We start from the raw sequence: 123,940 nt of genomic DNA on the forward strand, positions 1-123,940 counted from the left end.
AGATTAGTAGTCTGCCATGGTGGCGGCTGATTAGGGTGGGTGAGATGCTACTTGCTTTTGAGCGGTAATTAAATATTAGAAATGAACTTTTTTAAGAGAGAGAGAGAGAGAGATGTACTTTGTTGGCTCATATGAGTACCATTATACACCAGTGGGTACATATATATAATCGGATCGAGAAGAGTGAGTGGATGCAAAAATTCAAATACACATACATCCTGTATTGACCTCACTGCTAGAAATATATGCTCATTTGTATGGAGCAAATGGCATCGGTACTGCATACGTGCAAGTCACAAGCTAGTCACGTAAATTTTTCACGCGTAAATGCGTGTGTGCAGTCATGAGAATTCGAATACACAAAACTCGGCCTCATACATAGCTTCCTTACCATCCCATTTATGCATCACATGTGACTGCATGAGAGATGAATTTGTTTTAAAGTAACTTGTGCCGGGCCATTTAGTACCGGGCCAAGACAGCAGCCGGTACTAAAATGCGTCATTTAGTATTGACTGGTGTCTTAGCCCGATACTAAAAGGACTTAGAGAGCTTTCAAATTTGGACCGAGTACTAAAATAATTTCGAGACAACTTTATTACAGGACTAAAAGTTGTACTGACTGAATGGACAAAAGCTCATTTTTCTAGCAGTGCCTTCTTTCGCCATTACATTCTAGGTCTTGTGTTTATATGTGGCATCTGGTGCGGACCCACGTGTGCTAATCTTACATGTTGGTGTGTCAATCTTATATGTCGGATCACTTTATTCACTCACGCACTAGATCCGCCCATGATAGCCAACCAAATCCTTTTTTTTAAAAAAAAGGATCATTATATCCACTTTGTTTACTTGCCCTTCGTATATCTTATACGGCGCCGGCGCTCTACACAGAATTCCAATCGAGCAACTAAACACATGCTTGAATTAAAAGGATGGGACAGGGTTGAACACGGGTCACCTGCATGATGACGACGATGGACAGCAAGGGCACTGTCAGATTGGATGAGCATGGGAGGAGGACCAGCGTACGAGAATGCGAACATCTAGAAAGAGCTGAAGATGAGAAACGCGGATTGGATTGTTGAACTTCCCTCGAATAATTCCACATGAAGGGCACCTCCCATAATTCATAGACCATGTTTTTGTTGTGCTCGTGTACTACAACTACGTGCCATCTACAACACTGAACACGCTCTGGTGTGTCCCGTGTCCCGTCCCTGTCAGGAAATTACGAGGCCACTTGCATTTGCTTGCATATGCGCGCGCGCATGCTACTCCGCTGTGGCATTAATTGTCGTTAGTGCTGTTTCAAGATTCCCTACACGTGCCTATTCTTCAACTTTGTCTACTACTTCCTCCATACTCAAAATAATTGGCGTTTAGGACAGCGACACGGTCTATAAAACACAATTTTAACTTCTTATTTCTCTAAAAATATTTATCAAAAAATGATATATGTATACTTTCATAAAAATATTTTTCAAGACAAATCTATTCATATAATTTTTATATTTTCAAACTCAACAACTTGAGAGTTATTCATGATTTATATTCTCAAGGTTTGACCCAAACCTTGTCCAAAACTCAATTATTTTAGGTATGGAGGGAGTACTACTTTCTCCATCTCGAAATAAGTGCACAATCAATATTGTTCTGAGTCAAACTATTTTATTTTGTATATTGGTATATAATTTGTATAAATTTAAAATCATTTGACTTAGAACAAAACTAGAAGTGCACATGAGTCGTCTTTGAACTTTGCTTGCAAATTTTTCCGCAGGCATATTGCCTAAGTGGGCTTTGTCAAATCCAAAACGTATCCATTGCTGGCTTATCCGTGCTTATCCATGGCCCATGGGATAAATGCACGTGATGATTATTATTTTTTTCTAAAACATAACACAGACACAAACGTTCACAAATATGCATGCACGTACACACACCTCTATAAAGATACTCTATCAAAATATGCATGCAATCCAACTCATATAAACACCTCCGATAGACCGAGCATAAATCATGAGATTGATAAAATCACCATATACACCTCGTTGTTAACGAATATGCCACATACTACTAAAAAATAGAAGTAATAATCAAATCCTAGAATAAATCTAGAAATGTGTCAAGTCGAAAACTCAAATTCTAATGGATTGGTTTCACCATAAGAAACTTTATCATGTCAGCTACACTAAATTTGGTTGCATATATATTCTTCTATCTGAAAGTGTATGTGTGGAATATATTTACTCTCTCTCTCTCTCTCCTTTACCCGCAAAAAAAATAATGTGTATATTCTTACGCACTGCTGGATTTGCACTATAGGATTCAAGGCAGATTATTTGTCAGATTTCCATCGCATAAGAAACTCAGTGTGAAACCTAGAGTACGAATCGGTATCCACACTACCAATTATCTTTTGTTCAATAACTGAATTAGCTTTTCAAAATGTGCCAACTCAGACCCCCTACTTAAACATATGCCCTTGAGAGCAGTTGTTTTCGGGAGAGAGCAGAATTTCTTTTTACTCCGAAAAAACAATGACTATCGGCTGAGGTGTAAACCACAGTCCACAACTCATAGTGCGGACAGTATCGGTCGTTTTAAAATGGGACAGGGATAATATTCTTAAAACTGATCGACAGTCAATAATGCATCGCCTTATTGGATGGCAGCTGAGATGTGCCATGCCCACTAGCAGGTCAGGTCATGGTTGCGGCAGTACGTCACCCTCATCGCCAAAACAAAAATTGGAGGATAACACTAGCAACCCAGATGGAAGCATGGAGCTTTCCTCCGCAGATCTCTCTCCGTGGATGGGCTGGGCACTCTTCTGTAACTTATGGGAGCTAGTTAAGAATTACGATCTCAAGCCTGTTAAGTTTAAATTTGAGGTATAAATTCAACATTTCAAAAAAACTAGGTCCCACTACTACAAAACAGGCCTTTGTTCCTGGCCATTTGTCCCGGCAGCCTTTGGCCCCGGGACAATAGGTGGCTTTTGTCCTGGGTCCAACGGCTAGCCGGGCCAGCGGGGGGACGGGGCCTTTTGTCCCGGTTTGAGACACCAACCGGAACAAAATGAGAGCCTTTTGTCCCGGTTGGTGGTTCCAACCGGGACAAAAGGCCCGCGTAGCCTTTTGTCCCGGTTGGAACCACCAACCGGGACAAAAGTCCCCCCTTTTGTCCCGGTTGGTGCCTCCAACCGGGACAAAAGGCCTTGCGCCCCTTATCCCCTTCCCTCTCCCCCCGCCCGAGCCATTCAGCTCACTTGTTTTCTTGCTGTTCTTGGCTCGGGATAGAGGAGTTCTTGCTCATTTCTTCACCACATTTGTGAAGATCTTTGATTCCCCGTCCATCCAACTGCTCTAAAGGTTTGGGGCTTGTTTTTCTCTTCTTCCTTGGCTTGTATAGCTCATTTCATACTTTAGAAATAGAGAAAATGTGTAGCTAGCTCATTTCTTGGACATTTAGCTAGCTAGATTGCATATGTAGGTGTAATTTTCTTTTAGATTTAGATGAGTATATGGATAGTAGAAATTTTTAGAATGAGTGTAGATACTTCATGTGATGTACTTGTATATATGACCATATTGTGGATAGTTGATTTTTTTATTCATGAATGAATTAATGAAATGAGTATATTATAGAATTTTTTGTATTATGAATGGATTATTTTGACACTCTAGTGATGTATTTAATCAGGCTCACATTGAAACCATCTAGAAGCTAAAAAAATCTTTTTTTCGAAACAAGTATACGTCGTTAATCTCCATCCAACGGTGATGGCACTACCTTTCAGGGATACACGATGCGCTATAAGGACGTCGCAAATCGGTTGGTCGCATCACCAGCACTTCCGATTGATAAGAAGACAACATTTGACGCAGTCAGCATGCCCGTTGTTGTACTGAGAGCATATCAACGAGCATGTTGCCTGTGCCAAGTGATGTGCCTATTAATCGTAAATGTTGGTGCTGCGACTAGCCGATTGGTGACATCCTTGTACTGCACCGTGTCCCCCCAAAAGGCAGTGTCATCACCGCAGGGTTGAGGTTACTGACATATACATTTTCAGAAATAAAGGTTTATTTTTCTTCTAGAGGGTTTCTGGATATTGAAAAGAGTGTACTCCTGGAACTGAAGGGTGTCAAAGTAATTAGAAGTTATAGAGATTTCTTTCAATTAATTAGAGATTTCTTGAGGATTAATGATACATTTCGTCTTTTTTATATAATTTCATTGTTATTTGTAAGAGTTATTAATCTGATCATTGTAATTGTAATAGTAAATAATTTTTGCATTGTAATGGTAAGAATTTATAATTATGTGGAAAATAAAGGTATTTTTCAGTAAAATATGGCTTCAGCAGCTGGAGAGAGTGGCGCCGGTGGGGGTGATCGTTGTCCTTCTGGAGAGAAGGGCACAACTCGAGTAGGTCGTCGGTCCAAAAAACCTAGTGCTTTTCATAGGGCAGCGCTCCGTTATTTGGAAAAAGAATATAGAGAATGCATGGCAAGGGGCGAGGAACCTCCGTTTGATCTTGAGGATTTATTGCGGCGTTACGGTTCGTCACCACCAAACTCGGAAGTTTCAGCTCCGCCATCTTCTTCTGCGCCAGCAAGAAATCCGTTAGAACATTCTGCGTTCCAACGCAAGGACGGTTGAAAACCTATGTGTTGTTGACCGAATTTTTAAATTTCATGTATAGTACTCCTTTGTTAAGTTCTGTAATGAATTAAGTACTCCTTTTAATTAATCAAGATGTATGATGGATATTGCATATCTTGTAATTATTCATGTTATGTTACATTTAGTTTAATTTAGGTTTGATATATTTTATTTATTCGATACGTGTAAAGAATTCAAATCGATTTATTTAAAATGCAGATGGACCGGCAATGGATGTACAATGCTGACCGACATTCGAAAGAATTCATTGATGGCCTGCATTATTTTTTGTCTGTGGCTGAGGCAAACAAGCAGAATGGTTTTATGTGATGCCCGTGTGTTCATTGCAACAATAACAAGGATTACTCATCTTCAAGAACCATACACAGTCACATTTTTGCAAATGGTTTCATGAAAAAGTATGTTTGTTGGACGAAGCACGGAGAACAGGGGGTTACCATGGAAGACAATGAAGAAGAAGATTTTGACGACCACTTTCCCGGGAATGCTGGAATCGGTGCATTCGATGACGATATTCCCATGGAAGAGCCCGAAGTAGATGTAGCAGAAAATGATCCCAGCGACGATCTGGGGCAAGCATTGCACAATGTGCAGGCAGACTGTGAGAGTGAAACGGAGAGGTTGAAGTTCCAGAAGATGTTAGAGAACCACCATAAGTTGTTGTACCCAGATTGTGAAAATGGATTTAAGAAGCTTGGCAACACCCTGGAGTTGCTGCAATGGAAGGCGACAAATGGTGTATCCGACAAGGGATTTGGTGAATTACTCAAACTTGTTAAAAAAATGCTTCCTAAGGACAATGAATTGCCTGCCACAACGTATGAAGCCAAACAACTTGTTTGCCCTTTGGGACTGGAAGTGCAAAAGATACATGCATGCTCCAACGACTGCATCCTCTACCGAGGCGAGTACGAGAATTTGGATGCATGTCCCGTATGCAGTGCATTGCGTTACAAGATTAGAAAAGATGATTCTGGAGATGTCGAGGGGAGCCTCCCCGGAAGAGAGTTCCTGCGAAGGTCATGTGGTATTTGCCTATAATACCACGTTTGAAACGTCTGTTTAGAAATAAAGATAATGCTAAGTTGATGCGATGGCACAAAGAGGAACGCAAGAAAGACTCGATGTTGAGACACCTCGCTGATGGGTCGCAGTGGAGAAAAATAGATAGAACGTACCCTAAATTTGATTTGGATGCGAGAAACATAAGGTTCGGTTTGAGTACGGATGGCATGAATCCTTTTGGTGAGATGAGCAGTGGTCATAGCACTTGGCCTGTGACTCTTTGTCTGTACAATCTTCCACCATGGCTCTGCATGAAACGAAAGTTCATCATGATGCTAGTGCTTATCCCGGGTCCAAAGCAGCCCAGAAATGACATTGATGTGTACCTAAGACCATTGGTCGAAGAACTCTTATTGCTCTGGGGCGATGAAGGTGTACGGATGTGGGATGAATACAAACAGGAAAACTTCAACCTACGAGCATTGCTGTTCGTAACGATCAATGACTGGCCTGCTCTTAGTAACTTGTCAGGACATTCGAACAAGGGATACAAAGCATGCACACACTGTTTAGATGATACCGATAATATATGGTTGACTCACTGTAAGAAGGTTGTATACATGGGTCATCGTCGGTTTCTTCCCATCAGGCATGCGGTACGAAAGAAGGGCAAGCATTTCAAAGGCCAAGCGGACCACCGAACAAAATCGATGCACCGTAGTGGTAAAGACGTCTTCAACATGGTAAAAGATCTAGAAGTTGTTTTTGGAAAGGGATCTGGTAGCCAACCTGTTCCGAACGAAAACGGAATGGCGCCCATGTGGAAGAAGAAATCTATATTTTGGGAGCTACCATATTGGGAAGTCTTAGATGTTCGTCATGCAATTGATGTGATGCACCTCACGAAGAATTTTTGCGTCAACCTGATAGCATTCTTGGGAGTGTACGGAAAGACAAAAGATACAGTAGAAGCACGTCAAGAATTGCAACGTATGGAAGAACGAGATGCCTTACATCCACAACAGCGAGATAATGGACGACAATACTTAAGTCCTGCCAGCTATACTCTTAGCAAGGAAGAGAAAGAAACCATGTTTGACTGCTTGAGCAGTATAAAGGTTCCATCTGGATACTCATCCAATATAAAAGGAATCTTAAATTTGGCAGAGAAGAAATTTACAAATCTCAAGTCCCATGACTGCCATGTGCTTATGACCGAACTTCTTCCGGTTGTGCTGTGGGGGATTCTGCCTGATAACGTCCGGTTCACCATCGTGAAGATATGTGCCTTCCTGAACACAGTTTCTCAGAAGATAATTGACCCGGAGAATTTGATAAAGCTGCAAAATGATGTGGTGCAATGTCTTGTTGGCTTTGAGCTGATATTTCCACCATCTTTCTTCAACATCATGACACATCTTCTAGTGCACCTTGTCAAAGAGATTGATATTCTCGGACCAGTATTTCTACACAACATGTTCCCATTCGAAAGGTTCATGGGGGTACTCAAGAAATGTGTTCGTAATAGAGCTCGTCCAGAAGGAAGCATCGCCAGTGCCTACGGAACTGAGGAGGTCATTGACTTTTGTGTTGACTTTATTGATGACCTTAAACCGATTGGAGTCCCTGAATCGCGATATGAGGGGAGACTAACTAGAAAGGGTACATTAGGAAAGAAATCTTATGTCTGCACAGATGATTTCTCATTCAAGAAAGCGCATTATACGGTTCTTCAACAATCATCCTTGGTTGACCCATATATCGAGGAACACAAGAAAATTCTGCTCTCCAATTTCCCGGAAAAGTCTGAGGCATGGATTACACGTGAGCACATGAACACTTTCTGCAGCTGGTTGCGGAAGCATCTAATGCATAACATGGATATAAGTGAACAACTGTTCTTATTGGCTAGGGGACCATCTTGGAATATCTTAACATACCAAGGGTACGAGATAAATGGAAACACATTTTATACGATAGCCCAAGATAAAAAGAGTACCAATCAAAACAGCGGTGTTCGTATGGATGCCACGGACAATAATGGAAAAAAAGACACATATTACGGCTACATTGAAGAGATATGGGAGCTGGATTACGGTCCCAATTTCAAGGTGCCTCTATTTCGTTGCCAATGGGTTAAGCTATCTGGAGGAGGGGTAACAAAAGATGAGTATGGGATGACAATAGTTGATCTCAACAATCTTGGGTATAGAGACGAGCCATTTGTCCTAGCCCAGGATGTCGCTCAGGTTTTCTACATTAAGGACATGTCCAGCAAGCCAAAGAAGGGGATCAACAAGCAAAAGGATGAGCCTAAGCAACACATAGTTCTATCAGGAAAGAGAAACATCGTTGGAGTGGAGGACAAGACAGACTTTTCAGAAGAATATAATAATTTTGTTGCCATTCCACCTTTCGAAGTAAATGCTGATCCATGCATCCTGCTAGCCAATGATGATGCTCCATACTTGCGCCGTGATCATAATCAAGGGACATTTGTGAAGAGAAAGTCTGTTACCGCTAATCCTTCATGTACTTGAATCATTTTATATTATTGTATAAAAACATAATCGCAATTCGAATACTTTTATTATATATGTACTGTACAATTATACTTTATGTGTTATTTATATTATTTTATATATTTTTCACTTAATTACTAGACTCAATTATAATTTTCATTCAATAATGGATTACTCAACTAATTTTATTTATTTCATGAAATTACATTCACATTAACACACTATACTCTCTCACTAACACACACAATCTCACTAACACACACTATCTCTCAAACTCACACACTACTCATTAATATCATGAAATTGCTTAATTTTATCTAAAATTCACTTTTTAAACGTTAATATCGTGATAGAATCCACTTTCTATCGAAAAGCAACAGTTTGAAAAAAAAATTCACCTAATATATTTTTGCATGGTCAAAATAACAAATATGATTTCAAAAAAGTTAGATATTTCATTGACCCAATCACTTGAATGAAAATTAATTATTTTTGTTGCGTGTATCAAGTTTATATAGAGATAAGAAATTTTGTTCCATAATTTTTGGAATCATTATTTTATTAACTGAATTAACAAATGAAAGCCAATTTTAAAAGAGAAGTAAAAAGAAACAAAAACAAACATAACATTAGGCGGGAACGAGGGAAAACGGGCCCCTTTTGTCCCGGGTGGCAGATCCACCCGGGACTAAAGGTGGGCCGCGGGCTGGGAATTTTCCCGGCCCGCCCAAAAACCCCTTTTGTCCCGGGTGAAGCCACAACCCGGGACAAAAGGACCTTTTGTCCCGGGTGGTGGCTTCACCCGGGACAAAAGGAGGGGCCTTTTGTCCCGGGTGAATCCACCACCCGGGACAAAAGGACCTTTTGTCCCGGGTCGTGGCTTCACCCGGGACAAAAGGCCCCCCCCATATATTTCCTTCCTCCTTCGCCCTTCTCCTAACACTTGGTTTCTCATCTGCGCCCGTCCTGCTCCCCCCACCGCGCGAGCCGAGCACCGCCGCCATCGACGTCGCCGCCGCCCAGAGCCCCGACCTCACGCCGCCGCCGCCGCCGTCCTGCTCCCCCCACCGCGCGAGCCGAGCACCGCCGCCATCGACGTCGCCGCCGCCCAGAGCCCCGACCTCACGCCGCCGCCCAGAGCCACCGCCGCCGCCGTAACGCCCTCGCCACCATCCCCTGCTCGCCGTCGACCCGCCGCTACAGGTAGAGCTCGATCTCGTCCCCTCCAACACAGAGCACTAACAGAATTGACGTAAATTGACGTAAATTGCTGACTTCGATTTACTAGAAAGAAAATTGCTGACTTCGATTTACTAGAAAGAAAACTCTTGGCAAGTAAGTAACATGGATCCATAAATTTTCTATAACATTTACTAATAAAAAAACTTTTAGTTTCGTGCTACTTAGACCTAAGTCCATAAAATCAACCACAACAAAAGAACCTGATGAAATCGGCACAATTCAAAGAAAGTAGCAAATTATATGGTTAATTTAGCATTGTACAGGATCAATGAAGGTCTAGAAAATTACGAGAATTGTGTACTAAGAAGCATGGTAAACTAGTATAAGAGCGATCAATCATTCAACAATACATTTGTTATACCTAAAAGGTAAAAGTAATGCAGCAGCCTGGTACATAAACTACTAAAGCTGTCTGTACCTAAAAATAGATGGAATCATACTGGAGAAAGGCCGAATCCCACTGCATTTGACACCGAGGTTTCATCTCCTAAAAGATCGTCCTACTACGAGAGTCCCCTCAACACCTTCTCCATTCCATTGAACCCCAGAACCTCTCGCTATGTTGGGAAGCTCCTGCCTCTGTATATATAGTTCCCCAATGTTCTTTAATTTTTAGTTTTCAGAGTGTGTCGAGTGTTTGCAGCACTGAGATCAACATCGTCGACCAATTATGGCTCATTTTCAGTAGCTAGGAAGCTACACTCATGTAACTTTGGGACATGCTCATAATTTGAAATCATAATTTAGAGTTCATGTTATTTAGAGTGAAATCATAATTTGTTGTTAAGAGTGAAATCATAATTTGTTGTGTAAATAAAGGTATATTTACAAATTTTTAAATGTATGAATGTATGTATGTATGTATGTGTAAAGTGAGTTTAAATTTCTTTTAAATATTTCATGTATATTTCTTGAATTACTTAGTGAAATATTTCTCGACCTCATCCATCGATCGGTACTTAGTGAAATTATCGATAGAATATTTCAAGTTCATTTCTTGAATTACTTAGAGAATATTACTCGACCTCGTCCATCGATCGGTACTTAGTCAAATGCTCGCAAATATGTGGATTATTTAGATAATTTTTTAAGGGTTTTATTTGTATTCATATTTTAGTTACGATGGACCCGCGACACACAGACGCGGAAGACGAACAGTTCTTGTTGAATATGATTGACGAAGGTCAAGGAGATGTCGCTGAACAAGCTGATGATGGCAGCAATACCGACATATATTTGAATATGTCCGGTGATGGAATTGAGGCACCATCTATTTAGGATGACGCTGCTGCTGAACAAAGTGCTAATGTACATATCACAACTATAATTATTTGTAGTGACAATCATATTTTCATCTGAATCTATATGAATACTATGAATGTTTTTTTATAGCCGTCTGGATCATCGTCGCAGCAGAAAAAGACGAAGCGAGGCCCAACAAAAAAACTGGAAGGGCGGTTCATTATAACGGAAGTTGGTCCAGATGGCGAACCGATCGCTCCAGAAGTTGCCGCCAAAAAATTCATAAGACAATCCGGATGTATTGTCAGGGACCACATCCCGATCAGCTTCAAGCTCTGGAAAGCTTCCAATCCAAGCGAGGAACGGGATGCGGTACCCGAAAGAGAAAAAGAATGGTGCTGGCGGGAGCTTAAGAAAAACTTCACGGTTCCAGCTGAATCCGAAGAGATATGCAAGCACTGGACCCTTAGTAAGATGGCCGAACAGCTGCGATCATTCAAGAAAATTTTGACGAAGAAATATATCAAGACCGGGACCACACCCGTATTTACCGGCGAGCTCGAAAAGCTCAGGGGTCACTGGGATGCATTTGTAGAATACAAGTCTTCAGAGCTTGGGCTTCAGAAGGTGCAGAAGGCCAAAGACAACGCCTCGAAGAAAGTGTACCATCACACTCTAGGCCAAGGAGGCTACAAGCTTGCAGTACCCAAATGGGAGAAGATGGAGCAGGATCTGCTTGACAGAGGCATCCAACCTGCGACCATGAACTGGCCTGAAAGGTCAAGGACCTGGTTTTATGGTCACGGGGGAAGCTTGGACCCATTGACTGGTGACTGCGTCTATGGGCCAAACATCCAGCGAGCAGCCCAGAGACTACAGGAGGCCATACAAGCAGCGGCCGAGGGAACATTCAAGCCGGATAGAGAGAGGGACGAGCTGACTTACGCCCTTGGGAATCCAGAGCATCCGGGCCGCACAAGAGGCAAAGGCGTGGTTCCGTGGAAGTATGGGTTCAGGGATTACATTGAGTCATATAGAAGCCGGCAAAGAAGAAAGAATGATGAGCGGGAGCACTTGCGAAGGCTAGAGGAACGGCTCATGTCACACGATCAAAGACTGGAGGAAGAGGTTCAACGCCAAGTGGCCGTAGCAATGAGCCAGCAACAGCAAGCGCAAACGTTGCCTCCAGAGCCTAGTGTCGCAGCCGATCACCTGTCTCAGCGGAAAAGCAGCTGCGCTTCCACAGACGTCGCCGCCGCCGAGCCCACGGGGATCCAGGCCACAGTTGAAGCGTCGGCCCCGCAGCGATTTCCAGTGGATGAGATCACCCACCGGACACCTTGTGACCTGCAGACTGCCGTTAAGAACTTAATGTTCACTGTTGCATACGGTACCGCCATGCCAACCGAACCAGGCGACGTGTACCACGGGCAGCAAATTCCGCCTAGATACACAAGAGTTGGCGTGGAGCAGGTGTGCCAGGGTTGGGAGACGCTCGAGCTTGATATTCCTGGAGGCGATGGGGAGAGGACACTAGCAGAAGCCATTCATGGCTACATCCTATGGGATAAGCGCTACATTGTCCTAAAGTCGGATGATCAAACACCAAGACCGGCATCTCAGCATGCCTCTCCAAGACCGGCATCTCCGCAAAACTCCCCAAGGGCAGCATAGTCTCGGCAAGGTTCACCAGCACATTCTCCATCACCATCATCTCATGCGCCGATGAACACTCAAGCGTCACCGTCGCCTCCATGGTCACCCCCTCCGCCGCCGGCAAAGAAGCAGAAACGGCCGCCGGCAAAGAAGGTAGCTGCACCGGCTAAGGAGCCTCCAAAGAAGAAGGAAAAGAAGAAGAAAACCAAGGAGGCTCCTATTAAACCCTGGGACATGAGCCTTGAAGAATGCGATCGGATAACTCAAGAAAGAGTTAAAGAGCACTTCAAGCCGAAGCCGAAGCCGGAGCCCGAGAAAGTGATAAATCCGATAGATTTGAAATTTTTTAAGGGAATATGCGAAGCAAATAAGAGAAAATTCATTCCGAGAGACCCCCCTTCAGACTACGAACGCACAATTATCAAAACTACTGAGAAAAAGAAGAGACAATCAAAGTCGTCGTCGTCCGACGTTCCACAGCTCGGAGCCCAAAAGAAACAATCAATAGAGCCTCTCGTAGTGGGACAAACGACGCAAGAACAAGACTTTGTTACATTTTTGAAAGAATCAAACCTGACGGCCACTAAGATTGCAGGGGGAGAAGATATTCCAAAGGCCGATGTGGTCGTCAAATGGACGTTTGAGATCGGCAAAACTCTTGTACCCCCCGAAGTAGTGTCTGTGCTTCCAACGCAAATGTATAAGCTGCACCAGCACTACATGTGTGCGATGGCCGATTGCATCTTCATGCAGGGCGCAAAGATTAAAGATGACGATTTCTTACGGGGGGAGACCATTCTATGGATAAACTGGGAAGAAATTTACCAACTATTCCATCAGGAGGCCCTCGACATCTCTATGGTCGCCTTGTGGGTTCTGTAAGTATTTTACTCTCCTTACGTATTGTTTTGCATGATCTCAACATTCCGATCTCTTGATTTATTCGGTATCATGTAGAATGGAGATACATACTTGCAGAAGAAAGGGATACTCTCACCTCGGCTTCATCGACCCAATTACTTGTAATTGGAGGCTTCTACGCAACAATACCGATGAGATATTCCAAATGTTGTTCAAGTACATAAGCGTTTATCACAACAAGTAAATGATATTGTTTCCTTACAACTTTGCGTGAGTGATTCCTTCCGTCTAACTCTTTCTATTCTGTAATCGAATTGTTTAAACCTTAACTACCAAGAACTGCCTCCGTATAATCTTGCAGTGAACACTGGGTCCTAATTGTCATAATTCCCGAGAAGAGCCTACTCGTGGTTATGGACTCATTGAGGAGACCTCCAGAACAATACGAAAATCTTCTTAACATGATGAAAAAGTAAATCTACCACTACTCCGTCGGTAACCGATAATTTGAATCACTTTGTTACTTGACTATAATTGTTCTAATCATGTACAGGGTTTGGAAAGAATTCGCTAAAAATCATCCAGGCAAATTTGACAAGGAATTGAAGATCAAGACAGATTTTCCGGTACGCACTTGGATGATTCATTGCACGATTCATTAGTTTTATTATATATTCATGTAAATACCTGATAATTTCTTCTCTCTTAAAGTGTATGAGGCAGAAACCAGGCACTGTATTGTGCGCATACTATGTATGCGAGAACATCCATGGTCTGGTAGGTCCTCCAAAGGGCTGGACAGATTGGGAGGAGGAAGTAAGTAAAAAATTTGTTAATATTTGAACTCGTATTTTAATTAGTCGAAATTAATTATCCCCTTTTTCCATAGGTCGGAGAGATGCGCGATAAACTCATACCGGAGGAAAAGATTATGGCGATTCAAGAACAATTCTCCGGATTTATTGTTGAGCAAGTCCTCGATCCAAAAGGCGAATTCTACTACGATGGAATATCTAATATTGACAATCACAGCAAATATGACAATATACGCGTATATATGTAATTAAGAACGAATATAACTATGTAAATATATATGTGTGTCTATGTATTAAATTTCTATTTATGAGTATGTATGTATGTATGTATTAAATTTCCAAAAGGCGAATTCTACTATGTAATTAAGAACGAATATACCTATGCAAATATGATGGAGTATGTATGTATTATATATATAAGCACTCCAATAATATATATGTGTATATATATATTTATATAATATTGGTCCTAGACATTTTCATATGTAAAGGAATTCACATGTATAGATATGTGTATACATATATATATATATAAGTGAATTAATTTATATATGAAAACTATCTAGGAAAAATATTATATAAGTAACTATATATATATGTATATATTAGTGGAGATCATACACACTGAATTCCAATACATAAGTTTAATTGAAATGCAAAAGTATAATTGAAATAGAAAAAGAATTGAGAAAAGAAAAACATGAAAAAAAAGAGACATTTTGTCCCGGTTGGTAACACCAACCGGGACAAAAGGGTGCGCCAGCCACGTGGGCGCTGGCTGCACCTTTTGTCCCGGTTGGTGTTACCAACCGGGACAAAAGGTCCTCTTCTGTCCCGGTTGCCAGACCCGGGACAAAAGGGCACCCCCTTTTGTCCCGGACTGGCGTTCCCGGTTGGGAAACCGGGACAACAGCGGTTTCCCAACCGGGACAAATCAACGTTTTTGTAGTAGTCCACCATTTCTTTAAAAAATAGATCAATATTAAAAAAAATAGTAGATTCAACATTTTTCAAAAACACATATCAATATTTTGAAAAATACTACTTTCAACATTTTTCGCCCTATTTCAACCTCTAAAGAGAATGGGTTCAACATTTATCAACATCTAAATTAATATTTTCTAGAAAATAGTTTGTTCATTGTTTCTTCTTCTCCGGTGACGGTGGTTGTTCTTCTTCTTCTCGGTGACAGCGACGGAAATAATACAAGTCGTACGTGCTACTGGCTGTTGATGATGCATTGCAGAAGAGATGAAACGGCCCAGCGCGCATGCAAAAGGCTAGAAAGCCCAGCTGGCCCAGCAGGAGCTTGACGTGCATGCGGGCTGGAGCGTGTGTGGGTGTGGCCTTTATGCATGTTACGAAGGAATTAGAAATTAGTGATTAATTCTGTAATTAAATAATTAGATTAATGACATCATTATGATGTCACTAGAAAGTTACCATTCACGAAGAGGTCATCCCAAAGGGACATGTCCCTTGGGCCCTTGTCTTTTGGTCTTGTATATAAGCAACAATCAATCAATGGAAATATGCATCCATTCACTCTACAACATGTTATCAGTCACTTTGCCGACCACTGAGCGCAAGAACGCTAGACGCGGTCGAACTCGCCGAGTTCCAGAGGCCGAACGGGCTCTCGCTTCCTGGGCCACGACGCACTGCAAACAAGAACTCGCCGAGAACACAGCAACAATGTGAAAACAAGGACTCGGAGTTCTTCAACAGAAGAGAAAGAAGACGAAGCCAAAGGCCTCACGAATCGTTGAACTCGACGAGAATCTTACAACGAGAACGAGGCGTATTCAACGAGTAAGAATTAAACCTAGTAAATTACGTTTCTTTGAATTGGGCACTAGATTTCTTGCCTTTCCGCTTGGTGACTGCCGAGAATGGATGCCTCGCCATCCGACTCCTCGACATTGACGAGGAACCCCTGCTCGACTGCCGGCCTCGCGCACCAAGCGGCCCATGCATGGCCGCCATCGGTGGCGGCGCCCACCCTCTACCACCATCAGTGGCGGCGTCCTCGGCACCGCCCATCCCCACAACGGCGGCGCGGCGACAACACCAACAGCGGCACTCTCGGTGCCCCCTCCCCGGCCTTCGACTTCTCCGTCCCGCACTGGAGCCATCGACGGCGGCGGGGAACGGCCGCCCCGAACTCCTTCCGGAGCACCCACTGTAAGGGCGGCGCACGGCATATGGCGGCGCTCGCCAGCTGCGGCGCACGCTGGCGGCGACCGACCCGCGCGGCGCTGGCTCTTCGCAAGGGGCCGGCGGCGGCGCTAGGGCCTGGAGATGGCGACGGCCCTCCATGGCTGCCGAACGGATGCGGCGCTGGCGGTGTCAAACGGCGCACAGAGGGCGGGCGGCGGCCCCCAACAGGGGTAGCGGCGGCCCCAGGGCGAAGGGGCAACAGCGGCGCCCGACGGCGGCATCCAGGGGCGGCGGCGGCGCCCAAGAGGCGGCAGCGGTGCCCCACCAGAGATCCGACGGCGGCGGTTCATGGGGCAGGAGCGAGTCCCTAACCTCAACCCCGTGCCCTCCTTTTTCTGGGGCCAAACCGGGCCATTTTTAGGACTCGATGGCCAGCAGGCCAAGTTAGGCCGGCCAAACAGCCTCCACTCCGTTGAAAACATTCAAAAAGGCCACAGGCACTAGTTGGTCCTGATTCAACTAGTTAGTCATGGATCTGATTGGTAGAGTTTTTACTCCTACATGGTTTGTTTCTAAGACCATAAATTTATTCATGTCTAAATATACATAGTTTGTCAATTTATTATTTAGCAATTAATTTTAAATTGCAACAAAACTGGATTCTCTTAATTAATTAATAGTTAATTAAGGTTGGATAAATTTAGGCTCATGTGAGCCTAAATCCGAAAAGGCCAAAATGGCAATCGAACCATTTTTGCTAGGAGGGCTAACACAGGAAGTGGTTTTTTTTCTTTGATCATGCGTGATTTTGCATAAATTATGCCACTACCCAACTATAGTACTTCGTGCTTTGTTGTTGCTTGGATATTGTCATTATAATATATATTGTGGTTTGATTATATTATATTACAATGCCATCTTGATTCTATTATATTTATGGAATATGTGGTGCACCCAATTCCCCATTGCACCACATACATATTACATTTGTGACTCCAATAACTATTTCTGGCTATGTTGGTGCACCCAAACCCCCTATTTTGCACCAACATATATGTTACATTTGTAATTTTATAATGGAATTGGGGTATTTTGGTGCACCTAAAACACATTTTTGCACCACATACAAGTTAAACTGCTAGTAACTTAGTTGCAATTTAACTAAGACATGAATATCATTAAAGATTATTCATCTTTAATGGACTAAAAATTTGCAATATACATATCTTGATTATTTTGATTAATTAACACAAGGTAATGGAGACTATGGCATAGGCTGCGTTTAATTTCTTGTGAATTATCCTGCCTTGAGACCGTGTCATAGCAGTGATCTAATCACCTGTTACTGAGAGGTCTACATCTTGTTTCTCTGAAACTTGATGATTACCTACGATATGTTTTTAATCAAAATAAAGATTTTGGATTGTTCTTTGTCATCATATTGTTTTATTTTACACAAGGTAGTAGAGTACTAAGCAAAGGCTGCGTTTAATTCCTTGTGAATTATTCTGCCCAGAGACCATGCTTAGGCAGCAATTTACATTGCCTACTATAAAGATCTACTTTATGTTTATGACATAGAGATTATTTATCTTGTGTATCAACAAAACCTATGATGATTCGTTGTATTGTATACACATTTATATGGTTACCTACAATGATCCAAAACTATGATAAGATATACAATTATAAAATATTGCATTTGATATTACAACATCACTATAGTGATTTGAGTTTACCTTAGGTGTAAATTCATTAAATCAATGGTTTGTCACATGTTTTGGATATTGACTTCAGAGGAGTCTATTGAACTCGCTCTTGATGGCATCAATATCCTACATAGACAATGGACATTAATATTAATTTTATCCCATAAACTAATAAAAGAGTTGAATGACCCTTGATTGGGGTTGTTTATTATAGAGAACAGAAAATGTGCCTTACTATTGTATTGTTAAGGCACTACATCCATAAAAATTATCGATAAGAATATCTTATGGAAGGGACAATTTATCTATATTAAACATCAATAAGGGATAAAATAGGAGCTAGGACATAAGATTTGAAAGGTTTTCAATCTTAAATTTTAAGCTCTCTAGGAATTTGATTGTTTTTGACAGATCTTCTAAGATCGCATAACAAAGACTCCCATTTCTATCATAAGAGAACATAAATTCATTGACAACAAGATCATCGAACATAATTCGAATGACTAGTTTTGAGATTTGAGAATAATCTCATGGTCCATTGATATTATTTAGTCCATCAAAATATGTTGTAACATTTGTTGTCAATGCGTAACTACTGTGAGTATCATATTGATGAATTTGATACTCGACAATACTTATGGATTTTTCTATATATTAGACAAAATTTTCATTGAATTCTTGCCATATATAGATTGTACGGGAATCACTCCAATTTGGAATGATATGTGTCTAGTGGATAATTTGCACCACAGACTTTATAATTACGGAAGCAAAATATTCCTGGTTCTTATGACAAGAAGAGAGAATAATTTTGGCTATCGCTGATGCGATGCAATGATAGTTTGGTCGACTCTTCTCCACTATCATTCTTCCTAAGGATATGAGTAAACAATTGATGACATTTAATTATGTCCTAATTCAACTCATATTTTACAAAAGTATAGAGATATCCACATGTGTTTTTTTAGGAAAACACAAAAAACAACTTTGGATATGACATATAAGTAATGAGATGGATCTTATTTTTGTTGTATTATGCATACAACCATCCCGTACAACATGTTGCGTATCCAAATTTTTCACACGGTTGATCTATTCAATTTGAAATGATCAACTTGGGCATCCAAAGGGATGCGTGAGAAATTAATGGCAATTCATTTGGTCCTGACTTTCCTAAAGTGTGGATACGATAAGTACCATAGGGAAGCAGATTTTAAGACCCTCTTATCTTAAAATCAAGTTGACTTTATTAGATTCCTTGATCATATTCAAAAAATATGTATGGGTCCGATACAAAGATTGTATGGACAAATTAGGCATTTCATGGTTGTATAGATACATCTATGAGATGATCTAGAGTGTGTAAAATTTACACACTCAACCATGCATTTGGTAGATAATAGCTCTTGTTATGAGCATTATCCTGAACATTACTAAACTTTTATACCTTTAATGATGATTGCTTGGTATCACAAGGGTTTAGTTACATATCCAAAAGCATAAATTTGAATCTATAAGTATAGCACTAAAGTCATAACAAGATCATCATTATTGGATTGTTATCATCAACTTCATATTGAAATCAGGTAGATTTACACACTACTGACTTATGATTAATTGTATATCTCCCATATCCATATATAGTACGTGGAAATACATGAAGATTTCCTATTTGCATAAAATTGAGTTACGTTGTATATGTACCTCTTACCACCACAGCATACATTGATGGGTTCACACATGAAATTGGGGATCATCTGAGATTTCAAATCTCTGTCGATTGTTCAGTATCTAGATCTCTTAGAGAGGATCTATTTACAACCTGTATGCTGGATTTTAGTATAAATGAGCTTTTCCAGGCATTAGGGGGAGATTAGAAGTACCATATATAATGTCCGGAAAACATTTGAATGCATAAAGCATTTCAAGCTCAGGATCACGTACTAAATTAACTAAACTTTGAGTTCAAAGATTTGCATAGTATTGCAAATAAACTGCCACATGCATTTACTAATCATTAATCTAATGCAAGTATGTGCCAGAAAGAGTAGTGGTACTAAGTAAAACCACTCAACTCTCAATTGTAAATAAGAGGGGGAGCAGTATGGCCATAAAGCAGGATTATTCATACTAGCAATAGAAGACTTTTCTTCTAAAGTAGTAAATGCAACTCAACTTTTGGTTGAAAGATACCTAGATGACATTTTATGTCTTGTGGATATTTATAATCCACAACCCAGCTCAGAGGTGCACCAAAATACTGATGCTGGGATATCGGAAAGCCCTGACTCTCGTTGAAGGAAGTCACGATGAGTCATTCTGGGTTCATTTTTGAGTTTTGATAACCGGAGAATTATATCATATAAAGACTACATGTATCGATACATACTTCTCTAAATAAATTATATACATTATCCCAAGTTATCTAGTTAATAAGACCATGGCAGAGTGCTTTGTCACTCTACTGGAACTTGTTGAGGAAAGTTATACATACAGAGATAGTTTTGCTCACCAAAAGAGAGGTGTTTTGGACAGTGAAGCCAACACCTAGTTGTACCTTTACTGTGGGTACAAAAGTGTTTTCATCCTAGAATGGATTGAGAACAATGAGGTGGTGAGATTAAAGCAAGACTAGTAGCACAAGGGGTTTACGCAAAGCCCGGAGCATTGATTTTCAATGCAGGTTATTTTCCATAGTAAATTATAAATTTTTTATACTAACTTTTGACTGGCAGTACAAAAGCATCAATCTTTGCAATTGATAGTTGATAGATATAGTGATTACATATGATCACTTGATTTGGTATATTGTGAAACTTCCGGGAAGGAGTTTACATATCCAATACTTACTTATATATAAAATCGCAACATATTCCGTGTATTGCTTAAGTCAATATATGACTCAAAGCGGTTAAGTTGATTTTGGTACAATCGACTTTATATGTATCCTTAAGTTAAACAGATACAAGATTAATTACACGTGGTGTTCATTTCGGAATTCTTGATTGGATTTCCTAATATTATATGATTGTCAATAGTCTTGACATCATTGATAATGGACACTTGAATAACACGTTGTAATCTAAAGACGAAGTTTAGAGATGGAAGACAACGGTCTAAACCAAAATTTTATTTTGTGTTTAGGATCCAAGTATCTTCTCCCAGGTTTTTTTGTAGTAAAGCTATCTATATCCATATCATATTGAATCATTTAATATGAAAGGGAATCCTATGGTAGTTCTACCTCATGACAGAGAAACATGAGGGGAGATTGTTTTATGCCATAATGGGTCATGTAGTTCATTATCTCTTGTGCTATTTATGCGCTAATACATATATTGCAAAAGTTTCCAGCCGGATATTGTCTTCGCAATAATTTGCTATCTAATAGCAGCACTATTCTACCTAAGGTTGGTAGATTGAAGTTAAGAATATCTTTGATATCTTAAAATAGCACATACGAACTTGGTATAATCCATTATCCGATTATGTGGATATTATGATTCTGGTTATCTATAAGATCCCCAAAATTCCAGATCATTGAAATAAGCTCTACATGAATATGGAAATATCATTATATAATAGTCTTTAAGTAGATATTTAATGGTCAATTCCATTAATCATTCTGACATTGTACTGTACAAGGCTACACATGGATATGCATAGCTTGGCATAATGATATATCACATACTAAAGTTATGTGGTATTGATTATATTGAATTAAATGTCATTATCTATAAAGGTAATGCAGCTTGTGTTGTTTAGATGGAGACAAGTTATACTTAATACAATATTTTGCATTAAGATGGTTCTGTTTCATAGGTCATATGGGCATATGAATATTTGCAAACTAAGTACTTGTGATAATCTCGAAGAGATATTCACAAGGTCTACTATAGTCCACATTTCATACGTGTAGAATACATTGGTATGAAAAGTTTGCAAGTTTCAGGAGAGAGTCTCTCGTCTCTCTGATTAATAACTTGTTGAAAGCATCATACTGCACTCTTTTCTTTGTATGAGTTTTTCCCTTTGGGTTTCTCATATAAAGTTTTTAATGAGGCAATATCAACACAAGGTCATGTCATATCATCCATTTTTCCCATGGGGTTTTTGGTGGATGATATTCGGACATAACATGCATTGTACTCTTTTCTTTATGTGAGTTTTCCATTTGAGGTTTCTCATATAAAGTTTTTGATGAGGCAATGCCAGCACAAAGATATATGCTATATCATCTATTTTCCCCCACAGGGGTTTTTGGAAGATGATATTTGAAGCATATTGACCATAGGGTCAAGGCGTTATTAGACTAAGACTTCTGGTTTATCTCAAGGGTCTACTAACATTGGTAATTGTATATTATGGTGTTTCTCCTTATTTTTCCCACTGGATTTTAAGGAGTTTTGCCTAGTATACTGGAAATATTTTGGTTTTTCCCACATGGTTTTCCAAAGATTCTCCTTGCATTTTTCCTGAACGGTTTTTGGGGGAGATATATTGTATTGCATCTCCTAATTTTTCCCATAGAGTTTCCAAGGAGTTATTCGATTGATACAAGACCACAAGAAGATCAAATTGATTACAAGACCACAAGAAGGACAAATTGATCAAGGGGGAGTGTTATGAAGGAATTAGGAATTAGTGATCAATTCTATAATTAAGTAATTAGATTAATGACATCATTATGATGTCACTAGCAAGTTACCATTCATGAAGGGGTCATCCCAAAGGGACATGTCCCTTAGGCCCTTGTCTTTTGGTTTTGTATATAAGCAACAATCAATCAATGGAAATACACATCCATTCACTCTACAACAATGCAGATGGCTGGGCTAGCCAGGAGCCTGAGACGTATATGTACATAAAAATTATGTAAATGTATATTAAAATTTTAACTATCGCTAATTTCAAACAAAAAAAAACAGCTCACAAACTGAGCTCCTAATTAGAAATCCATTTAATCGTTGAGTTCCTTATAACGAAATCTTAAAATAAAGCTAGAGCATATTAACTATATTTGAATATTATTATTTGCACAATTTCATTTTTGTTCTGGAGCATTTTATTTTATTCTTGCAACATCTTATCTTATTTTAAGAATTTTTATATTTCTAATAGAAAATTTGTGTTTCTTGTGGATAAGGTTTTCTAGGAACATTGTTCTAGAATATTTTTAATTTTTGAAGTTAGAACAATTGTCCCGACTTCACAATTAGATTGTTTCAACTAGAAAATTATCTGAGTATATTCGAGTGCAGTCTTATTTTAAAAATCTCTTATTATAAGAAATGCGGTGGTAACTTTAGAAATTTATTTGAAGACATGGTATGGGAACTAGTATGATTTCTGAAAAAATTTAGATACCACGCTTACTATTCTGCCTCGTTATTTGGGCTATGGACCCTATCCATACAGCAGGCGTGTAACGTGGGCCGCGTGGGCCGCGATCTCTGTACATACAGCAGGTAGTGGGCCAAGTCGTGAAACTAGCAGTGGACTGGACTGTTTAAGCACAAAGTAGTTCGTTGGATCTCTTTTGAAGAAAATCCGTATCTTCTAATGTTTGAGATCCGTGCGAATATTTTCTACCATCAGATTTTAGGCAAGAGAGCAAGAGCGAAGCATCCAGCCATCCAGCGCCCAGCGGGCAGCGGGCTCGAGAGTTGATACGTCGAAGAAGTTAGCTGAACACATGGCGCATGCTAGTAGGTGTAGGTATTTTTTGGATTCGGAAGTTCAAATGTATTTTTCTCATAAACGGTACACTCAATTTCGAATCCGTTTAAACCACTACATTCTTAAGAATTAATCAAACACAATGAGATCCAATATGAATATATTTTTATTAAATTTTAAAAGTCAACATTTGGAATTAACTAGTTCAACAATTTAGTATATTGTTTGAACATTTTCGTATAAAATGTTGAATTAGTTTATACTGAATGTTGAATTATATTACTGAAAAATGTTGATTAACCATTTCAAATTGTTGAATGGCACATATCTACACTACACACTTGATGAATTAATTGAAGTATTTGAATAAAATCGTCTAAAAGAGAAACAGAATAGAAAGGGGGAGAAAAAAAAGAAGGGGTAGGATGGTCTCTCTGTCCACTGAGCGTTTGACTTACCTACCTACGGTGCTGCTTGCCTGCAGAATTTTGCAGGACGCGGTGAGGCCGAAATGAATTATGGGCTGTGGGCTGTCTTGTGGGCTGCTGTTAAGCTAAAGATAACTTGCTTAACTACCCCCCCCCCCCCCCCGGCGATGAGCCAGTTTAATTCCAGCCCTGGTCCTGCTGCCTGGGTCAGGATTCCAACCACAACATGAAAACAGGCCTCAGTGGAAGGGAGCCGTCACCCCTCAAAAAAAAAGGTGATGGTTTTACAAATCATCACCTGAAGTACATAGATTTTTCCCCCAAATTATATTAGACCGACCCATTAATAGCAGAGATTGTCTGCTAAATAGAATAGAATCTTTTCATGCGTGCAGAAGAGACAAAAGTGCTGACATCACTCACATACATGCGGATCTGAAATTAAAAAAATTATAACTATTAAATAGGTATCTATATTAAATTTAGATTGCATCATTATCTTTCTTATGATAAGATCTTTAAAATAAGATCATATTTGCATATGTTTGCATGATATTTTTTGAAAAATATTTTTTAAACTAAATAATTAATTTTGAATCCTGGGAACAAATAATTTAACAACACGAACAAATAATTATTTTGATGAACAAAAAATTAAACATAATGAACAAATAATATAATGTACAGTGAAAAAAATATTAAACATCGCGAACATTTGTTGGTGTTGTTAAAATATTTGTTGACCTGGCGACAACTCTCTCTGGACGGTAGGGCAACCCCAGTGAAATCAGTAATCAACACACTCCCACTCCTCTTGCTCCAATTCCCTCTCTTCCTGCTAAAGCTCCAAATTATTTAGTATTAAAAAATTAGTTTTCAAAAATATTATGCAAATGTAGGCAAGTGTAGTCTTATTTTGGAGAGTTTGGCATGAAAAGGATAATGGTGCAATCAGAATTAAATTTGGGTGCAAAGTTTAAGATTTATAGTTTTTTTAGTATGAAATCTCCTTGTATTTGGATGATATCATTTGTTTTGTCTTCGCCTGCATGCATGCACGTGGGAAAGCACGAAAACAGTCGAAAAAAACACCACAAGTCTAAAATTTAGCCCAACAGTACATGCTCTCTTGAGGAGAATTAATCCCACTACTTTAGCGATGCTATCGCGCACAATGTATAGTCTTTCGGTTGGTGCAATGCCTCTCTACGGCGCCGCGTTACCACCAACCACCACCTTCTGTTGGTGGCTGCTGAACAGAGTCGAAACTGTCCTTATATTTTTTTATAAAAAAAACAGAGTTGCTACGGTATTTTGCCATTTGTTCTTCCGTTTAGTACTAAAATTTTCAGTCTAATCGATCCATGGACTTATTAGGTGTTCAATCACGCGAGCTGCCCTTTGCTTATTGAGACTATTATGCGAAGCAGAGTCGCTGCAGTTTCTCACAAGTCACAAAGATGAGTCTTCTTTCTTTACTGTTATGTTAACTAGCAAGATGGCGCACAAATAGCGCGGGTAGCTAGGTCTATGCTAATATTTGTTTCTACTCCAAAACAAATTTATACAAAAAAATCGTTTAGTTGTGTCGTTTTAATTGTTGTCCTAATATGCCAGATCAACGCATCGTCCATCTTATTCTTGTAGAATATGAATTATAAAAAAAGTTGGTACTTCACATATAAATATATTTTATTATTATTTTAAAAGTACTAAAAAAATTTAGACCTTTTCAATGAATATAGTTAACCTTTTAATTTTTGACTGGTGGCGTATTTTTTACCGTTCGAGGTGACAAACATCATTGGAATTTTCTGAAGAAAATTTAAGTGAGTGACTCAATGTATTGTACCGTATCATAGATCATTGGAATTAAATTTTGAAATTTGATTCCCAACCTTAATGGGATATAGAGGTTGCATCCCCTTTAGTTCTAATCACGCCATATCTCCTTTTCTTTTTTCTTTGATCTACATTCTACAATCTCCTATTGCTTCAGCTCCATCCATGCTCCATTTATCTAATAGCTGCTGCATCTTTTTTCAAGGGTCAACAAATTCGCTAATTCACTATTGTGCAAGCAATGCAAGTTGTAGCTTCTCCTTTGTGCTCATCCAATGTTCTCCTGATTTCTAGTCCCAAGAAGTCCTGTTTGCAACAATGTTCATGTTATCCCATCTCATCGACAGGCGCTTATATCAAATATCAATATCAATTTGCATTTTTGGCTAGCTTAACTTATTGCCTCGCCATCAACCCAGCCTATAGCGCCCAGGAACTGACCATGTCAATTGCCAACCCAGCCTATAGTGGTCAGGTCTAGATGCTATCTTAATGCCAAGTTGTACTTTTCGAGACGCGTTGCCCACCATATTAGTGAACACCGTTACCATTCACCTCCGTAGACATAGATTTGTTTATAACAAAAGAAATCAGAAGGTATATTGAACTTGTTTTGAACTCTAGTAGTTTATACCCTGATCACTCACCAATATGACAGCCATGCATCTTCAACAGGTCTATATAGAACAACGGAGTTTACACTGAACCAAGAAAGAAAGCAAATAGAAAATCAATTTGATGATGCTTAATGTTGAACAAAACACACAACCTCTCATAGTTAGCTGCCCTCACCTCATCTCCATCTTGGATCCTGTTGTTGCGAGCCTTGGACATGGAGTCGTGGCTCCACCATCCAATAAAGAATATAGATAAATTTTAGAATTTGATGAGTTTTTTCACCATAGGATCTCATCATGTCATACATGATGTCAGACACTGTGATCATCTCAATTTAAACTTCTCTGAAACTGATTGAGAATCTGATCAATGTAAATATATGGCAACCATGGTGTCTGCTAGATATGTTGATGTTGTGTGATGGACGACCAATGGGAGGATTCAACCTGCCGGCTTACGACCTTTGTTTCCTTTCTTCTGAGCTTCCCGGCTGGTTTAGCGGCATCATGCCACACAACTGTTAGCAATGCGATTAGCGCTTAGGTACCTGTGGTTGGGATCCATTTTCTTCAATCATTTCCGCACCTCATGCTAGTTGGAAAAAAACATGTTCTAATGGCCGCAAGTTGCCCCTATGCAACACTGACATCATCGAGGAGTTTACAGAGGTTCAAATGGAAGATTTCCATTAATGAGACCATTTTGGTAGAATATATTCCTATCACTGTTGGTTGCCCGTACGCAATATATTGTTAGTGAATCAGGATTTTCAATGGCATCATCAAGATAACCTCAGGATTCTCAAAACGGGTTCTAAGTTTGACATTCATCTTTTGTTCTCAATCCCGTCATTGTGCCATAATATGATTATCTTCCCTTGTTCCCACCCTGTGACGCTCCCCAGCACATGTATAGGAGGGGAGAGGAAGTGACCCCCGCATCACTTCCCGAGGGGTGGATCAGGAGGCGAACCATTGCCGCCACCCCCGGGCCTCCTTTCTTCCTTTATCCAGCCTCATCACTGTCAAAGCGTGTAGCTTGAAGCCGGTGCAGCCGCAAGGATGGTGTCGGCGGGACGGTTTCCACCTCCACCTCCATTGCTAGCAGGTAGCAGTGTCCGGGGCAGTCGGTCACCAACAAATTTTAGTCCCTAAGGGTAAATCCGGTGGGTGGCAAGGCGGATCCATGCCATTCAGGTACGTTCCTTCGCTGGTGGCCCCTCTTTTGTGGGGAATGTGCAGTGGGATAGGGAGTGGCGTGCAGGGGAAGCCAAGAACTTTGGGCATTGTGCGTCGATCATCAGGTGGGCAGGCAGCTTGCGGAGGTGCGGTGGCAGCAACAGCCACCAACAGTGGCTGCAAACGGTGTCGGTGGAGCGTGACACCACCAGAGCGTGGGCTCACACCTAGACCCATAGGCCAAACGCAGCTGCGCAGACCATATGCTGGGCCGTGTGGGCTACCGTCGGGCTGCAGCAGCCTGCCGTGGTGCTCGAGTCATTCGGTACCCTCAGTTCTGATAGTGGCATCACCATAGCTGTACGTGTGTGATTAGGGAAGGGAAACATCGCGTGATTAGGGAAGGGAAACATCGAGTCAGAGTCCATGTTAGATAGTAAAATTGAATAGTATTTTCTATAATTAGTACAAATGATGCAAAGTATTTTATATGGTCTCTTTATAGGATAATATAAACCGTTAGATCTTCATAAAATTCGACGGTGCAGATTCTTCTCTTTTTTTCATTAACGTGGGAATCTCTAGACCCTCTCGGCGAACGTGGTAGTTTCTTTTAACACTATTGTATTAAGATAATGGATGTATTAAGATAATGGATGTTAGTGGTGCAAATGACTATCTTCCGACTAAGGCGGCGGCGGCGGGGGGAGGAGGGGTGGGGGGCGTGCGGCAACAAGTGAGTCGAGCGTATGGGCAGGTTGTAACTTGTTTGCATCCATGGGCTGTAACTGGTTTGGGACCTTAAAAAAATAACTAAGCCGGCCCAATCCATTAGGCCCGTAGCCCCAAACCTATCCAGCCCAAGACACATGTGGAAACCACTGCGGCCAGCCTAGAAAAAACCCCACGTACAATCCAAATTATTTAATCCATTCCGGCCCAATCCATTAGCAGAGTGACACATAGTGCAAACAGAAAGACCTTTCAGTAAGGACACTGAGTTGCAAAATCAGCCTTAAACTTAACCTTGAAACCTTGCAATTACACAGGAAAATCAAGTATATAAGCTTATAAGATATAAGACTATGGGCTATAAACCGAACATTTCAGGGCACAAATGAACCGAATCCAAGCTTCCTTGCTTTTACCCCTTTTCATTTGCTTTCCAGCATTCTTTACTTTTTTTTGCTGTCAATTGCTCAAGGAGAAAGACAAAATAAATGTACAGCACATAGGATAGGGGTTGCACATAGCAAAATTGGCAGTAAAGGAAATTCGGTTCATTCTATATTAGACATTAGTTTGGACAACAACTGCAGTGACCTCAAAAACAAAATAGATACCCACACAATATTCAAATTGCCTTAGCATCATGCACATCTAGACAACAATGAACAGAGCAATGACTCTACGGTAATGTATGATTAATCAACATCCAAGTTGATTGTATAAACATCCAAAAAATATAGTAGAACAATGACTACAATGCATCAACATCTAGAAAATATAGTAGAACAATGATTGTATGATTGCAGCCAAAACAGGAGAACTGCTGCTCTCATGTATAAGTTGCAAACACTATTGCTTAGAATGTCATATCAGAAAAGACCCCAAATGTGCAGCGCATACCCTTCGTCCCTGACACCAAGATGTGCATACTAAGGATAGTTTTTTTATGCACTTATATAATGTGAAATGATAAGAACCCAAGATCTTTAACATGGTGATAAAACTAAACATCTTTGGTGCATGATTCAAGAAAACATGCAGATTGTCAGGCTAACATGTGAAGACACCATTAACAGTGTGCAGGTATGAGGAAAAATACAAAACCCAACTAGTCAGAATGTTTATGCCATGAAGTTTCACAGTCTATAGGAAGAAACGTCGATTCAAAAATACCAATATGAAAGGAATAGACTCCAACTTGGTTACTTATGAATGATGAAAGGAACACCAAGAACAGTCATAGAAATTTGTCTAAACAAGGAGAACAAAGATATTGTTCTTTATGACCATGATAAGTTTCTGATGCCAACCAACATAGATTTCCATTTTTTTACTTAATCTGCAATAATCTAATCTGCGATTTGTTTGCTAGACTTGCACTGAATGCAAAGCATGCAAGCATGAACCTGGTCCTAATGCGCGCATCCCGTGCAGATTACTGCAATGCAAAAATGAAATGCCTTGCAAGTTTCTGTCTAGACTAGACCTGCATCCGCTCTCACTCGCAGACCCAGAAGAGGGGAACAAGAATGACATGATCTAGGGGCTTTGCATTGACAGAGGGACAGTGACAAGAATCATAGGATATGAGAGAGGAGAGGAGCAATGGGATACTTACTGGTGAGAAGGAGCGGCCGGAATGGACAGCCACCACCGGGAGCCAAATCCGCCATTCCGCCTCCACCGAACTCACATCACCAGGTCGCCTCCGCCTGAACTCACGCAGCTAGAGCTAGGACTCGCGAGTCCCTCTGTGGCTCCATGAGGTCTGGATCGATTCCTGGTGGCTTGAGTTTCAGATCGATTCTAGACTGAGGATGGGGTAGAAAGACCTGGAATAACTCATTTTAATTCCGGACTCAGACTAAACGAACTAAAATTTTAGGTCAAATCTGATTTCAAACCAGGCCAAATTATTCCAGGTGGAATAGGCCGTGTTCCAGGTCATTCCGGGCCAAAACGAATTTGGCCTAAAGTAGCAGCACAATAGATCAACTACACCGTCAATTGGTGACGAAGACTACTCCTTCATGGCTCCTCAACACGTTTTGCATTTGTTGCAACCTGTGGGCTTCTGCGTGTCCTAGCTCTCTCTGGGGTTGATGTTGTTCCAGCACTTCCATGGAATCCGTGTGCTGCTGCCCTTCCTAATCATTCGCTGTAGTCCCTACCGAAGAAAAATGGCTGAACCTAGATGCTTACTCTTCCGCGCCACAAGGGGCCAGGGAAACTACGGCAACACAACTGAGAGGCAGCTTCCTCGCGAAACTAGCAAAGAAAAATCAAGGGCGCGGCGGCCGAGAGCAGCTGCTAGCCTCCTACAAATAGAGGCCATTGCTCTTCGTTGTGATCGTGCAGCCAACAAACAGCTTGTTTCCAATGACAGCGACGATGGCGATCGGAGCTCTGCTGGAGTCGCTCTACGTTCTCGGAGGCCTGTCTGTCCTGTGGCTCACCTGGCGGGCGCTGGAGTGGGCAGTGAATTACCAAACCGAATATAATGTAGTACTACTGAACCTACTACTAACGAAATTTTCTCAGTACTTTAACCTAGTATAACTACTACTGTAGAATAAATTACTAAACCTAAGGTGTAGAATAGGATTGGTAGTTTCTAATTTAACTTTGGCATTTATTAATTGTTTTCTAAATGTACATTTGTTTTAGATATTTTCTTCCTAGTGCCTATGAAAATGAAATTATTATTTTGCATATTTATTTATTACAAATGTGTTATTTATTAATTGTATTAAACTAGTCTGCCAACCCGTGCTCTCGCATGGGCTGGTTAGAGATATCTAATAATTATCTATCTCACGCTCTATGTAACTAATTAAATATTCTAATATAGTACTATAAAGATACATATTTATCATTATATAATTGTAATAAATGTGATAAGTTTAGTTACCAACAAATTTTTTTCATTTTGCATCACACCTCCATATATGTTTGATAATGTATTTAATTGAACACTTTGTTTGAGTTATGTGAACAACATGAAAATTGGAATTCATATGGTGAAACACACACATTATGGTTAGTATTTTTATATAAATAATACTTAATAATGATAGAAAAAGTAATTTAGAATTTTATATTGATGCGCTTTAAGATTTATTATAATAATATAATTTTGATTCAGATTTGGAGTTTATTTTAACTTTTTATTATGACATCATTGGATAATATATATGAAAATTTAGGGGGTTATTTGATATTATTTTATAATGGCATAAGTGAGTAATTTACATGAAGGTTAGGGGGTTACTTTAGATTATTTTTTATAACGTCAGAGGTGGGTAATTTAGATACATATTTAGGGAGTTACTTTAGTCTATTTTCATAATGGCAAAGGTAGATAATTTATTGGAAAAATATAACAGATCCAATGGCTATTATGATTAGAGTTGCCAAATTGATGGCTGAATGTTTCTAATTTTTGTGAGAATTTGAAGGGTTTTTTATTTTTATAGACTGTCCACCTAGGATTCTAGGTGACTTCACCTAAAGGCTTTAAAAGGAACCTCCAATTAATAATAGTAACATATGGACTATTTTGTCTTTTTTTTAAAAAGACTATTTTATTTAATAAAAAAATAGGCTGTGAGATCGTCACAAATCCATCCGATAGGCAATTTGGAAATACAGACTCAATGGTGAGCTGGGGCTTACTCAAAAGGATACATGGCATGGCATGTCGGCTGAGGTCCTTTGTCTGCTCTGAAGTTGAAACTTTAGGGAACCTGAGCATATGGGAAAATTTTGCGGACAGTTTTTCAAAAAAAAAAGAAAAATTGCGGACCAAATAGGGTAATTCTAGGAGATCATGACTGGCATAAGCACCTCGGAGCTACCTATAGGCTATATCTCTGTTTCTTCGAGCCGTTTCATTCCCCTTGTATGCTGATGCCGACATGAGCGCAGGCGTAAAGGGGTGATGGCAGAGCATGTCAGCAACCCAATCAGCGCGCCGTGAAGCTTCGGTTGCTCCATCAAAACGGAAACGTCCAACGGCTAGGCGCTGAGAAATTTCTCCTCCACCGCTTCCTATAAGTGTGCAGAGCTTCCTCCTACGGCGACCATCAGTAGTGGACCCACCCACCACCATCAGAGCCGGCGGCCATGGCGATCGGAGCAGCGCTGCAGCACTGGAGCTCGCTCTTCTTCCTCGTGCTGCCCCTGGCCCTGTGGTGGGCGTGGCGGGTCCTGCACTCCACCTGGATCGTCCCGCGGAGGCTCGGCCGGGCCCTGCAGTCCCAGGGCCTCCCCGGCACGGCGTACCGCTTCCCGTTCGGCGACCTGAAGCAGTTGGCGCGGCTGGCGGCGGCGGCCCGGGCCGAGCCCATGCCGCTGTCCCACGCCATCACGCCGCGCGTGCACCGCTTCTACCACGACCTCATCAGGGAGCACGGTAAGATCTCCGTGACCTGGCTCGGCCCGACGCCGAGGGTGATCGTGAACGACCCCACGCTGGTGCGGGAGGTCCTGGCCAACAGGTCCGGCCACTTCCGGAAGCGCAGGCACAACGGCCTCGTCCGGCGGCTGGCCAACGGGCTGGTGAGCCACGACGGCCACAAGTGGGCCGCGCACCGCAAGATCATCAACCCGGCCTTTCACCTCGAGAAACTCAAGGTCGATCGCAAAAAGTTTCCTGCAATCCTTCACACGAAAAGTTTGTGCGAGCTTGTTCTTCGTTTCAGATGTTGGTGGCGCCAGTTTTGTAGTAAATTGGGTGCTTGCATGGTTGCTCTGCAGAAAATGCTGCCGTCTTTTGCAGCATGCGCGAACGAGCTGGTGGCGCGGTGGGAGGGGTATGTGGGGTATGTGGAGTCTGACGGAGCCAAGGAGGTAGACGTCTGGCTGGAGTTCCAGAATCTCACCGGCGACGTGATCTCGCGCTCGGCCTTCGGCAGCAGTTTCAGCGAGGGGAGGAGGATCTTCCAGTTGCAGTCAGAGCAAGCTCAAAATCTGGTGAAGATGATGAACACTCTGTACCTCCCAGGTTTCAGGTAGGAACATCATGTCTATCTGACATTCTGACTGACGACGGCGCATCACGACACGTGCTGGTGGATGCAAATCACAGATCATTCGGTGCCGGCCTCTAATTTGTTCATCGATCATGTGGTAACACTAACACTCCTGCAGATTTCTGCCGACGCGACTCAACAGGAGGATAAAGGCAAACGCGCGCGAGGTGGAGGAGCTCCTGCGAGGCATCGTCGGCAAGCGGGAGAGGGCCACGAAAGAAGGCCGCGCCAGCAACGACGACCTGCTGGGCCTGCTGATGGAGTCCAACGTCGCGGAGACCAGGCAGGCCGGGAGCTCGAGGCCGATCATGACCATGGCGGACATCATCGGGGAGCTGAAGCTCTTCTACTTCGCCGGGATGGACACCACCGCCGTGCTGCTGACGTGGACGATGGTCGCCCTGAGCATGCACCCGGAGTGGCAGCACCGCGCGAGGGAGGAGGTCCTGCGCGTCTTCGGCGACAGCCAGCCGGACTTGGACGGCATACACCAGCTGAAAATCGTTAGCACTCGCCGCCGGCCACTGCTCACATGAATCTGAATCTTCACCGGAAATGGAAATCTGACACGATCGAATGAATCCCCCCCCCCCCGGGAAATGGAACTCTGACACTGTCGTTTCTGATGACCTGTTTATCTGCAGGTGACCATGATACTGTACGAGGTTCTCAGGCTGTACCCGCCGGTGGTGCAACTGGATCGGCAGGCGCACGAGGAGGTCGAGCTGGGCGGCGTCACGTACCCGCCCGGGGTGGTGCTCTCGCTGCCCATCGTGTTCATCCACCACGACAAGGGCGTGTGGGGGGAGGACGCCGACGAGTTCAGGCCGGGGAGGTTCACCGACGGCATCTCCAGGGCGTCCAAGGACTCGCCGGCGTTCTTCCCGTTCGGCTGGGGGCCGCGGGTCTGCGTCGGCCAGAACTTCGCGCTGGTCGAGGCCAAGATGGCGCTCTGCGCCATCCTGCAGCACTTCTCGTTCGGGCTCTCGCCGGCCTACACGCACGCGCCGTTCCCGGTCTCCACGCTGCAGCCAGAACATGGGGCACAGATCATGCTCAAGAAACTCTAGCGCATATTGTGAGACTAAGAGTTGTGTGTGTGGATGCGTCGTTTTTTTCCTTTTTTTATTTTACTACTCCCGCTGTCGATTGTTGGGCCGATTTCATCTAATACAGTGGCCTGTATCTCTTCGACATGTGTAAGGAAAAAGAAATCTACTCCTAAAAATTTATTTATGTATCAAGCTCCTATTAGTTCCTTTCGTCTTATGTGAATTCTCATGTGAGTTTTACCTAACTTGCATGAAAATATATAATTTCCTTGGGCGTTTGGTTATTTTCCTTTGCATTCTTTCAAAACTGATAAGGAAATATAAATTTTGTGTTCAAAATAAGAGGTGGGTATAGGAAATTACTGGTGTAAAAGGTAGATATATTTTCCTTCTATCAAAAAATGGATCTTCACCTCCTTTCGTCAAACCTTTTGGCCTGACAAGTGGGGCCTCCGTGAAGGGTACAGTGGGCATAATTCTTGGTAAAAAAAATTTTTAATTTTTATAGTGAAATAGAAAAAAAAGTATTGTTTATGCACTTGAAGTTAAAGTTAAAAAGTATATTTTCTTTTACTTTCTTTAAGAAAGCAGCATATTCTTTTTAACAAAGATTGCAATTTTTTTAGAAACACAGTACAGATGCAGATGTTCACAAACGCACGCATACTCACCCCCGTGAATATACAAACACAAACATAATCCTATGAGCACCTCCGAGAAACCAAGCCGGCAGATCCTTGAGATTTGACGAAGTCACTATTGGTAATCCGTCATGCCAATGACAGGCACATCGTCTACCACTGAAAGAATATCACCGATTAAATCCTGAAAAATATGAGCACCAATACTAAGTCGAAAACTCGAACTCTGGTGGGCAAGTTCCGCCAAAAAAATCTTACCAATTGAGCTAACACTCAGCTCGAAAAAAATTGCAACTTACAAGTATCTACGGAAAGCAAAACGTTTTTCTTTTCACTAGCCTTCGGTAAGGTTGACCAAGCGATTACAGCAAGCTCCATGGCCCGGCAACCCGTCATCACAGTAGAAAACCAAAAAGGCCACAAAACACAGCCGAAACCCCAGAGTGAGATCGCACGTGCGCGTCGCGCCGGCGCCGTTGCTTCCGTTCCCCCCGTCCTGTCGTCCGCGCGGACGGCAGACACGGCGGCGGCCGCACGCGCGTGGGTTCTGCCGGCCGGAAGCGGTAGAGGCTCTGCCCCGCGCCAGCCGCGCCACGCGCCGGCGAACCAGCGGATGCGGTAGGCCTGCTAGTGGGGCGGGTCAGATGGAGATTTTCGGGCCGGTTTTCGAATGGAGATCCGTTTGTGTATGTAGTAACGGGTTTAGAGGCCAACGGGTTGGGGTGGGGTGGGCTGCATTCACGGGTTGGGGGCGGGGTGGGGGTAGAAACAGATTGCCTGCTCCGCAAGAAGCCAATAAGGAAACACCGCCGCTTCCTCCGCTGGCCCGGCGGCGGCTTCAAGGCTCGCTTCCAGGCCGACTCGGGGATCCCCGGCTTCGTCGGCGCCATCTACACCACCCACATCCCATCATCGCACCCAAGGTCTCGGTCGCCGCCTACTTCAGCCCGCCGCCGTCGCCCTCGAGCGCACGGTAGGTGTTGACGACCATGCCGGCGCCGGGGGCGCGCCTGCGCTCCTGCCCCATCCGCTTGGCGAGAGCCACGAACTCCTTGGTCGCGCAGGCGTCGGGCGGGTGGAAGACGAGGCCGTGGTCCCGCAGAAGGGCGTGCCCGGGGTCCGCCCACCCGACGTTGTACGAGGCGGCGAGGCAGTGCACCCCCGAGCGCCTCGCCGTTGGGCAGCCGCGCGACCTCTCCCGCCGCGAACGCCGCCATGCGGTCGTGGAGGACTACGACGCGGCGGTGGGTCGCGGAGAGCTCCTCCAAGAGCGCGCCGAGCGGGGCCCGCACAGCGGCGCAGAAGGCCTCGAAGAGGGGCAGCATGTGTGCCGGGAATGGGGACGCGGGGTCGGGGGCAGGGGACTCATGCGCGGGGACCTCGAGCATGCGGAAGCGGACCATGGAGAGGAGGAGGGAGTCGGCGGCGCCGCCGCCCCAGCCGTGGAGGCGCGCGCGTGCCTCCCGGAGGTGCGGCTTCGGCGCGGCGAAGTGGATGGGGAGCCCCCGAGACGCGAGCAGCAGGGAGAGGTGCAGGAGCTGGTTCAGGTGGCCCTGCGCCGGGAACGGCACCGTCACATGGCCACGCCGGAGTCGGATTCCATCGCTGTGGTGCGGTTTCGCTTAGGGATCAGAGAGGACAGCGGCATATGTGGTTACATCGATCAGTTTGGTGAGGAAATTGCATAACCCACCATTGGTGGAGCGGTTTGATTAGTTAAATATTTGGGTTGGAGCGGGTTGGCAAAAAATAATTGTACTGCTGCGGGTAGAGGCGGGTATGTCCCCGTTAGCAGGCATGCGGCCGCAGGCAGGGAACAGAAGATCAAGCGCCGTCCCCTGGGCCACGTGTACCCCACCGACTCCATCAATTCCGTCGACCCACGCGTCTGCCTACCTCCAGCCACTGACCGCCCGATCCCACGTACGCTTGCCCAGCATGTCAGTGAGAGCAACCAGCGACGCGTATGACTAGCATGCCGACCTGATAAAGTATGACCAGGGGCTATAAATAAACGGGTGGACTCCGCCCGGCATGATGAGCTACCGCATCCTTACCGTCCACGTGTCCCGACTGGCCCCGAGCAACCTACATCCACTGGCTGCACCACCTAGCCAACGCAGCTGACGCCTGGGGTCATGCGTCCGCGTCCCCATATGTCAGTGACGCGCCAGGCTCGTCCAGCGTAACCGGAGGCGGAGGGGGGAATGGTGGCGGAGGGGCGAGAGCCGAAACCCACCCCTGAAATGCAAAACCTACGCGAAATCTCACCCGTATGAGTGGCGACGATGTGGGCCCGAGCACCGGTGGCCCACCTGTCCGTCGGCTCGGTTGTAGGGGGGTCAGGACCGGTGCTGGCGGACGCGGATCGGTCGCATAGATTATGTGGTGCGGGATTAGCGAGCGATCGAGCTGTCCCCTACCTGTGCGCTTCGCTTGCCTCTCCTCTCCTCTAGCGCGCTTGCGAGCTTTGCTTCCCCTCCTGCCGCCTCCCCCAACTCCTCCCTGTCTCTCCTCTGATTCTCCCTGCGCTCTGCGCGAGGAGAGGGGTGACGTGCCGCGCAAGGCTCCACAGCGGCGAGAGGTCCGCGGCGCGAGCTCGCTTCCGTGCCTGGGTACGTGTCTCTCCTCGCCTCGCCTCTCTCTCTCGCTTCGTCCGGTCGAAGGTTCCGTGAGCGTGAGTTGTTTGATTGGTGTTTGGAGTAGTATCGGTGCGCTTGCTTAGCCGTGTCGTGTGTGATTGAGCTGGAGAGGGCCGGAGGGCGGCTTCTTCTGGTGAATTTAGTGGGATTTCGCGTGGGGTTTTTTTTTCAGCGTGAAAGATGAGATTTCGGCGAGCTGCTGAGAGCGAGCGGGACTTTCTCTTCGGCGTGCGAATTTGACTCACCCAGATACAGTACGATCGTGTGAGTTCGGGCTCCGAGCTGAAAGTAGATGTGCGGTGAAGGTTGTTGGACTGGTCGTCTGCCGTCCCCCGCGCTTTTTTCTCCCCACCCGCGACCCGTGAGACGGTTTCCTGCTCGGTGATTTGCCGACGACGAGGGGTGAAGCGAGCGCCTCTTTTTTTGTGATGTGATGTGGGGAATTTTTACGGGGTTCGTTTGCTGCTTTGACGTGTGGTATATTTCGGCTCCGATTTCCTCTCTCTGTCCTTGCAAGCGGATGGCAGCAAGATTTTTGCTGGGTCCTGGAATAAAAGGCAGGGGTAAGGGGGAAAGAAAGGGTGGCCCTTTAGTCCTTGCAAGGAATTGCAGCGATAGAGTTGTCACTTACTACCGGGGGCTCCTAGAGCACCAGGGGGCTGTTTTCCTTTCGCGAATTCGTTTGCTATTTGCTCTCTAGGCATGCGAGATGTGACAACTGCTTTCAAGTTTCAAGTAGAGTATTATTTGTTAATTGCTAGTGTTTAAGTCAAGGAAGCATGACTTGCTTTGTCGGGACACAAATCCACAGTACTATTTTCTCCCTGTGTAAAATTGATTCGTCACTCGCCTTTTAAAACAGACTGATTGGTGATTAAGCATGTTCTGTCGACTAAATTAGACTGTAGATAATTTACCGTTTTCAATTTCCCCCCACTAATGTCTTTAGTGATATCAAATGTTTCAACAGTTGGCCTTTTCCTACTGGAACTGCAGTACTTTGAACATGCTTTTTGCAAATACTTGCATTAAGGATGAATAAAATGTTAAGCAACGACTGTTTAGGGACACAGGATCTTCATACATTTTGCAAGACCACTGAAACATCGGAACATTCACACACTCAAGAGATCAAACTCGATAAAACAGCGGTGGGGTCAACTCTAATAAGTCATCAAAATGGTAATGTCTGCACAGTTTCCAGTCTCATCTAGCCCACTAGATTCATTTAGATCTTTCATGCTGTCCATGAACTCTGCTTTTCCTGCTTGGAATATATGTAAGTCATGCTATAGGCTCCACCTGTGTATTCTGTAACTCTGCTAAGCTCTGGCCATATTATTGGAATTGACGCTGTTTATATTTTGACTAAGCAGTACTTTCTAACCTGAAAGGAACCATTCTCTTCATATCGTGCTACAGAAACAGCCTGATATCTATATGTGATCAATCACACTGTCTCTAACCCAAAAAAAAAAAACTGTTCTAAGCACACAGAAAAAAGTTTGTCTTCTTCAGGCAATAAATCAAGTTTTGGAGTTTCATCAGATTTTATGTAAATATATTTTAGATCTTGTTTGGATTGGGGAAATGAAATGTTAACTCAAAAGTTAATAACTGACTCAGCTGTAGCTTGTAAGGTAGAACTGGAAGCATATAGTTAGTGTGTTAAAATGAAGATACCTGCACAATATCTTGGGTAATCTAGTATAAGCTATTTACATTATTTAGTTGATTATGGCTTTAGTCTTGACTGCAACATTTCTATGCATTACAACATTTCCCCCCCTTTTTACAGTGTGCTGTACTGCTGAATTATCAGGGAAGAACACAGAAATCATGGAAATCGGCTTATTGCAGGATGAATCTGATGCAGCAACCACCAGTTTGCTACCACTGCCACTGTTGTCATGCGGCCCTCGATCTATGGTAACTAGCTTTTATTTTCCGTTTGTATAGTTCTAGAAGACATTAGCATATTGTGTTGAAGAATTTTAGCTCTCACCTTTTTCTTTTCTTTTTCCTTTTTTTCGTTTGTTTATTTGGGTTGTATTTCTGAGAAGCAAGTTATCTGAGTTCATACTTCATACTTTAATTTCACAAATAGAAAGAAGCATGAGATAAAAAGAACACAAATCAGCGTATGACATGACACCATTCGGAATTATTTTATCATCAGACAACTACAAAACACATTTCCATGTGCTTCATAGTTCATAAAGATTACTGATAATACCACTGTAGCTTCTGCTTGATCTTCAAGTAGCTTCCCTCAATTTCGAGTTTACCTCACTTAACTCCTTTTGCTATTTAATAAACTCTATTGTTTAAGCTTCAACTTCTTTTGAATTTCTTTTCCTAGTAGTAGCGATGTTGAATACATAGAAATTTGACAGTTTTGATTTGGATCTCCTGGTTCAATAAATTTTCTATTTGAAATCACAAAAGTATTAGGCTGAAGTTGGACAAAGCCAATTAAATGTGATGCAGTTTTTCCTAAATCATAATACCATGGACTGGGATTTGTTATGGGTATACTATCCAGTATTTCCGATTGTACATTATGAAACTATTCTCTATTACTGATATTGTTTTGTGCAACTCAACTACTCTATAATTAATAGGATAGCTCTAGTTCATAATCAGGATCTGATCTGTCCTAATGCAGATGTTGGTGCTCTCAATTCTTGAGCTCTGAGCTGCTTGGAAACAAAATAATAGTGTATCAGTCAAACAGAACTGTATGCTATGAAGTATGGAATATTAAAACAATTTTTTAAAAATTTTGCAGGTTCCAATATCAGTACCATCATCATCTGACCTTGAGAGTATCCTCTCGCCAGATCCAATCTTCAGTGATCTTCAGTTGAAAGAGATAAACTACAATGCTCCAGGTAACACCGCTTGGCCTCCCGACTATATCTGTATTAATTTGATTTCGGGTTTCGATTCATTTAAGATCCCTATTGGATATGTTGGCTTCATTGTGCTTTTGGTTTATACAATTATTTTCTGACTATATGACATTTGGTTGGTCCTGATCATTTCTTCTTTGTCTTCTCTTTTCTTTATTTGTCAATTGCAGCAATGGACGAAAGCACTGAGCTCCTTCACCTGATTCTTAGTGGCAATGATGAAGTATACAATAATACAGTGGACTTCCAAGTCTGGGATGCTCTGGACTTCTATGTCACAGAAAACTTTTCTACTTTCCAGTTTGATAGCTTAATGGGTTTTTCAAACGAAGTTAGTACTTCCTACAATGACTGTATGAACTTAGTTGACATGGTAGAGCGGCCTGTGGCTCTCTTGTCTCTAGATGACTCACCGGAGCCAAATAACACTAGCACTGAGGTTCCGGTAGATCACACTACACTGGACCCTGATGACACATCCTTGTACCTTCAGACGAAACCAACAGATTCAGAAACTGAAAGTAGTTCTGCCGCTGGGGATGTGGTTGAAACTGAATATCTTGATCAAAAGCTACTTTCTAGAGATCTGCCTGATTTAATGGATGTTGACTCGCCCAGTGGCTTAACAAAAACACCAGTGAGAACAAAACATGTGACTCTTGTGCTGGATTTGGATGGTGAGCAGTCACTCCACATCATGCAAACTTACCTTTGAGTGCATTTTTTTCCTTGTGGTTCGTTTTGATATCTGTTCTCTCTCCATTTATTTGGGACCTAGCTGATTTTAGTTTCGTTAATGTATTAATAATCAAGTGTTACTATTTGTACTGTATGCTTTTGTTGATGCCATGTCATCATTAGTTTTGGGTTAGTATTTTTTGTATACTATTTGCCTGTCATGATCAGAATTGTAAAATTCAGTTCTGGTATGGATATTGTTACTGCAATACTTTCTAAGACAATCTAACCCACTTTTCATATGCAGAGACTCTTGTACATTCAACATTGGATCACTGCGACAATGCTGATTTTACTCTAGAAGTTTTCTTTAATATGAAAAATCATACAGTCTATGTGAGAAAAAGGCCTTACTTGAAGATGTTTCTTGAGAAGGTTGCCCAGATGTTTGAGCTTGTCATTTTCACAGCTAGTCAGAGAATCTATGCTGAGCAGCTTATAGATAGACTTGATCCTGATGGGAAATATATTTCACGACGAATTTACCGTGAATCATGTTTATTCTCTGATGGTTGCTATACAAAGGACTTGACAATTCTAGGGGTTGACTTGGCAAAAGTTGCAATAATTGATAATACTCCACAGGTATCTTCCCTTCCAAGATATGAGGTTTATGCTTTAGCTGCGCTAGTAAAAATATTTGACTGTTGGTAATTTTTTATGCTGATATCTGGTAAATCAAGCAACACTCTCTTCTGAAATAGAGATAGCAGACTGAAGTTTCTCTCTTCATCAGCTTTTTCTGCTCTTATTCCTAAAGTATTTAGACGCAGCATACATTATTTATTTTTTGTTGGTTAATTGAAGCATTTCTTCTCCCAGGTTTTCCAGTTGCAAGTGGATAACGGCATACCAATCAAGAGCTGGTTTGATGACCCCTCAGATCAGGAATTGGTTGAGTTACTCCCGTTCCTAGAGAGCCTCGTGGATGCAGAGGATGTTAGGCCAATGATCTCAAAGACCTTCCACGACAAACTGGAGCAGAATTAGTTTTAGAGGCATACATATCAATCATTTTATCTGGTGATCGAACCTTAGGTTCGCTTCACTTGGGGCAGGCCATTCTTGGGAAATTAGGTATAGGATAATTCGCCATTTATGTTATATTAGCTGTTACGAATAGCAAGCATAAACTGCAGTTGTCGATGAAAGTGGCTTGTATATGTATGTTTCTTCTGTTACAGATCATTGTACAGAAAACGAACAATAGTGCTGAATAAGTGATCTGAGTGCAATTTTGGTTGTGAGAGTTTAGAAAGTGAGTTTGAGTTGGTTGTATTCCTTATCCCGCTTTTAAAGCAGAGTCCAATATTGTGATTTGTTATAGTGGTATACACTTTCTGGTGCGGGATTGGAATCAATTTGCCCGTATTGAAGAATTTTCATGGGTCTTCTTTCCGTCTGAAACTAGTTTCTTGATCTGAATTTCCTGCCTTCCAAACGGGGCACAAATTCGCCCAACAACTGGACTGTTTGGACTTTGGACCGACTTGTCCACATCCCAACACATCATGCCGTATGTCACTTGCATGACAATATGCAGCATGTCATCTATAACTCTTATAGAGATGCTTCCCACTACATCTCATTAATTACTATTTTTCTAGCATGTGGTGCAGCCACATCACTTTAATACTTTTGGACCAACTGATCTGTAATCCAACGATACAGTATCTCCCAACATATCTCCCTTCTTCCGATCCTTCCTAGCACACATCCGTCCACCTGGCCGGGCCTCCCGTGGACCTCCTGCCCACAAAGGCTCGCTGGTGGGCTGGCCAACGGCATCCCATCCAAGCGACCGAGCACTTTCCAAAACCATGTGCAGGAATAGGAGTCAAGTGGCAAAGTACAACTGTAGCTGCACACGTTGCGAATCTTTTTAACAACCGAACATTCAAACGATCTTCTCTCTCAAAACATGCATCTATTTTAGATTCCGATTGAACCTAGATATTATTTAGAATTAATACAATAAAATGAGATCCAATTTGAAAATATTTGTGTTATCTGTTCTTTTTTTAAAAAAAATCAAGAAACTGAATATATCATTTCAACATTGTGAATATATTGTTCCAACATTTTTGATATACTTTTTTCAACAATCCCATATAAAATGTTGAATTAGTTTATTTTAAATGTTAAATTAGATCTGAATAACATTGTGAATATATTGTTCCAACATTTTTTATATACTTTTTCAACAATCCCATACTTTTTCAATAAAATTGTACCCAATATATTGTTCCGCACCTATCTATTCAATAAAGTTGAGTACAATTTTTACAATAATTCAACTTTGTGTAAACAAATGAACCAAACTTAAACGCTTCCCCAACTTCATCCAATAATAGTAATTACATGTAACACAAAGCATCCTGTAGCAACGCACGGGGAATTCACCTAGTTAATGTTAAGTTTAGGTCTTCCAAACTTCCGCAGAATGAAAGAGGTTCTGAGTCGGTAGATCCGGATCTGGATTTTCACAGCAGCAGTCATTAGTCAAGCGGTTCCCGGATTTGATCTTTTAATCTCACGTGCGTACACCATCCAAAGATGTCACAGCCACAAACAAAATGCAAATTGTTACTCTTAACTGTTTTTTTATACTTCGGTCAACTCTTAATTGACTAAATTATAGCGATTCATAGCGAATTTAAGCCATAAATACTGCGCCGGGCTTTCAGCAGCAACAGCCAGTAGCCCCAGTTCCAGTCAACGGTCACCAGTCAGTCACCACGCTGTCGCACAGCCACAGCCACAAACATGGCGTGGCTCCTTTCTCGCGTCGCCGGCGCCGCTCTCCTCCTCGTTCTCGTCCTCGTCCTGACGGTGACCACGAGCACTAGCCCGGCGGCGGCTCAGAGTAAGAGGTTCCCGGCGAGGGCGCACCCAACGAGGTCGGGCTACCTCAACGTCACCTCCACCAACTCCCTCTACTTCGCCTTCTACGAGGCCACCGACCCGGTCACCACACCGCCGACCGCCGCGCCGCTGCTCGTATGGCTGCAGGGCGGGCCCGGGTGCTCCTCGCTCATCGGCAACTTCGCCGAGCTCGGCCCCTACCTCCTCAACTCCACGGGGCTCTCGCGCAACCGGAACCGCTGGAACCGCCGCTTCGGCGTCATCTTCGTCGACAACCCGCTCGGCTCCGGCTTCAGCACGCCCGCGTCCAAGGCGGACATCCCCAGGGACGAGCCCACCATCGCGGCGCACCTCCTCGCCGCCCTCCAGTCGTTCATGGCGCTCGACGGGGCCTTCCGCGCGCGCCCGCTGTTCCTCGCCGGCGAGAGCTACGCCGGCAAGTACATACCCGCGGCCGCCAAGCACATCCTCGACGCGAACGGCAGGCTCCCCGTGGGCCAGCGGGTGAACCTGCAGGGCATCGCCATCGGCAACGGCATGACCCACCCCATCGCGCAGGTGACCGTGCACGCCGAACAGGCCTACTTCGCCGGGCTGATCAACGCCAAGCAGAAGGCCACCGTCGAGGCGATGCAGGACCGGACGGTGAGCCTCGTGAGGGCCGGCAACTGGACGGGCGCCAGGGAGGAGAGGAACGGGATCATAAGCTTCCTCCAGAGGGTCACGGGCGTGGCGACGCCCTTCAACTACGCGCGCGAGCGGCCGTACCCGACGCGCCCGCTTGTCAACTTCCTCAACTCCGACGAGGCCAAGGCGGCGCTCGGCGCCCGGCGCGACGTGGCGTGGGCGCGGTGCAGCGAGGCCGTGTCCGAGGCGCTGGGCAAGGACATCATGAGGAGCGCGAAGCGCGACGTCGAGGCCGTCCTGGCGCGGAACGGCGCCGCGCGGGTGCTGCTGTTCCAGGGCGTGTTCGACCTGCACAGCGCGCCGGCGTCCGTGGAGGCGTGGGTGCGGGAGCTGGCGTGGCCGGGCCTGCCCGCGTTCCTGGACGCCGACCGCGCCGTGTGGCGGCTCGGGAGCGGCCGGCTCGCCGGGTACGTGCAGAGGTCGGGCGCCCTCGCGAACGTGGTCATCGTCGGCGCGGGTCACATGGCGGCCGGCGACAACCGGCCGGCCGCGCAGGCGATGATCGAGGGCTGGGTGCTGCAGACGGGGCCGTTCGCCGGAGCTGGTGGCGCGCGGTCGTCAACGTCCTGAACAATCTGCCGTAGAGCCAGTCCGACTCGGGCTCGGCAGTTGAATGGTGGTTGGTGCTATGCTACTGTTACTGTTACATCTTTGTCAGCTTGTGATGCAGCTTCATTTTGTTGGGTTCTGCTAACATGTCGCCAATAGTACCCTGAGTACATACTTATAAAAAATAGCAGTGTATATATTCTGTTGGCTGTTGCTGTACTGGTAGTACTTGTCTAGGTGAGGAGTTAAAACATTCTCACATTTGTTTTAAAAATTAGGGTGAAAAAGATTGGAAAGTTGCTTTTTTTTTGTCCGCCTGTTGTGCTAATCTTGACTGTCCGCCTGTTGTGCTAATCTTGACCAGAGGGCACGAATTTTCCTCCCCTGTTTTAAAGTTTTGACTTTGAAATAACAAAGTCAAAGCATGTAGATTGGCCACGAAAACAAAGCACTAGTAGATGTCAATTGTGCTAATCATAGCTTTTTTCACCATAACTATCAACATACGTGGGCAAGAAGTGGACAGTCAAACTTGAACCTCGGACAATCAGGGTTTACAAAACCGACCGGTCCGGCCAAATCGCCGACCTCCGGTAGCGGTTTACCGGACCGGTTTGACCGGAAACCGGTGGAATTCAAATCCAAATTCAAAAGCACATGTGTAACCGGTTCCGACCGGTATACCGACCGGTTTACCGGTCCGACCAGTTACCAGTGTTTTAACCGAAAAATTCGATGGTTTAAAAGTGGTTTCCCGGTTTGACCGGTTTACCGGTCGCCATATGCGGTGGGCCTTAATGGGCCGGCCCATTTTTTTCTTTTTCTTTTTTGATTTAACTTCGTATGCCCGCAAACTATACTAAATGGACGAATTTTTGAGAAAATTTGACACCATTAGATTCGTCGCACCTTGAAGTATTTTTAGGAAATTTTTTTATTTTTTTAATTTAAATTTTAAATTTGGACCGGTTTGGTACCGGACCAAACCGAAACCGGGCCGGACCGGTTTGACCGGTAACCGGTCAAACCGGACCGGTTCCCACCGGTTTGGTTAACCCTGTGGACAATGCGACAAAACCCAAAATAGCACTCTGCAAATTTTGAACCCTTACGAAATGAAAGAAGAGTAGACGTCAATTCTTCGAAATAGGAGGGAAACAAACAAGATGGCATCTGATGCAGTTGCTGAAGCAACCGTTGTGAAAGTCCATTACCTTATGTCCTTTACGTCGCTTGAAAGCAATACCGAGACTGAGCTGGGCTTTGCAGATGACGCTAGCTTTCATGGACAGCTCAACTGAAACAAACGAATGCTCTACTTTTACCTACCGATAATTAGGACAATATACCTAATATATTTGTTGTTAAAAGGTAACATATTCTTGCAGTTTGTTCAAGATCAATCTGCAAACCCTGATGGTTAAGGCAACCTGGTGATGAATAGCAATGCTACTAAACCAAGCAAATTTTCGCTATATCTATCTTTCTTAAGTCATTCTGATGTAGCACATTGATATATGAGAAACATCTCTATACAACATATAAAAACGTTAGTGTTCCTTTCTTTCCCTTCTTTTCTCCTCGCTCTAGAAAAGAAATTGGCGCCTAAATTGCCCAGATTACAAGCCGCTGGACTACCCCCCTCCACTTCTTCTGTGTGCACCCAAAGGGCACACTACTCAAGCCAGGCAGATACAAGTTGATGGCCTAAACAGAAATTTTGATACGCTTCGATGCCGCCGATGGTGTTTCCTGACCATACAGATCAGTCAACCTTGGATCGCTCTGCACTCTAAGCCTCATGGCACCCAGCCAAGGTTTGCTTGCCGCTTCATTCTCTGTTGTGCCACCATAGGCCAGCAGAGATCCATCAAGGCATGTAGGACTCGCCATGATTCAGCCACTAATACATCCTTGACATGCCGAACGGAAGAACGGAACAACGCCAACCTTTCTGTGAGCACTTGCTGCCACTCCAGCAGCAGTAGCAGCGATTCCATTGAGCGATCTCGAGTACAAGTTCGTATCTGCTGTTAGCCTATCAGAAGAGTCACTTTTCGTCCCTGCCGATGGATGGTGAAAAGGGGGTGCTCTCATGTCCAGAGCAACATCAGACACAGTTGTGCTGTAGGCCTGCTGATGCAGTGTGTACCTTTCAGCCTGCAACGGCTCAGAACAAGCCGGCTTGCCAGGTGTCTGATAATAACCGTATGTTTGTGGGATATGTTGTTGCGGAGGGTATCCTGAGTTCATTGCCAACCTTCGTGCGTCATATGGATCCTTGGTGTTACCATTCTCGTAAGGCATTACTGGACCAACAACCCTTCCTGGTCTCGCTACAAACATAAAGGGGCATTACAAGGTTAGACCGATACCAGCCAACTGTCTGTACGACATATTAACAAAAAGTTACCTGTTGGCACTCTTTGTGGAGCCTGTGAAGTTCTAGGAACATTACCAGAATATTTTTCTGTTTCCCGAAGATATTTGTAAGACTCATCAGATGAATGTTTTTCCCTAGATGTGCCGATACGAGGTTGTTCCTTGACGGGAATTGGAGCAGAGTGAACAATAGTAGACCTGTAAAAGAAAAACGGTGAACCATTCAAAAGAGAAAATAAGAAAGTGAACAAAAAGGGGTGAACCATTCAAGAAAGAAAAATAAGAAAGCGAACAGAAAATGATGAACCATTCAAAAAAGAAAAATAAGAAAGCAAACCAGGAAGGCAAGAAGAAAAGAACTATGAATGCGAGATTCACGCATGGTTATTCTCAATGCACACTAGTCAACCCCAACTTCAGTGCAAAGAATCATAGCACTGTACACCATTCTGCTGACAGTACATAAAGTTCAAGGTCAGTTGTTAAAATGAAACTGACTATCAGTATTAAACATTAGTAATTCGCCTTGAGTTTGGAGAAATCGGCTGTTCGACAACTCAATCTAGTTACTCACTCAGTAATGTGCTCAACATTTAGTACCACAGCATAGCAGCAACCATATCCATTTTGTCATTATAACTTCAGTAACTGAACTAAATGTGTTCTGGTTTCATGTCAAGCGTGACTGGTTCACTTTTGCTGCCAAAGCTATATCAAAACAACATTGTGATTAGGTAACTCAGGGTGTGGTAGATCAGCACATGTAGGTGTTTCAATGTGTGGTCTTTCTTTTCATATAAAATTTCAAAAACAGTCATTTCACCAGTTAGTATAGCCCAAAATGGAGCACCTGAAGATCCCATCATGAGTGTTCAAAGTATTTTCTCATTTTCCGCTAGTGCCATGTCAGTATGCAAGTAACACAATAAAGAGTACAGACTATAAAATTCAAAGGTTACCTAGGAAGAGAAGTATGTTTTCTTTCCATTGGAATCACGGGGCCACTTCCACTATTTTCTTCAAGATGAGCAAATTGCTTCCTGAATTGGTCGACAGCACTGCATAAACATGGACAGATGAGTAAGTTACACAGGTGGTACTGTGGTAGGAATTGATACAATCATTACAAAAATACATGAATGCAAAAGCACCATGTATATGTTCAACTGTACAAGTGGTACAACCTCGGATACAGAAAGGTTGTCCTCTCTGTGCCGTTGATGTAGTATTTGAGTAATTGTGGGTGATATTCCAATATCTCACGGAATATCAGCTCCCTTATGTCTTCTTTTGTCACTCTTCTACGCTCAAACTCAAACTCCATCTTTGTGATTGGTTGACAGGATGGTTCTCGCTCAACCTTGGCTAGCCCTTTAAAGTATGGATGAGCCAGTGCCTGAAAAAGGTCATAGAACTGTAACAGTTGACACACAACAAGGTGAAGACACCGGACTTAGTGATGAAAAGAGGATGACGAGAACTGTACATATAGAACAACTTAATTACCTGTTCTGCAGTTGGACGATCTTTTGGATCAAATGCTAAAAGCCTTTGCAAAAGATCCAATGCTAAAGGATCTGCATTGGGAAACTTCTGCGAGAATGGGATTGGATCTTTCTTTCTCATGCTGCTTAGATACTTCCTTGCTTTCTCATTCCGGACCTAGAAATAAAAGGAGCTAGTTATGTCAGACCAATGCCTTTTAATGATGCTCAAGAGAGAATCGCTACATAAGGTTCGCTAATTTAATATGCACCATACCCGAGAAATTGTATCCATGGATGGCGTGCCTAGAAGATCAGTCATAAGGTCTAGCTGGTGGACAACATTTTTACCAGGAAACAAAGGCTTTCCTGTTAACACCTCAGCAAAGATGCAACCAATGCTCCAAACGTCAATGGCTGTCGTATACTGCAATGTGAATAACTTGTTTGCATCAACATCAACAAAATTGGAAGAAAAGAAATGATGTTGTACATCTCAATGCATAGATCAATTATTGTGTTATCACAATCTGTATGACAGCTATTCTCATCAAGTCAATGAACCATAATCAAAATTGGCCTTTATTTATTTCAGGTTAATCTACAGTCAAAATTCAACATTGCCATGCACCACAAAGATTACCTTTGAGTAGAAGGATCCACAGAGCTCTGGAGCTCTGTACCATCTCGTTGCAACATAATCCTGCAGGCAAATGAACAGAGAAGCATCATTGGGACCAACTCCAGCTCCATTCAGTACACACAAAAAAAAAAGATAAACAAATCCGAGAGAGGAAAAATATTCAAAAGGACATACCGTCCAGAAGATCGTTGTTGGGGTATCATTAAATGCGACTCGTGCTAGTCCAAAATCACAAATTTTCAGTTTGCAGTTAGAATTTGCTAATATATTCTTTGGCTTCAAGTCCCGATGATAAACATTAGCTGCAGCAACATTGGCATACTATCAGCAAAGACTGTTGGCAGAAAAAGTAGCATCTGCTCAGATTACCGGTTATTCTTGAGATGCTTACAGCACAATGGAATACCTTCAATGAGCTGGTATGTAAAACAATTAGAAAATCTGATATCTATATTGAAGATGACATAAGTAACCACAGAGCGCCATATCAATCCATTTTTATATTATTTATATCCATACCCAAAGGAAAAAATTGTGCCTATGAATACCCCAATAGATGTAGCATCTACAACCTAAAATGGATTTTTAATTTTCTATGGAATCTAAAGTATCTCTAGCTTGCTAGATATACTAAGACAAAACCAGAAAGGATGGCACTAACGATCCACGTGACATTAGTTGATAATGCTACAATTTGTTCCTAAGCATTTCATTCAGTTACTGACTATAGAAAACTTTCCCTACTAAACTACATTATGAAGACAAGATCTTCGTAACATTGTTAGCTCGTGAGGTTCCAAAATCCTAATTATTCAACAAAATATATAAACATAATGAAGAAATAAAATATTTATATTTTTAGTAAATCTGACTTCTTGTTCCTACCAACACATGAATGTGAATATTTAAGGGTGCCATTTGAAGTTGCAAGCTAGTTGAATCAAGCATAGCACTATTTCAAAACAAGTTTCTAGCTATAAACTTAAAACTATTAGTCATCCTGTAAAATGTTATGTGGGAGATGACTGGATAATTGAACTATCAACTGTCTAATTCAGTTTACACCAACCATAACTGGAACAACGCTAAGCAAAAAAAATCTAATAAAAGGCAATAACTGAATGATATTTTGCTGCAAAGCGCGCAAATTAAAATAGATCTGAGTATAACAATCTCCCTACCTGTGTGAATGTATTTCAGAGCACGGAGCAATTGGTAGAGAAAGAACTGATAATGTTCCTTTGTCAAGTCATCATTAGCCTTGATAACTTGGTGAAGATCAGACTCCATAAGTTCGAAAACAACATAAATATCTTTGAAGTCCCTTCTTGATGGAGGCAACATAATATGTTTGATCTCAACAATGTCCGGATGTCTTAGGAGTCTCAGAAGCTTGATCTCGCGAAGAATCCGAGCAGCATCAGATATGTGCTCAAAGATGTCATGTATCTTCTTGATCGCTACTTTCTCTCCTGTGTGCACATCTATTGCGGAGCATACTACCCCGTAGCTTCCCTTACCAATGACTTCTTGAATCTTGTATCGACTCGCGTCCCCATACTCTGTGAAAAAATCAGCCTCCGCAGAACTCTGCAAAGTTCAAAATTGAATTACTAAAGTATGTACAATCAACCATTTCAGCTCCCCACAGCAAAGATGATTTAATGATCAATGGACCATCAGCTCCCTAATCATATGCAAATAATCAATGCCAAACCACAAATGCGGCTGAGCCCGAAAACTGGGAGCTACACAATTGGTTATTTGTAGACATCATTGCAGGTATCCAGATGCTTTTAATTGCCGAAATACAGAGGAGCAATCATTAGGAAGCTAGAACTAGCATCACCCAACGGAAGCAAAATTCAACTGTTTTGCAAACCAAGACTGCCTTTACAAGCAAGATCTTTAAGCACTCGTTGACAAAAACTGAAATCCTCGCACGCAAATCTTGTAAAGTCAAATGTTAGTGCACAGATCGGGGCAAACCCCACAAGAAAAAAGCAATAGCTTTGCCCACCGACAAGGGGGAAAAAAGCAAGGGCCCCAGTGTATTTGCCGGGTTGCAGTCAACTTTTGCATGTGAATTACGAGCTGTTGCAGCAAGAATGCACAAAATTTCACCTCATTTTCCGAAAATATTTGAGAACTCAACGAGGTGCGGTCGTGCGGATGCAGAAAACGCATTCCGAGTCTAGAAGCAAAAAGGCTCGTAAGAGGACATAATCATACAAAACATTCGAAGTAGTATGCAGGAGTAAAAAGATCGGTAGCACGGCTAGCGGTCAACAGAAACATGCCAAAAAAATTGACCTTTCTAGAGAATAAGCAGCAACGGTAATTCAAAATTTCGAGTTGACACGGCACCGGAATGAGGGAGGACATCGCTATATGTCTTCAAATCTTTTAGGAAAAATATCACACCCTGAGAAACAACAAAATCCTGGACCAAACAGAAGGGGGGGGATGACGAATTTTCGGCGGACGGAGACCCAAAGCAGGCAGCTGAATCCCCGAGTAAACGAGTTCAACCGCGGCGCGTTACTCAGCTGCGAAACGCTGGGAAACGGAGCGGGATCTCTCGATCCGGCACCCACCTTCTTGCGCTGATCGTGCTGCATCTCGCCGGGAGCCGGATCTCGCCGCGAAGCTCCTGCGTCAGGCCGCACCGGGAGGGCAGCTAGGAACGGAAGGTATCCCCAAACCGAGGGTCAGGCACGCGGCATTGACCGGCGCGGCGCCGCGCCGCGGGGTCCGGGTCCGGGTCGGCGCGCGCGCCGCTGGGCGGTTGGGCGGGCGGGATCGGCCAGAGCGGGGAGCCGGCGAAGGGGTGGCGCAAGGAACGGAACGCGGGGGAGACCCTAACCCTGGCGACGCCGGCGCGCAGGGCAGGGCTAGGGCTCCCTGCCTCCCTCCCTCTCCCCCTCTTCTCCTCTTCCTCCTCCTCGTGGGTCCGCGCGAGCGCTCCGGGGAGGGGGAATGAGAGAGAGAGAGAGAGAGAGAGAGAGGGGAGCTGGTGGAGAGAGAGAGAGAGGACGGGTGGGGGCTCTCTCCCGGCTCGTTTTGTTGCGATGAATCTAGGGGAGGGGCCGAGGGGGGTGGGTTCGGACGAGATTGCCCTTGGCCCCGGTTGGCCGCCCGTCGCGGGTCGCGTGGGTGCGGTGGGTTCCGGGGTTGGCCGCCGTCCGATCCGCATCGCGCGGCGGCCCTTCCCCGCGCTTGCGCCTGAACTCTGGTGGGCGGCCAGTAATGGCGGGGAAATGCGGGCTTTATTTTCTTATCCGCCTATTTCCGGCAGGTCAAATCTTTGTTTGCCCGCGCTCATTCATTTGCTCGCCTGATGACGACGATGATCAGCCCGGGTCGGCCGAATCCGAATCTGTCTGCTTCTGCCGCAGTTCTAATTCTGGTGGATTCTGGTAGTACTCCCGCACTAATGATGTCTTTTTTCTCCTTTTCCCCAAAAAAAAATACTCCAGCAACGATTGTACTCGTGTGCAAGGCCTGCCTCTGTTGGAAATTTACTCCTGTCCATCGGTGCCCGTCCGGATCGGATAAAGCCGGCACGATCCTCATGATCCAGCTATCCGTGCCCTTGATAAACGCGGGTTGCCGTTTTTGCCCGTTGCGCCGTCAGGATGCCGACACCTCTGACCGACTGGTCCCGTGCGGCTTCCTCGACAAGCGGTGGCAGCGAGCACGGGTTAAAAAAAGAGAAGCCTCCGGTCGCGAAAAAAAAAAGAGAAGCCTCGCCGCGCGCCGTGGGGTCTGGTCGGCGGCTGCCCGGGTCCGGGTCGGCTCCGGCGGCCGCTTTGGCCCGGTGCGGTGCCTGCCACGCCCCTTCCTGCCTGTGTTTGGTTAGGGGAATTTTGACGACTAATTAAAGGTATTAAATTAAGTCTAATTATAAAAGCACATCCACAACTATAGGTACTGTAGTAATTTTGTACCTAATAAGGCATTTGGCCGCATGATTTGACGATGATAGAGCATGGTTACTATAGCATTACTGTATCTAATCATATATTAATTAGGTTCATTAGATTCGACTAGCAAAGTTGCATTCATCTCTAAAAAAGTTTTGCAAATAGACTACATTTAATACTCTATGCATATAAAATTCCTTTTTCGCGAAATTTTTACTGTTACAACCAAACACGGCCTCTATACCGTTGGGAAATCCAAATTACTCCCTCCTTCCCCGTTTATAAGGCATGGTGGAACATGACACGGTCTTCTAAACAACACTTTGACCATTTATTTATCATATATTATATCACTTTTGATTATAAACTTATAATCATTGTAAAATATATTTGATTATGAATCCAATCATATGAAATTTGCATTATAAAAATAAAAATTTAATAGTCAAATTATTGGTCAAAGATGATAAGGTTTGAATCTTGATATACGTGTATGCCTTATAAACAGGGAAAGAGGGAGTAGCTATTTAAAACCAACTCTGCTTCTTTCTTTTTTTTGAAAGAAACTCTGCTTCTTTCTTTCTTCCTTCATATAGTAGGTCTCCCTCGTTTCAACGAAATTCTGGACCCTTTTTATCTCAGCTTTTGGAAGAAAAGAAGAATTAGCCGCCCCGTTTTTTTAGTTTGTGGTTCGTGCATGGTTTGCGTATCTGATCAACCCGCACACACCAAATAGCTTTCATTAAAGCGGCGTCTCCGATTGCGTTAGCCCATGACACCTGCATGCGTTTTTTTTTCTTTCCTTCCCAACATGTATATATAGGTTACGGCGCACTGGCTGGCTTTTGGGCGTGGGTGGTGCATTAGGTGGTGAGCATTAAGCTGGTAGTGGTGGAATTGAAATTTCAACTAATTAAAAAGTAATAAGCTGCGTCCGTCCTCAAGGCTCCAGCTCTTGGCCTGCTGACTTCTTGCAAAAAAAAAAAACACTCGCGCCACGACTCTGAGCATTGTGTTAATAGCATGATTGCTAGCTAGTAGTAAAGGACACACGCGAAACACATGGTTATTAGATAACTTGCCCTTGTTAGTTATGCCTCTACTTGGATTCTTTTTCTTTCAATTTAAGCAGGACTCCTCCTTTTCGTCTGCAAAAAAAATGCTATGCTACCTCGGTTTCGTGATGTTTATTATTACTATCCGCTTTGCATAACTAAGACTCAAGATTGTCAATAACATGTTGTAGTCCGGGCCAGAAACTGAAATCATCTTACAGCTGGGCTTGGGTGAGCTTGGAAGAAAGAAACAAGAAATCGCACGCGTATGCTAGCTAGCTATAGCGACCAGTGTGACTAGCGAGTCTGCTACAAACACGGAAAAGCACCTGCAACCGACCAACCATCCAAGGCAACAGGTGTAGGCATCCAAAACAACCAGGGCTGCACGTTGTGACCAGCAAGAAGAACCCTGTCACTGCTAAACTCTTCTCTTTACGCGCCACAAAAAGTGCTTTCGCGCTCGATTAGCAGCAGGAGTACGCTGACAGGACTGCTAAACTGCAGCTCTAGAAGCCCCTCCCGGACGGTCCTCTTCTTTCTTTATTTCTTTCCTTCTTTTTTTCTTTTTTTTTTTGAAAACCCGGACGTCCTTTTCCTCCCAAGGAGAAGATTTTTCCTGCAGACCTGTCCAGTGTCCACTCCACCTGTTAAGGCGACCTCCAACGGTCCCCCCTCCCCGTATCGGGGAGCTATAGGGGAAATTGTTTCCAATGGTTTCCCTATAACTCTCTTTATATATGGGGGAGTTCCAACTAGAACTCCCCCCACATATAGAGTGAGTTCCAACTCCACCTATATTCTAATCACACCATTTTATCACGATATTAATCTCGTTTGAGCCCGTAACATGATAATAATACGTATTATGACAATACAAATACCGTATGGTTTTTTTTAAAATTCAAAAACGATAAAAAAATAATTAGTTAATGAGTGATAGTATATAAGGGGAATAGACATGGGGGAATAGTTGGAGAGAACGAATTATAGAGGGAGGAATCTTTTGGAGGGAGGTAGTAAAATATAGTAAATAGTACGTTTGGGGGGAGTTAGATGGGGGAATGGTTGGAGATAGCCTAAAATACCAACCAAATTCTAGGGCCTTGTTTATTTATGATCGTTTCTATCTGATGAACAGTTCCACTTTTTGCTAACGTGGCACAACAATTGAGGCTCTCCGCACTCGTCGCTCTCTAAATTCACTCTCCAAAATGAATATTCCTGCCTAGTCATCGACATTCTCCTCTCTATATTCAGTTTCGCTGCGCTCGTTCACTCTCTATATCTCTATTCTATCCCAACTATCACATATTTTATTCAACCATCTCCACCTAACATCTCATTTTCTTTTCCTTTTTTTCTCTTTTATTCTCCCCTTCCCTGCTCCCCTGCCGCGCGGCGTTCCTCGCGGCCCCTGCTCCCCTGCCGCTAGCACCGAGGCCCGAAGAAACAAGCGGCATCGCGTTGGGGAGAAACCGTTGATTTCTTGCCCCATCCGGCCGGATCAGCTGCGCCGCCGCTGGGCCAGAGCAGCCTCCTCGGCCGTCTCCGCCTCCTTCGCGCCGTCCTTTGCCTCGCCCGTCTTCGCGCCGGCCGGCGCGGCCACCTCGTCGACGGCCACCACCTCGCCCCCGACGGCCACCTCACCTCCGCAGGGCGTCCCGGAGGGCCACTGCTCCTCGTCCCTCTCCGCCTCCTCCGCGCCGTCCTTTGCCTCGCCCGTATCTGCGTCGGCCGGCGCGGCCACCGCGTCGACGGCCACCACCTCGCCCCCGCCGGACGCGGCGACATCCCCGCCGGCCACGGCGAAGTTGAACTCCACTCGCTCCTCCTCCGCGTCGGATGTGGCGCTCTCGTCGCCGGGCACCGCGAACTCCAAGTCGAAGAAGGACGTGTTGTCCTCGACGTCCCCGGCGCTGCAAGCGCCACCTCCTCCGCCGCCGCCGGCTTCGCACGCCGACGCGGCTACGGTCGTGGCGGCCACGGGCGCGCGCTGGGCGCCGGCGACCACGCCGCCGCGCAGGTACTTGAGGAAGCTTTGCCTCCTTCCCCTGCGCGCGCCAGGCCTCCCGCGCGAGCCACGACGGCTGCTCCCTCCGCCGCCGCCCCTCCGCAGGCCATCCCGGAGGGCCGCTGCTCCTTCCCGGCGGCTGCGCGGGCGCATCTCGCGAGCTACGGCGGCTGCTCCCTCCGCTGCCGCCCCTCCACAGCCTGGAAAAATTTGCCACAGCTGATCTTATCTAGTTTCACTGCGTTCGGCAGGCTGCTCCATCTCCAGCCCAACATTATTTTCCTCTCACACCACTCCAGCCACCAGCTCCAGCTCCAGCCAGCCCAACAGTATTTTTCTCTCACACCATTCCAGCTCCAGCCTCCAGCTCCAGCCTGCCGAACATAGTGTTTGTGTACTGCATTTAAGTTATTCACTGTATAATGATTAGTATAGAAACCAATGCGTTGGGGAGGATGATTTCTATTGACATTAACTTCTCTTTTTTTCTCTTGGAAACTGATCCAAGAAACCGGGCGTTGGGACTGCCCTTAGATGCGAAAACCTTTGGATGTAAAGTACTGTAGCACTTTTGTTTAACCTTTGGATGTAAAGTACTGTAGCACTTTTGTTTGTATTTGTTAATTATTATTATCCCGTCATGGGTTAATTAGATTCAAAAGATTTGTCTCGCAAATTATAGACAAATCATGTAATTAGTTATTTTGTTTAGCTACATTTGATACTTCATGCATGTATTAAAAGATTTAATGTGATGGAAAATCTTGTAAAATTTTGAAATTTTGAATGCAACTAAACAGGACGTAGATACTACTGCTGCTGCAGTCCTGCAGGTCTGCAGCCATCGCCGTGTTTAGTTCCCAAATTCAAGGTTCTAAAATTTTTTATGGCACCTGCATGGAGATTTAAATCTAGACGAAATAAAAAACACATCGCACAGTTTGCCTATAAATCGCGAGACGAATCTAATGAACCTAATTAGACCGTAATTAGATGCAAAATTGCTACAGTAAACAACCTCTAATGACGGATTAATTATGCTCATTAAATTCGTCTCACGATTTACAGACGATTTCTGTAATTAATTTTGTGCTTAGTCTATGTTTAGTACTTTAAATGTAGAAAGATGGTCTTTCAAAAATTTTACGGGAGGCAACTAAACAGGGCCCATGTCTGTTTGCTATTCTGGCCGTGTTTAGATATTTTGCAAAAAAAATTGCGATGGAATCTTACTAATTTGAAGTACTAAATGAAGTCTATTTACAAAACTTTTTGCACAGATGGGTTGTAAATCGCGAGACGAATCTAATGATGCTAATTAATCTATGATTAATAAATATTTAGCGGATGGTTACTGTAGCATCACTGTTGCAAATCATGGATTAAGTAGGCTCATTAGATTCGTCTCGCGATTTACACCCCATCCATGTAAAAAGTTTTATAAATAGATTTCATTTAGTACTCCATGCATGTGTCGAAACATTCGATGTGATGTTTTTTTTTGCGTTTACTGGTTTATGGGGCGAGAACTGGCGTCATTTGTTTTGCTGCCGGCCCATTCGCGTCCCATCCCGGCTTGCTCCGCGCCCATCAGGTGTGTAGTCGGGATCCCAGTCGCTCGCTGTCCGGTATAACTTGCTGCACAACACACTTCGCCGCGGGTGAATACTGAATGCTACTACCAATTCGCCGGAGCCTCTGTCGCCTTGTTTAGATGCGAAAATTTTTGGTGTGACGTACTTTAGTATTTTCGTTTATATTTAGTAATTATTATCCCGTTATGGATTAATTATGCTCAAAAGATTCGTCTCGCAAATTATAAACAAATTGTGTAATTAATTATTTTATTTAGCTATATTTAATATTTCATACATGTGTTGAAATATTTGATGTGATGAAAAATATTATAAAATTTTGGAATTTTGAAAGCAACTAAACAAGCCTAAGCGCAGCAATTCCGTTCGGAGGTCGCCGTCGCAGCGAAACCCACCCCCTTTCTATGCGTCGCCGACGGCGATCCTTTGGCTTAATTCTTGTACGGCGCTGACCGCGCCGCACCGCGAGTGTCGGTGACGACGGCAGCGGGAGCCCTGGCAGCAGCAGCAGCTGGGAGGGCGCACGGGTCCGTCCTCTCGCTCCGCTCTCTCGTCGCGGTCGCCGGCGTCACCAAGCAGGCGCTTGCGGTCCCCATCCCCGCCCTGCGCTACGTGTCGCGCAGGCCGTGGCGAGGTGACTGTTGCTTGGGATAAAATCCGCGTGTGATCGGGATCGGATTCTGCTCCGACCGATCCCTTTCGTACGCAGGCAGGCAGGCGTCCTTCCTTCCACGCTCGCCGGCGTCTCCTCTTTCTTCTTCGTTTTCCTTGCGACGGCGGCGAAAGTGAAAGGCTGCACCTGCAGCCGGCCGGCGGAGGTTGCGTCGCATGACCAGCAGCGTGCATGACGGCGGATCATCACCCATCGAATCACCGTCCGGCTTCGGCTGTGATCCTGCTTTCAAGCGATGGCACCCACTGACCCACCGGGCCAGCGATCGACCAGGGTGCATGGGTGGGCGCGGATGCCTTGCTTGCCCGGCGATCCCTGCGGCTGCATGTGTGCACCGGCCCGTCCCGTGTGTGTAGCAGCCTTGCCCTTGCTGCTGCCTGAATACACACATGATCCTTTTTTCTCCATCGCATCCGGCTCAAGTGGTCCAAGCCCCTGCCTGCGGAACGTAGCACCTGTAAACTGGGGGCACAATCATAAGGGAACTGGATTCAATTTCAACAATATAATACGGATCTGTTCGATCCGATCTCGCGATGCATCATCCACCGACGAAAGGGTTCGTTATACACTAGTTGCTGCCTGCTAGCGCTCGATCGATTATCAAGTTCCCCGCAGCAGCCACACCGTACACCGCTTTGTAAAGAATCGTTGGAGTCGAGCGCTCGATCATTGACGCGTCGTGCGACATGCATACGCATTTTTGCAGCATTGGTTTGGTGGATTAGAAAGGCGCCAGTTGCCAAATTAAAGCTGTTATGATTGATGACGAGCGCACACATGATACTAGCTAGGTCCAATTCATATGTTGCAATGATATGAGATAAATTACTATTTCTATCTCTATCTCTTCTCTATTATTTTTCTAATGCAAACAATGTTTCCTTGGCCCGTAATCGAGGACTTGAATAAATCAGTCGGAATCCTAATCGGAACACAGACAAGCAATCAATGTCGCGCACAACCATAACACTGTATGAAAATGAAGTAGACGAACACAAAGTTAGTGGTACTAGAACATTTGGCGCGATGCGCGCCCTACCATTTAAACAATCAAATATGAGTAAATAGATAGTAACAAAATGAGCAATTAAGCATAAGATGCGCGCCCTACCATTTAAACAATCAAATATAAGTAAATAGATAGTAACAAAATGAGCAATTAAGCATAAGATGCGCGCCCTACCATTTAAACAATCAAATATAAATAAATAGATAGTAACAAAATGAGCAATTAAGCATAAGTAAACCAAAAAATGACGAATGGCATGCATGGCACTCTCTCTGTTTTTATTTACATATCATACGTCAAACTTAGACAAACTTAGACCAAACTTATATAAAAAATTCAAAATATTTATAATACCAAATTTATTTCATTAAATATATCATAAAATATATGTTAATAGTGCATATGTTGGATAGTATAGTTGTTGCTATATTTTTTCTATATATTTGATCAAAGTTAGTCAAATTTGACTTAGGACAAATCTAATATGATATGTAAATTAAAACGGAGGGAGTATTTGATAAATTCAACACAAGATCATGATCACATATAGTAATAAATACATAGTTAATATACTAATATTTAGGCAGTGTGGGTACACTATCCATCATAGTTGCCTATCCAGCATTGTAGTGTGTAAATAAGTAGTCAGGATGGTTTGTCTGGAGTACAATTTGAGTCATCTTACGAGGGATCATAACCACATGATACCAATCAGATCATAATATGCCATTCTTTCCTATCTTAATAGTCTCCAAGATCTTGCTGAACTCGAGCTTGTCCTCGTTCTTGACCACTACTACAAAAACGTTGATTTGTCCCGGTTGGGAAACCGCTGTTGTCCCGGTTTCCCAACCGGGAACGCCTGTCCGGGACAAAAGGGGGTGCCCTTTTGTCCCGGTTGTGGCAACCGGGACAAAAGAGGACCTTTTGTCCCGGTTGGTAACACCAACCGGGACAAAAGGTGCAGCCAGCGCCCACGTGGCTGGCGCACCCTTTTGTCCCGGTTGGTGTTACCAACCGGGACAAAAGGTCTCTTTTTTTTTTCATGTTTTTCTTTTCTCGATTCTTTTTCTATTTCAATTATACTTTTGCATTTCAATTAAACTTATGTATTGGAATTCAGTGTGTATGATCTCCACTAATATATACATATATATATAGTTACTTATATAATATTTGTCCTAGATAGTTTTCATATATAAATTAATTCACTTATATATATATGTATACACATATCTATACATGTGAATTCCTTTACATATGAAAATGTCTAGGACCAATATTATATAAATATATATATATACACATATATATTATTGGAGTGCTTATATATATAATACATACATACTCCATCATATTTGCATAGGTATATTCGTTCTTAATTACATAGTAGAATTTGCCTTTTGGAAATTTAATACATACATACATACTCATAAATAGAAATTTAATACATAGACACACATATATATTTACATAGTTATATTCGTTCTTAATTACATATATACGCGTATATTGTCATATTTACTGTGATTGTCAATATTAGATATTCCATCATAGTAGAATTCGCCTTTTGGATCGAGGACTTGCTCAACAATAAATCCGGAGAATTGTTCTTGAATCGCCATAACCTTTTCCTCCGGTATGAGTTTATCGCGCATCTCCCCGACCTATGGAAAAAGGGGATAATTAATTTCGACTAATTAAAATACGAGTTCAAATATTAACAAGTTTTTTTACTTACTTCCTCCTCCCAATCTGTCCAGCCCTTTGGAGGACCTACCAGACCATGGATGTTCTCGCATACATAGTATGCGCACAATACAGTGCCTGGTTTCTGCCTCATACACTTTAAGAGAGAAGAAATTATCAGGTATTTACATGAATATATAATAAAACTAATGAATCGTGCAACGAATCATCCAAGCGCGTACCGGAAAATCTGTCTTGATCTTCAATTCCTTGTCAAATTTGCCTGGATGATTTTTAGCGAATTCTTTCCAAACCCTGTGCATGATTAGAACAATTATAGTCAAGTAACAAAGTGATTCAAATTATCAGTCACCGACGGAGTAGTGGTAGATTTACTTTTTCATCATGTTAAGAAGATTTTCGTATTGTTCTGGAGGTCTCCTCAATGAGTCCATAACCACGAGTAGGCTCTTCTCGGGAATTATGACAATTAGGATCCAGTGTTCACTGCAAGATTATACGGAGGCAGTTCTTGGTAGTTAAGGTTTAAACAATTCGATTACAGAATAGAAAGAGTTAGACGGAAGGAATCACTCACGCAAAGTTGTAAGGAAACAATATCATTTGCTTGTTGTGATAAACGCTTATGTACTTGAACAACATTTGGAATATCTCATCGGTATTGTCGCGTAGAAGCCTCCAATTACAAGTAATTGGGTCGATGAAGCCGAGGTGAGAGTATCCCTTTCTTCTGCAAGTATGTATCTCCATTCTACATGATACCGAATAAATCAAGAGATCAGTATGTTGAGATCATGCAAAACAATACGTAAGGAGAGTAAAATACTTACAGAACCCACAAGGCGACCATAGAGATGTCGAGGGCCTCCTGATGGAATAGTTGGTAAATTTCTTCCCAGTTTATCCATAGAATGGCCTCCCCCCGTAAGAAATCATCATCTTTAATCTTTGCGCCCTGCATGAAGATGCAATCGGCCATCGCACGCATGTAGTGCTGGTGCAGCTTATACATTTGCGTTGGAAGCACAGACACTACTTCGGGGGGTACAAGAGTTTTGCCGATCTCAAACGTCCATTTGACGACCACATCGGCCTTTGGAATATCTTCTCCCCCTGCAATCTGAGCGGCCGTCAGGTTTGATTCTTTCAGAAATGTAACAAAGTCTTGTTCTTGCGTCGTCTGTCCCACTACGAGAGGCTCTATTGATTGTTTCTTTTGGGCTCCGAGCTGTGGAACGTCGGACGACGACGACTTTGATTGTCTCTTCTTTTTCTCAGTAGTTTTGATAATTGTGCGTTCGTAGTCTGAAGGGGGGTCTCTCGGAATGAATTTTCTCTTATTTGCTTCGCACATTCCCTTAAAAAATTTCAAATCTATCGGATTTATCACTTTCTCGGGCTCCGGCTTCGGCTTCGGCTTGAAGTGCTCTTTAACTCTTTCTTGAGTTATCCGATCGCATTCTTCAAGGCTCATGTCCCAGGGTTTAATAGGAGCCTCCTTGGTTTTCTTCTTCTTTTCCTTCTTCTTTGGAGGCTCCCTAGCCGGTGCAGCTACCTTCTTTGCCGGCGGCCGTTTCTGCTTCTTTGCCGGCGGCGGAGGGGGTGACCATGGAGGCGACGGTGACGCTTGAGTGTTCATCGGCGCATGAGATGATGGTGATGGAGAATGTGCCGGTGAACCTTGCCGAGACAGTGCTGCCCTTGGGGAGTTTTGCGGAGATGCCGGTCTTGGAGAGGCATGCTGAGATGCCGGTCTTGGTGTTTGATCATCCGACTTTAGGACAATGTAGCGCTTATCCCATAGGATGTAGCCATGAATGGCTTCTGCTAGTGTCCTCTCCCCATCGCCTCCAGGAATATCAAGCTCGAGCGTCTCCCAACCCTGGCACACCTGCTCCACGCCAACTCTTGTGTATCTAGGCGGAATTTGCTGCCCGTGGTACACGTCGCCTGGTTCGGTTGGCATGGCGGTACCGTACGCAACAGTGAACATTAAGTTCTTAACGGCAGTCTGCAGGTCACAAGGTGTCCGGTGGGTGATCTCATCCACTGGAAATCGCTGCGGGGCCGACGCTTCAACTGCGGCCTGGATCCCCGTGGGCTCGGCAGCGGCGACGTCTGTGGAAGCGCAGCTACTTTTCCGCTGAGACAGGTGATCGGCTGCGACACTAGGCTCTGGAGGCAACGTTTGCGCTTGCTGTTGCTGGCTCATTGCTACGGCCACTTGGCGTTGTACCTCTTCCTCCAGTCTTTGATCGTGTGACATGAGCCGTTCCTCTAGCCTTCGCAGGTGCTCCCGCTCATCATTCTTTCTTCTTTGCCGGCTTCTATATGAATCAATGTAATCCCTGAACCCATACTTCCACGGAACCACGCCTTTGCCTCTTGTGCGGCCCGGATGCTCTGGATTCCCAAGGGCGTAAGTCAGCTCGTCCCTCTCTCTATCTGGCTGGAATGTTCCCTCGGCCGCTGCTTGTATGGCCTCCTGTAGTCTCTGGGCTGCTCGCTGGATGTTTGGCCCATAGATGCAGTCACCAGTCATTGGGTCCAAGCTTCCCCCGTGACCATAAAACCAGGTCCTTGACCTTTCAGGCCAGTTCATGGTCGCAGGTCGGATGCCTCTGTCAAGCAGATCCTGCTCCATCTTCTCCCATTTGGGTACTGCAAGCTTGTAGCCTCCTTGGCCTAGAGTGTGATGGTACACTTTCTTCGAGGCGTTGTCTTTGGCCTTCTGCACCTTTTGAAGCCCAAGCTCTGAAGACTTGTATTCCACAAATGCATCCCAGTGACCCCTGAGCTTTTCGAGCTCGCCGGTAAATACGGGTGTGGTCCCGGTCTTGATATATTTCTTCGTCAAAATTTTCTTGAATGATCGCAGTTGTTCGGCCATCTTACTCAGGGTCCAGCGCTTGCATATCTCTTTGGATTCAGCTGGAACCGTGAAGTTTTTCTTAAGCTCCCGCCAGCACCATTCTTTTTCTCTTTCGGGTACCGCATCCCGTTCCTCGCTTGGATTGGAAGCTTTCCAGAGCTTGAAGCTGATCGGGATGTGGTCCCTGACAATACATCCGGATTGTCTTATGAATTTTTTGGCGGCAGCTTCTGGAGCGATCGGTTCGCCATCTGGACCAACTTCCGTTATAATGAACCGCCCTTCCAGTTTTTTTGTTGGGCCTCGCTTCGTCTTTTTCTGCTGCGACGATGATCCAGACGGCTATAAAAAAACATTCATAGTATTCATATAGATTCAGATGAAAATATGATTGTCACTACAAATAATTATAGTTGTGATATGTACATTAGCACTTTGTTCAGCAGCAGCGTCATCCTGAATAGATGGTGCCTCAATTCCATCACCGGACATATTCAAATATATGTCGGTATTGCTGCCATCATCAGCTTGTTCAGCGACATCTCCTTGACCTTCGCCAATCATATTCAACAAGAACTGTTCGTCTTCCGCGTCTGTGTGTCGCGGGTCCATCGTAACTAAAATATGAATACAAATAAAACCCTTAAAAAATTATCTAAATAATCCACATATTTGCGAGCATTTGACTAAGTAACGGAGAATTGTTTGCATGTGTCCGCGTTTGTTGAAGAGTCATGCATGTGCCAGCTAAGCTGGGCCAGTTTATGATGTACCTGTGTTTGTATTGATCTCGTACGGATGCTATTTTGAAATTCCCCTCAAGATTGAGAGAAGGCTATTTGCTTTGTGAATCGACATAATGAATCATCTTCTTTAACTCTCCGTTGGAGAACCCAATTGCAACAAAATAATTGTATTTCTTTAGTCTCCGTTACTGGGTTAATTAGTACTTTAGTCGTCAAATCACTGCTTCTGCTGATATCTTTACTGTTTCTCTCTTTTAATTTATTCATTTTTTTACATAATACCGTTGTTGATATTCTGTAGTAATTTGTGGAACCCTAAGTATATGTCTTTTCACCCCTGTTCAAACTTCATCTTGTCCCGGGTGGTGGCTTCACCCGGGACAAAAGGGGTTTTTGGGCGGGCCGGGAAAATTCCCAGCCCGCGGCCCACCTTTAGTCCCGGGTGGATCTACCACCCGGGACAAAAGGGGCCCGTTTTCCCTCGTTCCCGCCTAATGTTATGTTTGTTTTTGTTTCTTTTTTACTTCTCATTTAAAATTGGCTTTCATATGTTAATTCAGATAATAAAATTATGATTCCAAAAATTATGGAACAAAATTTCTTATTATCTCTATATAAACTTGATACACGCAACAAAAATAATTAATTTTCATTCAAGTGATTGGGTCAATGAAATATCTAACTTTTTTGAAATCATATTTGTTATTTTGACCATGCAAAAATATATTAGGTGAAATTTTTTTTCAAACTGTTGCTTTTCGATAGAAAGTGGATTCTATCACGATATTAACGTTTAAAAAGTGAATTTTAGATAAAATTAAGCAATTTCATGATATTAATGAGTAGTGTGTGTGAGTTTGAGAGATAGTGTGTGTTAGTGAGATTGTGTGTGTTAGTGAAAGAGTATAGTGTGTTAATGTGAATGTAATTTCATGAAATAAATAAAATTAGTTGAGTAATCCATTATTGAATGAAAATTATAATTGAGTCTAGTAATTAAGTGAAAAATATATAAAATAATATAAAGAACACATAAAATATAATTGTACAGTACATATATAATAAAAGTATTCGAATTGCGATTATGTTTTTATACAATAATATAAAATGATTCAAGTACATGAAGGATTAGCGGTAACAGACTTTCTCTTCACAAATGTCCCTTGATTATGATCACGGCGCAAGTATGGAGCATCATCATTGGCTAGCAGGATGCATGGATCAGCATTTACTTCGAAAGCTGGAATGGCAACAAAATTATTATATTCTTCTGAAAAGTCTGTCTTGTCCTCCACTCCAACGATGTTTCTCTTTCCTGATAGAACTATGTGTCGCTTAGGCTCATCCTTTTGCTTGTTGATCCCCTTCTTTGGCTTGCTGGACATGTCCTTAATGTAGAAAACCTGAGCGACATCCTGGGCTAGGACAAATGGCTCGTCTCTATACCCAAGATTGTTGAGATCAACTATTGTCATCCCATACTCATCTTTTGTTACCCCTCCTCCAGATAGCTTAACCCATTGGCAACGAAATAGAGGCACCTTGAAATTGGGACCGTAATCCAGCTCCCATATCTCTTCAATGTAGCCGTAATATGTGTCTTTTTTTCCATTATTGTCCGTGGCATCCATACGAACACCGCTGTTTTGGTTGGTACTCTTTTTATCTTGGGCTATCGTATAAAATGTGTTTCCATTTATCTCGTACCCTTGGTATGTTAAGATATTCCAAGATGGTCCCCTAGCCAATAAGAACAGTTGTTCACTTATATCCATGTTATGCATTAGATGCTTCCGCAACCAGCTACAGAAAGTGTTCATGTGCTCACGTGTAATCCATGCCTCAGACTTTTCCGGGAAATTGGAGAGCAGAATTTTCTTGTGTTCCTCGATATATGGGTCAACCAAGGATGATTGTTGAAGAACCGTATAATGCGCTTTCTTGAATGAGAAATCATCTGTGCAGACATAAGATTTCTTTCCTAATGTACCCTTTCCAGATAGTCTCCCCTCATATCGCGATTCAGGGACTCCAATCAGTTTAAGGTCATCAATAAAGTCAACACAAAAGTCAATGACCTCCTCAGTTCCGTAGGCACTGGCGATGCTCCCTTCTGGACGAGCTCTATTACGAACACATTTCTTGAGTACCCCCATGAACCTTTCGAATGGGAACATGTTGTGTAGAAATACTGGTCCGAGAATATCAATCTCTTTGACAAGGTGCACTAGAAGATGTGTCATGATGTTGAAGAAAGATGGTGGAAATATCAGCTCAAAGCCAACAAGACATTGCACCACATCGTTTTGCAGCTTTATCAAATTCTCCGGGTCAATTATCTTCTGAGAAACTGCGTTGAGGAAGGCACATATCTTCACGATGGTTAACCGGACGTTATCAGGCAGAATCCCCCGCAGCACAACCGGAAGAAGTTCGGTCATAAGCACATGGCAGTCATGGGACTTGAGATTTGTAAATTTCTTCTCTGCCAAATTTAAGATTCCTTTTATATTGGATGAGTATCCAGATGGAACCTTTATACTGCTCAAGCAGTCAAACATGGTTTCTTTCTCTTCCTTGCTAAGAGTATAGCTGGCAGGACTTAAGTATTGTCGTCCATTATCTCGCTGTTGTGGATGTAAGGCATCTCGTTCTTCCATACGTTGCAATTCTTGACGTGCTTCTACTGTATCTTTTGTCTTTCCGTACACTCCCAAGAATGCTATCAGGTTGACGCAAAAATTCTTCGTGAGGTGCATCACATCAATTGCATGACGAACATCTAAGACTTCCCAATATGGTAGCTCCCAAAATATAGATTTCTTCTTCCACATGGGCGCCATTCCATTTTCGTTCGGAACAGGTTGGCTACCAGATCCCTTTCCAAAAACAACTTCTAGATCTTTTACCATGTTGAAGACGTCTTTACCACTACGGTGCATCGGTTTTGTTCGGTGGTCCGCTTGGCCTTTGAAATGCTTGCCCTTCTTTCGTACCGCATGCCTGATGGGAAGAAACCGACGATGACCCATGTATACAACCTTCTTACAGTGAGTCAACCATATATTATCGGTATCATCTAAACAGTGTGTGCATGCTTTGTATCCCTTGTTCGAATGTCCTGACAAGTTACTAAGAGCAGGCCAGTCATTGATCGTTACGAACAGCAATGCTCGTAGGTTGAAGTTTTCCTGTTTGTATTCATCCCACATCCGTACACCTTCATCGCCCCAGAGCAATAAGAGTTCTTCGACCAATGGTCTTAGGTACACATCAATGTCATTTCCGGGCTGCTTTGGACCCGGGATAAGCACTGGCATCATGATGAACTTTCGTTTCATGCAGAGCCATGGTGGAAGATTGTACAGACAAAGAGTCACAGGCCAAGTGCTATGACCACTGCTCATCTCACCAAAAGGATTCATGCCATCCGTACTCAAACCGAACCTTATGTTTCTCGCATCCAAATCAAATTTAGGGTACGTTCTATCTATTTTTCTCCACTGCGACCCATCAGCGGGGTGTCTCAACATCGAGTCTTTCTTGCGTTCCTCTTTGTGCCATCGCATCAACTTAGCATTATCTTTATTTCTAAACAGACGCTTCAAACGTGGTATTATAGGCAAATACCACATGACCTTCGCAGGAACTCTCTTCCGGGGAGGCTCTCCCTCGACATCTCCAGGATCATCTTTTCTAATCTTGTAACGCAATGCACTGCATACGGGACATGCATCCAAATTCTCGTACTCGCCTCGGTAGAGGATGCAGTCGTTGGGGCATGCATGTATCTTTTGCACTTCCAGTCCCAAAGGGCAAACAAGTTGTTTGGCTTCATACGTTGTGGCAGGCAATTCATTGTCCTTAGGAAGCATTTTTTTAACAAGTTTGAGTAATTCACCAAATCCCTTGTCGGATACACCATTTGTCGCCTTCCATTGCAGCAACTCCAAGGTGGTGCCAAGTTTCTTAAATCCATTTTGACAATCTGGGTACAACAACTTATGGTGGTCCTCTAACAACTTCTGGAACTTCAACCTCTCTGTTTCACTCTCACAGTCTGCCTGCACATTGTGCAATGCTTGCCCCAGATCGTCGCTGGGATCATTTTCTGCTACATCTACTTCGGGCTCTTCCATGGGAATATCGTCATCGAATGCACCGATTCCAGCATTCCCGGGAAAGTGGTCGTCAAAATCTTCTTCTTCATTGTCTTCCATGGTAACCCCCTGTTCTCCGTGCTTCGTCCAACAAACATACTTTTTCATGAAACCATTTGCGAAAATGTGGCTGTGTAGGATTCTTGAAGATGAGTAATCCTTGTTATTGTTGCAATGAACACACGGGCAGCACATAAAACCATTCTGCTTGTTTGCCTCAGCCACAGACAAAAAATAATGCAGGCCATCAATGAATTCTTTCGAACGTCGGTCAGCATTGTACATCCATTGCCGGTCCATCTGCATTTTAAATAAATCGATTTGAATTCTTTACACGTATCGAATAAATAAAATATATCAAACCTAAATTAAACTAAATGTAACATAACATGAATAATTAAAAGATATGCAATATCTATCATACATCTTGATTAATTAAAAGGGGTACTTAATCCATTACAGAACTTAACAAAGGAGTACTATACATGAAATTTAAAAATTCGGTCAACAACACATAGGTTTTCAACCGTCCTTGCGTTGGAACGCAGAATGTTCTAACGGATTTCTTGCTGGCGCAGAATAAGATGGCGGAGCTGAAACCTCCGAGTTTGGTGGTGACGAACCGTAACGCCGCAATAAATCCTCAAGATCAAACGGAGGTTCCTCGCCCCTTGCCATGCATTCTCTATATTCTTTTTCCAAATAACGGAGCGCTGCCCTATGAAAAGCACTAGGTTTTTTGGACCGACGACCTACTCGAGTTGTGCCCTTCTCTCCAGAAGGACAACGATCACCCCCACCGGCGCCACTCCCTCCAGCTGTTGAAGCCATATTTTACTGAAAAATACCTTTATTTTCCACAAAATTATAAATTCTTACCATTACAAAGCAAAAATTATTTACTATTACAATTACAATGATCAGATTAATAACTCTTGCAAATAACAATGAAATTATATAAAAAAAGACGAAATGTATCATTAATCCTCAAGAAATCTCTAATTAATTGAAAGAAATCTCTATAACTTCTAATTACTTTGACACCCTTCAGTTCCAGGAGTACACTCTTTTCAATATCCAGAAACCCTCTAGAAGAAAAATAAACCTTTATTTCTGAAAATGTATATGTCAGTAACCTCAACCCTGCGGTGATGACACTGCCTTTCGGGGGGACACGGTGCGGTATAAGGATGTCACCAATCGGCTAGTCGCAGCACCAACATTTACGATTAATAGGCACAGCACTTGGCACAGGCAGCATGCTCGTTCATATGCTCTCAGTACAACAACGGCATGCTGACTGCGTCAAATGCTGTCTTCTTATCAATCGGAAGTGCTGGTGATGCGACCAACCGATTTGCGACGTCCTTATAGCGCATCGTGTATCCCTGAAAGGTAGTGCCATCACCGTTGGATGGAGATTAACGACGTATACTTGTTTCGAAATAAAGATTTTTTTAGCTTCTAGATGGTTTCAATGTGAGCCTGATTAAATACATCACTAGAGTGTCAAAATAATCCATTCATAATACAAAAAATTCTATAATATACTCATTTCATTAATTCATTCACGAATAAAAAAATCAACTATCCACAATATGGTCATATATACAAGTACATCACATGAAGTATCTACACTCATTCTAAAAATTTCTACTATCCATATACTCATCTAAATCTAAAAGAAAATTACGCCTACATATATATGCAATCTAGCTAGCAAAATAATGTCCAAGAAATGAGCTAGCTACACATTTTCTCTATTTCTAAAGTATGAAATGAGCTATACAAGCCAAGGAAGAAGAGAAAAACAAGCCCCAAACCTTTAGAGCAGATGGATGGACGGGGAATCAAAGATCTTCACAAATGTGGTGAAGAAATGAGCAAGAACTCCTCTATCCCGAGCCAAGAACAGAGAAAACAAGTGAGCTGAATGGCTCGGGCGGGGGGAGAGGGAAGGGGATAAGGGAAGGCCTTTTGTCCCGGTTGGAGGCACGAACCGGGACAAAAGGGGGGACTTTTGTCCCGGTTGGTGGTTCCAACCGGGACAAAAGGCTACGCGGGCCTTTTGTCCCGGTTGGAACCACCAACCGGGACAAAAGTCTCCCATTTTGTCCCGGTTGGTGTCTCCAACCGGGACAAAAGGCCCCGTCCCCCCGCTGGCCCGGCTAGCCGTTGGACCCGGGACAAAAGCCACCTATTGTCCCGGGCCCAAAGGCTGCCGGGACAAATGGCCAGGAACAAAGGCCTGTTTTGTAGTAGTGTCCTAAATTAATTATGCACAATGCCATCCTAGTTCATTTTATCAAAGTTTTGAACCGACCAAATGACTCAAGATAAATATAACTTGCATCCCCTAACCAGATGGCACAAGTGGGTATGGGGCTATAAGCTTCGCTTCCAAAAATTCGGTTGCTGATATATAATTAAAGTAATGAAGTCATCGCGTACTGCTAGCTTAGGTAGTACACACCGCAGCCTCAGGCACAAATGATGTCATAATAGCTAGATTCACAAATTAGACAAAGTACTCCATTGGTTCCAAAATATATGAGTTATGCTAAGAAATGTCTGATAGATTAACAAAAAGATAAATGATTATGTCTATCTCTATTTCTTATTCATATTTGATACTAATTGATTCTAGTATGCACGTGTGCATATACTTCCTAAATAAGGTAAAATATTTATTTTTGGGACAATTTTTGAATCCTAAAATGATTTAATTTTTTAGAATGGAGGGAGTACATCTCATGTGCGGGATAGATAGATCACATGTACTGCCTCCGTCCCTAATTAAAAAATGTAACTCTCGTTTGCTATTGCTAAGAAGTAAAATAATTTAAAGTTTGGTCAAATTTATATAAAAAGTTACTAATATTGATATATTCAAATAGTTTAGTATGAAACTATATTACATAATTAATCAAATAATATTTATTTTGTAATATAAATATTAATACTATGTTGTATAAATTTGATCAAGCTTAAAATTATTTGATTTATTGGAAGTTGTATTTTTTTAGGGATGAGTAGACACGCCATGGACAGCGCTAGCCACACTTGAGCTGAGAGAGAGACCATCGCTCGCGTCGCCGTCGTGGTGTCGGATGGGTTGCGTTTGCGTGAGGTGCGGTGCACGTGGTGATCCCAGGGATCGGATTACAAGGGACGGCACGGGACAAGGCCTCGCTTTGGGATGGAGATCGCGGTAGTGCGTCCTCCTCGCTGACGAGGGCGCTGCGCCGTGGCTAGCTAGCTCATTCCGCGACAGGCAGCACGGCGGTGCATGCGCTAGGCACTCTCCTGGAAATGTGACTCTCCTCACAATGGGCCTCGGAAAGAGACACGACTATAAACATGATGCTGATGCCATACGTACGTACCAACAGAATAAGCAAGGCAGATACGTGAAAGCTTTGGCAGCGTCGTTTGTTCATCACCAGCAGGACACCGGGGTGCTTAATATAAGGTCAATGTAAAATTGTAAATGCTAGCTGACTTTAAAATAGTAGGAACAGGAATGCACGCATGGTTTAGTTTTTTTTTTGTTGGCATTTCAATTTTCGCTAGTATCAGGTTTTCTGGAAAATATTTCAAAATCACCTATTTTGAGGTTTTACTAAGTTGGTCCTGTACGTCCTATGAATTTATCCCATCAATGCAAAAAGAAAGATTATATTTGCATAACCACACACACACAAGCGTCAAAAAACAAAAAGGATTCTATTGTTGAGCCGCAGAACATTGTTTGGACCGGCCCGGGCAATCTCTGAAGTTAAAACGCTAAGAGCTCTAAAGCAAGCCCAGCATCATCGATAGCCCACACAGAGCCCAACAAGCAAATTCAAGTATAGTAATAACAATTGTCTCAAGCTCACACGGCCACATGGGCAACCGATGATGTGGATCTGCACTGCTCGGTGGCAGCGGGCTCATTTTCTTCCTCTTCTTATTCACTTCTCTCTTTTTCTTCTTCTTCTCTCTCTCTTTTTCCTTCCTCTTCTTCATTCATAATTGAAAATTGTCGGGGTGAGAGAAGACGGGACTCCACGAAGTTTTATCACTGCTTGGTGGTGGCCAGTGGGGGATAACAAAATTATTTTTTGAGTCTACAACGCCAGGTATATAAGGTCACTGGCTCATTGCTATAGCTTGCTCCGGCCATCCCCAGGCGCTTCCTCAAACTAAAGGGGGCAAAAAAAAAAAGCAAGACGATTGTTGGCCGTCTTCTTTGCCACGATCACTCCTCCTCGCAATGTAATACCTAGCAGCTGCGAGCGGTATATTCCTCTTCCTCGTCGTCATCACCCTTCTTATATTATTTTTATAATGATATACGTGGATAATTTACATGAAGATTAGGGATTACTTTCGATTCTTTTTATAAGAGCAGAGGTAGTTAATTTAGATACAGTGGCGGAACGGGCCCTCCTAACAACATAATTTATTAAGTATTTTTGAATTTTAGCTTAATCTTAGCTCAAGTTTTTCAGTAGCTCTTAATCATAATCTACATTAGCCCACAATAAAAGACCACAATATCATTCGATTGCTCGGAAGTTCACAATCCACCCTGATCTGTAGCTCCGGAAGTTCTCTCTGTTCTTCGTGTGTGGCTGCTGACATCTCATCGGTATCTCAGTGGAGGATGCCAGACGGACTCACATCTCACGATCAGCAACACGCAAATGCACGACAAGCCGCCAACAGCAAAGCAGGCAGGCGGCCACGGATGAGATGGACGGCAACATCAAATTCACATGCTCCACTAATGCGATCACATTAGCCATCACAACCTTAGCTTTTGTCTATACTTCTCCAATTTAAACCTATAATATTGCTACATTGTACTCTGTAAATATTGTTGATCCATATCGCATAATAGGATACATTTTTTAAATTAGGCATAATCTTTGTAGGAAATTAAAGCAAAACTAAAATGGAAAAGTTATGTTGACTCCTGTTTCTACTTTCCATTGTGAATTGTCATTGTATGATTAACTAATATATACCATGACTAGCTAGTGCATATTAGCACGACCAATAAAAATTTGTGCACATAGCCATTCTCGTACCTATAAATATCATTGGAGTTTGGTCCCCCCCCCCCCTTAAATTTTTTTTCCCAATTCCGCCACTGTTTTAGATACATGTGTAGGGGAATTACTTTAATTTAGTCAATTTTTATAACAGAAAAGGTGGGTAATTTATTAGGAAATATAACAGATCCAATAACTATTATGATTATAGTTATCGGATTGATGCCAGATATTTATGATTTTTGTGAAAATTTCTAGAATTTATCTATTTTTTAGAGTAGGTGGTTTTACGTGTAGACTTAAAAGGAGTCTTCAATTAGTAATAGTAAGATGTGATTGTTTGTGAGCATAGGAGAAACAATTTGCTTTAGCTCGCTTGGGTATTTGTGGGACCTGGATCAATCCTGCATATGGGTAGATCCCCTTCCAGAGTTTGTAAAGACTTTGATGGTTCATGATATCGGTGAATCATCCATGATATAATACAGATGCGAGTGTTTGTTAAAAAGAAAAAAGAAAAACCTAGGGGCCAGAGACCAAAACCTTTCTTCTTGTTCTCCTTTTCCTTCTGCAACTGTTGCAGTGGGCACCCACTCACAAAAAAATATTTTTTTGTCATACAATGGGGCTGGCTGGTTAGGTATATAAATGGCCACTGCTACCCCCTCCGTTCTAAAATTATTAGTCATTTTAGTTTTTCTAGATTCATAGTTTATGAGTCTAAAAAAGTCAACTAATAATTTGCAATACAGGAAGTAGCTTGCACGAGCTATCCCCTCGGCGCTTCCTCAAATTGAAGGGGGGAAAAGCAAGACGATACTAGCTGCTGCTGGCTGTCTTCTTCGGCGCTCGCAATGCGATCCCCAGCAGCTGCGAGCGGTATGTTCCTAGTCATCGTTGTCACCGTCCTTGTGGTGGGCTCGGCTTCCGCCGCCACCATGGCGCCGGTGGAGTTCAGCATCATGGACTATGTGAGATTAGACTCGGATTACGTTGGGCATTGGCGAAGAGGGGTTTGTGGTGTCATTTGTCATGAGTTGGCAATGCATTTGACCTCTGAAATCACCCATGCGGGCAGCAGCTTGCTGACGTACCAAGACGGCAAGCCAGTGCATTCTGTCACGGCAGCAGGGTTCCATGATTGCGGCATCGAAAGGACGCCACCGACGGAGGCGGGCACCGTGAGAAGCTGCATCAGGCTCCAGGACGACCGGGTGTTCCGTGCCAGGTCAGTGGCCAACACCAGAGCTATTTTCTTTTCAAGATTTTTATAGATGCTCCCATGTAGCAAACTGTTTAAAATCCTATGTACAGTAGCAAAATCCGTGGTAGGATTTTGATGCGTTTTGTTTTTAAGATTTTGAAGCTCCCATGTATTGTTTGTTGGGCACGTTTAATTGCTTCCGGGTCCATGAATTGCCTGTCCTGAAAGTACTGAAGTAGATACGTCAATTCATAGTTTCTAAGCAACGGATTCACAAGCAATGGAAGATTTAAATATCAAGTTTCTAAGTAGACGTGAGATGCGTTGGATCGATGCTGTGTAAAGCTATTGCAGGATGGAAACGTGAACGAAGAAGAAGATAACAGGATTGAAACGTGAACGTACGAAAAAGAAGATAGAAGAGTAGTCTTCTAGCTTTCTTTCTTTGTTTTAGAGCTTCTTTCTAGTGTCTTTTCATCTCTTATTTGGCTGTAGACATTCACATATGAATATTCAAAGATGGATTTTCCTTAGTATAAAAAAGATATGTCAATTCATAATGATTCACTTACTTCGAACTTAAATTCTAGCTTCACATATTGGCATGTTAGCAAACTATTTTATCAAGAACCTGACATTCCTAAGCAGCCCCACTCTTTTATCATGACATGAATTTCTACCTGTACAAAATAGAACATGTATGGTGGGTGCTCGATTTGAATAAAGTTATCAAGCTGACTATTCATAAGTTGTACTTGATATGAATTTACTTTTTTATATTTTAGATGTCATTTAGGCTGGTAGTTGTATATATTCGAAAGACGATAATGTTTCGATGCGTAATTAGGTCCGAAGTAAATATATTAAGGACACCTACATTTGTCTGATAGTTCTAAAAAAAGGTTTTTCAAGGTGTGGGGGGGGGGGGGGGCGAGTGCCCCCACCTAATTTCATTGCAGTGGCCTGATTGCCCCATCAAATTTTAAAAGGTTATACATAGAGTGCTCATGTAGGGTTACATTGCAGTTCAATGACTGAAAATAGGTTCAAATATGTCTATACAAAACCAGGATGAAAATATACGTTATCCAAACGCTGCTTCTTAATAAAGGGACAGTTTATATATGCAGATCGAACAAATGGGTACTCACTGTTACTGTTGACCAGTCGGGCAAGGGCAACTACACCAGGGTACAGGACGCGATCAAGTCCGTTCCTGACTCCTGTCCCTGGAAGCAGCAGGTCCGCTGGCTGGGTCCTCATCAAGATAATGCCGGGCACTTACAGGCAAGTAAACATGCATTTGTTCCTCTGCAAAGTCATGGGTATGCAAGCTAAATCTAGCAGAATTGACCAGTCAGCCCGAGTGGTGTCCTCGTATCAGGTTTCTCGTGTCCTTCACATTGCTGAATTATTATTTGGAGCTAGCTGCTGCAAGCATGCATGAGATGATCTGCTTTTCTCGTTTTGAATGGAATTGCAGTAGCAAAACAGAACTTCAGAAGGCAAAAACATTTACAAGGTTTTCTTGTGCACTTGGAAATGAACCCGGCCGGGTGACATTTACAAGTGTAAAGAATTTCAAATAACTTGCAAGAAAATATTTTTTGTTAGTTCGACTTCCTTCTCTTAGCCTTAATTATTGTTAAGAACCATGGCTTTGATACTGTCTCTTTTAACTGTTGCAGCGAGAAAGTCATGGTGAATAAGAGCAAAATCTCCCTTACCGGCATGAGCGCCAGCTCGACCATTGTCACTTGGAGTGGAAATTGGACCTCCGGCGAAAGCGCGACTCTCTCCGTGCTGGCCTCCGACTTCGTCATTCGCAACACTACATTTCAGGTTAATGTATAATCCAGAAACATGTTACACGGTTTAGAACCTGAGATATGAAATACATACCAATAGTTAGTAAATAAATGCTACTCTGTTCCCAAACATACGATATTGGAGGTAGTATAAAAGTAAATTTGTAGTTTTGTTCATGATGTTAGCTCTCATTGCACAATATATATATCATTTATAGTTAAGTTTAGTGAAAATAAATTGAGCCTAGTTGTTGGTCTTGGGAGTTATTTGGGCAACCCGAAAAATGTGGAATGAAATGCGCGTTTCATTTATAATGCGCGGAGGAATGATCCATCCTGCATATTGACGGTAGCATGGCACTTCTTTTCTCATATGTGTACAGAACACGTATGGCCAAGGTGCGCCGGCGCTTGCAGCGAGGGTTACCGGAGACAGGGCTGCATTCTACGGATGCAAGATTTGTGTCGTACCAGGACACAATACTAGATGACAGAGGACTCCACTATTACTCTGATTGTTACGTGGAGGGCGCTACAGACTTCATACTCAGCCCAGGCAAGGCCTTCTTCGAGGTAATAAACAGCTTAATTTGCTGCACTTAATTAGTGTACCTTAGTGTGTATTTTCTTAGTAATGTAGTAAGGTGCAAGTCTGGACACCTCATGAGGTGCTTTTGCCCGCATGCAACATGTCCAACACGTACGGTGGATCCTGTAGGCTGGAACAACTGGAATCGTACCGAGAATGAGAGGTACACGCATTTTTCGTGCAGGAGCTTATTATTATATATCATGGCGCGAAAGTGTTCCTGATCCCCAACACCTTTCCCATGGGGGTGCTTGCGTCGTACCTGAGCAGATACCGCAGCGACAGGCCCAGGGACTACGACGAGCACGGGTGCCTCATGTGGCTCAACGAGGTCTCCCAGAAGCACAACCAGGCGCTTAGCGGGGAGGTCGCGCGCCCGGCTAGCTTGGGGTTAGTGTGAACACGGTTCGGATGACGATTACTAGTAGCACTTATAGTATAGTAGTTTAGAATCCTGGGCTCGTTCTGTTGCAATGAACACGGTTGATCTGAATTTTTATTTGCTTGGAACTTATGATCGATCTGATTGCTAATACATCGATCGCGTCATGTTGGCTGGGCAGGTATTGGTGATCCTCTGGTCGCGTGCTGCGGCGGCGGCGGCCGGTACCACACGGACATGGAGTGCAACAGCACGGCCAAGGTCTGGGTCTGGGTGACCCGAGCAGCCTCGCCAACTGGGACGGCATGCAGCTGACGGAGAAGGCATACAGCATCATCGCGCAAGGGGTGCTAAACGGGACGTTCGCCAATCCGCCGTTTACCCTAAGTTGCTAGCTAGAATCTGCTGAAGCAATAGTAGTACTCCCTCCGTTCCAAATTATAAGTTATTTCAAAAATATTGGAGATTCAAACTATCTCAAAGTTTGACCAAAATTATAAAAAGAAATATAAAGATTTATGCATTAAATAGGTGCACTATGAAAATATAGCTAACAAAAAATCTATTGATACTTAATTGGTATCATAAATATTATTATCTTGTCATATAAATTTGATCAAACTTGAAAAACTTTGACTCTCCAAAATTCTTGAAATGACTTATAATTTGAAACGGAGGAAGTACCTGATATTGGTTAGGCATTTGGCATTCTTGTGTTAAGAAGTCTATTAGAAGAACAGGATGTGTATCCACCCATGAATTGCCAACAATAAAAGGTGATTTCTTTTTTTTCTTTTGGTGGAGGAATGCAAATCTAGTGGCTCGCTCGGTTGATGGAGGTGCATCAAAAAATTGATACCAACAATTGTAGTGAAGCAAATAGATAAATGGACTCAATCTGGTTAGAAAAACAAACTCCGTTGTGAGAACCTGGCTGGCAGATTCATGTACGTTTGTACTGCAATCGATGGAGGGGTCGAGGAGGGTCGATACTGGTCCCAACGATCAGGTATTCAGGTCAGCTCGGACACCGCACGCTATCCGGTAGCCGTTGCCACCTCGGATTCAGAGGAGTAGGCGATGCCGACATCCCAAGTCCGTCTCGAGCTCAATCCGACACCCTTCCGGCGAGGCGACTGTATATATATTGGCCCCATCGTCCAGATCCTCCGCAACACCAACAGCGCACACGTCCACGATGGTCGAGATAGTAGCAGACGACGTCGAGCGTGGCCCCGGGATTGGGACGATGATCCCCGGTGGGGGCCGGGCGGAGGACGACGACGACGACGATGCATCACCGATCGAGGAGGTGCGCATGACGGTGCCGGCCACCGACGACCCGACGCTGCCGGTGTGGACGTTCCGGATGTGGACCCTGGGGCTCCTCTCCTGCGTGCTCCTGAGCTTCCTCAACCAGTTCTTCTCCTACCGCACCGAGCCCATCATCGTGACCCAGATCACCGTGCAGGTGGCCTCGCTCCCGTTGGGCCACCTGCTCGCGCGCGTGCTGCCGGCCCGCAGGTTCCGGGCCCCCGCGCTCCTCGGCGGCGGCGAGTTCTCCCTCAACCCGGGGCCCTTCAACGTGAAGGAGCACGTGCTCATCTCCATCTTCGCCAGCGCCGGCTGCGCCTTCGGCAGCGGCTCCGCCTACGCCGTCATGATCGTCGACATCATCCGCGCCTTCTACCGCCGCTCCATCTCCTTCCTCGCCGCGTGGCTGCTCATCACCACCACGCAGGTGCTCGGGTACGGCTGGGCGGGGCTCATGCGCCGGTACGTCGTGGAGCCGGCGCACATGTGGTGGCCGGGCACCCTCGCGCAGGTGTCCCTGTTCTGGGCGCTGCACGAGAAAGAGGCCGGCGACGACGACCAGCAGGCGGCGCCCGAGGGCAGGACGATGTCGCGGGCCAAGTTCTTCCTGGTGGCGCTCGCCGGCAGCTTCCTGTGGTACGCCGTGCCGGGGTACCTCGCCCCGACGCTGACGTCCGTGTCCTGGGTGTGCTGGGTCTTCTCCAAGTCGGTCATGGCGCAGCAGCTGGGGTCCGGCATGAGGGGCCTCGGCCTCGGCGCCTTCACCCTCGACTGGACGGCCGTGTCGTCCTTCCTCTTCAGCCCACTGGTGTCGCCCTTCTTCGCCACCGCCAACATCCTCGCCGGCTTCCTGCTCTTCATGTACGTGGCCGTGCCGGCGGCCTACTGGGGCCTCGACCTGTACGGCGCCCGCAGGTTCCCCATCTTCTCGTCGCACCTGTTCGCCTTCAACGGGGAGGGCTACGACATCAACGCCATCGTCAACGACCGGTTCGAGATCGACATGGACGCGTACCAGCGGCAGGGGCGGATCCACATGAGCGCCTTCTTCGCGCTGTCGTACGGGCTCAGCTTCGCGGCGATCGCCGCCACCGTCACGCACGTCGCGCTGTTCCACGGCAAGGAGATCTACCGCCGGTTCCGCGCCTCGCGGAGGGAGGCCGACGACGACACGCCCGACGTGCACACGAGGCTGATGCGCAGGTACGAGGACGCGCCGGGCTGGTGGTTCCACGCGCTGCTCGCGCTGTCCGCCGCCGTCTCGCTCGTCCTCTGCACCGTGCTCCGGAAGGAAGTGCAGCTCCCCTGGTGGGGGCTACTCTTCGCCTGCGCCATGGCCTTGGCGTTCACGCTTCCCGTCAGCGTCATCACGGCGACGACGAACCAGACGCCGGGGCTCAACGTGCTGTCCGAGTACGTCATCGGGCTGATCCTCCCGGGCAAGCCCATCGCCAACGTCTGCTTCAAGGTGTACGGGTACATGAGCATGTCGCAGGCCGTGTCGTTCCTCGCCGACTTCAAGCTCGGGCACTACATGAAGATACCCCCCAAGTCCATGTTCCTGGTGCAGCTGGTGGGCACGGTCGTGGCCGGCACGGTGAACCTCGGGGTGGCCTACTGGCTGCTGGGCTCCGTCCCCAACATCTGCCAGGACGCGCTGCTCCCGGCCGACAGCCCGTGGACGTGCCCCAGCGACCGCGTCTTCTTCGACGCGTCCGTTATTTGGGGCCTCGTCGGCCCGCGCCGCATCTTCGGGCCGCTCGGCAACTACGGCGCGCTCAACTGGTTCTTCCTCGCCGGCGCCGCGGGCCCCGCCGCCGTGTACGCGCTGCACCGGGCGTTCCCGGCGCGGCGCTGGATCCGGATGGTCAACCTGCCGGTGCTCATCGGCGCGACGGCCAGCATGCCGCCGGCGACCGCCGTGAACTACAACTCGTGGCTGCTGATCGGCGTCGCCTTCAACTTCTTCGTGTTCCGGTACCGGAAGCGGTGGTGGGAGCGGTACAACTACATCCTGTCGGCGGCGCTGGACGCGGGCGTGGCCTTCATGGGGGTGCTGCTCTACTTCGCGCTGTCGATGGAGAACCGGAACGTCAGCTGGTGGGGGACGGCCGGGGAGCACTGCCCGCTCGCGTCGTGCCCCACGGCGAGAGGGGTGGATCTCGGCCCTGACAGCGTCTGCCCTGTCGTCCTGTGACCACTGTAGCTTTACAAAACTGCTTTGTAGTTCAGTTTGTTTTCTTTTTAGTAGTACCTTCTTCGTAGGGTGGGTGGATACTTGCATTGAGCTACCAGGTTTATTACTCTTTACTAATTGTACAGAAATTGTCAAAATAGTACTTAAAAAACACCGATTGCTTACAGATATCTATTGCTGTTGTGCATGAATATGTGCACAAATACATGAACCAGAGTCTGAGTTTCAACATGTAATATGGACGCGCAACCTTGCTTGTTTTGTTGGTTTGGCAAAACTGGGAAAGGAACGAAGGACTCATATGCGTGGGCTAAGCACGGGCTGGGCTCTTGTGCGGGTTCGTGTTGGGCCTGCTGGCATGCTGGACTACTTGAGGATTTTTTTTTCTTTTTGAAACCATTTTTGTTTGTCTTTCTTATTCCTAGAAATCGAGACAGAAGAAGATTTCCCACTAAAAAAAATCAAAGAAGATTAAGAGAATAAGAGTGATGTTTGACTTTGACTTGACCGGCAGGGGATCTTGGACCGTCTAAACCTCCGTAACGTTTTTAGAGGCAACTGGCTGGTCTGCTACATGGATTTCACAGCGCGTGAATCGCAGCATCTGCATGTACCGCCCTACAGTGTGTTCTGTGAATAAGCAAGCGTTGCCGTTGGTTTACTCATCACCCGACGATGCTTCACTCGACACTTATGCAAACCGATATGCTGATTGCTGAATTAACTAAACGGGCTTGCTTTTTTTTTTTTGAAAGGAAGACGGGCTTGCTGTTATCGCGTACACCTTGCTAGAGCTGCTACAAGCACTACACGGGTCACTGGTGCTAATTCCTCTTTCACAGTTGAGCTATCTGAATTAAAAATCGTTTGGAAAAAGAAAAGATACCTGAATTAAAAGGAGACGGATCCCCGGTGCCAATCCTACCTCTCTAGGCTCCTCCTCCACATGGGAAAGCACCTCGAAAACAACGAGCATGGAGGAAAGGTACTCCTGCAATTCATATAGTATTTACACGAGCCACATGCTCCGACAACTGATGCCTAGCTCGCGAGGACCAGCGTGCTCGATCCCTGCACTGCTCCTTTCTCTCCATCCCCTCAAACAAAAATGCCGTGACATTTTCAGGTAGCACTCTCTCCGTATTGGCAAAGGATGTTGTTTAGAACAGTGACACGGTCTCTAAAACATAACTTTGATTTTTTATTTTTTAAAAATATTTATAGAAAAATGATATATGTAAATATTTATGAAAGTATTTTTCAAAACAAATCTATTTATATAATTTTTATATTTATAAATTAAATAATTTAAAAATTATTGATGATTTATATTTTTAATATTTGATCCAAATCTTGTCCAAAACTACCTCCTTTATCAATACGTTTATCAATACGGAGGGTACGCAGGAACACGACGAAATGCGTGCGATCCGAATTGAAGCACCCACACCGCTACAGCCTAGCTGCGCTGGTTGCTCCCAACAGCAGCATGCCCAGACGCGCGGAGACGAACCTGACGAAGCTCGGGTCACTAGCCGGAAGAAGAGGGCAGGAAGTACCCGCTTGCTGCTGTTCCTTGTCAGTGAGGCTTCTCCGGCGTGAGGAGGCCACCAGCACCCTTCTCCGCCGGCAGCGCGTCGACGAGGCCGGGGCCGGAGAGCAGGCATGCGAGCGCGCGCATGACGCCGACTTGCGCCTTGAGCGCGGCGATGTAGTCGGCCGTCTCCTCCAGCAGGCCGTCCACCTCCATGCCCTCGCCGCCGGGCACCAGGCGCCGCAGCAGCGCCACCTTCTCCTCCACCGCCACCGCCTCCTCATCATCATCCTCCGGCGAGGCCGCCTTCCTCTGCGCCTGGCGCTTGCCCGTCGTCGTCGACGACGAGGTCACCTCGAAGGGGAAGGCATCGTCCTTGGGGTCCACGAGCTGCTGCTGCTGCTGCTTCCGCCTCTCCACCACCCCTTCCTGGCCGCCGGCCTCCAAGATCGTAGCGTGGTGGTCCATGACCGCCCCTCGGGGGGTGTGCGGTGCGGTGGTGACGATGCCACGATGGCTATAGGTGAGATGCCTCGATCCGCTTTATATATATATCCGCGAGAGCGCGCGAGAGAGTGCGAGGTTGCGAGGCGAGAGCGGCTTGGCTTTAATGGCTTTACGGCGTTTTTGCTGAGGATTGGAACGGGGCATGTGGGTGCCGCTGCCGCGGCCTCGTTCAGCGCATCTAGCTGCATGCCACTGCCACTGCCACTGCCAGCCCGGCGCTAGCCTGTTATTGCCTAGTCAACCGGCTACGTGTAGCCGGGAGGGAGATGGTATCGTACTAGGATTTGCCAATAATGCACCACGATCGCCTGCGTATCAATCATGAATACTACACCTTTTTTTTTAAGGGTCGTCCGAGAAACATGTAACATTTCTCTAAGTGAGAAGAAAAAATGAAAAATAAATCGGGAGCCTGTCATCGTAGTCTACACGAAGTGTGGTACGGTACCTTGTGCGCGAGCGACAGGGTCGGCCTCCGATCGATCATCCGTCCAGGGATCGGATAGCCACAAACAAAGGCAGAGCTAGCGGCAGAGCTTGGTAGCCCCCCGGCAGAGCTCGGCGCGGCGTCCATGTGTGTGGCGCTGTACGCTTCCGCCAGGTCCCTCGTCGCGGCCCCGCGCGATCATGCGCCCGCACGTGATGATCCCGGCGCGCGAGGCGGATGCGAACGCTCGAACAGCTCGCGCGGCGCGCGCCGTCAAGAGTCCCACGCCGTAATTAACCCGGGGGGAGGCTTATCCGTGCCTCCCGGTGGCCGGGCACGCCGCGGTCGCCTCGCGCGGAGGGCCGGGAGGCGGGGGCGACGCGGGGACTTTGACCATGCGGCCATACACCCATACCGTGCGGCGACTTTGACCCCGACGGGTCGACGCGGGGATCACCTCGCGCGTCGCAAGTCGATCGCAACCAACCATGCCGACATGGACGTGCAGGTAGCCTTAGCCTAGCCCAGCCAGGTTGTCCTGCTCGGCCCCGTCACGGCACGTAATAAGCAGGGTGCGCAAGCAAAGGCTCGAGTAGCACCGGGTCTACCTCCCGAGTCCCGACTGACCCGAGCGAGCGTAGGGGCACATGCGAGCATGTTAGCCTACACCTACACAGGCTACACCGGGTTCGTCAACAAACTGGTGCGCCCCGCGCGCGCCGAGCCCTCCTCGCACTTGTTTGCCTTCGCCAGCGGATCGCACAGTCGCACGGAAGATGCAGGACGGCACATCGCAACGTCCTCTGAAGTTGGGCTACCTGGGCCGACGACGATAGCGAGCGAGCACAAGGAGAAACGGCCCAAGCTGACCCAATCGAAGCGCGAGAGCTCTCCTCTTCTTCTTTTTCAAAGTCAGTGGAACTGTGCAAGGGTCTGCCATCGTTTAAACCAAGTGACTTAGTGAGAATCATGCAATCTCAAAAAAATAGTGAGAATCATGCGTACTAAATTATTACTACTCCTACTTGCTTACAGCATTTTTTTCCCACAAAGCGACTGTCGAATCTAAAACAGTAAAACTTGCAAACGGCAAACAATAAAAAATCGCAAAGAAGCTAGTCCACAAGACCACGACCGCAAAGAGACCTGCAGTAACAATGGTCGGAACTCGAAAGCTCTAGGGATAAGTTATATATATTTTGAGTTATTGGATGGATCCAAAAAATTTGATAAAATGAATTACAACGACATTCTACGTAAATAATTTAGAAGAAGAAATGAACTATATATATATATAGTGGCATATGCCGTCGTAATTAATTAGCTGATAAAAAAAAGAATACTATTGAGAACCACTTGCATCCTACCTCACTCAACATCTAGATCTTTGGTGAAGATATATCTATCCGAAAGATCAGACGTTCCCGGAAACAGTTCACTGTGCAGGTGGAGAGAAATATACTCCAAAAAGGAAGAGACAAGCTGAAGGCAAGCACGCAGGCCTACGTGCCGTGTTTTGCTTTTCGGTGTACCTGTGATTGTGCACAATTATGCAGATCATGCATTCTTTTGGGAGTTGTAACAGCAGATTGTACTTATGATTCTTACGCGTTACAAATGTATGAGGAATTTCTGTTACAGCAAGGTTTTCATCTCAAATATATAATGGTAGGTTCGTTTACTGATGCTTCCAGTGTACTACAGAAATCAATACAAATGATAACCATCAACCATGCGAACCATGTTGTCCCTCCTGATGGCGTCTATTCGGATTGCAACTATTCCTTTTTAGATAACCGTGTTTTGTCTTGCAATGCGTAGTAGCCTCCGTAGGAGAAAATTGGTTTTTTAGCACCCCAAACAACAGGCTTCGCGGAATTACTACTCTAAATATGGGCTTCGCAAAATCACCATCCAAATCGTTGACAACTCGTTTCCCTTACAATTTTCTCCATTTTATTCATTTTTAAATTCCTTTTCCATCTACAAGCACAGGAAAGGACCAAACTGCCCTTGATTATATGTACATGTACATGTACATGTACCTGGGATTGGATCGATCCTAAAAGCAGTTCACGAGGATCCGGCGGCGAAAAGGAATTTAAAAATGAATGAAATGGAGAAAATTGTAAGGGAAACGAGTTGTCAATGATTTGGATGGTGATTTTGCAAAGCCCATCTTTAGAGTAGTAATTCTGCGAAGCCTGTTGTTTGGGGTGCTAAAAATCCAATTTTCTCCCTCCGTAGACTACAAGCTCAAGTAGATCTGGAAAAGTGTTGAAAGAAATTCAGGCATTCCAGCAATAACTGAGAAGCTAGAGGTATGACAATGGCTGATGATCTTGCTGCACCGTATCTTGGGATGACTAAATCTTCATGACGGTCTTGTCCGAGCCTACTGGAGTTGGTTTACCTCCAAGCACTTTTGTCCCAGGCATTACTAAGAATTTTGTGCAATTGCCCCAATAGAGCTGTTCTACACTGAAGCCCAGCGCCACATACAGAGAGATTTTCTCAGATTTGTGCTCCAGCTGAATCCAGTAATCTGTCCAACCTAAAAAGTGAACAGCCTAGTACTCACTCCGTCCGCAAAAAATAAAAATTGCAATTCTCGCTTTTCGACGAGTTAAACAGTTTGAACTTTGACTAAATCTATAGAAAAAATTAATAACATCCATAATACAGAATAAGGTACCATTAGATTAGTTATAGATTATACTTTCATAATAAATTTATTTGAAGATATATATGCTAATACTGTATAAAATAGATTTGGTCAATCTTGAATTAGTTTTACCAATTCTATAATTGTACTTTTTTTGTGAGACAACAAAGAATGGCCAGTCCTCCGGTTGCCACCTCTCTCTCTAAAAAAACAAAAAGGAGATGCTGTTGACATCTGCAGTGGCGTCAGCGAACCCGACGAGCTGCCGCCGCCGCCACAGGCTACACCCGAGCCGCGGTCGCAGAACCTGCGCGGAGAGGCACACTCCCACTGGGACTTGCCCACCTCGACGCGGCGGCTCCTCTAGCTTAGATGCCCGGCTGCCCGTACGCCACGGCCAAAAGGACCCCCTGGCCCTGTGGTTCATTGAACCTGGCCCTTCAACGCTCCCCAAGGACAAGCCAGAGCCGCCAAGGGGCGGGGACGTCTCCTTGCTGCTGCGGTCCTGCGCACTCGTGCCCAGGCTGCTTCGTCCCCCGCCCGGCCGCCCCCTCCGCTTTCCCTCCACCCCTTCGCCAATCCAAAACCACACGCGCACAGAACAAAGTGTCAGCTTGGCCCCCGTATAAAGCCCGCGCCAACCCGCGGCGGCCAAGCCACCCGCTCCCGCCGCTGCCGCCCTCCCCGCCGCGTCGCCATGGCTCTCGCCGTCCGCGCGCCCCGCTTCCAGCCGCGGCCGGCCTCCGTTTCCGCGCCCGCCGCCTCCTCTTCCTCCTCCCTCGCCGCCGCCGCCGCGAACGCGAGGCCCCGCGCCGGCGCCGCCGTCCGCACCGCTGCCGCCGCCGCCTCGCCCTTCACAGAGGCCACCTCCTCCTCGCGCTACCGCCGCGACGCCTGGTCCTACGCCGCCGACGGCTCCTCCAAGCCCGCGCCGCCGTCCTCCTCCGATGCCGCCGCCGCCCGCCGGGACGACGAGATCGCGCTGCAGCTGCCGGAGCTGCGCCGGCTCCTGGACGCGCTGAGGGCTTCCCGGGGGAGGGGCGCCGAGGGGGAGGGCGGCGCCGGCGGGCTCGGGAGGGTGGCGCTGGTCGGGACGGGGCCCGGGGACCCCGAGCTGCTCACGCTCAAGGCGGTCCGGGTCATCGAGGCCGCGGACCTGGTGCTCTACGACCGGTTGGTGTCCAACGACGTGCTGGACTTGGTCGGGGAGGGCGCCAGGCTTCTGTACGTCGGCAAGACGGCGGGATACCACAGCCGCACCCAGGTGAGGAACACTGCTCCTTCGATCCAATTGCGATGAGTTGAGGTTTACTCGCTGTTGGAAATGCTAATTGGGCGTGCATTCTGCAATTAACGTTTCGAGTACATTATTATTATCATCATTTTGACAATACATCGGACAACTTTCATGAAGCGAAACAGAGCATGCCATATTTCTGCCTAAAAAGGCAGTGAATTTAGGTGGCCTATGCTTAGGAGTTAGGACTTTGTGCCTTTTTTCTTCGACTTGTTGGTAATTTATATCTCTGATGGCTGTTTGATGAAATGCAGGAGGAGATTCATGAGCTGCTCCTCAGCTTTGCGGAGGCTGGTGCCAATGTGGTACGGTTGAAAGGCGGCGATCCTCTGGTAATCTGCCACTCCTCATTGGCTCTTCAGGATTCATGTTGCAATTCCAGTTGTCAGTCTAGCTCAAACATTGAACTAGTTAAGAAATTTTGCTATTGATCGTACCATGTTCATCCGCATTGACGACTACCCTTCAGAGTAACAACAATAATCTGTTCAGAGGCTGCCTTTAGTCATTTTCAGTTGATGAATTCATTCAAACTGATGGTCTGATGCTGATCAGTATTGATATCACCAATTTATAGTGGTTGTTGTTTGTAACTCGTTAAAGCAAAAAAATCATACAAGTAACCTCTTTTTAGGTTACTTGTAAGTGAGAGGTTACTTGTAAGTGAACAGGATTAGTAGGATGGAAAAAGATTGAGCATTGTTGAAGCTTTTTGGGCATATTATTGTAGATGTATGCAGTCTTCATTGAAATAATGTGGCATAGATCGGTTAAAATAGTAAATGATGTCATGTATTTAAGCTTTATCGTAATAACTGGTATTTTCTGTGATTTTCTATTTTCATTCATTTTACTCAAAAGGGTTTCTATTCTTATGGGTATATAAACCATCTCATGTAAACTCCATGTTTATGTAAATCGTTCACAGTTGCCATAATAGCAATACACAAAAAGGATTAACATAACAGCACAAGTATGTACCATATTAACAGAAAGAATAGAGGGGCCATAGGGTCACCTACAGTTGCATCTTTTTTCTTAACACAATAGAGGCAAGGAAAGTAGTACAAATACTAGCAAATTTGTTATGGGGCCTACAAATACCTGTGTTTCCAACCAAAGGCATAGATAGTGTCTTACTGCGTCAGATAACTAATTGGCATTGCATATATGAGCATATCTACCTTTACCTTGGAGGAGTATATTTATAGGCCCTAAATTCGCTTTGTATTCCTTTCAGGTCTTTGGAAGAGGCGGAGAAGAGATGGATTTCCTACAGCAGCAAGGAATTAGAGTTGAAGTTATACCAGGTACGACACAAACCTACCATGGAATCTTGGATAATTTGCAGTGTTGGTTGGTTCTAGTTATCAATAGCTTGGATCAAAACTCTGCAGGAATTACTTCTGCTTCAGGAATTGCAGCAGAACTGGGCATTCCACTAACCCATCGAGGTGTTGCTACCAGGTAATGTTAGTATTTTGCATTTGCATCTCTGCCTAACTAATATTCAAATGGAGCTTCTGGTCATGCCAAAAGATTTTCCTCATTATAGAAAACAACTTTTTTCAATATTGCTCTTGTGCAAACTTCACCATAACTGACCAGTCTTTGGTTTAGGAGCTAAAGCACTTCCTCAGATACATTTTAGCCATAAGCATGCATGTCTGATTTAGGATATGGATTTTCTTGACAAATAACTGATCAGTCTTTGGTTTAGGAGCTGCATAGTCAAAGTGTTAAATATTATATTACTTCATTTGGTTATCTCTGTGTTTTGATGTTCCGTGACTAATGAGGTAGCATTTTTTAAAAGAAAAAAGGTCTCACTGAGGTGAATGGCACTACTATGCCAAAGGCTATAATGTTTGGCTCTGTCTCCTCTTGCATTGATAAATGAACAGAAAGACAATAGTTCATTTCTGATGCTGTATTGTACTGTGTAAAAAATTTCCAAAGTGAATAGCAGGATATTATTTGACATACAATCTTTTCTGCAGTGTCAGATTTTTAACTGGGCACTCTAGAAATGGTGGGACGGATCCTCTATATGTGGCAGGGAATGCAGCTGATCCAGACACTACTTTGGTTGTGTACATGGGTTTGTCAACACTACCGTCTCTTGCTCCAAAGTTAATGAAGCACGGTCTTCCTCCAGATACCCCTGCTGTTGCAGTAGAGCGTGGCACTACCCCTCAACAACGAATGGTACTGACTCATATGCCCTAGCCAACTAAACTGTCTGTAACTATACATGCTCAATATTTCTTGTTCTGTAGGTGTTCTCATTGTTAAAGGATCTCGTGGATGAAGTCAAGTCAGCTGATCTAGTTTCTCCGACTCTAATAATTATTGGAAAAGTGGTGGCCTTGTCACCCTTTTGGGTCGAGTCATCTGAACATGATGCACTGAAGATTGAGAACTCATATGCAAGTGAGGCCAGATGATAGCAGTTTTCCTGAATTAAGTGCTTGGGCAGTCCTTTTACTAATGCAATATTCCGGATATGAGCAATTCTGATTGAGAACCAAGGTAGTCTGATCTCGATTAGTTTGGGACATGTGAGCACAGTTTCAACCTGGTGAGCCTTGACATTTCAGGAAGCACGAAATCTGAATTACGGATGGCAGCTTTACACGAGAAGCCCATAGACAGCCTTGGAGTCGCAGCGCACGTGAATGGATGATGCCTGACAGTGTGGACTAATCTACCTGAGAGCTGCAATCCGTCTTATTTGATTTTGGCAATAGTTGTGTGCTTCTGCTTTACTTTAGTGGGACGAGGTGTTGGTTTTCCGAATTGTCGTTCCTGGAGCATCAGTAGATTCGGTTTCAAATCAATTTGGTTTCCTTTTGTCCAGCGGGCCATTCATGGAGCCAAAGTAGATGTATGGTTTTCAATTCAGTAGCACCTGGCAGCTCCTTTCTGAATAACCTGAGGCCCATTAGGAGTGCAGGGTTTTACAAAAACTTCATGAGAAATAGTTTGATTGTTGTGGAAATCAGGAAAGAAAAATCTGGTTCCCAAATGTGGATAATTGTACGATTTGTTCATTTCTTGAAATAAATATGTTGCCTTTTCTTTTTGTGTTATGTCCCTCTTTGCAAGCCTTTAAGACAGCCGGGTTCAACGTTTTTTTTTTTATACTTCTGTTGAGAAAGTTACCTCATACAAAGTTGGATGTTACTGTTGACACATTACACTGGAATAGTAGAAATCGAAATGATTCTAAAAGACTCTGTCGTCGTAAATTGTAACATGCAAGGAACAGAAATTAACGAACCCTACCCGCAAAAAAAAAAGAAATTAACGAACCCGATGACTAACTTCTTAGTACAGTATCTGTTCTCAAAACCAAAAAAGAACTATGTACAGTTCTCTGTACTGGTCAATTCAAGGCATCAGCATCTCTGAAAGAAATATATATAGCTGCACCTTTTGTGTCCTGTTTCTTTGTTGGGCAATGAAATGAGTAACTGTGCACGTGCAGTCTACATTTTCAATTTAATTAGACAACAGAACGGTGATTACGATCCATATTCATTTTATTGTTATTAGTTAGGCGATTTAATGGTTATTAGTTCGGCTCGATCCGAATTGCTTTGCTGGAAGGTGTTGGTTTTCGCTACTTTTCTGTTGAAATGGTCATCCCTGGAGCCGTGGAGCCTGAGTAGAGTTTATAAATTTATTATTATAAATCTAGTAAGCACCAATCGCATAAAGGCTCATTTGGCAAAGCCACCACTAGTCAATACTATATATTAGTATACAATTTAGACTTTAGAAATAGGATACACAAAACTAAATTAACTAAAGATCAAAATTAGAGAATTTGCCTACCTTATATATATACCGAATTTGTGGGGGGGGGGGGGGGGGGGGGGCGAACTTTATTTTTTTTTCTGTACACGGAGAACCATGGCATACTCATGCTAATTTTTTTTCTCTTGAAACTTGTGACTGTTGAATCCAGAGATAAAGATCATTTCATGTTGTCGGAACGCCAGCTGGCTGAAATTATTATTTATATAAAGAAAGGCATATGTCGGTACCCCAGGACTGGGGTACCCCTTCTTGCTGTATCTAGGCAAGAGCCTTGTAGTTATCCTTGACTACGTCCAAACAGCCGGACCCCTGTGGTCCGGAGTCCTGATCTCTCGGCGACGGTTCCGGACCTGCCTCACGACTGGGAAAGGTCCAGGAACGACGCGTGTCCCGGAAGAGGCGGGCAGCCCGAACAGCCGGGGCTCCGGACCTCCCGAAGGGTCCGGACCCCCGCGGAAGCCCCGGACCCCTCATAGGGTCCCGGACCCCTTGTGTGGTAACCGGACCACTCGCTAAGGGAAGAAGTCGACGCCCTGCCTCGGGGTGGTCCGGAGCGACACGTGTCTACAAGCACGACGTTTCAAGGCCGCTTGGTCTCCATACTAAGCCTCACCCACCACTGCATTTATTGTGGTAGGTGGACACCCGCATTGATGCGGTGGAAGCCAAGGCGATTCTTTGACCAGGAGGCACTATTGATCGCGTGTTACCAAGACAGTGGAGCCGCAGGCGCCGCCCACGCCGCGCCTGCCAAGTCTGCCATAACAGATGGATACGACGGCTCGGCTTCACCCATTATGACGCCTACATAATAGCCTCCACAGGCTACGCCGCAAGCTACGCTCCCCCAACGGACACCTTGGTGACGGGACAAGAGAAGACCACTGTAGCGCTAGCAGAGCGTATCGGCGGAAAGATCCGTAACCACTGTACCCATCTGAATACTCTGCGTAGTATGCTGCGCAGTCACGTTGGGCCCACCTGTCGGGGCCCCAACGTCCTATGTATCCGCCCCCTTGGTCTATAAAAGGGGGCGCCCGCTAGAAGGAAGACTCAGGCTGGGGAGAACCAAGGCCCGGCAGAGGATAGACTCAAACTCAATAGAGATCAAAACTTCTCCCAGTGGACGTAGGGTATAACGCTCCGGCGACCCGAACCACTCTAGATCGTGTGTTCTTATGTGCCTATCTCAGAGCAAGATCAGCCCAATCGCCTAGTACCTCCCCGAGCAGTCCCCCTCTGGGAATAGGCGGGTGCGCTCCGCCACCCGGCTGTGGGTACCCTAGAAATCCCACGACATTTGGCGCCGTCCGTGGGGAGGAACAGGCGCTGGCTGGATCTTCAGGCTTCTGGGGCCGTGTTCATCCTCTGCAACGACGAACGAGAAGATGAAGAGAGGCATGGTGGCACCCACGCCGCATGCTGTGGCACTGGGGCGCCAGCGCCCTCGGTGCGATGGTGCACGGCAGCTGCGCCTGCTGTGTGTCGCCACTGCGATGCCTCAGAGCCGGCACGGTGGTGCGCGGGGGCGACCCCTGTCGCGTGCCGCCCCACGCCATCCCAGTGTCGGCTCAAGGTTTTCTCTCAAGCAACGGCCATCCTTCCTCTCCGACGGCATGACGTCGGCTCAAGGCTTTCTCTCAACATGGAGCCCGGAGCCGACGGCCATCCCGGAGGAAGTTGGCCGTGTCGTCCTGCCGTCGCCAGCACCGGAGATCCGCCTCAGCGTAGCTCGGTGCTGCTGCAGACAAGGCCCCGCCGCCAGGCGCGGGGGCCCCTGGCGCTAGCACCAAGGACAAGACGGCGAACGACCGCACCTCTCCGCGCTCCACGTCCGGTCCTTCTGCTGCGCAAGGGCGTCTGGTTTTCATCGGCAGACGACGACGGCGGTAGGAGGGCCTCTCCCACTCAAAGCCAAAGAATTTGTCTCATGCTACCTAAGCATATGACAGCTCTTAGGCAAGGAGTGGCTCCCCGAGCTCCCGAGGTGATGCTGGATGATGCAATTCAGGCACATCTAGGGCGCCTTCGCCTCCGACGACTATGAAGAATTCAGGAGTGGCCATACCACTTCCAACCGGAGAAGAACACGCTGTATAGCATGCAGCCGTAGGTTACTCATAAGAAAAGATTAAGAGAGTCCTCCTATGTAATAACGTGGCTCCTATGTGTGTGTCCAGAGCGGTCAAGGTCTGACCTTGTAAACCCGTCCTCTGGCCCTATCACACAAACAGGCAAAAAGCGGTCCGGAGCGGTGGAGGTCCGATCTCGTAATCCCGACCTCTGATGTATACCGTGATAACCACATTAATAAAGGAGAGTTATTTTCTTAGTCTTGTCTTGCCACCACTCTAATTACATTCATTCGTTCTGATTGGCTATTTCTTGGTTAACCGTCTCTTCCCCCCAAACAGAGTCTTTTCTTTTGCTAGCGATCCAAGTTAAGTTGCCGGCTTGGAGTCAGGTGAGGACGCCCCTTCTAGCTGGAAGGCAGTCCGGACCCCTAAGGACCTGCTCTGGAGAAGTGGTACTCGTATCCTGGGGTAGAGGAGCTCCGCGTAGCTTAGCCTGGTAATGTACCCTAAGCTTACGTACTTCACTACCTTGTTACAAGTACTCTAGTATCCGAGACTGCTGTCTTTAGAGGTCCCGGGCTCCCTTCTAGTATAAGGCTTGGTTTCTTGCACCTTACTGTGAGGTCCGGTGACATTTTCCTTTGGTTCGTCAGCAATAATCCAAGTCCACTCCGGTGGCCCGCTCCGACGGAGACCGCTCGCCACGGTCGACTCAAAGTCCACTCCGGTGGCCCGCTCCAGCGGAGACCGCTCGTCACGGTCGACTCAAAGTCCACTCCGGTGGCCCGCTCCGGCGGAGACCGCTCGCCACGGTCGACTCAAGTCCACTCCGGTGGCCCGCTCCAGCGGAGACCGCTCGCCACGGTCGACTCAAAGTCCACTCCGGTAGCCCGCTCCGGCGGAGACCGCCCGCCACGGTCGACTCAAGTCCACTCCGGTGGCCCGCTCCGGCGGAGACCGCTCGCCACGGTCGACTCAAAGTCCACTCCGGTGTCCCGCTCCGGCGGAGACCGCTCGCCACGGTCGACTCAAGTCCACTCCGGTGGCCCGCTCCGGCAGAGACCGCTCGCCACGGTCGCCAAGAGCCAGGTCCAGGAGGTAGTGTTGCTCCCTGAGCGGTCCGAGGTCTGTGTAGCCGCTTAGTTTGGTTCCGTACCCTAAGCCTACACCTTCATCGCCCTGCGGAGAGCACTCTAGAGCTTGAACCTGGCAACCGGTGTACCGGCCTCAGGGGTCCGGAGCACCCGCTCTTCGTATGAGCACACCAGCGTAATCAGGTTACGTAGAAACACATCACGATAGTGGCCCCACCCGCGGGTTCGTACCTCTCCCGAGGTGGGCCCGGGGGCCACTGTCGGTACCCCAGGACTGGGGTACCCCTTCTTGCTGTATCTAGGCAAGAGCCTTGTAGTTATACTTGACTACGTCCAAACAGCCGGACCCCTGTGGTCCGGAGTCCTGATCTCTCGGCGACGGTTCCGGACCTGCCTCACGACTGGGAAAGGTCCAGGAACGACGCGTGTCCCGGAAGAGGCGGGCAGCCCGAACAGCCGGGGCTCCGGACCTCCCGAAGGGTCCGGACCCCCGCGGAAGCCCCGGACCCCTCATAGGGTCCCGGACCCCTTGTGTGGTAACCGGACCACTCGCTAAGGGAAGAAGTCGACGCCCTGCCTCGGGGTGGTCCGGAGCGACACGTGTCTACAAGCACGACGTTTCAAGGCCGCTTGGTCTCCATACTAAGCCTCACCCACCACTGCATTTATTGTGGTAGGTGGACACCCGCATTGATGCGGTGGAAGCCAAGGCGATTCTTTGACCAGGAGGCACTATTGATCGCGTGTTACCAAGATAGTGGAGCCGCAGGCGCCGCCCACGCCGCGCCTGCCAAGTCTGCCATAACAGATGGATACGACGGCTCGGCTTCACCCATTATGACGCCTACATAATAGCCTCCACAGGCTACGCCGCAAGCTACGCTCCCCCAACGGACACCTTGGTGACGGGACAAGATGAAAGGCCCTTGTTTGGTTTTGGTAATTGAGTGACAACTTAGGTGGACTAATAAGTGTTTATGTTGAGATACACAGGAAATTAGTCCACACAAAGACACTAGTATGAGCAACATGTGCCATGGTGGAGAAATGGCTAAGGGATTGATGCTATGCTCATATAGTGTGATCGAGGAGCTCATTGCATATGAGACATGACATGGAGTCATGTGACCAAAGTGGAGAAGATCAAGACAATGCTTGGCTTGATGGACCGGTTGCAATGGAGAAGGGCAAGTCAAGGCTTTGAAGCGATGGACCGCGAGGCGGTGAAGCTTGGGCAAGATTTGGCGCCAATGGACCGAGGCAACGGTGAAGAGCGAGCAAGGTCAAGATCGATGGACCAAAGAGGTCATGTGATGATATGGAGTGGATCATATCATTCAAGGAAGATCAAGCCAAGTGTTGACTCATGAAGATGATCAAAAGGCTTGATGGAGTTTGGTGCTTGTGTGGCATCAATATTTGGAAAGATGAAATGGAATGCGCAAGGCAAAGGTATGACTTGTAGGGCATTTCATTTCACCGGTCAAAGGTTGTGTAGAGAAGTGCATGACCGGATTTAGGATAGATGGCCGTTCTATCAAGAGGGGCAAACTTGTTTGCATATCGGTCATCTAGTGCCACTTGAGCGATCTAACATTGCAATGTAGCTAGGATCGAGTGGCGTGGTGAGATCAAGTGAAAATCCTTTGAAAATGATTGTGAAATGCTAACACACATGCACATGGTGTTGTTCACGTGGTTGTGTTGGCACATTTGCAAAGGAGAAAGAGTTGGAGTTGTTGTTGATCAACATTGGGAAGTAAGAAAGGTTTTTCGGTGTTCTCCGGAAATTAGGTGGCTCTTGGAGTGGAATACTGCTTTGATCCATTGTGTTTTGGATCAAGTATTCAGTTGGGTTGTGTAGCCCTCTGAATTAGCTTTCCATAGAGTCCAAGATCACCTAATTTGGACATCGGAGCTAAGAGTTATGGCCGTTTTACCGAGGTACATTTCTGCTGGAAATAGACCTGCGGACGGTCCGCTAGACCTGCGGACGGTCCGCCCTTGAGTGGCGGACGGTCCGCCGTTATCTCGGTTGAGCTCAAACAGAACCGTTTTGGCTCTGTGGGTGGTCCAAAATGACCTGCGGACCGTCCGGTCCATGGGGGCGGACGGTCCGCCTTTAAAAGCTGAAACGGGCGCAGAAACTTGGTTGTTCTGTCTTGGGTGCCCAAAATGACCTGCGGACCGTCCGGTCCTTGGGGGCGGACGGTCCGCCTCCTACTGAAATTTCTGGGACAGAAACACTGCGGTTTCTGTGTGTGCTCACGTTTTGAACTGCGGACAGTCCGCCCCTGGGGAGCGGACAGTCCGCCGGTAACTTCCAGATTTAGTCAGAGACGTTTGCAAATCGGTTGGTTCGAAGTTTTGAACCGCGGACAGTCCGCCCCAGGGGCGCGGACAGTCCGCCCGGGGCTCTAACGGTCGACTCTGACATATAATCATTGCAGTTCTAGCCGTTGGTTTTAAATGGCGGACGGTCCGGTTTTTGTGAGGCGGACAGTCCGCGAAAACTCAGTTTTCACGGGATTTGAGTGTAACGGCTAGTTTGGGGCCTCCCTCTATAAATAGAGGGTGTGGCCGGCCATTTGTGAGTGCTGAGCACTTTGGGGACTTAGTGTCCATGTGTGAGAGTGCTTGAGAGCCCTCTACTCACTCTAACTTGATAGTATTCATCCGATCGAGTGAGAGAGCGATTCTAGTGCGATTGCTTTGAGAGATTGCATCGAGTGGCACTAGGTGATCGTGGTGCAAGCCGGTGTGCTTGTTACTCTTGGAGGTTGCCACCTCCTAGACGGCTTGGTGGCAAGAGACTCCGTTGAAGCCCACAAGAAGTTTGTGCGGTGCTCCGGAGAAGAGTTTGTGAGGGGTATTGTGCTCACCCCGCGGGAGCCGCGAAGAGCAACTCTAGTTGAGCGAGACGTGAAAAGCAACAAGTGGTCCGGCCGGATCATGTGCTAGAGCTCGGTGTGAGCACTCCACGTGGGAGAGTGTGACTTGAGAGTCACCACTAGCAAGAGGATCGGCGGCAACCTTGGAGCTTGTCTCAACGGGGATTAGCTTGGTGGCAACCAAGTGAACCTCGGGATAAAAATCACCGTGTCAACTTTGTCTACTCTTCTCGGTGGTTTGCTTTCTCCAAATCACAAGCATTGTATTTACATTGTTCTATATCTTGTGCTTGTGTAGTTGCTCTCTAGTGATTAGTTAGCTTGTGTAGCTTGCTAATCAACTTCTTGCTTGTGTAGCTAGAAGTAGTGATCCTAGTGTATCTAGTTAGCTTGTGTAGCTTAATTAGTTGCTCTTGCTTAGATTGTGTAACTAAGCAAGTTGAGCTCTTGGATTTGGATTGTGTATCCTTGTCCTTGAGCATCTAGTGAGCTTAGGTTGGATTTGTGCTTTTGCTCATTAGAATTGTGTAGGAGCTCCCGCGGTTTGTGAAGTACTAGTGCTTAGGCTTGTGTGTCTTGGCATTAGATTTATTAAGAGAGCTCTTACTAGCTTGGCACTCCATTTGCTTTGTGTAGGATCTTTTTGGAGATGCCTTAGAGTTATAGTTAGAGGGGTGTAGTCTTGGCTAAGCGAATAGTTTCAATTCCGCATAAGTTTCGGTTAGCCGGCGCAATTAGTTTTAGAAAGGACTATTCACCCCCCCTCTAGTCCGCCATCTCGACCCTACACAAGAGAAGACCACTGTAGCGCTAGCAGAGCGTATCGGCGGAAAGATCCGTAACCACTGTACCCATCTGAATACTCTGCGTAGTATGCTGCGCAGTCACGTTGGACCCACCTGTCGGGGCCCCAACGTCCTATGTATCCGCCCCCTTGGTCTATAAAAGGGGGCGCCCGCTAGAAGGAAGACTCAGGCTGGGGAGAACCAAGGCCCGGCAGAGGATAGACTCAAACTCAACAGAGATCAAAACTTCTCCCAGTGGACGTAGGGTATTACGCTCCTGCGTCCCGAACCACTCTAGATCGTGTGTTCTTGTGTGCCTATCTCAGAGCAAGATCAGCCCAATCGCCTAGTACCTCCCCGAGCAGTCCCCCTCTGGGAATAGGCGGGTGCGCTCCGCCACCCGGCAGTGGGTACCCTAGAAATCCCACGACAGCATAGGAGTAGAACAAATGAGGCATTGAAAAAGGGGGGCTTCTATTGCATAGTGGTCGACAAGACGCAGGCGAAGCTGTGCAGCGGAGAAGATGAGAGACGGGAAAGACGACGACGGGCGCGCGGCGACCGAAGTAATGGGGGCTCCCGGCGGCGGCTGGTCGGCATAGTGGTCGACGGCGAAGGCGAAGGCGAAGGCCTGCTCCGATGGGGATGGATGCATGGCCGGTTCATATTGGGCTCCTTCCATAGGTGCTGACTTAGTAAAAGAACTTGTTCCACTTGTATGTGGCGACCATTCGGGGCTTGTCAAGCTGCTTTCCGCCGTAATGTTGAGAGCCTATGCTGGCCTCGCGTCCTCTTGGACCGAGAGAGCCACGCTGAAACTGTGGCTCCTCATTAGCATTATTATTTACACTACCGCACATCACGTCGTTGACTGGAGTCATGACCCGTTCGTTTTTCTTGTTAAAGGTTGGGTCCTCATGGTCCAGCCGCTAACGAGACGGTGATTCGATCACGAGGAGACCGAAATTGAAGGCAGAGCTAGTAATAAACAACAGACCGGAGCGAGCGTGTGCGGTTTTGTTAACTCGGTGCGTGCCATCCTGCCAGATGTGACGACGCACGGCGACAGCCAGTGTGCTTTTGTGGACTGTTTCCACAGCCTTTAGGTCGTCTTGCTTGGCCTGGTGTTTTCACCGCCGACTTTGCTAGCGTCGCGCTTCCACACAGCTGACCTCAGTACGTTCAGTTGGGTCCCTCTTAGTCATCCGCAATATTTCGACCCAGATCCAGGGGAACAGTTGACAAAATCACAAAATCTACGTCAAACGAATATTGGTGGTCATTTCGCGACAAGAAAAAGAGGAGAGTATTCAATTGATACGGTGGTCAGATGATAGTACATGACTCAGCTTGATCTATATACTGTACATTCACTACTGTGATAAGTTGTCCTATTGGTAAAATATTGTACTCCTACAGTATACAAGTATACGTCTGCCACGCGTGCATTTCTCCAGAAGCCACTGGATGCATGGATGCATGCCCGGCGCGCGCTGCGCTGTAGCCCGTGGGCTTTATTTGCGCCGAGACAAGATACGGCCGGCCGCGACCATCATGGCCGGCCCTGTTTGGTTCACACTACGGGTTCCTAATGCACATAATTCAATTTTTTTTATATATATGGAGTGCTAAATAAAGTTTATTTGTAAAATTTTTTTTAGAGATGAGTATAATTTTTCGCGGTGAATCTAATGACAGTAATTAATCGATGACTGACTACAGTGATGCAACAGTAACTATACTCTAATCACGCGATCAAAGGCCTCATTAGATTTTTCAGGGTTCCTAGCACGGGTTCTGGAGTTGGTTTTGTAAACTGGTTTTGTTTAACACTGTAATTAGCGGTCAAAGTTTCCTAGTACACGCTAGTACGGGGAACCAAACAGGGCCCATGTGCTCCGCGTAGTATAGTAGTTGTGACAGACCCGCCGAGTTAAAACGCTTAATTAAGCGTAACCGCCGTCATTTGAACTCATCAGGCGCATTAGCTTAATTAAGTGTAAGTTGACAGGCTGTTTCCAACCCGCAAGCCGATCGAAACACACCAGAAGTCTCGCACGAAGGCAAGTGCAGAAGGTACCAGATAAAATACAAAAATAGTAAATAATATTAAGATATTTACAAAACGACTTTTCAAATTTAAAATGCACATAATAAATAATAGCAGCGGAAGAGAGCCTAACCTGAGGATATTTTTCATTAGAAAGCAAACGAAACGAAATAAAATAAAACGGTAACTAAGAAGACGTGAGGACATCACATCGAGCCCACCGCTCTGAATCCGGGTTAGCTCCTATACCTGAAATAGGGTAAACAACAAACCTTGAGCAACTAATACTCAGCAAGACTTACCCGACCAATGGGTATATTTAGCCCACGTATCTAGACATGCAAAGCTTTTGGCTGGTGGTTTATTTTGCAGAAAAAACCTCTAAAAATAGATCCTTACTTTCAATATTTTAGTTCCAGGTTCTATATAGACTAATCATAATCTAATATTTGCCTAAACCAACTAGAGCAAACATGACTGGATATTAAATCTCAATTCAAATTAAACATCATTATATGTAATACATGTTCCATATCTCATTACTACGATGTGACGCAGTGATCAAGGTGCTCATATCCGAGAGCGACTGACGGCGAATCGATTCGATTTAACCTTGCAAGGTGAACCTAACCAACACGGCAAGCATAAGCCCCATCGGACCACACGCACCAACTATTCCCCTCCCCGCCTCGAACTACAGGAACGAGCCCAACGACATATAGTCAGCCGAGCCCTACGTAAGACCACCAAAAGTAAACATATGCAACCCCTTCCTCCGCGGCCACTCGACTACCCTAGGAGTTGGGTGCGGGTTCCTATACTTTCGAAGCAAGGCAGTACGAGGCTTACCGGTTTCGACTAGCTCCTACTCTCGATATGTGGTTAGTACAATTCAAACAAGATCAGCAGGGCCAACAACGGTACGGTCCTTAACCGACACAGACGGGACTAAGACACCTAAGAACCCTGTCCTGCTGCCATACCTATATATCCTCATCATTTTCTGTCCGGTCTCAATTCTCCATTCATTCCATTTCAAATTCAACAACTTATGTACTGGAATATAAATATATCCTATATCCCGCGAATAACCGGAAATTATTCGACTTCTAAACATCCTATAACTCGCAAGTCACAAGAAATCACTCGACTTCTACCGAGAACCATTAAGCATAGCATTTTTATCATCCTATACATATTAGTATAACTCAAGGAAACCTAGGGATCATGCAGCTAGGGTTCCAAACAACTCCTGAAATATAATGCACAAGTAATAAATATATATAGTGAGTCATAATTTGAAATATTAGGACATGCACCGGGGCTTGCCTGAGGGTAACACTAAGTTAGTGTTAATATTAACAAGGCCTTGGCCCTTCCGACCATTGGGCCGGGTCTTCACGGGTTCCTTTCCAATCCTGCTTCACCGATTCTGGGCTTCACGATCCATTCGTGGACGATGTTCTCACCACGAGTTCTATATGAATGCATATGGAATGCCGATTAATTCACATGAAATACGTAATGCAAATATAATTTTACAATCACAAAATAACTATCGACCGAATATAAATACTACGATTTATATACAACTACGCCTGTCAGTCCTAATACTACCGGTCAAACCGGTATACCAAACCGGTCAGACCGGTTTACCCAACCGGTCAGACCGGTCCCTATACCGGTCAGACCGGCTGGTCGGACCATGACCAGCACAGGAGCCATGTCCAAATCCTCCCGACCAATTTTATGAATGACATCTTCAGCTAAAGACTATACGTGTATAGGAATAAAATGTTAATTGACGCAATGCATAACTCTAATTACACCTAGGAAATCATTGATTGATTAACAAATGTAACTACAAATTATAGAAATACAAACTTAGGAGACAAAGTGGCGAATAATAGAGTCTAATATACCTAGATACCACTAACCTATTTTATAGAACCTTTATAGAGTTTTATTCACCAGAGAATTATATTAGCCTCAACCTAGCACAATGGCCTTAACTTTTAGCACAAGTTAGCTAGATTTGCCATAAGTAAAATAACTCGCTAAAGTAAATCATGAGCACATTCTAGTGATGAGCAAAATCTAGTATGATGTATCTACTAGTACAGTGTTCTAATTTCATTTACAAGATTTTTCTCAAATATAAACTATCCTTTAACTCATAGATATACTAACACATGGAGAACTAACTAACATATCAAACTATGTTTTCTAGGCATGAAACTTTTATAGTGGACTACTCATGCATAAATTAAACTACTGCCTACATTTCATAATTTTTAGACTAATAGATTTGCCGAAACTAACTAAATAAGCCTATAACACAACCTAAATCTTAACGGAAGCAAAAAGGTTCATTTCACAAGAATTAATATTTTTTCATGGAGATTTAGATCTAAACATTCAAACAAAACTAATTTTGTATTTTTAGGATTTTTCTTTGAATTGTTATGCAACCTACAAGTTTCGTCAAATTAATAAAATGGAACCACTGGTCAGACCGGTTATTACAACCGTTCAGACCGGCCCTAGCTGAGCCATGGCCGGCAGCGCGGCGAGCGGCTTCCGCCGGCGGCGAGGTCAGTCGGCGGCGGTGCGGGGCGGCGTGGCGTGCAGAGCGGCCGGGCGGAGCCAGCGCACGCGGCAGCGCAGCACAGGGGCAGGCGGAGGCGGCCTGCGACGAATAGCAGCACGACGGCGGCGGCAACGCCATGAACGAGCGCGGAAACTCGCGGAACGCGCAAAAATGAGGAGAGCACGAGCATCAGCACCTCATCTAGGTTCGATTTGAGCCCTTGGACGAAGAGAACTGTGGCCGGAGCTAGGAGTTCGACATCGAGGTGGAGCTCGATGGCTATGAATGGCCAGCGGCCGGGGAATCCTCGTTTCCCGACCGTGCGGCGGCTGGAGCTCGTGTCAGAGGGGCTGAGGAGGGAGCTAGGGAGGTGAGGGAGCTTCGGGTGCAAGGGATTTGAAGATGGTGGAGTGGAGGCCGGAGATCTGGCCGGCGAACGCGGGCTGCGCGAGCTCGTTCGAGCTCTGCTCGAGGAAGAAGATGAAGAAAGAGAAGCTGAGCGTAAGAGAGGAAAGGGAAAAATATCAGGCAGCCGATTCGGGTTTGGGGCGAGAGTATTCGACGACGAGGATGACCGACACGTGGTCACGACGCTCACTCGTCGGCAGCGATGCCCGACGCGTGGCCGAGCCAGCTACCTGTCTGACCGGTTCGGACCTGGGGTGTTACAGTAGTGTTCCCGGAAACGTACGTCGTCGCGCGTGCCGGCCAGTACGGTCCCCTGTCCGTCGAGCCAGACGTACGTATGTACGTGGCGCGCCGCTAGCCGCCAGACGCCGCCGCGCCACAGGCAGCCCCGCCCCTGCAGATGGCGCTCCGCGATGCGCCCGCGATTCGCCACGGAAAACGATCGACCCGCGCACCAGCGGGCCCGAGTTAATGCAATTTAAGAAAAGCTTTAGGCGCTGCCGCGCTGGCACTACTGGCAGTGGCAGAGTCGAGTATGCGTCCGTGCCCATGCCCGCCGCACGCCTGTGCCCGTGCGCGCGCGGCGCCTCCACTCCAACTCCTCGCACGTACAGGAGGTGCGCACTGTAGCTTCGCCCCCTGTTCACTCGCCGCGGCCGCCTTCCTGGAGCCGCCCGGTGAAACCGCCGGTCGCCGCTCAGGTTTCTGCAGCCGAAAACCACGGGCGCGCGGGCGGTCCCCCGATCGGCCGGCGTCCCTCCCCTCCTCCCCCGGCCGGCCAATGCCATGCCGCTGCGGCCCTCCGTTTATTCCCGGTTGCGGCGCTGGGCTGGGAACCACCGTACCAGCGCGCTGCTGGTGACCTGCGCTGCGAGGTACAGTACGCGCGCATATGCATCATGCATGTGGCCCGTGCCAGGACGGTTAACTGCCGGCGTACGCTCGGTTAACTCCACCCGAGTACCTCTACCTGCCATGTACGGCTACGCACGTCAGACACCACCATGGATCACAGTGCCACTGGATCATGAGGAAAACATTGCTGTACATTTTTGTTTCCAGGAGGGCCGGGTCTCCAATGCAGCCCAATGGATGCTTGGATCAGTAACGTGGCCGGGCGCTTCAACTTTTTAGCGCACGATGGGCACGGCGAGATCGAGCTAGTAACAGGCCGAGCACATGCCCGGGGGCCGCCGTGCAGGTAGCAGCCAGTTAAATTAGCCACATTTGGCTATCAATCGATCAGGTAGGTCTGGCCCACTTTCAGTGGCGTTGCCAGATCGAAGAATTAGAAGGGGCCGGTCTTTATAATTGAAGTGCTAAACCAATAAACAATATCAAAATTACTATTTATCTAATGGAATTTTTCATGGCAGGGAGACTGTGGCCCACTTTGGCCCACACTTGGCTCCGCCAGTGCCCACTTTGCGTTAACGTTGTGCGGTGTTGTGGTGTCCAGCTGCATGTGGAACGAAACGTAAGACGATGCTCCTAGTAGCTACAGTCCAACCATCATCTTCGATCGCCGAACTTCTTTTACGTTGTTTCTTCCTTTCGTGCCCTGCTTGCATTGGCTATATGAGGAAGCTTTTGCAAGTAAATATTTTTTTTGGAATATACTTTAATGGAAATCTATCCAATACAAACCAGAGTAGCTGTACATACTTGCAAACTATGGATCCAGTCCACTTGATGCTCATCCGATGGCTCCTTTTAGAGGGGGTTCATTTTGCACTTAAACCACCCACCATTAGCAAAGGTAATCATAGTTTTGCAGAGATCCCCCTCCACCTCACATGACTCCCGCGACTCACCGCCCCTTGGCAGCCCCTGCGTCGGTCCGCCGCCCGCCTCCCGCAACTCGCCGCCCCTTGGCCATCCCGCCGCCCCTTCGCCGCGCCGCTGTCCTCGCCCCCGAGTCACCTCCGCCCGCCTGCGAGTCACCGTTCGCCTGCAGCAGCCCCGCCCCAGCCTTGGCCACGGCAGCCTTCGTGATTTTGGCCGTGGTGTGCTTGGGTGTAAACAGCTAGAGGAACAAAAAAAAGTAGAGGAGCGGAAAAACTTCATGATTATGATCAATATTATTATCACTAAAATGAGTGGTAAATATCTAGTATGTAATTGTTAGGCCAAACAGATACTCTCATTTTGGTAATAAAAGTAAAAGAGGTGGCTGTAATAGCAGACAATATCCAAAACACATCATAATCACTCGTGACGAGAAGGTGCGCAATGATCCATTTATTTCGCTAGTCATTTGCAAATGCTCAGTCAATGGCAAAAGAAATACAAATTATGCATGGCAAATGACCATATGCAAGCATTCCCTTGTGGCAGAAATATATTTCCTAGCTAAATTTTTATTAGTTAAAAACAATAAAATAAATTCTTAATGCTATCTTTCCTACACATTTTCCGTGCACATATATATATGCAAGAAAGAACACATTAATTAGTCCATTAGATTGTTATTACAGATGGACCATGCATGCTGACTCTTCTGAAATGGACCGTCACTCAACAACTCTAGTGTACTGTCATGTTTCTTTATTTGCACTAAAATAGATAAAGAGGACGGGAGTGTCCAGCAATAAGACTTTTCGCATTTCCTTAGTGCTTGGATACTGGACAACGACACCTTTTAGCAAAAATAGTAGGGTACAAAAACAAAATGTGGCACAATTTCTACTCATGAACATAGAGAGAAGTGTGTGTCATAAATAACCCAACTAAACTGGGCCAACCTTGCGTTGTTCCTGCACTTGCTCACACAGCTATCGTCCACAGTGATAAAGGTACACATTCTTAGGTGTGCAATTAAATGGTGTCGTTAAGTGTAAGAAACAAAAAAATCCCTGTTACGTTGAGGTAGGGTCGTCATTAAAAATAAGTTACTCCCCCACCGATTCACAACAGTTTTCGTTATAGCTATGCAGTAAGTTAGAGCATTCTATATTTGACCATTAATCTTTTATCTAAATTTGTTCATGATATGATGCTCCTAACCTGCAAAGCGTGTACACTTGCAAAATACTAAGCATCAGTACCATTGTACCAAGTCAGCCAATTTTACTTGTCGACATGCATAATATAGGGACGAAACATCGCACCTGGTAAATTGTGGTGTAATAGTTTCAATCATAACATACCCGAGGAAATAGATGGTTTTGTTGCCACCACCATTTGTAAAGCTTTACTTGATGTTGGGCAACAGATGGCGGCAATGAAATGGTTCAGAAGAAACGAATGAATTTTGTTGCGAAATGCTGCTAGCTTATACGGAGTACATCAGACACAATAACTACGGAGTACATGCCTTAAACTCCGCACCGCCGTCTGACCCGACAACATGTCAGATCTTACTGTACACAATAGATACAGTACCTTGTTCCACGGGAACGGAGCTGTGAACAGAGATCTAAAATTATCGGGGTGGGGGGGGGGGGGGGCGAACACTGTTTTTTTTTTCTAATTCTTCTTTCTTCTTCCTTCACTCCATCCGCCACCACCCCATTCCGCTCTGCCCCCCGCCGACCACCACCGCCACCCGCGGTCGGCGGCGACTCGCCGCAGCACCGCTCCGCCCTCCACCCGCCCCCGCCGGCCTTCCCCACAGCCCACGGCCGCCGGTGCTCTCCGCCCCCACAGCCGGCACAGGCCCACCGGTTGTCCGACCCGGCCTGGCCGGCGGCGATCCCGCGCCCTCCGCCGGACCGCCGCCGCCCCCAACCCCTCCTCTATGGCCGGTGAACATGGAAACCGGCGAGCCACCCCCCACCCCCGGCAACCCGAATCTAAGGCCGCCGCCACCCGCCACCACCCCGGCCGCCGACGGCCGCTCCGCCCACTTCTCACCCTCCCTAGCCGCCCCCTCCCCCCAAGACTACAGCTCGCCGGCGCCGTTGACGCGCGCGCTGCTACCTGTGCGTCGCTACGGGTAGCGGCGCACGCGCGTCAACTAGAAAATTCGTAAATTATCCCAGAGCCCCATCCTTACTGATACGTGCACATGCCGACCGGATCGACCTGGATCTGCATACATGAGTCGTCGGTCGTCCTCGTACACGCGATCGAGACCCTGGAATCGTTACTGTTTGCAGTTCTTTCCTCGTCTACTCCTATACTATACGTCGCGCGTGCGTAAGTGAGCAAGGCAGTAGCTTACAACTCCCAAATACACTACAGTTAGATTGACTAGTCTATCAACCCGTGCTCCCGCACGGACTAGTTAGAGATATATAATAATTATCTACCTCACACTATATTTAACCAATTAATTTTTTTAATAAAAAATATAAAGATACATATCTATCATTACGTAATTGTAATAAATGTGATAGATTTATTAATTAACAATTTTTTCTCACTTTGCATCACACATCCATATATGTTTGATATATATTTAATCAAACACTATTGTCGGGTACCATAATTATGGGGCACCCTAACCCTGGGCTATAACACCCTCAACACGCGCAAAATAGGATTCGGCACCCGGGCTGGACCTTTCCCAAACTCGGACGCCCGAAGCCACTTCAGGCACGGAAAACCCAAGTCACGCTCGGCCCGCGGCCCAGCACCACGATACGGCTCACCTAAAGCCTCGCTGACCGTGGAAGAAATCTCCGCCTCGCTCGAGAGCGCCCTGCCGAGGACCCTCGAAGCAAAGGCAATCTCCGCCTCGCTCGAGGGTCACCCGACGGGGCCCCTCGATGCAAGGACGGACTCCGCCTCGCTCGAGGCACCCTCGACCGAGCCCTTTACGGGGCCTCGGCGCAGGAGCAATCTCCGCCTCGTTCGAGACCGTCCTCGGCGGACCGGGGCGGCGGCCCAACCACCCGACGGGACGGACGCATTTGCTCACCAACTACTCCACAGCACGGGGCGGGAATCGGGCGGTGTCAGACGGCGTCAGCTGGCGTCGGCCATCATGCCGCACAGCGGACATGACCGGCTTCTCATCAACATGCGCCCGCTACTGTGCCGCTGTTCCCAGTGCAGGGCGGGTCTGCAGAGCCCTGTGCGGACTTGCCTGACGCCTCCCACCACTGTGCTGCCTACTCCTTGTACCTTTTTTCCTTGCTGAACCCTCGGAGGGCATGGGCAACGACCCCCTGAACATAGTACGAGCCCCGACTGAATCCAGGCCGGCGCCTTCCACACCCTCGATGCCTCACCTCATCCGACGTGGGGTTCTGCGCACTTCTATAGCTATCACCACGCCGTTGACTGGCGCCACAGGACAAGGATGTGCTCCGGGCATGGGCGGAAGGATTCGCAAGGACGATGACCATGACTTACGCCAAGCCCCACAGCGCTCGGTGACAGGGAAGACCAACTGTTCTCTCCCGGACCACGGGGGGGGAGAGAAGTAGACGACCTCACTGATACCCATGCATGTAACCCTACCTCCTTGAGCCTATAAAAGGAGGAGGGGGACAGACAGTCGCAGGCTCACCTCCACACACACACACACACGCCTCACTCGATATTGGCACTCGCCTCAATCAACCCTAGCGCATCCGGGACTTGGGAGCTTCCCTCCCTCTCTCGCCACAGCTTGTACCCCCTACTACGAGCACTTAGGTGCAAGTAATACAGTGCATACCCCTCTGCTGGACGTACGGCCTCATCGGCTGGAACCAGGATAAACCCGGTGCCATTGTGTTTCTTCTTGCATCAACCATCTGGAGACAGGGACACGCAGCACATTCACTGGTTGGAGCTGGGCCGCGAGGTCAGGACGTCGACAGTTGGCGCGTCAGATAAAGGCGCTGCGTGACAATTCTTTTCTGTTTCCCAGTTGATCTCCAGATGGCGGGCAGACCAAACCCGTTTCCGATGGGCGTGTCGGATCCGTTCCCAGCTGGGTACGTGATCTACTTCGGGAGCCTCGAGTTTTGGGCAACCGGCAACGGTTACCTCATGGAACGCCTACCGCCCAGAGTCAGCCCTGACATCCCGGCACCGCCACCACGACGCCAGAGCTGCACTGGTCGGCGCGCGCGGCAAGCGCGCATAGAACAGTGCAGAGTGGCATCCCCTGCCCCCCCCCCCCCCCGCGGGTCGAGGCGAGCGTGCCACGAACTGGCACCAGAGGGGGAGACACCGCCCCTCCGCCATCAACGCCGACGGTGACGTTGGCAGGAGGTGCATCAAGGCCACCGCTCTTCCCTTACGGGATGCGGTCTTCTGCCATGGCCTACGCGTCATCTGTCAGCACCGACATGAGTGCGTACAAGGATTTGCATGGGCATCATCTGCTCTCGATCCGCAACCTCATCGCGTCAACACCTGACATCTCATACCCTGACTCCTCGGACGGAGAGTCTATCCCCGCGCAAGGTCGCATGAACCCGGAGTGGGATTACTCTGGGATCCGTGATCTTGAAGCTTTCTTATCATTTCAGGCTGCGGCGGACTATTGCCTCGCCTGTTCTGACGACTCCATCGAGGGGGACTACAATCCGACTCGGGAGTGCTTCGTCGCTGTGATAGGAGAGCCCCACGACGACGATGACGTCGCGGCAGACGCAACTCGCGCCGCGACGGCCGTGGCAAAACCAACTACGGCACCTGAGCCATCCACCCCGGCAAACGTGGCGGAGCAGCAGGCACAGCTGGCACAACTCCAAGAGCTTGAAGCCAAGCTCGACGAGGAGCATCGGCAAACGCAGAAGCTGTGCCATGCGCTCGAGCAAGGACGTACCGGCCACGGTACGTCCTTGCTCGAGCGCATGGCCGGGAGTCGGGACGCGTTGCCCGGGAGTGGATCCTGGCGGAAGGCCGTGAAGGAAGCCCCTAGGCGTTACCCAGGGCCAGCTAGAAGATCACCGCGGCAGCACTCCTGATCCGCGCAATGCCCGAGCCGTCTACGCCCGAGGGCTGCAACCTGCGCAAAGAGGTGCAGGTGCTCCTCGAGGAAGCTGTTGTACAGCAGGCCGAGAGTTCTGCGTCTCTACTGCGCTCAATGACCTCGGCGAGAGCTGATGAGGCGGCGCGGCAGGACCATGAAGCCTCGGTGCATACCCCGCCGGCGAACAGGGCGAAGGCACCCTCGGTACACGATCGTGTCAAGCCGACACCTGTGAAGGACCGACTTGGGGATACGCGCGCAACGCCCACGACGGCGACGCCCACAATGTCCTGAACTAGAAAAAGGAGGACGGTGCCGCTCACAGCTACCACCCTCGACGTGGTGGACGCTACGATCGCAAGGAGGATAGGAGCCCATCACCGGAGCCTCCGGGCACCCGTGTGTCCAGCCGGGAAATCAGCGCCGCTCCTTTCCCCCCACGCTTTCGGCAGCCCACCACACTCACCAAATACTCAGTGGAGACGGATCCCGGGCTCTGGCTCAACGACTACCGCCTGGCCAGCCAGCTGGGCGGCACGACTGATGATGCGGTCATCATTCGCAACCTCCCCTGCATCTTGCAGACTCTGCACGCACCTGGCTCGAACATCTTCCGGCCAACCAGATCCACGACTGGGCTGATCTAGTCAAGATTTTCGTGGGAAACTTCCAGGGCACGTACATGCGCCCTAGTAATTCCTGGGATCTCCGAGGGTGCCGACAGCAACCCAACGAGCCTCTGCGGGATTACATCTGACGCTTCTCCAAGCAGTGCACCGAGCTCCCCAGCGTCAAGGACTCCGAAGTCATTAGTGCCTTTCATCTGGGCACAACGTGCAGGGACCTCGTGCGCGAGCTAGGGCGAAACCCGCCCTCTAGCCCGAACGAGCTGTTCGACGTGGTGACCAACTTTGCCTCTGGCGAAGAGGTGGTCGGCGCCATCTTCGACGGCGACAAGGTCAAGCGCAAGGTGGACACGCCCGCAGAGGACAGCAATCCTAAGAGTAACTCGAAGAAGCCCAAGCGGGGCAAGAAGGGCAAAAAGAAAAGTTCGCCGAACCAACGCAGTCAGGAGCACGAGGAGGACTCTGACAAGGCCCTCATCGTCACCCCCGATGGCAAAGGTCCTCGAGGCCCCCCTCGAGGCGGCGGTGGCCGATTCGATGACATGCTCAAGAAATTGTGCCCTTATCACAAGGGCAGAGTCAATCACACCCTCGAAGAGTGTGACATGCTCCACAAGTACTTCAACTGTCTCGGCCGCAAGGACAAGGCCAAGAAGGAAAAGGATGAGGACGACAAGGGTGGTGACGGCTACCCCTCGGTGGAGAACGTTTTCATTATCTTCGGCGGTCCTACGGCAAACATGACCGCTCGACAGCGCATGCAAGAGCGCCGAGAGGTATTCTCCGTCACAAGGGCTACGCCAGCCTACCTCGACTGGTCGGAGGACACCATCTCCTTTAGCCGGGACGACCACCCTGACTACATCTCGAATCCGGGTCTGTACCCACTCGTTGTCGACCCCATCATCAGCAACACCCGATTCTCCAAGATGCTCATGGACGGGGGCAGCATCCTCAACATCATGTATGCCCACTCCCTCGAGCTCATGGGGATCGGCCTGGACAAGCTGCGTCCCAATGTGTCGCCATTTCATGGCGTCGCACCGGGAAAGCGAGTTCAACCTCTTGGGCAGATTGACTTGCCCGTCTGCTTCGGCACGCCTTCGAATTTCCGCAAGGAAATACTCACCTTCGAGGTGGTTGGGTTCCGTGGGGCGTACCACGCCATACTGGGGCGTCCATGCTACGCCAAGTTCATGGCAGTCCCCAACTATACCTACCTCAAGATGAAGATGCCGGGTCCGAAGGGTGTCATCACCGTCGGCCCGTCGTTCGAGCACGCCTACGAGTGCTACGTCGAGTGCGTCGAGCGCGCCGAAGCTCAGGCGGACAACGAGGCCCTCGCAGCCACCCTCAACGAAATGGCGAGCGAGGCCTTGGACTCCACGCACCGGCACGCAGGAAGCTTCAAACCTGCCGAGGGTATCAAGAAGGTGCCCTCGACCCGAGCCATCCCGATGGCAAGGTGTTGAGGGTCAGCGATGCCCTCGACAGCAAATAGGAAGTGGTGCTCGTCGACTTTCTCCGCTCCAACGCAGACTCCAAGCCGATAAAGCAACCGAGGGAGGTCACCGAGCACTCCCTTGACATTCGACCCAACTCCAAGCCGATAAAGCAACGCCTGCGGCGCTTCGACGAGCTCAAGCGACGGGCGATTGGCCAGGAGCTGCAGAAACTTCTGGCGGCCAGATTTATCAAGGAGGTATTCCATCCCGAGTGGCTAGCTAATCTTGTATTAGTTAAGAAAAAGAATGGAAGCTAGAGGATGTGTGTAGATTACACTAGTTTAAATAAAGCGTGTCCAAAGATTCCATTTCCTTTGCCACGTATTGATCAAATTATTGATTCAACTGCGGGGTGTGAACTTTTGTCATTTCTTGATGCTTACTCTGGTTACCACCAAATCAAGATGAAAGAGTCCGACTAGCTCGCGACTTCTTTTATCACGCCTTTTGGCATGTACTGCTATATCACGATGCCCTTTGGCCACAGAAACGCCGGAGCTACATACCAGTGGTGTATGCTCCACATGTTCGGAGACCATATCGGGCGGAACGTAGAGGCATATGTCGACGACATCGTTGTAAAATCCAGGAAGGCGGACGACTTGGTCGCCGATCTCAGGATCGCGTTCGGTTGCCTAAGGGCCAAAGGCGTAAAGCTGAACCCGGAAAAGTGCATTTTCGGGGTGCCTCAGGGCATGCTCTTGGGCTTCATCGTCTCCCAGCGAGGCATCGAGCCCAACCCCGAAAAAGTCAAGGCCATCAGACGGATGGGACCGATCCGAGACTTGAAGGGGGTGCATAGGGTCATGGGCTGCCTCGCAGCCCTCAGCCGCTTCATTTCACGCCTTAGTGAGAAAGGCTTGCCCTTGTACCGACTCCTGAGGAAGACCGAGCGTTTCGCGTGGACCCCCGAGGCTCAAGAAGCCCTCGATAGGCTAAAGGCGTGACTTACTCACGCCCCCATTCTCACATCACCGACAGACGGCGAGCCCCTCTACCTATACGTAGCTGCAATGACTTTTCAAGTGGTCAGCGCGGTGATCGTAGTGGAAAGACGAGAGGAGGGTCATGCTCTGCCTGTCAAACAGCCGGTGTACTACATCAGCGAAGTACTGTCCGAGACCAAGACACGGTATCCACAGATCCAAAAACTGCTATATGCAATAGTCTTGGCTCGGCGCAAGCTGCGCCACTACTTCGAGGCCCATACCATCACCGTGGTCTTGTCTTTCCCCCCTGGGTGAGATAGTCCACAATAGTGGAACTCATGGGGGAAACCCTCACGTACTCACCCCGCAAAGCGGTCAAATCCCAAATTCTAGCTGACTTCGTTGCTGAGTGGACCGACACCCAGCTGCCCCCACCACAGATTCAAGCAGAATGTTGGACCATGTACTTCGATGGGTCTGTGATGAAAACTGGCGCCGACGCCGGCCACCTCTTCATCTCACCCCTCGGAGAGCACATGCGATATGTGATTCGCCTACACTTCCCAGCGTCCAACAACATGGCGGAGTACGAGGCGCTCTTCAGTGGCCTCCGCATAGCCGTCGAACTTGGTATCAAATGCCTCGACGTGCGCGGTGACTCTCAACTCGTCATCGACCAAGTGATGAAGGAGTCCAGCTGCCACGACCCAAAGATGGAGGCATAATGCAACGCAGTGCGCCGCCTAGAGGATAAGTTTGATGGCCTAGAACTCAACCACGTCCCGCGCAAGTATAACGAGGATGCAGACAAACTAGCTAAGATCGTGTCGGGGCGGACCACCATTCCCCCAAACATCTTTGTTCGCGACATCACCAAACCCTCTGTCAACTTCAAGGATCTAGAGGAACTGGGCCCCTCAACCGCCGAGCCCTTCGACGGGAACCCCTCGGCGGACGAGGCCGAGCCTATGGAGATAGAAACCGAGATCTCCTCGGCGGACGAGGGTGAGGCCATGCAGATTGACGAGGCTCCACTCTCGCAAGACTGGCACGACCAGTACCTCAACTGGATCAACCGAGGAGTGCTACCCTCGGATCACGCTGAGGCGCGACGCGTCGCTAGGCGAGCCAACTCTTTCATCGTGATAGACAAAGAGCTCTACAGGCACAGCCCCTCGGGAGTCCTTCAACGATGTATCCCTATCCCTGAGGGTAGGGAGCTGCTTCAAGACATCCACGCCGGAGTTTGTGGTCATCACGCGGCACCACGCACCCTCGTGGGTAATGCGTTTGGGCAGGGTTTCTACTGGCCCACGACCATCGCAGACGCCACGAAGATCGTGCAATCGTGTGAAGGTTGCCAGTTCAACGCCCGTCAGACGCACCTCCCGGCTCAAGCTCTGCAGACCATCCCCATCACATGGACCTTTTGCAGTCTGGGGACTAGATCTCGTCGGACCGCTGCAGAGAGCGCCCGGGGGCTACACCCACTTACTGGTAGCGGTGGACAAGTTCTCCAAGTGGATCGAGGTGCGGCCTATCACCAAGATCAAGTATGAGCAAGCCGTACAGTTCTTTACCGACATCGTCTACAGGTTCGGGGTTCCGAATTCGATCATCACGGACAACGGAACCCAGTTCACAGGAAAAAAGTTCTTGAGGTTCTGCGACGACTTCCACATACGTGTGGATTGGTTGGCTGTGGCGCACCTATAGACGAACGGCCAAGTAGAACGAGCTAAGAATCTTCAACAAGCTGAACAAGTTTGGTCGAAGATGGCTCATGGAGCTAACCTCAGTCATCTGGAGCCTGAGAACAACCCCGAGTCGAGCCACGGGGTTTAGCCCGTTCTTCTTGGTCTACGGCGCCGAGGCCATCCTCCCTACTGACCTGGAATACGGGTCCCCCGAGACACAGAGCCTACCAAGAGCACCGAAACCAGTAAGCCCGCGAGGACTCGCTGAACCAGGTGAACGAGGCTCGAGACATGGCGCTCCTACACTCGGCACGCTACCAATAGTCTCTATGACGATACCAGGCGCAAAGGGTCTGACGTCGAGACCTCAACAAGGGAGACCTCATGTTGAGGTTACGACAAGACAGCCGAGGGCGCCACAAGCTCACGCCGCCATGGGAAGGCCCGTACATCATTGCGGAAGTCTTAAAGCCCGGCACCTACAAGCTAGCAAATGAAAAGGGCGAAGTGTTCACCAATGCTTGGAACATCCAGCAGTTACGTCGCTTCTATCCTTGAAATTCCAAGTCGTTTGTACATACTTTGTACTTGTATCTTAAATTTCCCGAGACAATAAAGAAGTATGCTTTACTTTTGAAATTTCTTGGGAATTGTTCGAACCCTCGGGGGCTCGGATGCGCGCACAAAATTGAGTGAGCCTCGGCTTTGCCCTCGTCAAAGCCGAGCCTCCCTCGGGGGCTACAATGGGGGGAACCCCCCAAAAACGTCCCCAAAAGTGTCACATTTGTTTTTTGAAAATTCTTTTCGCTCCTAAATCTTTCGAATACTTAGAAAAATGGACGCAAGGCGTAAACTGCTCATGCACGGGATTAGCCGAGCTGTGGGACCGCCTACGCCTCCGGGATACGGCATCCCTGCTCACCTCCCTATGCCTAAGCAGTTCACAAACGCAGCAATCCTTGCAGAAGTTTATCTAAGTCGCGCGAACACGCGAGAGTGCGAAGAAATAAGTAGGAGAAAACAACACTCAAAAACACGCAAAGGCCTCGAATGGCCACTCCGTTAAGATATTGTCTTTACACAGCAAAGTAAAAGTAAGGCAAAATCCTAACCTATCTACTTGGGCTTCGAAGCCCAGGCTGTCTACAGGTTGCTGCCTCCCCCCTCGCCGTACTCGCCCTCATCTCCACATCAGGGAAGAGGTCGCTCTCGAAGAGCCCGGCCAAGGTGGTGGCAGCGCCTTCAGCACCTGCGTCAGCCTGCTCCATAGCCTCGATCTTGGCGTCATCATCGCCGTTAGGAATGATGTAGCCCGTGGCCAGGTGCTCGAAGTCGACGACGTAGTGTGTCGAGACGATGCTGAGGGCCTTCTGGATGCCGAGGCGGAGGGTGCCCTTGAGCCGCTCGGTCACCCGGTCACCTAATGATCTCAGGCGACTGACCAGCGAGCTGCCTGACTGGCCGCCCTCACCCTCGGCACCCTGGTACGTAGCTATGGCGGCTTCCTCCAAGTCGTCATGGTCCCTCTACAGGGACGCGTACACGGCCTGGAGGGCCTCCTTTGCCGCGGTCTCCTCCGACACCTTCTTCCGCAGCTCTGAGCGGAAGCAAAAGATAAGTCTCGGCAAAATCAAGTACACTAAACTTAACCATGGCACTTACCCGCAATGCATTTCCTCCCCTCTTCTATCTCCGCCTTCGTAGCAGTGAGGGTGGTCTTGGCGGTGAGGATGGCGTTTTCCTGCCTCTCGATGAGGGCCTCCTTCTCCGTGAGAGAGACGGCCTGTGCGTTGCGAGTCTCCTCTAGCAGCGCGCACTGGACCGCCCTCGCCTCGAGAACCTCATCCTTCTGCCGCAGCATGGCGTTGAGCAGCTTGACCTCTTGGGCTTTCTGCTCCGCCGCGGCCCTCTAGGCGTCGCGCTCCTCGATGGCTCGGTCCAGCTCCTCCTTCCGCGCACGGTCTTGCGCCCCCAGGTCGGACACCAAAGTGTTGGCCTCGCCCAGTTGCTCGATCAGAGTGGCATTCTGCTGCTCGAGCCACTGCACCTCGGAGTATTGCTGGGCCAGCTCGGTGCTCTTGTCGCGCGAGATTTGCCTCAGCCGCTGCGGGTGGAAGGTGTAAGCAAAAGATACACAAATAAGATCATAAATAGACGAGTCCCGAGGAAGGGCACTTACTCTACTGATTTCGAAATCCATCGTCTTATTGAGCTGAAAGGCGCATTCGAGCGTGGCTTGGATTTGGAAATCCGGGTCCTCGGACTTCCCCAACACCCTCACCTCCGGCTCGTCTTCTGGCGGCATCTCCACCACCGGCACCACCTCTGGAGCCGGCCGCGGCACCGGCTGCACCACTGACTCCACCACTGTGGCTCCCTCATCCCTGACCTCTGTGGGCTCCGGGACGGGGCTTGTTCTCTCCACCTGACCAACGGGCCGATCCGTCGCAGCCCCGTCGGTCCTCTCCTCTCCACAAGTGCCCGGCCGGGTGGCATCCTCCTCACCGCCTTGGCCGATCCCTCCCTCGGCACCTCGGCCGGCTTCCCCCTCGATGCCCGGCCGGATGGCATCCTTTGCGCCATGCCGATCGGAGTCGCTCACGCCCAATTGCGCGCGGGCCGATGCAGCCCCCCGGGCAATCACCGCCCGGAGCTCCTCGACGATCTCCTCCGCCGACCGAGGCCCCCCACTCGGGGGCTGCAGCGTCATGCCCGGCGTCATGGATCTCCCCATCTTGAGGGCCTTGCTGGGTGCCAGCGAAGGAACCCGGGCAGTAGGGACTTTCATGCTGAGTCAAGCGAGGGAGGAATCATGCCAACAAAAGCAAAGGTGATAGGCAGGATCGAAAAAACGAATGGAAGAAAATTTACCCCGAGGCGGTGTCAAGCTTGCGTTTCTTCGAGCCGCTCTTCGAGGCCCGCGCCGACCCGCTGGATCTCGCCGAGCGACCGATGGGCGCCGCGCCTGGGCCCGTCTGAGGCCTCAGCGGCAAATCCTGTTCAAGGCTCCGCGCAACCGGATGCGCGGGCGGCCTCTCGACCGAAGGCGGTGCACGCGCATCCTCGCCCTCGGCCTGCACTAGGGGCTCAGTGCCAGCTCCCCGCTGGTCCGGCGATTGACCTCTAGCCCCTCCGTGTTGGGGTCGGGCAGCGCTGAATAGTCAGCCTCAACCTCTGTCGAGGCCGAGGACTCCAGCTCAGGCGTGGAGTCGGGCATTGGGATAAGCGGTTTGCCTTGCTTCTCCGGCGTTCGGTTCGCCTTGTCCCTCACCTCCTTCTCCTTCCTCTTCCTCTCGCTGCGGCGCTTCTCCGCGTCCTTCCGCTCTTTCCGCCTCTCCGCGAACTCGCGGTTCACGGCTCAGACTTCGGGGACACCGCCCTCCCCGCTCGCTGAGCTGACACATCGTCGGACAGGAACTCCTCCACAATCCGGGTACCTTCGAACGGGGCATCCCCCGTCATCTGGAAAAGAGGAAGCTTCCTCCCCATAAGGGGAAGCACCCTCCGCCGGTGGAAGTTGGCGATGACTATGGCAGCGGTCAGCCCCTTGCCCGCCAGGCGCTGGAGCGCTTCGGTGTACACCTTGAGCCTCGCCTGGCACTCGAGGGGCAACACCCCATACTACCAAGCATCCGGCTTCTCCAGCAGCACCTTGCCGGTGTACACCGGGAGCCGCCCGTCGTCATTGCAAAGGTAGAACCACCCGCGGCCCCACTCACTGTTTTTGGTTGTCATTTTGCTGGGGATGTAGAGGTCCTTCCTCGATCCCCGCAGCTGGAGTGTCAGGCTCCCGACACGGATAGGCCTCCTCACCCCCGCCGAGACGAACTCGGTGTAGAGCTCGCCTCGGAAAAGATGCCTCCATAGCTCCCAGTGGACCGAAATCCCCAAATAGCCCTCGCAGACGGCGACGAAGACCGTCGCCTGCGAGAAGGCGTTGGGGGCAAAGTTGTGCAACTCCACCCCGTTGTGGTGGCAAAGTGCGCAGATGAACCTGCCAGCAGGGACGCCGAAGCCCCGCTCGTGCAGCCGCGCCAAACTGATGATGTAGCCACTTGGAGGGTTTGGCATCGTCTCCGACCTCGGTGCAATCCACATTGGGCGCGCTGGATCAGTGTTTGGCACAAGCAGCCGGGCGGCAACCAGTGATTCCAGATGATGCCGATCGGCGGTGCACCGGCCCAACAGCACCGGGTCGACGAGCTGCGCTTTCGCCATCGCGATGGTGGAGGGAAGCAGGAGAAGAAGGCTCGAGGAGAGGAAAGGTGCGCCTGCTCTCTCTCTCTCTCTCTCTCCTTTTTTCTCTTTCGCCTGTTTGCTCGAGCGGAGAACGGCGAGAGGAGGAAGAGGACAATGACAAGGTAAGTCGAACCACCTCGCCCGCACCTCCCTATTTAACCGCAGTAGCGAGGCGGATTCCCCGCGGCGATTCCAAATCTACCACATTCAATGCGGTAGATACTGCACACACTGCCAGCTAGGTTTTACGACAGCGGAAGCGCGCGTGCACGCGCAGTAAATGCAGCGGGACGGCTCCCGAAGCGGCGCGGACGCACTGTTGATGGCGTCCCATCACTCTGCGGCCGCCCGCGCCTTTCCGTCTGCCCGAGAATGTTGCCTCAAAGGGTGCACCCGCCCTGTGCGCATCAGACCGTGACGCGCATTACTCCACGACTCCGCACACCACGCCGAAAACTGTGATGGAATATTCCCCTCCGAGGGGTTCCTTACCAACAAAGGAACTGTTATTCCGAGCCCTACTGATTAGGGGTTCGAAGGCTGACCCGCAGAGAGTTCGAACAGCCGCCCCAGATCAACAGAGTCGGGCAACACGGGCATGCTCACACAAAGCCTAAGCCTCGAACGCGAGCTCGAGATGCCCTACGTTGTGTTCGTGGCCAGACAGAGGCGTTTAGTACGAGGGATCCAATCGAGGGAGATCATCGAGCCCTCGGACCCAATCGAACGGGTCCGAGCCCTGCCTAGCGAACATTTGCGAACGCTTTATGGAACGTGTCTCGGGACCACGAGCCGACCCCTATCGAACGCGGCATGGACGTTCGCTCGAACCACCCACTAGCAGCTCACCGAAACATCCATGTCTCGCGGCCCGGGTAGAGGTAGCATGGCTTGTTTCACCCCTCCTCCTTGCGAAAAGGCAGACCGAGGGTCGTACCAACAAGACGAGAGATCCCTTTGATCGCCCTCACACGGGCTAGGGCTCGGGGGCTCCTCGCACGCCTCGGCAAAAAGCAACACCCTCGAATGAACCGAACATCGCCCGGTGGTGAAGTCCTGCATGTCGGACTGCCCCCGTTGCACGCTCAGAGAGCCGTTTGAATCGGTCCAAAGGGAGCCATGGGTGCATTTTCAGCTGAGTGTCGATGGCGGCTGAAATAATGCCGAGGCCGGCTGAAACGAACGCTGAATGGCCCTGCTGCCCAGCCAACCATCAAACACTACGCTCATAGCCCTTGGACGAGTGTTTCCACTCCTCCAAGGCCTCGGGGGCTACACCCGCGGGTGCGCTAACGCGCCCCCCACGGAAAGAACTTCAGAAATTCGAGGGACAAACTCCCATGTAAACAAACAAAAGGCACACCGCGCCAAAGAAATGAAGACTTCATTGCCTTTTGCAAACAAAGATTACAAAGGGTCACCGGCTCGAAGCCATCGAAAGGTACAAACGCATTGCCACCTAAGTGGCAACTTTTCCTGTCTTGGGGAGGAGCGGCCGCCTATAAAGGACACCAAGTCCTTGGCCGACATTTCGGCCGGGCTACGAGACAAGCATGAGAAGCAACCTCCAGATCGCACGGGTTTGAAGGGATGCCCTTCTCGCAAGCTTTCTTCTGGCTTCTCCTCCACCAAAGATCTTGCGGGGGGTAAAGCTGGCGGACAGCACCCTCGGACGCCACCTCTTTGAGAGCTGTCTTGTCATCGACAAGGTCAGTGCGCAGAACGACGGCGAAACCTGGCACCGCCCCCGTGCCCGAGACGCTTCGCCATCCCTGCAGGCTGGGGGACATCACAGAAGCCGACCCACCATGGGCCCGATGTTCTTCTGCTGATTCCACTGAAGCTGAGGGATGGTAAGCACGCCCTCTACAGCATTCGCCCACTGCTCGCAAGCATTCTTCAAGTCTCAAACCTAAGGACTTCGGACCGCCCGGTCCGGGGGGCGACCATGGAAAATGGGAGGAAGCATTGCAAGTTAAAGGGAGGTTAGGAGCAAGAGCAGGAAAGCTGGAACGGCAAAGGAGTCCCTGGACCCCTATTTATAGCCTCATCGAACGCTAAGCCTTAGCCCAACAGTGTGGGCAAGGTCTGTAGTACTCGTGAAGGCACAATGCCTCACAAGCCAAAGATGCTCTCGGTGACCGTGCGAGGCATGACCGAACAAGGCAAAGCCGAAGCCCCTAGATGCTGAGCAACGCAGCATTAGCGCTGGCCGACGGCCCTCGAACGGCGCGTCGCAAGGCAGCTAGGGAAGGCAGAGCTGAGACCCTGCACGCGGGACAGCGCGGCGACAGCACTGGCTGCGGAGCCGCAGGCGCCATCATGGCCCTGGCCCGCTCAGTGCGCTGACGCGTCTCGTCACCGGAACAAAGCAAGAGGGGCGCACGCGCCGGAGCATTTACTCTGCAGGCGCACTACCCCGATGTGTGAGTTGTAACATCCAGCAGGCGAGCGCCCAGACGTGCCCAGCGGGAGCGCTGCGCCGATCGATCACATCAAGGAGTAAAGTCGCCAAAATACCCTCTGGCCGAGTCCCCTGTCTCGACCAAAGGCTCGGGGGCTACTATCGGGTACCATAATTATGGGTTACCCTAACCCTGGGCTATAACACCCTCAACACGCGCAAAATAGTATTCGGCACCCGGGCTGGACCTTTCCCAAACTCGGACGCCCGAAGCCACTTCAGACACGGAAAACCCAAGTCACACTCAACCCGCGGCCCAGCACCACGATACGGCCCCCCTAAGGCCTCGCTGATCATGGAAGAAATCTCTGCCTCGCTCGAGGGAGCCCTGACGAGGACCCTCGAAGCAAAGGCAATCTCCGCCTCGCTCGAGGGTCACCCGACGGGGCCCCTCGATGCAAGGACGGACTCCGCCTCTCTCGAGGCACCCTCGGCCGAGCCCTTTATGGGGTCTCGGCGCAGGTGCAATCTCTGCCTTGTTCGAGACCGCCCTCGGCGGACCGGGGCGGCGGCCCAACCACCCGACGGGACGGGCGCATTTGCTCACCAACTACTCCACAGCACGGGGCGGGAATCGGGCGGTGTCAGACGGCGTCAGCTGGCGTCGGCCATCATGCCACACAGTGGACAGGACCGGTGTCTCATCAACCTGCGCCCGCTACTATGCCGCTGTTCCCAGTGCAGGGCGGGTCTGCAGAGCCTTGTGCGGACTTGCCTGACGCCTCCCACCACCGTGATGCCTACTCCTTGTACCTTTTTTTCCTTACAGGACCCTCGGAGGGCATAGGCAACGACCCCTGAACACAGTACGAGCCCCGACCGAAGCCAGGCCGGCGCCTTCGACACCCTCGACGCCTCACCTCATCCGACATGGGGTTCTGCGCACTTCTACAGCTATCACCACGCCGTTGACTGGTGCCACAGGATAAGGATGCGCTCCGGGCGTGGGCGGAAGGATTCGCAAGGATGATGACCATGACTTGCTCCATGCCCCGCAGCGCTCGGCGACAGGGAAGACCAACTGTTCTCCCCCGGACCACGGGGGGGGGGGGGGGGGAGTAGACGACTTCACTGATACCCATGCATGTAACCCTACCTCCTTGAGCCTATAAAAAGGGGAGGGGGACGGACGGTCGCAGGCTCATCTCCACACACACACACGCCT

The 123,940-nt window shown here is 47.0% G+C and overlaps 8 protein-coding genes and 2 pseudogenes across 20 annotated transcripts; 5 read left to right on the plus strand and 5 right to left on the minus strand.

The window, feature by feature from the left end:
* The first annotated feature begins 32,451 nt into the window (after positions 1-32,451).
* On the plus strand, positions 32,452-34,605 carry LOC120707516 (cytochrome P450 72A14-like). Of its 2 annotated transcripts, XM_039992423.1 has the most exons (4): positions 32,452-33,016; positions 33,140-33,393; positions 33,533-33,917; positions 34,059-34,605. In XM_039992423.1, exons 1-4 carry the CDS (start codon positions 32,507-32,509, stop codon positions 34,482-34,484), a joined length of 1,575 nt encoding a protein of 524 aa, XP_039848357.1. In that variant the 5' UTR covers positions 32,452-32,506; the 3' UTR covers positions 34,485-34,605. The 2 variants fall into 2 exon arrangements, with proteins under 2 accessions (XP_039848357.1, XP_039848356.1); XM_039992422.1 differs by having other exon boundaries at positions 32,452-33,393.
* Positions 34,606-36,044: 1,439 nt separating this feature from the next.
* LOC120709934 lies at positions 36,045-37,158 on the minus strand (annotated as a pseudogene).
* Positions 37,159-37,475: 317 nt separating this feature from the next.
* On the plus strand, positions 37,476-42,777 carry LOC120707518 (CTD small phosphatase-like protein 3). 11 transcript variants are annotated; one of them, XM_039992424.1, is made up of 7 exons: positions 37,476-37,722; positions 38,815-38,931; positions 39,548-39,678; positions 40,541-40,643; positions 40,835-41,341; positions 41,650-41,987; positions 42,225-42,777. In XM_039992424.1, exons 1-7 carry the CDS (start codon positions 37,491-37,493, stop codon positions 42,390-42,392), a joined length of 1,596 nt encoding a protein of 531 aa, XP_039848358.1. In that variant the 5' UTR covers positions 37,476-37,490; the 3' UTR covers positions 42,393-42,777. The 11 variants fall into 11 exon arrangements, with proteins under 11 accessions (XP_039848358.1, XP_039848359.1, XP_039848360.1 ...); XM_039992425.1 differs by having other exon boundaries at positions 39,572-39,678; positions 42,225-42,728; XM_039992428.1 differs by having other exon boundaries at positions 37,517-37,722; positions 38,720-38,931; positions 42,225-42,734.
* Positions 42,778-44,116: 1,339 nt separating this feature from the next.
* On the plus strand, positions 44,117-45,816 carry LOC120707521 (serine carboxypeptidase-like 50). The gene has a single exon (XM_039992436.1). The coding sequence runs from the start codon at positions 44,169-44,171 to the stop codon at positions 45,522-45,524; it is 1,356 nt and encodes a 451-aa protein (XP_039848370.1). The 5' UTR covers positions 44,117-44,168; the 3' UTR covers positions 45,525-45,816.
* Positions 45,817-46,956: 1,140 nt separating this feature from the next.
* Positions 46,957-53,038, minus strand: LOC120707517 (annotated as a pseudogene). Its single transcript, XR_005689019.1, has 10 exons — positions 52,610-53,038; positions 51,194-51,602; positions 50,187-50,314; positions 50,013-50,072; positions 49,647-49,796; positions 49,392-49,547; positions 49,070-49,281; positions 48,845-48,943; positions 47,917-48,083; positions 46,957-47,839 (listed from the first exon to the last, which is right to left on the minus strand). The product of XR_005689019.1 is annotated as a mitogen-activated protein kinase 10-like (transcript).
* Positions 53,039-56,500: 3,462 nt separating this feature from the next.
* Positions 56,501-57,160, minus strand: LOC120709935. The gene has a single exon (XM_039995552.1). It carries the CDS (start codon positions 57,158-57,160, stop codon positions 56,501-56,503), a length of 660 nt encoding a protein of 219 aa, XP_039851486.1.
* Positions 57,161-66,763: 9,603 nt separating this feature from the next.
* LOC120705427 lies at positions 66,764-70,060 on the minus strand (the record flags this gene model as incomplete). Its single annotated transcript, XM_039989732.1, has 3 exons — positions 68,396-70,060; positions 68,004-68,242; positions 66,764-67,739 (listed from the first exon to the last, which is right to left on the minus strand). Coding segments are annotated over exons 1-3 (2,880 nt in total), but the record flags the coding sequence as incomplete, so codon positions are not given.
* A 9,682-nt stretch (positions 70,061-79,742) lies between these two features.
* LOC120707522 (oligopeptide transporter 4-like) lies at positions 79,743-82,472 on the plus strand. Its single transcript, XM_039992437.1, has one exon. The coding sequence runs from the start codon at positions 79,999-80,001 to the stop codon at positions 82,309-82,311; it is 2,313 nt and encodes a 770-aa protein (XP_039848371.1). The 5' UTR covers positions 79,743-79,998; the 3' UTR covers positions 82,312-82,472.
* Positions 82,473-83,615: 1,143 nt separating this feature from the next.
* On the minus strand, positions 83,616-84,490 carry LOC120707524 (transcription factor PAR2-like). Its single transcript, XM_039992439.1, has one exon. The coding sequence runs from the start codon at positions 84,311-84,313 to the stop codon at positions 83,891-83,893; it is 423 nt and encodes a 140-aa protein (XP_039848373.1). The 5' UTR covers positions 84,314-84,490; the 3' UTR covers positions 83,616-83,890.
* A 3,563-nt stretch (positions 84,491-88,053) lies between these two features.
* On the plus strand, positions 88,054-91,833 carry LOC120707523 (S-adenosyl-L-methionine-dependent uroporphyrinogen III methyltransferase, chloroplastic-like). The gene is made up of 6 exons (XM_039992438.1): positions 88,054-88,708; positions 88,996-89,073; positions 89,982-90,051; positions 90,139-90,208; positions 90,742-90,949; positions 91,021-91,833. Exons 1-6 carry the CDS (start codon positions 88,142-88,144, stop codon positions 91,186-91,188), a joined length of 1,161 nt encoding a protein of 386 aa, XP_039848372.1. The 5' UTR covers positions 88,054-88,141; the 3' UTR covers positions 91,189-91,833.
* Positions 91,834-123,940: the final 32,107 nt, after the last annotated feature.

This window comes from Panicum virgatum, chromosome 5K, assembly GCF_016808335.1.
Source record: "Panicum virgatum strain AP13 chromosome 5K, P.virgatum_v5, whole genome shotgun sequence".
NCBI lineage: Eukaryota > Viridiplantae > Streptophyta > Magnoliopsida > Poales > Poaceae > Panicum > Panicum virgatum.

What these genes read in the sequence shown, in the direction of transcription:
- LOC120707516 (XM_039992422.1), top strand. Translation starts at nt 32,507, where the DNA reads ATGGCGATCGGAGCAGCGCTGCAGCACTGGAGCTCGCTCTTCTTCCTC. An exon ending in CTGTACCTCCCAGGTTTCAG is followed by an intron (nt 33,394 to 33,532) that starts GTAGGAACATCA and finishes ACACTCCTGCAG; the next exon opens with ATTTCTGCCGACGCGACTCA. An exon ending in GCATACACCAGCTGAAAATC is followed by an intron (nt 33,918 to 34,058) that starts GTTAGCACTCGC and finishes GTTTATCTGCAG; the next exon opens with GTGACCATGATACTGTACGA.
- LOC120707518 (XM_039992424.1), top strand. Translation starts at nt 37,491, where the DNA reads ATGTGGTGCGGGATTAGCGAGCGATCGAGCTGTCCCCTACCTGTGCGC. An exon ending in GATAAACTACAATGCTCCAG is followed by an intron (nt 40,644 to 40,834) that starts GTAACACCGCTT and finishes TGTCAATTGCAG; the next exon opens with CAATGGACGAAAGCACTGAG. An exon ending in TCTTGTGCTGGATTTGGATG is followed by an intron (nt 41,342 to 41,649) that starts GTGAGCAGTCAC and finishes TTTCATATGCAG; the next exon opens with AGACTCTTGTACATTCAACA.
- LOC120707521 (XM_039992436.1), top strand. Translation starts at nt 44,169, where the DNA reads ATGGCGTGGCTCCTTTCTCGCGTCGCCGGCGCCGCTCTCCTCCTCGTT.
- LOC120709935 (XM_039995552.1), bottom strand. Translation starts at nt 57,160, where the DNA reads ATGCGCCCGCGCAGCCGCCGGGAAGGAGCAGCGGCCCTCCGGGATGGC.
- LOC120707522 (XM_039992437.1), top strand. Translation starts at nt 79,999, where the DNA reads ATGGTCGAGATAGTAGCAGACGACGTCGAGCGTGGCCCCGGGATTGGG.
- LOC120707524 (XM_039992439.1), bottom strand. Translation starts at nt 84,313, where the DNA reads ATGGACCACCACGCTACGATCTTGGAGGCCGGCGGCCAGGAAGGGGTG.
- LOC120707523 (XM_039992438.1), top strand. Translation starts at nt 88,142, where the DNA reads ATGGCTCTCGCCGTCCGCGCGCCCCGCTTCCAGCCGCGGCCGGCCTCC. An exon ending in TGAAAGGCGGCGATCCTCTG is followed by an intron (nt 89,074 to 89,981) that starts GTAATCTGCCAC and finishes TATTCCTTTCAG; the next exon opens with GTCTTTGGAAGAGGCGGAGA. An exon ending in CATCGAGGTGTTGCTACCAG is followed by an intron (nt 90,209 to 90,741) that starts GTAATGTTAGTA and finishes TCTTTTCTGCAG; the next exon opens with TGTCAGATTTTTAACTGGGC.